The sequence below is a fragment of the Rhinolophus hipposideros genome (assembly GCF_964194185.1).
Source record: "Rhinolophus hipposideros genome assembly, chromosome: 3".
In the NCBI taxonomy this organism is placed as follows: Eukaryota; Metazoa; Chordata; class Mammalia; order Chiroptera; family Rhinolophidae; genus Rhinolophus; species Rhinolophus hipposideros.
In genome coordinates, this window is record NC_138049.1 from 107,779,360 (window position 1) to 107,915,492 (window position 136,133).

General features: G+C 48.6%; 10 protein-coding genes across 22 annotated transcripts; 5 read left to right on the forward strand and 5 right to left on the reverse strand.

Moving 5' to 3' along the window:
* Positions 1-2,812: 2,812 nt before the first annotated feature.
* NRM (nurim) lies at positions 2,813-5,819 on the forward strand. The gene is made up of 4 exons (XM_081044170.1): positions 2,813-3,068; positions 3,641-3,837; positions 4,430-4,606; positions 4,966-5,819. The coding sequence occupies exons 1-4, from the start codon at positions 2,936-2,938 to the stop codon at positions 5,245-5,247; spliced, it is 789 nt and encodes a 262-aa protein (XP_080900296.1). The 5' UTR covers positions 2,813-2,935; the 3' UTR covers positions 5,248-5,819.
* Positions 5,820-7,110: 1,291 nt separating this feature from the next.
* Positions 7,111-15,545, forward strand: PPP1R18 (protein phosphatase 1 regulatory subunit 18). The gene is made up of 3 exons (XM_081044109.1): positions 7,111-9,389; positions 13,809-14,016; positions 14,677-15,545. The coding sequence occupies exons 1-3, from the start codon at positions 7,770-7,772 to the stop codon at positions 14,694-14,696; spliced, it is 1,848 nt and encodes a 615-aa protein (XP_080900235.1). The 5' UTR covers positions 7,111-7,769; the 3' UTR covers positions 14,697-15,545.
* Positions 15,546-18,591: 3,046 nt separating this feature from the next.
* On the forward strand, positions 18,592-32,555 carry DHX16 (DEAH-box helicase 16). 2 transcript variants are annotated; one of them, XM_081043979.1, is made up of 20 exons: positions 18,592-19,094; positions 20,229-20,476; positions 20,573-20,735; positions 21,043-21,099; positions 23,807-24,061; positions 24,218-24,421; positions 24,499-24,690; positions 25,334-25,444; positions 25,591-25,706; positions 27,292-27,502; positions 27,687-27,785; positions 27,896-28,048; positions 29,413-29,553; positions 29,742-29,904; positions 30,003-30,121; positions 30,239-30,306; positions 30,985-31,147; positions 31,240-31,401; positions 31,637-31,810; positions 32,302-32,555. In XM_081043979.1, exons 1-20 carry the CDS (start codon positions 18,888-18,890, stop codon positions 32,428-32,430), a joined length of 3,135 nt encoding a protein of 1,044 aa, XP_080900105.1. In that variant the 5' UTR covers positions 18,592-18,887; the 3' UTR covers positions 32,431-32,555. The 2 variants fall into 2 exon arrangements, with proteins under 2 accessions (XP_080900105.1, XP_080900106.1); XM_081043980.1 differs by lacking the exon at positions 18,592-19,094 and adding an exon at positions 25,838-25,917 and having other exon boundaries at positions 20,341-20,476.
* Positions 32,556-32,565: 10 nt separating this feature from the next.
* Positions 32,566-36,280, reverse strand: LOC308495779 (uncharacterized protein C6orf136 homolog). The gene is made up of 6 exons (XM_081044166.1): positions 36,053-36,280; positions 34,363-34,764; positions 33,956-34,044; positions 33,570-33,770; positions 32,936-33,005; positions 32,566-32,859 (listed from the first exon to the last, which is right to left on the reverse strand). Exons 1-6 carry the CDS (start codon positions 36,122-36,124, stop codon positions 32,746-32,748), a joined length of 948 nt encoding a protein of 315 aa, XP_080900292.1. The 5' UTR covers positions 36,125-36,280; the 3' UTR covers positions 32,566-32,745.
* A 185-nt stretch (positions 36,281-36,465) lies between these two features.
* ATAT1 (alpha tubulin acetyltransferase 1) lies at positions 36,466-48,180 on the reverse strand. Of its 8 annotated transcripts, XM_081044146.1 has the most exons (13): positions 48,047-48,180; positions 47,522-47,582; positions 47,315-47,406; positions 47,131-47,191; positions 46,896-47,009; positions 46,598-46,699; positions 42,340-42,385; positions 42,153-42,221; positions 40,362-40,433; positions 39,950-40,193; positions 37,305-37,372; positions 37,176-37,218; positions 36,466-36,821 (listed from the first exon to the last, which is right to left on the reverse strand). In XM_081044146.1, exons 1-13 carry the CDS (start codon positions 48,151-48,153, stop codon positions 36,647-36,649), a joined length of 1,254 nt encoding a protein of 417 aa, XP_080900272.1. In that variant the 5' UTR covers positions 48,154-48,180; the 3' UTR covers positions 36,466-36,646. The 8 variants fall into 8 exon arrangements, with proteins under 8 accessions (XP_080900272.1, XP_080900265.1, XP_080900268.1 ...); XM_081044139.1 differs by lacking the exon at positions 37,176-37,218 and having other exon boundaries at positions 36,470-36,821; positions 48,047-48,179; XM_081044142.1 differs by lacking the exons at positions 37,176-37,218; positions 48,047-48,180 and adding an exon at positions 47,701-47,929 and having other exon boundaries at positions 36,470-36,821.
* A 392-nt stretch (positions 48,181-48,572) lies between these two features.
* MRPS18B (mitochondrial ribosomal protein S18B) lies at positions 48,573-54,200 on the reverse strand. Its single transcript, XM_081044169.1, has 7 exons — positions 54,108-54,200; positions 52,773-52,881; positions 52,578-52,675; positions 52,382-52,450; positions 50,827-50,893; positions 49,711-49,770; positions 48,573-49,110 (listed from the first exon to the last, which is right to left on the reverse strand). Exons 1-7 carry the CDS (start codon positions 54,183-54,185, stop codon positions 48,842-48,844), a joined length of 750 nt encoding a protein of 249 aa, XP_080900295.1. The 5' UTR covers positions 54,186-54,200; the 3' UTR covers positions 48,573-48,841.
* A 622-nt stretch (positions 54,201-54,822) lies between these two features.
* Positions 54,823-71,964, forward strand: PPP1R10 (protein phosphatase 1 regulatory subunit 10). Of its 2 annotated transcripts, none has more exons than XM_081044075.1 (20): positions 54,823-54,854; positions 55,079-55,597; positions 61,669-61,786; positions 62,997-63,083; positions 63,243-63,378; positions 63,812-63,863; positions 65,866-65,943; positions 66,057-66,230; positions 66,394-66,499; positions 66,581-66,693; positions 67,509-67,609; positions 67,861-68,005; positions 68,083-68,241; positions 68,345-68,591; positions 68,752-68,815; positions 68,928-69,122; positions 69,284-69,359; positions 69,586-69,699; positions 69,831-70,499; positions 70,751-71,964. In XM_081044075.1, the coding sequence occupies exons 3-20, from the start codon at positions 61,680-61,682 to the stop codon at positions 70,858-70,860; spliced, it is 2,733 nt and encodes a 910-aa protein (XP_080900201.1). In that variant the 5' UTR covers positions 54,823-54,854; positions 55,079-55,597; positions 61,669-61,679; the 3' UTR covers positions 70,861-71,964. The 2 variants fall into 2 exon arrangements, with proteins under 2 accessions (XP_080900201.1, XP_080900202.1); XM_081044076.1 differs by having other exon boundaries at positions 63,325-63,378.
* A 6,168-nt stretch (positions 71,965-78,132) lies between these two features.
* On the reverse strand, positions 78,133-90,524 carry ABCF1 (ATP binding cassette subfamily F member 1). 3 transcript variants are annotated; one of them, XM_081044108.1, is made up of 25 exons: positions 90,381-90,524; positions 86,825-86,871; positions 86,527-86,628; positions 86,240-86,363; positions 86,055-86,092; positions 85,863-85,970; positions 85,113-85,187; positions 84,919-85,032; positions 84,010-84,114; positions 83,681-83,803; positions 83,174-83,274; positions 82,987-83,072; positions 82,602-82,741; positions 82,368-82,516; positions 81,978-82,061; positions 81,700-81,824; positions 81,396-81,508; positions 81,096-81,267; positions 80,900-80,974; positions 80,740-80,810; positions 79,630-79,662; positions 79,380-79,548; positions 79,133-79,197; positions 78,974-79,046; positions 78,133-78,833 (listed from the first exon to the last, which is right to left on the reverse strand). In XM_081044108.1, the coding sequence occupies exons 1-25, from the start codon at positions 90,451-90,453 to the stop codon at positions 78,667-78,669; spliced, it is 2,532 nt and encodes an 843-aa protein (XP_080900234.1). In that variant the 5' UTR covers positions 90,454-90,524; the 3' UTR covers positions 78,133-78,666. The 3 variants fall into 3 exon arrangements, with proteins under 3 accessions (XP_080900234.1, XP_080900233.1, XP_080900232.1); XM_081044107.1 differs by having other exon boundaries at positions 86,240-86,366; XM_081044106.1 differs by having other exon boundaries at positions 86,240-86,369.
* A 7,544-nt stretch (positions 90,525-98,068) lies between these two features.
* On the reverse strand, positions 98,069-103,488 carry PRR3 (proline rich 3). Of its 2 annotated transcripts, XM_081044167.1 has the most exons (5): positions 103,037-103,488; positions 102,324-102,386; positions 100,192-100,374; positions 99,562-99,849; positions 98,069-99,300 (listed from the first exon to the last, which is right to left on the reverse strand). In XM_081044167.1, the coding sequence occupies exons 1-5, from the start codon at positions 103,254-103,256 to the stop codon at positions 99,194-99,196; spliced, it is 861 nt and encodes a 286-aa protein (XP_080900293.1). In that variant the 5' UTR covers positions 103,257-103,488; the 3' UTR covers positions 98,069-99,193. The 2 variants fall into 2 exon arrangements, with proteins under 2 accessions (XP_080900293.1, XP_080900294.1); XM_081044168.1 differs by lacking the exon at positions 102,324-102,386 and having other exon boundaries at positions 103,037-103,383.
* Positions 103,489-103,602: 114 nt separating this feature from the next.
* Positions 103,603-113,754, forward strand: GNL1 (G protein nucleolar 1 (putative)). Its single transcript, XM_081044110.1, has 13 exons — positions 103,603-103,885; positions 104,127-104,364; positions 104,774-104,939; positions 105,314-105,450; positions 105,598-105,749; positions 105,871-105,942; positions 106,664-106,871; positions 107,019-107,114; positions 107,519-107,713; positions 111,551-111,729; positions 111,803-111,965; positions 112,176-112,316; positions 112,705-113,754. Exons 2-13 carry the CDS (start codon positions 104,292-104,294, stop codon positions 112,953-112,955), a joined length of 1,833 nt encoding a protein of 610 aa, XP_080900236.1. The 5' UTR covers positions 103,603-103,885; positions 104,127-104,291; the 3' UTR covers positions 112,956-113,754.
* Positions 113,755-136,133: the final 22,379 nt, after the last annotated feature.

A 136,133-nucleotide genomic window follows, 5' to 3' on the forward strand; every position in this document is an offset into this window, starting at 1 on the left:
TATAACATTTCTTAAATTTAGGTTTTAAAAGTTGTTTGAGGGGCGGACAGGTGGCTCAGTTGGTTGGAGCGCACGGGCTCTCAACCACAAGGTTGCCGGTTCAACTCCTCAAGTCCCGCAAGGGGTGGTGGGCTGCACCCCCCGCAACTAGCAACGGCAACTGGACCTGGAGCTGAGCTGCGCCCTCCACAACTAAGACTGAAAGGACAACAAATTGACTTGGAAAAAGTCCCGGAAGTACACACTGTTCCCCAATAAAGTCCTGTTCTCCTTCCCCAATAAAATCTAAAAAAAAAAAAAAAAAAAAGTTGGTTGATTACAAGGATATGGAGAAATTGGAACCCTTACACATGCTGGTAGGAATGTAAAATGGTTTAGCCGCTGTGGTACACAGTTTTTGATAGTTACTCAAAAAGTTAAACATACAATTACTGATGAAAATATTCCCCAGCAATGAAAATGACCCAGCAATTCCACTTGTAGGTAAACATCTGAAATAATTAAAATACTTTTTCACAACTACTTGTATACAAATGTTCATATCAACACTTCACAAGAGCCAAAAGATGGAAACATAAATGTTCATCAGGGGATGAATGGATAAACACGTGGCAGACGTGTAAATGGGTTGTTATTCAGCCACAAACAGGGATGAAGTGCTGATCCATGCTGCAGTGCGGAACATGACCCTCAAAAGCATTATGCCAGATGAGAGAAGCCAGACACAAAAGTTCACATTGTCTGATTCCAATGACATGAAATACCCAGAATAGGTGAATCCATAGAGAGAGTGGTGGTTGCTAGGGGTTGGGGGAAGAGAAAAGGGGAAGTGACTGCTCACTGGGCCCAGGGTTTCCCTTAAGCTGATGCAAATGCTTTGGAACTAGGCAGAGGTGGTGGTTGCACACGTTACAAATGTACCGAATGCCACTGTATTGTTCTCTTTAAAATGGTTCATTTTATGTCATGTGAATTTCACTTCAATAAAAAAAATTGGTTGGGGCGGCTGATTAGCTCAGTTAGAGCACTGTGCTCTTAACAATAAGGTTGCCAGTTTGATCCCCACATGGGCCACTGTGAGCTGCGCCCTCCACAACTAGATTGAAACAACTATTTGACTTGGAGCTGATATCCTGGAAAAACACACTTAAAAATTAAAACTTTTAAAAAATTGGTTGATTAGTTTTGTGCATATTTCTGCAGATAAGTTATACGTAAGTTTGAAAAATTGATGTAGTAAAAATAGCATGAGCTTTGCCAGACACCATACTGGCTTTTAAACGTAGGACAAAATAAATGTCAGTCCTCTTGCCCAGTTCAAAGCCTCATACTGTGTGAAACTGTCCACGTCATTGAGGTCCATGGAATTCCTTACAGTATCTGCTGTCTCTCTAGCCCCACTTAGCACTCCCATTTCATGACTAATATCTAAGTGTCTCAACTTAAACTACCAGAGAATTCCACAGCTTGTAGCACATTGTGTAATAAGTGTCTCTGTCAGGGGCCTGGCAGGAAACTATGGCACGAATCAGGATAATTTGGGGAGAGTTTCATAAAGTAAAAAGTACAGAGAAGCAGGCAGAGTGTAGAGAAATCACAAAGAATACTGCAGTACCCACAGCTGTGTGGTGACTACCTCTAAACCCAAAAGTATGAGAGGAGGGCCCCATTCTGGAGAGGGCTCCCTCAGTAAAAACTGATTTTCATTGATGTACGAATCCATGCAAGACAACTTCGTGAAGCAGAAAGCAGGGTGGAGTGAATCTGGAAGGGAAACATAAGATGTCTAGTACAGTACACAATAGCACTGATTCCGAGGTGGGAGTGCTGAGCCTCGGTGAGGAAGAAGGAATGTGGAGAGGCTGAGATGCTTGGCAGTGCTCTCATCCGAGCCCACAGGACTAGCAGCTCTGTAATTCTCATCTGGGGAAATTTTATCTCTTTGGGCCTGTTTTTTCTATAAGTTGAGGGAATTAGTTTAATGATGTCTAAGATTCATACTGTGGTGATAGCTGTGAGTAGGTCCTTAACTCCACGATCTTTCAGTCTGATGGCGAAAACCTTACTTTTACTTTGCTTTGTGGATATGTTTGTATTACAAACAGGTCTGTGGGGAAAATGTGTTAACTCAGAAGATCTTAGTGGTTTCTGAGTAGTAAGGGGAATCCAGCTGATGAGGTTGCAGGGTAAAGTCATAGATAATAAATTCATAGATAATTACAAGCTTGGGTAAAAGTAGACTACTGCCAGGGCTTACAACTGTAATACGTAAAGCTTTCTACCACAAATATTTTCACATTTTTATTCTCATGGTTACAAATCAACAGCCTTTGGCATTATTAGAACAAATCTTTTAGTGTTACAGAGAAGTTCTCTGCCCTTCTTAGCAAGTGGAGAAACAATAACCCAACTTTTTCATAAGTTACAGAACAAGCGTTATTTTGTGGTAAAACAGTCGTTCATTTTTCAATCTAACAAGATGTAATAAGTGACTCAGCTTTGGGTTCTCAGCCGTTGTCTCGCCGTTCATTATGTGTTCACTGAGGCTTTAGAACCTCTGACTCTGGCTGTTTTCCAGCTGGGGCTGTTAAAGAAAGGGGGTTTCTACCGCTGTTTCCAAGAACCCAGCAAGAGAGGAACTGCTTTCATTTTAGATGGGAAAACCAGCCGAGGTGGGATTCAACCCACCTGAGTGGCTGCAGAGCCAGTGTCCTTTCCCCTCTCACTTGGGATTCTAACCTTCCCTCTGTGACGCGGAGAGGGCAGGCTGGGGACAGGCACCCGGGCCTCCGCCCTGCCGCGAGTGGCAGAAGCAGCGCGCAGTGGGCGAGTAGGCAGGAGCCCGCCTTCCTGGGCAGGATCCCAGACGGGAGGCGGGGCCTGCGGCCGCGGGAACCCCACGCCCGCCCCCTTCCCCACCCCTCAGTCTCTCGCCATGGCCTCTGCTCTGCTCCTGGTCCCTGCCGCTCTCGCCTCTTTCATCTTGGCCTTTGGCACCGGAGTGGAGTTCGTGCGCTTTACCTCCCTTCGGCCACTTCTTGGAGGGATGCCGGCGTCTGGTGGTCCGGGTGAGCGGGAGGGCTGGAGGATGAGCTCTGGAGTAGGGAGGTGGGGCCGGAGGAGAGGGAGCGGGGGCGGGGCTTGTAGACGAATGACAGGGGAAGTCCGGGAGAGGGAACTGCAACCGAGAAAGCCTCGGAGAAGCTACTGGAGAGGACTGCGGGCTAAATTAGGAACTCAGGGATTAGCGGTTTGGAGAGGCGGGAAAGTGAGCACTGAGGCGGAGAGAAAGGGCGATAACCAGAGTATGCTAAGGAAAGTGCTTTGTAGAGAAGACTATGGAGAAGAGAGTGTTAAAAAAAAAAGGCGCTTTGGAGAAGCGAAATAAGGGGCAATCCAAGGGTGGCTTCTTGCATGCCTTGGTGACTACCCAGCAGAATCATCTTCCCCAGCTCTGAAGGAGGCCTGGGAAAGAGGGAAGGAACGAGGAATGGGAAAGTGAGGTGGGCAAAGCCTAAAGAGGAAACATTGAGGCTCTTGAAAGCATTAAGGGACCTGGCGTGGGTCCCCAAGAGGAGGTGAAGGTAAGGGGTGTTTCCCACCATCTTATTCTTTTGTCTCTTTCTCCAACTCCCCCTAGATGCCCGTCAGGGATGGCTGGCTGCCTTGCAGGACAGAAGCATTCTTGCCCCCCTGGCTTGGGATCTGGGGCTCCTGCTACTATTTGTGGGGCAGCACAGCCTCATGGCGACTGAGACAGTGAAGGTGTGGATGTCCCGGTACTTTGGGGTCCTTCAGAGGTCACTGTACGTGGCATGCACTGCCCTGGCCTTGCAGGTATGAGGCCCTGGCACTGAGTCCCCAAGGGAAACAGTCTGGGAATGATGACCTAAATGGCAGGGACAAGAACTTTAGTTTCTGATAAAATGTGGAAACATCTTGGAGGAGAACTGAGAGTATTCAGGACTAATCTCAGCTTCCATTCCTCCACAGCACATACCCTATTTTTTTAATCAAGAAGGATGTAGTGCTTCTCATTCCCCAACTGTGTCATGTGCATCCTCACCTCTGCAACTTTGTCTGAGTTTAAGATCCTCTCCTTAACTCTTCTTCAGCCCTACCCTTTCTTCTAAACCAGGAGAAGTCTTCCCAGTTGGCACTCATCTGTCTTCTCAGTGGGTGCTTGGCATAGGCTATTTTGTGCACCTCTCTGGTCACCCCCATCCGTTCTGTAAGTCCTTCTGGTAGAGACAGGTCATCTTACAAATTTGAGGCCCCACCCAGCACCCTCCATATGGTGACTTGTTTCTTGGTGATGCTCATGGTAAAGGTGGGGAAAGCAGCAGGCCAGCCTGGGATGGGGCAGCTTCTGAGTCCTGGTCTCTCAAGGATGGGCTGCTGGGACATCTAGCCCCTCATCCTTCTCCAGCTGGTGATGCGATGCTGGGAGCCTGTTCCCAGAGGCCCTGTGTTGTGGGCAGCTCAGGCTGAGCCGTGGGCCACCTGGATGCCCCTCCTGTGCTTTGTGCTGCACGTCATTTCCTGGCTCCTCATCTTCAGCATTCTTCTCGTCTTTGACTACGCTGAGCTCATGGGCCTCAAACAGGTGAGGTTGCCAGATCCCGACTTGAGACCTCTGATCCTTTCTAGAATGCCTCTTTCCTTTCCAAGGATTTCCCCCCTCTCTTCCTCTCATGCTGTTCTACCTTCCTCTTGCTTTCAGTTCCCTTACCTCCCTCTCTTATAAGACAATCTCCCCTCAGCCCTCCCTCAAAGGCTAAAAACCATGGGCCTCCTGGGCCTGGGGAAAGTTCGTGGCCCAAAGATGAGGGTCAGGGGCACAGGACTCAGAAGAGTGGTCCCTGGGCCTGACTTGTAGCAGGAGGGTGCCTGGAAAGGGAGGAAAAGGTGGCTACGTTTCAAAAAGGGCTTGACTCTATTTCTAAGCTGTTCTCTCTCTCCTAGGTGTACTACCATGTGCTGGGGCTGGGCGAGCCTCTGGCCCTCAAGTCTCCCCGGGCTCTAAGACTCTTCTCCCACCTGCGCCATCCAGTTTGTGTGGAGCTGCTGACAGTGCTGTGGGTGGTGCCCACCCTCGGCACTGACCGCCTCCTCCTGGCTCTCCTCCTTACTCTGTACCTGGGCCTGGCTCATGGACTTGACCAGCAAGACCTCCGCTACCTCCGGGCCCAGCTGCAAAGAAAGCTCCACCTGCTCTCCCGGCCCCAGGATGGGGAGGCCAAATGAGGAGCTAACTCTGGTTCCAAGCCGTGTACTTCCTCCCCCGCTCAGAATTCTAATTCCTTGATATCCAGGCCCTGGCTGCTTTAGACTAGAGGCTTAAATCTGTGGACTGAAGGAGGACCTGTCCTGTCCACTCCCCTCCCTGGGTCCATCTCCATACCTTAAATTCTGAGTCTCAGCCACTGGACTCCAAGGTGCACTTCTCATCAGCGAGGAAGAAGGGTGGGGAACTTACTGGTCTCACATATGGGGGGGGGCTCGACACCCCCCTCACCAACCTCAAAAGGATGAGTCTAGCCTACTACTCCCCTGGCACAGTTACTGCCTCTGCACCTCAGGGATCATCTATCTCCAAGTCTGACTTCCCCTCCTAGGAGCTGCAAGTTTGAATAGTGGCTGTCCCTCCAGGATCCCCACTGGCTGGCCTCTCCACCTCCTTAGGCCCCGCCCCCGGGTTCTGTACTTGAACCTACTTGGGAAGATTCTCCTGCTCATAATTCGGGTGACTAAGGGCCCCCCTATTCTCCTGAGGAACACGCAATGGAGGAAAATAAATTTCAGCTTGGTTTTTCTACATATAGTGCGCATTTTGTCAGTCTCAAACTTGCAGGGCTGAGTTTGGGAAGGAAGCGAGCCCTGAGCCTGGGAGCATCAAAGTCTAGTCTGAGCAGCCAAGGGCGGCGGCCACTCCCGTGGACCCACCCCCACCTTCCCGGAGCATCCTAGTCCCGCTTTCTCCACATTCCCGTTTCTCCGAAGCAGACCTTGGGACCCAAGGGAGACGAAAGCATAAAAGAAGGGGCAGCGTGCGTCTCCGGGAGGAAAACGAGCTTCCAAAGCTATTGGCCTCCGAGCGCCTCTCCTCCCCGCCGGCCCCCCACTGCCTGGCGGCGGCCCGGGACCCCGCAGCAACAAAGGCGGGCCCGGGAGGCCAAAGTGTGGGGAGGAGCGGCGAGAGATGGGAAGGGCGGGCCCCGCTCCGAGCAGCTGCTGCTTCCTCCCCAAGTCCCTCGAGGGGCCTGAGTCACGGGCCGCCGCCCTGGGTCGGCGGGCTGGGGGTGGGTGTCTGGACACCTGGGTTCTCCAGGGCTACCGGACGGAAGCGGGGTGAGGGACCCTGGGGGCCGAGAGCTGAGAGCCAGGGGTGGCGGCGGGAAAAGGGGAGCGGGGAACCGGAGTCCCACGCAGGGCCGGTGGGAGCGAGGCCCCGCCCCCTCCTCGGGCTCCGCCCCGCGCCCCCTTCCCTCTCCCCATTGTCCTCAGACAAAGCGGTCACCGCCCCCCGCCCGGCCCGGCCCCCAGGTTGCTGTCTCCGTCCCTCCCCCTCGGCTCCCTCTTTCACTCCTGCTCCTCCCCCTCTTCCCCTCCCTCCTGTCTCCGGATCTCCCTCGATCCCTCTCTCCTCCTCTTCCTCTCGCCTCTCTCCCGACGCCAGGCTTCTCCGCACCCCCTCCCCTGGGAGCCCCGCAGCGTGTGAGTTGACAGAGGCGCTTCGGACTTGGTGAGGGGCCGTCTCTCCGCTCCGGTCCCTGGTCCGGACCTTTGGCTCATTCCTCTTTGTGCTGAGATTGTCTGTCCATGCGACTAGAGCTGGGCAGGGATGGCTGGCAATGTCATGGTTCCATGAGAGCCGAGACCCTGGCTCAGGACGCGAAGGCTCAGGAGAGAAGCGGCGCTGAGCTGGTCCTCCGCGCTCCTGGGTCCGGGGCGCAGCCGGTGGGAGAGGCAGGCAGTGGTGACGCGCCGGGGTGGGGGTGGACGTTAGGGTTCTGGGAACGCGCTGGCAGACCCGGCGCCCGGGCTCAGAAAGTCCCCGGGGGAGGGTATTTCCCCTGGCCCGCCCTGGGGCGGGGAGGTGGGGGAGCCGGAGGCGGAGCCCAAGCACAACTGGAAGGGGAGCCCGGATTTCGGGGGCCCGCGCCAAGACGCGCGAGGGTGCACTCCCTTTCCCCTCTGAACCCCGTTTCCCCTGCTCCCCTAGACCTCCCCACTCACGTCCCTCCTCACCTCCCCGACACCCACTCGGGTCCGGTTCCCACCTCACCGGCGGGATTCCCTGACCTCCCTCCCCACTCTCACTGCCTCCAGGGTAGCGGTGAGGCCACCTCGCTTGAACCTGTCCCGCCTCACCCGCTGCCTCTGTTCTTTCTTCTCCCTCACACCAACTTCTCTTTTCACCGTTCTCTCTTCTTACATCCTTGGGACTGTCTCTGACACCCATTAACCCTGTACTGCCAAATCTGACTCCTGCCCCTTTGCCCCAATCTCCACTCTTCCTTTGCTTCACGCCCTCCCCTCCCCCTTAACTTCGCCCATAGCTTTTTCTTGGTTTTCCCCTTTCTCTCTCTTGCCTCTTCTCCTTCTTTCCCTCTGTCCTCACTCTCAGCTCCCCTGTCCTTCTCTGTGTCCCACTTCCCCCCTTCACTTCCTGCCCCCTACCCCCAGTCTCACCCCCTGAGCCTGTCTGGAGCCTCTCCTTCCTGTTCTCTGCCCCCAGTGCTCCCCACCCTCACCTCCAGGAGACCATGGCCACCATCCCGGACTGGAAACTACAGCTGCTAGCCCGGCGCCGGCAGGAGGAGGCAGCAGTTCGGGGCAGGGAAAAGGCGGAGCGGGAGCGCCTATCCCAGATGCCAGCCTGGAAGCGGGGGCTCCTGGAACGCCGCCGGGCCAAGCTTGGTCTGTCTCCTGGGGAATCGATTCCTGCCTCTGGGACTGCAGAGGCTGGACCTCCAGACCCAGACAAGTCTGCTGTCCTGCTGGAGGCCATCGGGCCAGTGCACCAGAACCGATTCATTCGGCAGGAGCGGCAGCAGCAGCAGCAGCAGCAGCAGCAGCAGCAGCAGCAGCGGAGTGAAGAGCTTGCAGACAGAAGGCCTGGGCCCTTAGAGGCCCGGGAGTGGAGAACCAGTCCTGGGAACATGCGGGATCCAAGCCCCAAGGGACGTGAGTCGAGGGAAGAGCGGCTCAGTCCCAGGGAAGCCAGAGAGAGGAGGCTGGGGATAGGGGTAACCCAAGAACCGAGCCCCAGGCCTTCAGAAGCTCAGGAGTGGAGGCAGAGCCCAGGAGAGTCTGGAGACAGGATCTCCATGCTGTCAGAAGCACGGAAATGGAGGCTGAGCCCCGGAGAAACACCAGAGCGGAATCTGGGACTGGCAGAGCCTCGAGAACAAAGCCCCAGGAGAAAAGAGGTGGTGGAAAGTAGACTGAGCCCAGCAGAATCTGACAACCAGAAGTTGGGCCTGACAGAGGCCCATAAATGGAGGCCTGACTCTAGAGAGTCTCAGGAACAAAGTTTGATACAACCGGAGACATCAGAATGGAAGCTGAGCTCAGGAGAAGAAAGAAAAGACTGCTCAGAGGAATGTGGGAGGAAAGAGATACCAGTTCCAAGGATGGCCCCAGAAGAAAGTACAGGGCTGTCAGAGACGCTGACAAGGGACACTCCAGATACCAGCTCTGGAGGAGTGCAGGTCGCAGAGCAGAGGCCCAGCCCCATGGAGGATGGTGAGAGGGGCTTGAGGCTGGCAGAAGGGTGGAAATGGACCATGCACTCTGGGAAGGTTCGAGAATGGACACCCAGGGACACAGAGACTCAAACTCAGAGGCCAGACCCACCAGAGTCTGCTGAGAAGCACCTGAGGCCTCTTGGTGCAAAGACTGGAGAAGGGGAGGCTGAAAAGGAGGAGGCGGAGGCTCCGGGCAGGTCTCTGAGCACCCTGCAGAACCTCCGCTCTGTGCCCTCCTCCCTTCCACCAGAGGACGCTGGGACTGGAGGCTCTAGACAGCAGGAAGAGGAAGCAGTGGAACTCTGGCCCCCACCCACAGCCCCTCTGTCTCCCCCACCCCCAGCCCCACCTGCCCCCCAGTCCCCTGGGGATCCCCTCATGAGCCGCCTGTTTTATGGGGTGAAGGCAGGGCCAGGGGTGGGGGCCCCCCGCCGCAGTGGACACACCTTCACAGTCAACCCCAGGAGGGCCGTGCCCCCTGCAGCCCCTGCCACGGCAGCCACAGCTGATGCTGCAGTCCCTGGGGCTGGGAAGAAGCGGTACCCGACTGCTGAGGAGATCTTGGTTCTGGGGGGCTACCTCCGCCTCAGCCGCAGCTGCCTTGTCAAGGGGTCCCCTGAAAGGCACCACAAACAGGTAGGGAGCAGCCAAGCCAGACTCCTTAGAAGCCCACTCGTCTGTTCCCTCTGGACTCCGTCTTTTTTATACCCCTGTGTTCCGGTCTTCCTCTATTCTTGTTGATTCCTGCTGCCACCCTTCCTCCTCTGCACACACACCCTTCCTTCTTGTAGCCCTCCTTTTCCATTCATTTTCAAGCCCCAAGGATCCTGCCCACAACCGAGGGCTGTTCCTGGGTGTGTCTCTCTCAGGGTGTGCTCAGGCTGCTTACCCTCCGCTCCCTCAGGCTCTGAGACCTCCCCCTTCCCCGTTCCCCGCCATTTTTTTCCTTCCTTTCCTCTGAGTCTGTGACCCAACCCAGCCCATCTGGTGGGAGACAAGCCAACAGCCTTGAATCTATGAAGGCAGGGTCACCAGGGTGAAAGCCTTTACCCCCTTCCAAGGAGAGAATGTTGGATCAGGAAGCCTGGGGAAGCGGAAGAGGGGGCTTTGGGGTTCTAGGGAGAAATGGGGGAAGAAGTGAGTGGAGGAAGTTCCCATAGTCCCAAAGAAGAGGGGGCAGAGCTGAGTGGGGACATCTTAGGATGGAAGGGCGATGGGGAATAGAGCAGGGCTGTCCATAGAGCAGGTCTGCCCCATGGGAGAGATGCACACAGAAGCCATTTGAAGTGGTGACCTCGGGGTTGCACACCCCCAGCTGGGCCACTGCCTCAGACAGTGCTCCCTTCTCTCTTGGGACAAGAAAAGCCTTCTCCTCTTCCAAAATACCCCCTGCCCTCCCTTCCTGCCTTCCTCCCTGGGCTTCCCCTCCCTCAGAACTGGCTCTGCACTCGGTTTTCCCCGTCTTCCTGCCACCCTGGCCTCTCCCTCCCCTTGGGGTAGAAAAAGGGAGAAGTGAATTTGGAGGCACTGCCGAGAGCAGGGAGTACAATAGAAGTTGAGGACAAGGGTGGGGGCTGAGGCCAGCAGAGGGTCAGAGGTTGAACTGAATCAGGATGTGCAGGAAAGTGGGAGCTGCCAGGCCAACTTCTCCCCTAGCCCTGGCCCAACCCCTTTCCTAGTCCCTTCCTTTCACACCAATCAATTATCAGCTTTAAAATCTCTGAGGTCCCTGAACCTAATACGGCTCCCTAGAGGCTGGGAAGCCCTTCCAACTCTACAGTCTTCATCCCATGTGTTATGTCCTCAGATAAGGTTTTTGTTTTTAGTGTCAGTGGGAAATCACAAGAACCAAAAACCTAGGTTGAGCTTGGGGGGAGTGGGGGGGGGGGGATGGTCATTTGATCTCCCAATTCATCACAAGAAGCTTAAGCTCCCCTCTCCAAGCCAAGATGCCTGAGCCCATCCTGAGCCCTGTGTCTGCTACTAACCCCGTCCCCTTCAGATTGGGTTGATGCAAGGAAGTAGGTCAGGAACTGCCAGGTGACGTGTTCAGAAAAATCACTTCCTACTAAGTTGGCTTGTGCTTTTGGGGAGGAAAGAGTAAAGGGAGACATGAAGTTTGGGACCAAAAGCCCGGGAGCCATCCGGGTGCAGGGCAGGACCTGTGATGGTGACCATACCTAGGTCAGGGAGCTGGGGAGCTGGGGAGCCGGAAGCAGATCGCCCAAACAGGAAGCCTGGGGTGGGGGCCGGAAGGCTGGTGGTGCTGAGTGGGGAACACTGGGCCCTGGCCTGCCAGAACTGTGCTCAGGATGTGGTGAGAGAAGAAGGAAGCAGCCACGGTGGGGGTGGGGGTGGGGGTGGGGAAGCAGTAGCACAGAGTTCTGTAGATCCAGACACCCCCCACCCTCTCAGACCACTGCTCTCTCAGCACCACCTCATGAGGGGCTGGCATGCCGTCCCCGCTCCGCCCCAACCCGCTGGCTCAGGGATAGGAGGACACCCCCTCCACCCCAGCCTTCCCTAAATAACTCCGGTTTGCAGGCGATTCCATCAAAGTATCCAGAGAAATCCCAGCCCTGCCACTGGAGCCCAGAGGCTGGGCTGTGGCTCCTGCCCTTCCCCAGAGGCCCCTCTGGCCGATACACTGGCCCCTCCCCTCTCCTGCCCCTTGTGACCTTATATAGCTGATGAGAGAGGAGCCAGTGAGTCACCCCCTGCGTACTCCCCCCACATCTTTGCAGGCTGCATTCCTGGGAAGCCCAGTCAGAAGCTGGGGGTGGGGGGTGGGGGCTGCTGAGGAGAGGAGCAGGGTGAGGGGAGTCAAACACGGACTGAGAGCAAATAAAATGAATCTTTTTTCAGAGTGGCTAATAAACTATGGAGCTTGTTATCCCGAAAGGGGATATGAAAAGAAAACAAATGGGTTCCCAGAAGTTTGGGTAAATCTGCCAGTAACAGAACCAGACGTTGTCCCTTTTGAGAAGTTGGGATGTAAGGGGTCTGGTTGCTGTCACTCAATTCTATCAGCAGTTTCAGACAGACTCGGGTTGATTGTATACAGGCTTGGCTCCCCTCACATTGCAGCATTGGTCCTCTGTTGGGACCTCATCTGAATTCTGGATGAACCCTTCCTTACCCAGTATAGCAACTGCCATCCTTCTATTGACAGCAGACAAAAGGGTAATAAGTAAGTTCTCTGGTAGTTTCGGAGGTGGTTATGGGAAAGCAAATAGAACAGGGATAAGTGGAAGCTAGAGGGCCAGGAGGAGGGGGAATAAATATGACAACTTTATAATAGGGTGATTGGGATAGAGGGAGCCATGGGGCTATTTGGGGGAAGAGTGTTCCAGGAAGAGGGAACAGCCAGTGCAAAGGTCCTGAGGTGGGAGTGCCCCGAGGTGGGCCTGAGTGGCTGGGGTACCGGAGGGGTGTGGAGGGGTGTGGCACGTGGGCAGCACTCTGTAGGCCTTGGTCAGGCTCTGGCTTTTTCCCCCAGTGAGATGGTTTGGAGCCAAGGAGTGATACATCCCTGAGTTCCAGCTTCCTCTGGGGATCCCTGTGTTAGTAACTGCCTGTGCAACTGCCTGTTCAGACACCCTCCAGGCTTCTCTTCTCATCTCCCAGTCCATGCAGAGACTCAGGGACTCAGGGATGTGGGGCTCCAGCCCCAGGTTTCTCAAACAGATGCCAGGGAAGGCTTGAGAAGATCATCTTGGACCTTTCCAAGTACTTCACATGGAATATTTGTCTCCTTAATAGCTTTGGCTCCCAGAGTTAATCCCACCCTGCCCCTTCCCCTGAGCTTCTTTTATTTTATTTTATTTTATTTTATTTTAAATATTTATTTATTGGGGGAAGGGGAACAGGACTTTATTGGGGAACCGTGTGTACTTCCAGAACTTTTTTCCAAGTCAAGGTGTTGTCCTTTCAATCTTAGTTGTGGAGGGTGCCATTCAACTTCAAGTTGTCCTTTCAGTCTTAGTTGTGGAGGGCAGAGCTCAGCTCCAGGTCCAGCCTCCGTTGCTAGTTGCAGGAGGCGCAGCCCACCATCCCTTGCGGGAGTCGAACTGGCAACCTTGTGGTTGAGAGCACACTGGCCTATGTGGGAATCGAACAGGCAGCCTTCAGAGTTAGGAGCACAGAGGAGCTCCAACCGCCTGAGCCACCGGGCCGGCTCTCCCCTGAGCTTCTTAAGAGGGCAAAGGGGAAGGGAAGGACGGCAGTGAGAACAGCTGGGCTCTCACTGCCTGCTCTTGGGAGGCTGCTTACGAAAGATTTTCTATCCCCTCTGGCATTTTGCCTCTATCTCTGTGTGTCCCTCCTGGTGCACTCTCCACCTCCACCCTGTTTGCGTGGACTTTCCTCTCTGACCCTGTCACCTCCCCCAGCTTCACCTTTCAGGGACTCAAGGGCTGATATTTTTCCCCTACCTGTTGGGGGACAATCTTCATTTCCTCTGGGCCTTTCTATTGGTCTCCTCTCCCCTCCCAGACTCTAGACCCTTTTGCTGTGCGTCTATTCCAGCTGTAGGAAAGGAGTGAGAGGAGCAGGAGGTGGTGGGTGTCCAGGGTCCTGGGTTTCTTAAGAACAGCAAGGGGCTGAGGGTATGGAAACTAATGTGCCTGTCCTTGCTTTTGCTTGGGCAGTTTCTCCTGCCCAGCCAACTCAAATGTCACCTCCTCTGGGAAGCCTTCCTGATTGCCCCAGGGGGCCCAAAGACTCAGTTCTGATCACAGGACTTCTTTCCACGTATTTAATTTCTACCTACCCTTCTGCCTCCCCCACTCTAAAGAATAGGAACCTTGGTCCTGTATTACTCACTTCTGCCGCCAAAGCGCAGGCCAAAGTCTGATGTTTTTTGAAACAATGTAATTGAAGAGGGGAAACCTGGGATTGGAAGGCCAGCATGGAAAGGAAAAGTGAATCCCAGAGAGGGCAAATCAGCGGGGTGCCCAAACCTGCCGCACACCTCACCTGGCACCTGCTGCCAGGGCTTTCTCGAGCTGACTTCTCGCCTTTAACCCCCTTTGTCTCCCACCCTCCCATCCGCAGCTCAAGATCTCCTTCAGCGAGACAGCCCTAGAGACTACGTATCAATACCCCTCCGAGAGCTCGGTGCTGGAGGAGCTGGGCCCGGAGTCTGAGACCCCCAGTGTCCCCAGTTCCTCAGTGGCCCAACCCGACGACGAAGAGGATGAGGAAGAGCTGCTACTGCAGCGCGAGCTCCAGGGCGGGCTGCGCACCAAGGCCCTGATCGTGGGTGAGCAGAGGCTCCCCCGGCGCGAGCGCGCCCCCTGGTGTTCAGAGCTGGCACTGCGGTCCCGGAGAAAAGGGGAGGATTTAATGTTGTCACTTGGAAGGAGCTTGCCAGGAACTTTAGTTTAACCCTCTCCTTTAACAGATGGGGAAACTGACGTCCTGGGAAGCAAAGTACACATCGGTCTCCAGATTTCCAAACCAGGGCTCTTTCTGAGCTCTCTAGTGTGCTTAAAAACACGGTTTGGGTCAGACAGGCCTGAGTTTGAATTCTATCTTCTCTTAATGATTGTGACCTCAGGGAAATAAACTGACCTTTGGCTTCAGTTTATTTTTTATGAAACTGGATTAATAATAACTACCTCCTGGAGTTGTCGAGAGTGTTAACTAATTTTTGTGAAGCACCTAGAGGAATTGCTGGACATCAAATTATTTAATCCACATAGGGTTTATTGTGAGAGTAAATGAATTTTAAGAATGCCTGGCACAGAATATGAGCTATATGAGTATGGCTACCATTACTGGTAGTAACAGGTACTCAAGATGTGGAAGATGTTATAAGACTTCCTTATGCCAACTGGCCTTCAATTCCTCAAGTGGGGTGGGGAGGCAGGGAGCAGAGGACCTCACTCATTCTCTATCATTATTGTCTCCTTTCCCACAGATGAGTCCTGCCGGAGGTGACCCCCTTCCAAAACAGGCATATACCTCCCTCCTTCCTCAAACTGAAGATCCCGGAGCCCAGACGGTTCAGAACAGACACCCTGAAAATGAGCCTGGCAGGGAAACTCAATCAACATCTTCCAACTTGCTTTCTTCATCCTATTTCTAGGGGCAGACCCAACTGCCTAAATCCACCCTCACCCAAGGTCCCTGGTGTGAATGCATCAGGCATGCTCAAGCATCTTAGGTGAGACAAGAGTGAGCTCCAAGTCCCAGGAAGCACAGAGCTTCCTGAGGTGCAGATGGAGCACCCCCTCCACCTCCTTGGGCCCAGTACACTCTCCCTACAGCCTTCCTTAAATCCCCGCCCCCTTTCCCCCCAGGGCTCTCAAGATTTAAGCACTCCTGTCCCTTGGAGGCCTGGCCCCCACTCCTCTTACAGGCTCCTCTCCCTGCTGCTCCTTAGGTCACTGCCCCTTTGTTTACAACTCCCAGGTCCCCACCCCCCAAAGTCCCAGGTTTACAAGCTAGGTTTACTATTTGCCTTGCTAAGTCCATATGGAGTCCTGTCCCCCATCCCTTGCAGTCTGCTCCTTGTGAGTGACCTGGGGGTGTGGCTTCCTCCACTTTTGCTCAGTATTACTGTGCCTCAGTTTTTCCCCAAGAGGGAAGGCTGGGAATATTAACTCTGTACCCCCATCTGGTTATTTAATTCTGTTCCTCCTATTCACTTCACAAATGAATTGAATTGCAAGGGTGCAGGGTGACTAATAAGGCACCTCAATTTTCCCTCATTCTTCCTTGTCAATTGCCTGTTGTTTTTTTAAGACAAAAACAATTTTCCATAATAAAATGTAGCCTTAAAGACTTTCCCGCTGTTACTCCTCCCCCTGCCTTTCTTCCACCCCCCCCCCACTCCCCACTCCGGTTCAAGCCGTTGTTTCTCAGTCTAATTGTGTAGGACACAGCTCCCTGGCCCATGCTGGTATTAGGAGCCTCGCACTGCCCCTGGCTGAGGCAGTGGGTGGGCTGCTATGTGCCAGGTGGCACCCCCCCAACCTCCTGCTGCTCAAGGTAACCCAGCTCCAGGAAGAGCTGTTGTTCGCAATCTTAGCTGTAGAGGGCACAGCTCACTGGTCCATATGGGAATGGACCCAGCTGCCTTCAGCCTTAGGAGCAGGGTGTTCCAACTGCCTGAGCCACCCGGCTGGCCTGTTTCTCTTTTAGAAAAGAAAAAGGTGTATGTGTGGGGAGGCTGTGCCTCATTCCCAGCCTGCCATCTTCCTGTTGGCCAGGAAGAGGAAGTGGCCATGGCTGTGTGTGGAAAAAATAATGGGCTTGAACCAGGAAATCAGCATTGACATGTAGAAAGGGCTTTGAGGGAGCTCTGCACTGGTTTCTCAAAGGACTTATTTGAGGAAGAGCAGTTGAAGTATCCACTAGACTGCAAGTGCTATGAGGGCAGACTATGTTGGTTGGGTTTATCCCCACGCCTGGCACCTAATAGGAGAGAGAGAGAGAGAGAGAGAGAGAGAGAGAGAGAGAGAGAGAGAATGTCTAGAATGAATGATTGAACAAATAAATGAATAGATGAAAAAAGATAAAATATTGGAAGCAGAATTGAAGGATTCCAGTATTCAGAGAGAGAGAGAGAAAAGATGTCTAGAATGAATGATTGAACAAATGAATAGATAAAAAGAGATAAAATTGGAAGCAGAATTGAAGGATTCCAGTATTCAGAAGCCTACTGCCGTGCAAGCAGACAGGTAGTGTATGATATTGGCTCATCCAGGGGCGTTTACTCCAGGATTCTGGACCATTAAATAATAAATCTCTTGTTGCAAAATACAGTGTATGTACAGAAGTGCAGTTTCCTGGGAAAGGGTCTTCTCTGATAGACAATATGTTTTATATTCTTAAAGGTTTAAGAGCCATTGCTATTTCATGGCTTTGTTGCTTAAGTAAAATTGATACTGGGAGATTTTCCCACTTCAAATAATTTGTATCTTCTACAAATGTGAAGGATCTATATTTTACTTACCAAGTCAGTTTTTTAGTTCTCCAGGCTAGTAAAGACATGGTTGAGTAGTTATAGTCCTATCACTACAGTATGCTTCTCTCAGCCCCAGTCAGAGGAGACTCCTCCTTACTAAGAACAAAATGTATTAGACAAATTGGTCTTAAACATATGCCAAGAGTATTTAATTTACTAGCAAAGGAACAAGCAATGTGTCAAAAGAATGAGCTGGTTCAGAGGGTATGCATATGGAAGGAAACAATGCTTACATTAATAGCTAATTAGGTAAAATTCCTAATCTGTTGTGACCCCAGGAAGTAGAGGCAGGAAGACCAGATATGCCAGGGGTGCCCACGGTCCATCTCAGAAACAGAAAACAATGCATCCAAGAAGTAAGGAGTTACCTGTGGCTGTTAATTGGAACAACAATTTTTCTTGTTTCAACAACAGCATAAGTCCAATTAATCATAAAAGTATGAAACAGAGTCAAGTAACAAGTTTCACTTATTTTATTTTATTACTTTTAATTAGTTTTTATTAGTTTCAGGTGTACGGAGCAACATAGTAGTTAGACATTTACACCTCTCACAAAGTGATAACCCCCATCCCCCAAGCTACTACCCCTCTGACATTTTATACCATTGACTATCTTATGTTATACTCCACCTCCCGTGGAGTATAATGTATAGTTTTTTCCTTATAGTTGACATACAATATTAGTCTACTTCAGCTTTAGGTGTACAGCGCAGTGGTCAGGCATCTACACAGTCTATGAAGTTGTCATGCAGGGTGTCATGCGGGGTCTCAGTTCCCATTCCCTGCATGAGAACACAGGACATGGTGAGGCCAAAAAGGAACACCTATGGAGCCATAGATAGGGGAGTCACACCACTATAGTCTCACTGGCGGCTGGGTTGCAGACGCAGGAAGCAGGAGTCACATGATCCGCAACCTGCTGTCCACTTCTCTGTCAAGCAACCTCACGTGCTAACTGCAATCTGAGCTTGCTAGCTCAGCCACCATCTTCTTGCTAGCCCCCATTTTTCTGCTAGCGTATCCACGGCAGTTATATCAGTGGCCAATGGCTCACTGGTGACAGCTGATGGCCAACTAGTCACAGCTGATGGCCATCCAATCACAGTTGATGGCCATTTACTACCCGAGCCAGCACCTTTCCACGTGAGGCCGAGAGCCTGGAAACTGCTCTCCGGGACTCTGACCCCACAGAAGTAATCCCCTTGGTAAGTTCAGTGCCCACCTGGCACCTTACATAATCTTTACAACATTGTTAATTATATTCCCCATTCTGTATTTCATACTGTGTCTACTAATTTGTTCTTTCTAATCCCTTCACCTTCTCCCCAATCCCCTCCCCTCTCCCATCTAACAACCAACAATTTTTCCGCTTATTTTTAAATAAGTAGCCATCAGTGAATTTCTCACACTATTAGCAAAAATGCAGAACACAATTTGCACATGCCTTAGTTTGGAGAGATCGTTTAAAATTACTTTCTGAGACAGCATCCAGAAAAGCAAGTTCTTTTTTCCCCAGAGCCCAACTTTCTTCCTGCCTGGAGGTCCTCACTTACGCCTAACCCGCACTCACTCCTGCTCCTAGCAAAGGTATGGGCTTGTCCATAATGAGCATGGACTTGATCTTCTGATTTGAAATAGAACCGCCATACATACATCCTGCTTTAATCTTGGCTGCATAGAACTTACATGGTTTATTTATTATGTATCGTACCTTCCCTCCTCCCCCCGGCAAATGTAAATTTGGTAAGGGATTTTTGTTTCGTTCTTTGTTATATCCCCAGCGCCTAAAGCTGTGCCTAGCACACATCAGGCGCTAGACACATTCGCACGTGCACGGAGGAGGGCAGCCCCCAGAAGCTCTCCGAGGCCACAGCGACGGGGAGGGCGGAAGGGGAATTCCTTGCTCCGAGCCACGGACGCGGCTTCGCGCGGTTCGGACTCGCTGGGCCACCGTAGTGCTTACGTCGCAAAAGTGCGGCCGTTTCCGGCGTCCCCGGCCGGCGAAGACGGCTTTGGCTGTCGGGCACCGAACCCTAACGCCTTGAGGTGCCTCCTCTGCGGGGCGGAGGCTCCAGCCGGGCCTCCAGGTCCCCGACCCGCCCGGCAGACGGCGCGGCTGCTCGAGACCGTCAGCGCCGGACCCCGGGAGCCGGGTCGCCATGGCGACGCCGGCGGGGCTGGAGCGCTGGGTGCAGGACGAGCTGCACTCGGTGCTGGGACTGAGCGAGCGGCACGTGGCCCAGTTCCTGATCGGCACGGCGCAGCGCTGCGGCTCCGCGGAGGAGTTCGTGCAGCGCCTGCGGGACACAGACACGCTGGACCTCGGCGGGCCGGCCCGGGACTTCGCCCTGCGACTCTGGAGCAAGGTGTCTGGGAGCGCGGGGCCGCCGTGGGAGCCGCGGGGGGGGGGCAGGGGGACAGGTTCCTTTTCCAGGCGAGGCTGGGCTCACTGTCCGTCCGCGAAGTGAGTCACAGGCCCAGTCGCAGCCTTTGTCCGCTGTCCGCTGTCGCGCGGGCGTCAGCTCAGTGCCCAAGACCGAGGACGGGAGGGCCTAAGTGTGTCGCTGAGGTGCTGCAGAGCAGTGCTGCCCCAACGTGAGCGTGTATGCGAGCCATCCGGGGCCCTTGTTGACGTACACATTCCGATTTTGTAGGTCCGGGAGCGCATCTGAGTTTCTGCGTTTCTAACGAATCTAACACGTTTCCAGCTGATGCTGATGGTCCAAGGACCACTCTGAATAGTGAGGCTGTAGACGAGAGGCTGTAGAAGGAAGTGTTGTGGGAGCGTGGTAGGTGGGGGTACTGGTCAGGAAAAGCACGTCCAAGGATTCCCAGGAATTGTCAGGCAGAGAAGGGGGTAGGACTGAGCTCCTGGAGGACAGGGCTGTGTTTCTTGTCTTTGTGCTCCTTCCACCTAATAGAGTGCCTTACAGGACAGGTGCTCAGAAAGCTTATCGTAAGAGTGAGAGTGTTAAACATCTTCAGAGGATGGCACGTAGCTTGGGGTGGCTGTCCTATATGGTGCTCGGCGAGAGATGGGGTTAGAATGTAAGTGATATGAGGGTGAGGACTTGATGTTAATCTGTCACCAGGGTATCCTGGAGTCGGGTGCAGTGCCAGGCCTGTGACAGTCCTCTGCAGAACAATACTTGTAGTGTCCCAGTCAGTCCTTTTGTAGGACTGACTTAATCATTGGGAAGAGCACAGGCTAAGCAATTGAGAATTGGGTTTGAAAATGTAAACTCCATGAGGGCAGGGATTTTTCTCTTTCATTTATTTCTGTATCCCTAGTTCCTAGCAAGTACCTGGTGCCTGGGACAGGCTTCAATAAGTGTTTGTTAAACGAACAACTGAAAGGAAGTTCAGAAGCTCAGAGGCCCCTTTTAGGCTATTGAACATGGTGTGAAGCCATGGGGAAGAGTGAAGAAAAGCTGGTTTCAGATCAAGTCATTCCTTAAGATGAGGAGTTGCTCCCCTCCCCTTATCTTCTCTGTTGACAGGTACCACGGAAGGCAGTGGTAGAAAAGCCAGCTCGGGCAGCCGAGCGGGAGGCCCGAGCCCTGCTAGAGAAGAACCGATCTTATAAGTTGCTGGAAGACAGTGAGGAGAGCAGCGAGGAGACTGTGGGTAGGGCTGGGAGTAGTCTCCAGAAGAAGCGTAAAAAACGGAAACACCTCCGGAAGAAACGCCAGGAGGAGGAGGAAGAAGAGGAGGAAGAGGTTTCTGAGAAAGGGAAGAGGAACAGAGGGTAAGTCAGAAGCAGGGTGAGAGAGGATGGGGCAGGTGGATGACAGGATGGTAAACCTTCTGGATGCCCTTATTTAATCCTCCCTCTGGGCTGCAGGGAGAGCAAACAGCAGACGGAGAAGCCAGAATCCGAGGATGAGTGGGAGCGGACAGAGCGAGAGCGCCTTCAGGACCTGGAGGAACGTGATGCCTTCGCCGAGCGGGTTCGGCAGCGGGACAAGGACCGGACTCGCAATGTCCTGGAGCGGTCCGACAAGAAGGTACATAGGAGCAGCGCATTCTGTCATCCCCAGGATGATCCCTGGGTCAAACAGGGTGGGTGTGACGCAGAGGTAGTGATCTCTGGGGAAATGGGGGATGCCTCCAGTAGTATGCTCACCTCTGATGAGAGAACCCCTCTGGGTCCTCTGGCTACGGCGGCCCTCTGCCAGAGAGATTCCTCACTGAGAAGGGACATTTCTTTGTGCTAGGGGACATCCGAATGATACTTACAATTCTAGAGGGGGAATGGTTCTGGCTGTGGGTGCTTTGGCCTCACATCCCTCCTCTCTTGCTTTCTTCTCCTAGGCTTATGAAGAGGCTCAGAAGCGCCTCAAGATGGCTGAGGAAGACCGGAAAGCCATGGTGAGTCCCAGTGCCCAGGAAGCCAAGAGCAGAAAACAAAGGAAAGACTTTCTGGTGGCATGGTTAGAGGAAGGGAGAAAGGATACAAAGGAAGTGTGGTGGGGGAGCTGTTGGGGCGTCGGGTCTCTGGAGGAGGGGCTGGGTTGACGGGAGCCTGCTGAAGGTGGACTGAAGTTATAGGGGAAGGAAGCTACTCACAAACCCTCCTTGACTCTTTTGTGTCAAATCATATGTATGTTAGTGAGAGAAATGTGAGACTTAGCCAGATGTAATCAAAATTAGCTGGAAGGTCAAGGGGTTGGCTGGCGGGCAAGGGCAGCATTGCTGTCCCACCGCCCAGGTTTATGCTGACTGTTCAGCTTGGGGGCCCACCATGTCCTAGTGCCTTCCTACCACCCATTCCCTCCATCCCCATGTGGCCTTGTGATCTCCCTCTGGTTTCCTGGGTGGGTCTTGTCACTGCACAGGAGCAGAGCCCTTGTAATTGGCGAGCTGGACGTGTTCTGATGTGTCTAGGTAGGGTAGGCAATTCTCCAAAGGCCTGGTCTTCCCAAGTAAGGTCACACTTAGATTTTTCAGAAGCACTTTGAGACTCTTGGTGTCCTGAGAATGGCCTAGTGGCCCTGAGGTCTCTCCTGTCCAGTCTGTCTCATGTACCATCCCACAGAACGACTGTAGTCAGAAACCTCTGAGACACCTCTCAACACAGGCGTAGTGTTTTTTATTTGCCTGAATTTAACTTTTTTATTTTCAACTATGAAAACTTTCAAACAAATAGGAATTGAACAAATAGTATAATGAAACCTCATACAGACTATTTGGATTCAAAAATTGCGTGTGCTATATTTGGCAACGTCTATGTAAATGTGGGCTTGTTTTTTCATTTGAACCATTTAAAAAGAGTTTTACACACCATGGCATTTTATCCCACCATCATGTACCTGTTAAGAATAAAGACATTCTCCCCTAAAACCATTGTGCCATTGTCACACCCAAGAAGATGAACAGTAATTGTCATGTATCAGCCAAGAACCTGTCTACAATCAAGTTCCCTCAGCACCCCCAAAATGTCTTTAATAACTGCTCTTTCCAAACCAGAATCCAGTAAGGGCTCATGCATTTACATTTGGTTGTTAGGGCTCTTAAGTTTGTTTCATTTTCTCTCTCTTCCTGTCTCCTCTGTACCATGTCCTTCATTCTGGACTTACCTGATCCTTATCTTGTGGTGTTAAGTTTTTCTGTGCCCTGTTCTTCCTTTAAAGTGGAGATTGAGTCTAAAGTGTGTGCAGACTCAGAACAAATAGTCGTGGCAGCAACACCTCCTGGTGGTGCTGTGCACTTCTCGTGGTGACCCATCAGGGGACATGCTGTCCAGTTGTGTGCCTGCTGCTGCAGATTTCCTTTCTGCCAACAGCCTGTCATCTAATGGTTTTAGCAAGCTCTGCTGAGCCTTTGCAAAATCAGTTATTTCATTGGGGATTGCAAAATGGTGATTTTGGGGGGTTCTGACATTCCTTCTATATTTATTAACTAGCTTTTTGGTATAAAAAAAGAACTTTTCCTCAGCAACTAGAAGTGTGCTACAATTCCTCCTTAACAGGCAGGGTAAATATTTGCTTCCTTTGAATTACTAATTTTCAGAGTAAGAATTTAGGTGTAAAAGTCACCTCACTGGTGACAGGTTTTTCCCCCCAATTCTTTGTATGTATCACATAGTACTCGTGAATTTTTTATTTTTCAGTATTTTACAATTGCATATCAGTATTCTTTCTGATGTGCAATGGCCATGATTTTTTTTGCCCATTTTTTAAAAAGACATCCATCTGCCTAACCCTGCAGGCTGAAGGAGTATTTGATACTCAGATTAGGTCATGAGCATAAACTCCATTTTAAGTCCTCACAGAACAATCAGGAAAAGCCAACCACTTAAATAGAATTGGAGCCCCCAAAGGGAGGGCTCTGTCAGAGTTTTGCTACTGCAATAGGGACCTTTGTCTCGATCACAGCAAAGTTGTGGCGAGAGCCGAGAAAGGCCTTAAGGATGTAGCCAGTCTTCTGTCATCTACAGTGTGTCCTGAAAAGGGTGTATCGAGGGAAACGCGTGGAAGACACATGGCGCACGGAGGGGGTTAGTCCCAGAGACCCAGCATCACCTATTACATCTTGCCTCACGGAAATCCTCTGATGCTGTTCTGCCAGCCTTTTGTTTATAACTTATTTTTCTTCTTCCCCAAACTATAGTCATTCAGTTTAAGACCAGGGAGCATCTAATAGGCTGAAACTTAGCTACTGCTGGCACATCCAGTGGTTTCCTTGGTCTCAGATGTTTTCAGTTTAAGACCTGTGCTTCTAAATGCTGGTATCAGCCCTTTTGTTTTCCCCTTTTCACTAAGTTGAATAAAATAGTAAAATTAAAATGTAAAATATCCAAATAATTGTCCTAATGTATTATACTGACAAAGTTGGTAAAGCTGCTTTGAAGAACCTTCCCACAGACTCTGCTGCTGGAAGGGAGTGTGGGGTCCCGTGTGCCTTCAGAGGGGCCCAGATGGGGCCAGCATCAGTGAGGTGTGGTGGAGGGGAGGCAGAGGTCACGTCCTCAGGCTCTCGTGCTGGCCTGTCAGGGAGTTTGTCACGCTTATGGGTAGGTAGGGGAAGGGGCTGCTGTCCTAGCAAGATGAGGATCTGACTGCCGTTGCTGACCCAGGTCCCTGAGCTGCGGAAGAAATCCCGCCGAGAGTACCTGGCTAAGCGGGAGCGGGAGAAACTTGAGGACCTGGAGGCCGAGCTGGCAGATGAGGAGTTCCTGTTTGGGGATGTGGAGCTGAGCCGCCATGAGCGGCGGGAGCTCAGGTACAAGCGGCGAGTGCGGGATCTAGCCCGGGAGTACCGGGCAGCCGGGGAGCAGGAGAAGCTGGAGGCCACCAATCGCTACCACATGCCAGAGGAGACCCGGGGACAGGTGAGGCAGAGGGCTGTCTGCTTCAGCGCTGGCCGCCAGGCTGACGGGAGGGAAGTTGTCAGTGCCGTGGCTGGCCCCTTCCTTGTCCCCTTTCCCAGTGGGCAAGGGGACTGGGCAGACAGGGCCGCCTCTGCTCACACGCCCTTCTCTCCATAGCCAGCACGAGCTATGGATCTAGTGGAGGAGGAATCGGGTGCCCCTGGGGAGGAGCAGCGGCGCTGGGAGGAGGCCCGGCTGGGGGCTGCATCCCTGAAGTTTGGGGCCCGAGATGCTGCCTCCCAGGAGCCCAAGTATCAGCTGGTGCTGGAGGAGGAGGAGACCATTGAGTTTGTCCGGGCCACTCAGCTCCAGGGCGATGAGGTGAGAGGGAGAGCGCTGGGACATTCTGAGGGGGATGGGCAGCTGGCCCTGACACTCATGCTCCTCTCTGTCCTTAGGAGCCGTCAGCTCCCCCCGCCCCCAACCAGGCCCAGCAGAAGGAGTCCATCCAGGCCGTCCGCCGCAGCCTCCCCGTGTTCCCGTTTCGCGAGGAGCTCCTGGCTGCTATCGCTAATCACCAGGTCCTCATCATTGAGGGCGAGACAGGCTCAGGGAAGACCACCCAGATCCCACAGTATCTCTTTGAGGAGGTACGGCCCCCCACCCTCCGGGTTGCCGGGTACCGCCCATGGACGAGCACAGTCCTGTCAGCTCGTTTGAGGTGGTATTTTCAGTAGTCACTCGCCTTCATTTTAGTCATTTCGTCTTTTCCACTAAATGATGAGGTTCTTGAGAATATGGACCATATCCTTTCCATGTTTCTATTTTCACTTCCTGCCACAATGTCCCTGCCTTGTAGCCATTCAGTATGTTTACATTGGAAAGGAAGTGTGGACAGATAGATGGTGGGGGTGGGGTGTGAACATGGACCCATAGTCCAATCCAGCTCGGCCCCTGCTCCTCTCCAGAGTCCAAAAGCAAGGAGTAAAAGGATTTGTTTTCTTGCTTTTTTACCTTACTTTGTTCCCCATTGCTTCTCGGTCTGCCCCACCTGGTCTGTTCTTTCCAAACTAAAACCTAGCTGTGCCCTGAACTTGACTCCCCAAAGGCCTAGAACTGTCAGGACCAGGTGAGCACCCCTTTGAGGGCTCCAGGTCTGCCATCCCGTTTGCCCTGGTCTGGGTTTCCGTTTCTGTCTGTTCCCTCCTTTCCCCCTTCTTTTTCTGAATTGTCCTGGGCCCCAGGGCCATATTTAGCAAAGGGAAGATCTCTTCTTTCTGCTTGTCATTTCAGGGTTATACCAAGAAGGGTATGAAGATTGCCTGCACTCAGCCCAGGAGAGTAGCAGCCATGAGTGTGGCTGCCCGAGTGGCCCGGGAGATGGGTGTGAAGCTCGGCAATGAAGTGAGATCTGTGGGGACTGAGGGGTGAGGGGAACCCCAAGGGTCTGGGACTCAGCCACACTGCCCTCAGGGCCCCCCTTGTCCCCAGCCCTGCACTCCCTCAGGGAGCACCAGCACACTGTGCGTCACTGATGGCGCCCTTGACAGGTTGGCTACAGCATCCGCTTTGAGGACTGCACCTCAGAGCGAACCGTCCTCCGCTACATGACAGACGGCATGCTTCTCCGAGAGTTCCTCTCTGAGCCTGACCTTGCAAGTTACAGGTATGCACAAGGTCCCGTCTCCCGGGGAGAACCACCAACCTTCTCTCCCCCCCGGTTTGCAGCCCTCCTCCTCTAGTGCCTTCTTGTGTCTCCTTTAATCTTTGGCTTTCCTCTGCTTTCTTCTCACCCAGTCAGTTTGGCCACTGTCTTCTGATTAATCCACTGGTTCTTGAGTCTTTATGGTTCTGGCAGCCCTGGAGCTGACTTCCAGGTACCATAGAGATGGGACTGGGGGGTAGAAGATACTGCAGAAAAAGCCCCCCCCCCTTTCCAATTGTGTCCAGAGTTTAGAAAACAACCAGGGTGGTGGGCTGCTGTGGTGGGGACTTGACAAGCCATGTGAAGCCCACTTGAAGAAACTTAGAATGTTCAGCTTAGAAGGGAGGACCTCAGGGGAGACATCCTGCTTCCCTCTATAGATATGTGAAGCGCTGTTACGTGGAAAAACGGAGGAGACTTGTTTGATGTGCCCCAGAGAGCACATCTAGGAACCATGGGGGAGGTAACGGGGGGACGAATTTCGGCTCACTACCAAGAAGCCATAGAGGGGCAGAGATGGCAGGGGCTGTCAGTGTCTGTACCCTGGTGGCTTGGTCTGTGACTAGTGAGTCCACACTGCTGGCACTGACCAAGCAGGGGTTGGTAATGAGCATGTGTTGAGGGGAGAAGGCATCATGCGTGGTGCGGGTGGGTCAGGTCAGCTGAGCAGTATGTGCCTTCTCAGCTCCTAAGGGGCTGTGAATTTCTGGTCCTAGAAGATCACAGTGCAGCAGTAGGACAAATATGATTTGATCTTTCACATCCCGTCCAGAAATCTCTGAGAACCTGTGGAAGGCTAGCCAGTGTGAGTGGGGCGTGGGACTTTCCATCAACCCCAGCCTGAGTCGGCTGGGGACTTCCCCATCGTGGTCAGGTTTGAGTACAAAGGGTTCAGGTGCAGCGTGAGCTCCTGCAGGCTTGGCTGCCATGCAGAAATCCAAAGACTAGAGCAAGGAGAAAGAAGGTGGCACACATATGGCTGAGCTAGGCGGAGACCAAGAAGCCTGCAGAGTCCTCCAAAGTTGGGGTAGAGATGCTCACCGGGCCCTCTCTCCAGAACGGGCAGGAGGGCCAGCAGAGGGTGCAGCATCCCGAGGAGCCTGGGTGCTTCTGGGCTGCTCAGATAGGATGGCAGAGGTCCATCTGTTCCTCCCCTGCCAGCCTGGCACATCCAGCCTTATTGAAATAGTCCTTTCCCTCACATTTTCCTCTTTAAAACAGATCCCTTCCTTCTGCTGCCTCTAACAGACTCTTGACTCTGACCCAGAGGGGGTATTTGACTTGTCCTGGCCTCAACTTCCAGCCTCCAGATCTTGGCTGCTGTTGTCTGCCCAAGCTGAGATAGGCCGCAGACCATGGGCCCTGGTGTTCTCCAGCGTTCTGTTGGTCTTACTTAACTGGGGTGATTGGCTTCTCCCGGAGCCCCCGCCTCCCGCGTTCACCCTTGGGTTCTTTGCCTCCATCTGTCCGCTCATCCAGGGGACCCTAGTGTCCTTTCCTGTACTGCCCAGCTCTCCTCACTCACTGCTCCCTGTCCCTTCCCCAGGGTGGTAATGGTGGATGAGGCCCATGAACGGACCCTCCACACAGACATTCTCTTTGGATTGATCAAAGACGTTGCTCGCTTCCGACCTGAGCTCAAGGTCCTAGTGGCTTCAGCCACCCTGGACACGGCCCGCTTTTCCACCTTCTTTGATGACGCCCCCATCTTCCGAATCCCTGGACGCAGGTTTCCAGTTGACATCTTCTATACCAAGGTGCCCTCTCAGGGAGGCTGGGCTTAGGTGTGCGGCATGAAGCTGGGGAAAGTCGTCCCAAGGATGGAAGGGCGGAATGGAGAGCTAGAGAGGAAATGGGATAAAGTGTGTAGAGCTGGAAGGAGAGCAAGAGGCTTGCCTGAGCAAGTGACCTTCTTGGTACCCCTTTCCTCCCCTTCTGCAGGCTCCAGAGGCTGACTACCTGGAAGCCTGTGTAGTGTCTGTGCTACAGATCCACGTCACCCAGCCACCTGGGGATATCCTGGTGTTTCTGACAGGACAGGTGAGTGACGGGGGGCGAGGAGGGTGATGCGTATGCCCAGGGGAAGGTGGGGCTGGCGGGGCAGCCTTCTGTGCCTCGGGCCCATGCTGCTCTCCACACCCCACATGCAGGAGGAGATTGAGGCTGCCTGTGAGATGCTCCAGGATCGCTGCCGTCGCCTGGGCTCTAAGATCAGGGAGCTCCTGGTGCTGCCCATTTACGCCAACCTGCCTTCTGACATGCAGGCCCGGATCTTCCAGCCCACGCCCCCTGGGGCCCGGAAGGTAAGCTGGAGAAAGTACACTCCTCGCCCTGTAGTTCACCCAGCCCGCAGGGAAGAGAGAACATGCCTGCCCTGCGCAAAGTGTACCCTAGGCACTGCTGCAGCTGCCGGGCTGAGCAGCAGTCAGTCCCTCTGCCGCGGAGAGAGGATGAGGTAGCCAAATGCGTGACCCGGAAGTAACCCTGCGGGGTGCAGAGCAGGGGGGCCTGTGGTGTGCTGGCAGGTGGGGCTGGGCTGCGCCTGTAAGGAAAGTGGCGGAGGAAGGCCTAAGGTGTGTTTGAGGTCAGAGTGGCAGGTTGAGTGGAAGGTTCGTGTGGAAAGTAGTGGCAGACAGGCTACAGCCAGCTTTGGACTGATTAGGGAGGGCCTTTGATGGCAAGTGCAAGAGTTCGGACTTCAGGTGATTGAATGAGCAAAAATGTAACTTTCATTCAACAAATATTTAACAGGTTCCTCCTACCTAGCAGGTACACTTCTAGGGAGTGGGGATACAGTGATGAACAAAACAAAACCCCCAGCTTCATAGAGCTTACAGTCTAGTGTAAATAAGGAGACAATGCACATTAAACACATAATGTCAATTTGTGACCAATGCCGCAAAGCAACATGGAGACTTCCATGTTTTCTGACTCTCGGTGGGGAGGCTGAGAAATGGCAGGAAGGCCTTTTCCTTGGCATGTAGGGAAGGGAAGGCCTCTTCTTCTCCCATTACGTGAAAGTGAAGCCAAGGCCTGAACTGGGTGAGGGAGGGAGCCAGGCTGGTCTCCGGGAGGGATGCTCCTCGCAGAGTGGCAGCTGTCACACAGGAGTGGGGACTGAGGGAGTGTGCTGTGCCTGGCCAGCAAGCAGCAGTGGAGCACGGGTACTGGGAGGTGAAGTCCGGCAGGAAGCCAGACGCCCCAAGGGGCTTGGATGTAATTCTCAGGTAGGATGGGAAGCCGTTGGAGGATGGGGGAGTGATATGACAGGTGTACATTTTAAAAGAACCATCTAGATGCCAAGTATCTGGGCCTAGCAGTAGAAGCAGGGAGACTCATTAGGAGACTATCACAGGGAGTAATGTTTGAGGGTGAATATGAAAGTGCTGGTGGGACAGTTAGGGGCAGGAACTGGACACCCCCATCTCCCATCAGAGAAAAACTGTAAGTCCTCTTCTCCATTTCCTTTCCACATTGTGCCCCTGGTGACCCTCACTTCTCTCTCACCCTTCTGCTAGACTTGTCCCCCCTCTTGACTTTGGACACGAATCCCTCTGTTCCTGCCCCTTATCTGCCCCCACTCCTCTACTCTGAATCTTCCAGGATTACTTTTTCCAGGTAACTCAGTGGGTGGGGTCTCTGAGTGGCCCCATGTTTTCTCACTCAGGTGGTTGTGGCAACAAACATCGCTGAGACTTCGCTTACCATCGAGGGCATAATTTACGTGCTGGATCCAGGGTTCTGTAAGCAGAAGAGCTACAACCCCCGCACAGGCATGGAGTCGCTCACTGTCACACCTTGCAGCAAGGTCTGCTGGGCTCTGGGGGGACGCGAGTTGGAGCAGGCCCACAGGAAGGTCCAGCTCAGAAGCCTGTGGGGCTGCTTAGAGGATAGGGAGAGAGCAGGCCATATCCTCCAGATTTCTTGCATGAGAAATACTACCTTTTCTCTTTTTCTTTGCCCTGTTGTCAGCCAGTCTTCCTCTTTTCTTTCCAGGCGTCAGCCAATCAGCGAGCTGGTCGGGCAGGCCGGGTGGCTGCAGGGAAGTGCTTCCGCCTATATACGGCCTGGGCCTATCAGCACGAGCTGGAGGAAACCACGGTTCCAGAGATCCAGAGGACCAGCCTGGGCAATGTCGTGTTGCTGCTCAAGAGCTTAGGTGATGGGGTCCCCGGACCTTCTGAGAGGAGGGAGGTGGGGCTGGAGTCACTGGTCCTTGTGAAGGGACTCTGTGGGACCCCTCACATCTCCCTGCAGGGATCCATGACCTCATGCACTTTGATTTCCTGGACCCTCCACCGTACGAGACCCTACTGCTGGCTTTGGAGCAGCTGTATGCTCTGGGAGCCCTCAACCACCTTGGGGAGCTCACCACGGTGAGGTGGGAGGGCAGTGGGCTGGGGCAAGTTGGAGGGGTTAGGGAGACCCCTCGAGTGGTGGAGGGACATCTGAGGGATGACTGGCATCAGCTCTCTGTCCTCTCCTCTCCTTAGTCTGGTCGAAAGATGGCAGAGCTGCCGGTGGACCCCATGCTATCTAAAATGATCTTGGCTTCTGAGAAGTAAGCCCCCAATTCCTGCCCGGCCCCTAACCCACAAACTGGCTATGCCTCCTCTTGTGTCTGGGGCCATCCTTGTTATCTTGCTCTTTTTCTCTCTACCATATTATTCTTTAACAAGCAACAAGTTATTAGAGAACTCTCGCTGCGCCCTTTGAGGCCCACGAGGGTAAGACACCCTGCTGTCCTTGATCATGAAATCAAATTGGTAAGGTTGACAAACATGGAAAATTTGGGGGCATGAACGGAAGTGGAAGACTTTCCATCTGTGAGGAATGCTCAGCGAGGGCTGCTATGGGACTTCCTTGTCCCTAAGGTTTCAGACTGGAACATTTAGATGTAGCTGTGGTCGTAGTCAGGTCATTACGTGAACTTAGAGGAGGTGCTGCGTTTCCTGATGCCTGGGCTGCAAACCTGCCTGCTGCAGGACCCTCAGAGGCGGCCTCGTCCTTTCCTCTGGGGAGAGCCCTGCTCGGTAACTGTCCTCTGTGGCTCCCGCTTCCTTGACCCCTGTACTGCTGCCGCTGCCACCAAGTCTATCTACTCTGATCTGTAGCCATTGTCCTAATCAGCAGTCCCCACGTCGGGACACGTCCATCACAAAGCGATCACTTTTCCCCCAGTGTGTGTCTGTTCTGTTTCTTCCTTTGAACTCTCAGACTTTTTCCGTTCCTGCCCCAGGTACAGCTGTTCAGAGGAGATCCTTACAGTGGCTGCCATGCTGTCTGTCAACAACTCCATCTTCTACCGACCCAAGGACAAGGTCGTCCATGCCGACAATGCCCGTGTCAACTTCTTTCTCCCTGGTGGGGACCACTTGGTTCTGCTAAACGTTTATACACAGGTCACTGGGCTTGGGTGAGTGGGAATGAGGGAGACATGGGGGACTCTGGTCCTGCAGTATACTAACCCCCCGCCCCTTAACCCTCTTCACAGTGGGCTGAGAGTGGTTATTCTTCCCAGTGGTGCTATGAGAACTTTGTCCAGTTCAGATCAATGCGCCGAGCCCGCGATGTACGGGAACAGCTGGAGGGGCTCTTGGAACGCGTGGAAGTTGGTCTCAGTTCCTGCCAGGGGGACTATATCCGTGTACGCAAGGTCAGTGTATCTTTAGTCCAGTGTTGTCCACCCAGTGTCTCCCAAGGAGCACAGGTCCGTCTGGGGCCTGAGGCAACCCCCCAGCCTGAGACTGCCTTCTTCCCAGACCACTGTGGGTGTTTCATTTCTCGCCTTTCTAGTTTTCCAGAAGTCTGAACTAAAGGAAAGGTAGCGAGTGCTAAGGGTCCCTGGCTGTCTGGTTTCCCATTGACTGTCTTTCCTGCCTGCTCCTTAGGCCATCACTGCTGGCTACTTCTACCACACAGCACGGCTGACTCGGAGCGGCTATCGCACAGTGAAACAGCAGCAGACAGTATTCATTCACCCCAACTCCTCCCTCTTTGAGGAACAGCCACGCTGGCTGCTGTACCATGAACTTGTCTTGACCACCAAGGAGTTCATGAGACAGGTGAGGGGCCATCCCCTGCCCAGGCAGGTGGTGTAGGGACGGGTGCTTTCTTGGCAAGCTAAAAACCCTGGGTTCACGTTGCTGCAACTGGCAGAGAAACAGGAAAACACATTGGCTTAAGGTGGGATAAAACAAAGACATTCTAACAGCTGTCTTGGCATCTCCTGACATCTGAGGATTGTATATTCATTCAGTTAACTATTTGAATGCCTACTGTCTTGGTGTTTTGTGAGGTGTTAGGGTGATAGAGCTGAACAGCAGAGATATGTCTTAAGTGTATTTTAGTTTTTACGTTCAGCTTTTATTAGGGATAGCCTACTTGGGACCCTTCATAACATGTAGAGGTATGACAGCCCTGGGGTACATAGTATGAGAGCCCTGCACCCCAGCCCTGTAGTCAAAGGGGAAAAGGAGAACATTTTGATCACACACACACTAGAATCCAGGCTGGAAAGATGGGAACCCTACTGATTTTATTCCTACCCTTCCAGGTACTGGAGATTGAGAGCAGTTGGCTTCTGGAGGTGGCTCCCCACTATTATAAGGCCAAGGAGCTAGAAGATCCCCATGCTAAGAAAATGCCCAAAAAGACAGGCAAGACACGAGAAGAGCTAGGGTGAAAAGAAGGGGCCATAGCCAGAACCCGACACCAGCTCCTTTTCCTTCTGTACATTATTTAATATCTATTAATAAAAATATTTTTGGAATAAAGCGGTGGCAACTTTTGGAATCCAGAGAGACACAGAAATTTGATCTCAGGTTTTCACTTAGACTTTATTATTTACAAGTTTAATTACACAGCAGTTTTCCACAGCATGAAATAGAAAGGAAGAAGAGAGAAGAGGGGAGGAAGCTGGCCTGAGATTCTTAGCCGCTTCCACTTCCTCCTGTTGTGCGCAGCCAAGTCTCAGTGCTGCCCCCACCCCAGTTCCTGATCAGGCCTTGGGACACAGGCGTAAGTTGGGCTCTGGCTCCGACAGCCCCAGAGTCACCAGGGCTCCCACAAGCAGTTTCTTCACAGGCGTTGGGGGTGAGTGTGAAGGCATCAGCTGCAGAGAGAAAGGTCACTGCCAGTTAGCAGGATGTGCTGCCCCTTGCCCTGCCCCACCCAGCCCTAGGACTCACTTTGTCTAGGTGATGGCGACAAATGAGACCACTGGAATTCAGGTGGAAGGTAGAATAGGCGTCATAGGTCCTGGTGAAAGAAGAGGCTTACCGGGGGAGAAGGTGACTGGTCTCACAGTTTAACTCTAGCATTTGCTTAAATTAGTAGTTCATTAACTTTGCTACATATTCGATCACCTGGGGAACTTTGAAAAATCCTGATACCCAGGCTGCACCCTGTCCCAATTAAATCAGAACGTCTGATATCAATATTTTACAAAGATCCTTAGATGATTCCACTGTGCAGCAAAGTTTGTGAACTGCTGGTGTGGGGCAAGCCTAACAATTTCTTGGGATTCTACTTGGCCAGACATTTACCAGGTACTTTACCTAAGGTGGTGAGGCTCAACTATGAGACAGGAATTTTCACATGTTCAATAAATAAATACCTACAATGTGCCAGGTAATATACATGAAGAAAAGCTGAGTTCAGAGCTTTCCTAATACACCCTACTTTGGCTACATTGAAGTACACTAGAACAAGGAACCTGCAGTCAAGTCAGGCAGGTGAAGGACTGTGCGAGCCCAGACCATCAATCCTAAAAGGGTATGCGGAGGACACTGACTCTAGTGTGAGTCCTTCTTCCCTTCTTACCGGTAAAGCTCTTCCTTGTCACGCTTGTAGAAACGCAGAAAGAGCATGTGGATGGGCAGCCCCACAAGCCGCCAGCGGGCTTGCAGGGTCCAGTTCTCAGGGTGGCGAGTTAGCTGTAGAATCTCCAACTGAAGTTGTGCAAAATAGTTCCAGGCCAGGAAGCGACAGAGGGTCAGTGACAGAATATACCATGTCCGGCCCCTGTGAAGAAGGGATGGGAAAGAAATCTCAATGCAGAATCAGAAAACCAAACTGGCCACTATATGAGCAATGGGGAACAGTTGTAGAGAAGCAGCCTAAGACGTTCTCTAGTATGTGAAAAGGGTCAAGTACGTACACTGGGTCCTTTTTTTCTCCCCAAGGCCCACCCATGCCTGGATTCTCACTTGGTACGTATGTTCAGGATCTCATTGATGAATTCCACATCCGATGAGTAGAGAGTGTAGTCATGGGAGTGAAGGAAGAGATTGGGGAGCTAGGTGAAGAAGAAGGCGTCAGCCCGGTGGGAAAGAAAAGATGATCCTATTTCTCAGTTTCCTATTTTTGGTGCTTCCTTATTCCCCCGAGTGAAAGATCATCTCCGTGCCGTTTAACTTCCCTTAATCCAAACTGAGGAGACGCTTCCTTGGGAAATGTCTGTAACATATTTCTATGCTTGCCTTGTGGTTCCAAGAAAGAATCCACAAATAGAGGGGAAATATTTCCCCAAATAGAGGGGAAATAACCCTCTATTTCCAAGTATTACCTAGGTTCCTTCCCAATGTGTATAAAGATCACTTTCGGACTGACTTACCTCTTGTCTCAGTCTCTCATACATGACAGCCAGGTGCTCCTCCATACTGGGTTCTCCCGATGGAGTGGTAGGGGAAGGGCGGGAGGTTCCAGGGGCTTGGAAAAGTATCAGAGCTCCAGGGTAGGGGCAGGGAGGTCCCTCAAATAGGCTCCTGAGCCCATCCAGGCAGCCGCTATGCAACTCAGGTCCTGGTCCCTCCTCCCCCTTTCCTGGAGGGAGAACCACCCATGGTGAGCTGAGGGCTGGGACCTGAGGAAGAGGTAGTGGGAGAGCCCTGGGAAGCAGCGGGGTGGGGGGGGGTGTGGGTGGGGGAGACCAAAGAGGAGGAGAAGTTGGAGAAGTAGTAGTCGTGGACTGGGGCCACAGGGGTGGGAATGGCAGAGCCCATGGAGAAAGCTGGTCCTAAGGAGGAAGAACAAAAGGGAAAAAGGTAAGGATGTGGCGACCTAATGCCCCTTCATGCAAACTGTGCTCCTTAACACGCTTCCAATCCCATCTGCTCCTCCGGACAGTAGAGATGGAATTACTAGAGGAAAATGGGATGGATTCACCACCATCTCCAGGAGGAAACAGTTTCCTATGACAAGCACCTCCCCAAAACATTAGCAAATACTTTTTCATTTGTTTAAGATTTCAATACTGCCTGGGGACAGTTCTACCTGTCTTATAGCAAGGATCATGTACGTGTTTGAAGAATGAACAAATGAATGAAAAACAAATTTTATTACACTGTGGATGAAATGATGGGGTCGGTAACACAACTCCACCATTAAGTGTGTGAGGCAGATGTTGCATAGAGAAAAAACCACATTCAACTGGAACAGGAGACATTTCTTTGAGTACCGATCCTATCACGTATCCTTAGGCACTCATTCCCTATGGCTCAGTTTCCTACAAATGTTCTCTTATAAATGAGGATGACGAAGCCACACTGAGTTATTATGAGGACTATGTAAGCTAATCAATGTAATAAAACCTTGCGACCTATAAAAGTGATATATAAATAAATGTGAGCTATTATCATTTCGGGTCCCAGCGACACAAGCCCGAGACTGTTAAAGGCCGGACCTCACTCCCCCCGGTTTACCGACGTTGACACGGCGATGGAGAGGAGGTCACCCAAAGTCACGCCCGACCCGAGTCCCTCCGCTTCCCCAGGAACCCCCAGGGCTGTTACTCCCGGGAAGGCGAGCAGGCCGCGCGGGTACCTCTGTCCCGGACGGTGTCCCCGAGGCGCCGACTCCGCCGGGGGCGTGGCAAGAACCGGGTCCCCCCGGGCCGGCCTTCCTGCCAGGACCGCTTGTCCGGGCTCGAGCTGCGCGGGCGGCACAGCGCGCCCGCAGGTCTGTCCAGTCGGGACCAGGGAACGCCAGGGAGGCGCGAACCTCTCCACCCCCTGCCCTTCAAATCACCTCCAGACACAGGGAACCGCGGAGTCGCCCCGCCGCCGGCCCTCCAAGCCCGCCTGCCCGCCCCAGGCCCGGGAGAAGGGGCGCCCGCGAGCGCCAGGGCTGCCGGCGCCGCCCCCTGGGCCCCCGCGACCCCGGGCCCCTCAGCGCGCCGCGGGGCGCGGTGGGAAGGGGCGGTGGGCCATCACCGCGCCTGCGCGGGACGGCGAGCGCGCTCCGCCCCCCGGCGGCTCCGAGGAGGGTCTCGCCCCACCCCCTCGCCTCCCGCCGCCTGCTCTCACCTGGGGGCGAGCTTGGTAGGCCCGGAGGCAGGGGCCGAGACGCCGGGCCGCCCCCCTGCTGGGCTGGTACATGACCTTCCGGGAGTAGGGAGCTCGCCTCCTGAGTGCGGCCTCCGGCCTCCTCACGGGGTGAACGCGCCCCGGAGCCGGCTTCTCGAAGGGGAAAGGGGGGGTGTGAGGGCCTCAGGGGAGGGCGCTTGCGCACCGCGGCGGGTTCCAGGGAGGCGCGGAGGCCGGGGCTGCGGCTCAGTGCGCCTGCGCTCCCCAGAGCGGGGGCTGCCTTAGAGCGCTTGCGCAGCGAGTTGGCGGCCGCGAGTGTGCCCGCGCCCGGGTGCCTGCGCGGAGCTGGGCAGGATGGGGCCCAACGGGTGCGGGGAGAGTGCGGAGCGACTCAAGTAACCACACTTAAGTTCCTCGGCGGCTCTCGTGATACAAATACTTTATTGCCCTGGTTAAAAATAAGATACAAACGATTTAGCACTGATAAGCCTGTTGAATGAATGAATGAATACATCTAGTATGAGGGTGGGCTTTGGCTATCTCCTGTAGAGTGACAAATAATAACTGACTTTGAAGGTGTGACGGTGGTTGCTGTCACCAAGGCCTGGTGCTGCGACGTTCCTGCAAGTTTCGAATGAACCTGGCGTTGAGCATGTCCCCAGCCATTGTCCAGTACTGGGCTGGCGGGGCCTGTGCCTGTGCAGGAACTGTGTGCATGGGTTCCTCCCCATCCCCATCCTGTGACAAGACCTGCTCCTCACTGGCAGACCTGGTAGGTAGGAGGCAGATGGAGAGTGGGTTATACAGGTACTGCAGTGAGTGTGAAGGTCAGACTCTCCCAGGTCTGTCTGGCTCTTACATAGTGAAGGACACAGGACAGGGTATGAGGCTGGAACCATTAGCACTAGGTGCAAACTTGAAACTCCTCAGACAGTGCTGAAGGAAGTACCAAAATTGAACCAGTGTGGAAAGAGGCGTGTAGGATATTAGGTAGGAGAATTCGGGAGAAGAGCTGGCGTCCAGTTCGGAAAATAAGATTTCAGAGGAAGGAGCTGAGAGTGATGTTAGGAAAGGAGACAGGCAGCGGTGGCGGGAGGCTGGCAGGGGATGGGCGGGGCCTCACCTATTCTCGGACTCCTGTTTCCCCTGCTTCCATTCCTGGTTGCCTGGGGAAATACCAGGCATGTGCATGGGAAAGCTGGAATCAGTAGAGAATATGGCCTACTTGATTTGAGGAGGGATGAATACTTACCTGTATTGGGGGATGAGGAATTCAACCCCCCATGGCGGCTGTAGCAGCAGCTTTGGGCTACCAGCCCCCTGTAGAAGAAATGGGAGATGATGGGGAAGAGGCTATAGGATGAAAGATGAGTGGATATGGAGGAACCAGAGGAGAGGGATAAAAGGAACAGCACAGGAACACACAGAAATGTACTTATCCTTTCTGTGGGGTTTTCATCTAAGCTGTGCCCCAGAAAAGGGGAGGGAGCTCATTTGATACCCCCAAAGATTTTCTGGAACAATCCTGATTTGTTGCTTTATTATTTCTAGTTGGGGTAATGTATTAAAAGTAAAGCTAAATGTGATGCGAATCATCTCTTAAAAACAGACTCACATGTAGGCTACACGAATTTGTTGGACCAGGTGCCCTGACGTTTGGTTTGGAAAACAGTTACCTTAATTGTAGGCAGTAGTCAAGTTGAATTTAGGAGGAAAAGGAAGGGAGCCTTTGAAGATATGTGACAGACTATGTTGGGCCCTCAACAGAGGTAAGGGATTGTCTTGAGAGAAGTCCAAGGGTTTGTGTGTGGGGGAAGGGCAGGAAATCAGTGGGAAGAGGAATCCAGGGAACAATTGGGGGATTGTTTTCAGGACATAGTGGATCCCAGGGATTTTGGTAAATTTTCACATCTCGGCAAGGGCTGGCCTGGGGTAAAGGGTAGAAGTCATTGGGGAGAGCCGGAGGTTTCTGGAGGGAATGGAGAAGTAAATTCAGAAGCCTACACAGAGGATCCAGTGCCATGAGAAGAGGCAGAATCCGGGGGAGAAGATCCAGCAATGAAGCAGGGATGGGCAGACAGACACCAGATCCTGCAAGGCGAGCTCTAGAACTCCTTGTTGGAAGATCTGCAGATCTCAGCAGTGAGGAAGATGAGAGGGACAGACATCCCGAGATCCCAGGACAACAAGTGGTGACACATAAATGAGGCTGAGACCTTAAGTTGGTTTTTTGGGGTGTTTTTTTCATTGAAAATGTCCATTTGAAAAACAAAGGAATTCACACTTTATTCAGACAACACTAAGAGGGAAAAGAAAGGGGGAATGAGTCTGGAGAAAGGGAGATCCTGCTCCCAAGGATTTGGGGGAACACAGTGGGGGTACCTGATCTACCACATATTCAGAGGGTAGGGAGGGGGAAAGATGTTTTATACCCCGGATATGGAGCAGGGAAAAAGGTTTTTGGTATGGAGAAAAGAAGAAAGGAAGGTCAGAGAAGGGTTTCCCATCATCTCAAGACAATCTCACAAGATAGGAATACATCAGCATCTAACTACCGGGGAGGGATGGACGCGAGCAGTTCTGGGAGCTAACAGATCCTTGAGACTCAGGCTTATCTTCTGAAACATGGCTGTGATCCCAGTGTGCTTGCTGGGGTCTACTGCCAAGAAAATGACTCCCTCATGGAACCTGGGTCTGCGGGAAGTGGTGGTGTCCAAAGCAGACATCAGCTCAGGGGCTCCCTGACATATACATATACACAAAACAGGTAATGAAGAGCTTGGCAATGTTGAGTGCATCCCTTTAAGGAGCTGCTAAGTCCCTGTCCTACCTAACTGGCTGCTCTGAAGCAGAGCTCATTGGCTGGCGTCAGCAGGCTGAAAGGTAAGTGTGGCAGGTAGCACAAAGCCATCTTAGGGCCACTAGTAGACACTGCAGAGTGAACATGGGATTTACTCCACGGATAAGACTCCTGGAAAGGCTTCCCTGGCAGAAGAGGCCCTTGGACCTTCCATGGTGTTCCAGAGTCTGACAGCAAGCCAGTGTATGCTTCTCTGGATACTTAGTATAAGCCACCCAGCCATGGGATCTGGCAGCCATTCACGCTGTCTGGGACTGTTCAGAGACCAAGTTAGGAGAGAAGGGATGCTTTCTATGGCAAGAAAAGCCACAAAGTAGTAGGCCATCTGGGACCCTGACGACCTAGTTGTCCGAAAACGGCAAAAAGGAATCCTATGTGCTGTCAGGTTCCACTAGATCCTGGGGAATGCAATGGAAGAATGGGTCTGGGGTTCTCAGGGGGAGGGGTCTCTGCCCACCCAGGGTTTCCCAGGAAGGGGAGGGAGTTAACTAACTGTCTCTCAGTATCGACTGTCATCAGAGCGGGGAAGGGAGCTGTGGAAGGATGTTATGGATAGGAGGCAGGGAGAGGGAAAAGGGGGGAAGAGAGAAAAACAGAAGTCAGAGTTGAAAAGAAAGCTAGGGAGAGAAATACAGGAGATGCCCACTCCGCCTGCTTGATGGACTCCTGCCACACAAGGCACTGACATGGGGCCAGTGGCTTCCCAAATTGTCAGAGACAGTCCCAGTAAGTATTATACCACAATTTCCCCCAACTTAGAGGCTCAGTTTCTCCCACCCATGGATCTGGATTCTTCCTGCCCTTCCAATTCTCACTATAAAACTAGGGTCCCTAGACTCCATATAAAGTCCTGTTCTGCTCCCTCACTGTCATTTATTCCCCGAGCACTCCCTCAAGAATTCTCCAATATATTCTTCAAAGGTTTCAGGACCCTCCCAACCCACCTGTCCTATTGCTTCATGTCTCTAATGGATTCAAACGGCCCTTTGCCGTTTCTAACACACTCTTGAGGCTCCCTAGCCTCCAACTCCTATTACCTGGTGCGGCGACGCTGGGCTGGGCTGCCCCCAGGGTCGGTAGCCAGCAGGAGGCGGGCGGTAGGGTGTGGGGGGCAGAGGCGCAGGGAACGCAGCAGCTCCTGCTCTGGCACAAAGGGGCGGAGGGGACCCCGCTCTGGAGAGTTTCCCAGGCTGCTGGAGCGGGGGGGTGGGTGGACTGGAGGTGTAGCTCGGCGAGGGGCCCTGTTGAGGGGCCAAGGAGGCTCCACAGCTACCTTCAGAACTGAGGAGAGGGAGAATAAAGAGCAAGACAGACAAAGAAAAAAAGGAGAGGGAAAAGAGTCATGACAGCAAAAATTAGGGTAGAAAAAAGAACTCAGAACCTTTAGAGGGAATGAATCGTTCGCTTGAGTTAAGGCCCCCAAGCCCAGACACCCTACCGCAGTCTTACATTCTCGGTCACTAGAGGAGTATGGCTTAATGTCTCCCTCTGCTCTCTTGGGTGGTAGCTTCCTCGCTGGAGCTGGTGGTGGAGAAGACACAGGCAAGGTAAGCATCAGGAGACCAATTCTGCACCCTTCCCCCCACCCTGACCCCAAACCTCTGCTCCCTGACACCATAGCTCCTTCTGGGGAAGGAGGAGAGCTTAACTCTATCACAGAAGCAGTAGCTCTGTGATAATGCCATCACACCGAAAAGGAATTAGGGTCAGGAGTGATGCTGGAGCACTTCTGAGGAGAGCCAGAAGGAGGGGGAAAAGATCCAGGGGGAGACTCGGGGGCCTGGGAGGCGCAGGACAAGGGTGGCCAAGGGAGCTGAGCTCTTACTGGCAGCGGGTGTTGTCAGGCCCCTGGGATTCTGGGGCCATGCAATGGTCCCACTGGGTCAACGAGGACCCCAGGTCCCTCGAGATGAGATGGACAAAGCCCTTGGTTAATCAGGAATTCTGTGGAGAGGTCAGGAGAGGTTGGGGTGGGCAGAATCTCTCCTTCAGGTGCAAAGATGGGAAAAGATTGAAGTTTTATTAAAAAAAAAAAAAAGGATGAGGAAAAACACAGATATCTGGAAAGGAGTTACCAGAGTAAATGGGTAAAGTACAGCATAGGGGATATAGTCAGTAATATGGTAATAAATAAGAATGGTGTCAGATGGGGACTAGACTAGTCAGGGGGATCACTTCTTAAGTTACGTAAGTGTTTAAGCAGTATGCTGTACACCTGAAATTAATACAAAATAATAGAGTGTCAAAGTAGTGTAAAAAAGTAAATAAAAAAGTCAGCAGAGTAAATGGGAGGCTAACTTATTATCCAAAGCTCTGCCTCCCGGCCCCTCACTTCTCTACTTGCTCCCTCCTTTTCCCTCTCAAGAAGTTCTCCATCGTGGGTGGCAAATGAGAGACATCTCAGGAAACCCATGGAAGCTATATCCACAGTCCCGCCACTGTGGACATGCGTCCTCACACTCCTTACTGGCTCTCATCCCTCACAGCCCTACATCAGCAGGAGCCATATGGGGGCAGCCTGGGAAATCAACTGTCACAGATGTGAATTGCCTCAGTCCCTGACACTGGCTGAAGCTAATAACTGGCACTGGACTGTCTTTGGGGTGGTGGCTGCCCCCTTTCCTGGCCATGAGGCAGGCGGGGCCCTTCTGTGTGAGTGTGTACTGGGCAGCCAGGAGATGGCTGTGCTTCTGTACCTTGGGAGGCAGTGAGGCGGGAGTGGGGCTCAGACTGGCAGGGAGCGCGTGGTGAGAATGGGGGAGGAGACATGGGCAGCATTTCAGTACCTCCGAGGTCTGCTGCCTCCAGATCAGTTTCATTATTTGGTTGGTAATGTTATAAATTCTGAGCATTCTCGTCTAAATCTAGTATTTAAACTTGGGCCCATTCATGTCACTATTCTGTGACTGGAAATGGAAGGGCTGACTGCATGTGCCTGACCCTCGCTGACAGACCTGTGGGGTTTACAAAGGAACCTGACTCTGGCCTATGTGTATGGACCCAAAGCAGCAAGAGACTCCGTCAACATCCATCGTCAAACAGGCTCCCAATGAGCTCTTAGTTAAGTCTCAACAAGTTCAAATGCACTGAGCTCCCATGAGGTTACAGGCAAATGGGGAAGCACTGCTGGACACTAGGTTGCTTTAGAATTTTTCCAGCCTGCCCACAGATGCCATAGTGCCCTGTGGCCTCAGAGTAAGGCGCCCTCACTGCCCTGCAGGCCCACCAGTGCAGCTTTACCAGCGGGCGGAGGATCGAGCACAGCAGCGCGAGAGTGTCGAGTCGCCCTCAGAGAGGGAGCGGGGGGCCCTGTGAGGAAGGAAGCGGTGGTGTCCCTCAGTGTGGGGCCAGTGCGACCAAGCATCCACCTCTTTCCTTTCCCTCACCCCAACTAGTTGACCAACACACACAAGGTGAGAACACTTACGATGCTGGTGGGCAAAGAAGCCTTCGAAGATCACAAAGTTGTTCACCTACAAGACAAAACAAGCCAAATATGTTACAGTTGTCCATTCAGTCACTCAGAACATACTTGGGTACAGAACCCTATGCTGGAATAACCACAGTGGGAGGAACAAAAGCCAGCCTTCCTGTCCTGAACAGACTCAGTCACACTCAGACCCTGATAAGTTGTACCCAAAGTTGATATGGAATTACAAAGGACTTCGAATAGCCAAAACAATCTTGAAAAAGGAGAACAAAGTTGGAAGAGTCACACTTCCTGATCTCAATACTACAAAGCCACAGTAATAAAAAATGGTGTGGTAGAGGCCTAAGGAGAGACATACAGACCAATGGAAAGCACTTGAAAGGTACTCAGTAACATTAGTCATTAGGGAGATGCAAATCAAAACCACAAAGAGATATCACTTCATACCCATTAAGATAATTATTATTTTTTTAAAAAGGGAAATAAATATTGGTGAGGCTGGGGAGAAATTGAAACACTTAACCATTGCTGGTGGAGATGTAAAATGTTACAGTCATTGGAAAAACAGACACAGAATCACCACATGACAGCAATTCCACTCTTAGGTACATACCCAAAAGAATTAAAAATACAAGTGCAAACAAAATCTTATACACAAATATTTATAGCAGTACTATTCATAATAGACAAAAAATAAAAACCAGCAAATATCAATCAGCTGATAAATGGATAAACAAAATGTGGTATACCCATACATGTTCTTCAGCCATAAAAAGGAACAAAGTACTGACACATACTACAATATGGATGAAACCCCTCAAATGTTATGCTAAGTGAAAGCTAACCACAAAAGCTACACATTGCATAATTCCATTTATATAAAATATCCAGAATAAGCAATTCCAGAGAGTATATTATTGGTTAACAGGCTGGCAGAATGGGAACCGGATGTGACTGGTGAATGAATACCATGTTTCTTTTTGGGTGATGGAAATGTTCTGGAATTAGACAATGGTGGTAATTGCACAACATTGTGAATATGCTAAAAACCGCTGAATTGTGTTATTTTAAACAGTTAAAATAGTGAATATTATCTTAAAAACAAAATCCCAGACCCTACTTTTAGTTTCTCCCAGGACCCAGGCTAATGAAGACACAGTGCACAAAACGTCAAGTCAAGGAAGGCATCCAAAACTGTCCACACAACACCTTCAAAACAAAACACATTAGCAAGGCCAAATGATTTGAGTACAGAAATACTGAGAAAAACTAAGATTTCAGTAGGGCTCACATGGGTGGGGTTGTGGAGGGAAGACTTGCCGGAGGACAGGGCACCACTCTGATAGCGACTAACTCATCACTGTAGGGTGATTTCATTATATTGTCACAAACTGGCAAGTGTAACCACAAACTATATTATTCAAGTTGACCTTCGCAACAATCCTTGGAGTCACTATTTTAAAGAAGAGTGAAAAAGGCTTGGACATGGCTTGCCCAAAGCTGAGTAGCAAAAAGTGGCAGAGCTGGGCCCCACGCCCCCGACACTTGATTCTAGCTGCAGCCTTTCAGCCAGGAGTTCAATGCGGTCATTAAGAGTGGGCCATGGGTTCAAATTTGAGCTCTACCAAGTAGCAGTGTGAACTGGAGTCAATAATAGCACCTACCTCAAAGAGAAGTACAAGGACCAACTGAAATGATGCATGTAGATACCACACAGAGCTCGTGAAACATTAGCCATTATTATTTATACTCAATATTGCTCTGGTCTTACACGGTACCTGGGTAATGTGTTTGTTGCCAAACACTGGGCTCCTTCCACTGCTCTCTGCTGCCTCTTAATGGGAAAAATACATGTGGGAGACACTCCGAGTAGACTCTGCCTATCTCCTGCCTTGACCCTGCCGTAATGTCTGCCAGCCCACCCTCATCTTCCCCCCAGCAAGCACAGGCCCATTACTCCACCCACACCAAACTGCCTGCAGTGTCCTGACAGGTAGCTTAAAACATCTCTGACTTTGCTCATTCTGGTTCTTCAACATGAAAAGTACTTAGCCCATCCACTTCTGTCCCCCTGACAAACACTCACCTTTCAAGATTAAATGTAAGCCAAGCCTTTCCTTACCCAAACGCAAGCCCAAGGTGGTGCTCACCACCATGTCCTATGTCCTGTCTAAGCATGTCAATCAAATCACGTTACCATGGATTAACTCTCCATGCTCCTATCCAAGGCTAACTTGGTAACTGAATTCCCAACCCTTCCCACCCAATGACATTGCTTTAGCAGTTTTCCCCATGTTCTCTGACATCATCAAATTTCCTTTCTACTGAATTTCCTTTGCTGTTAATTCTTCCAACTGAAAAGAATCAACCTTCTCTTGATATGCTTCCCGCTCTAGTTATTGCTCTATTTCTCTGTTCACCTTCAAGCAGCATTTAGAAGAGTGGCCTAGTCTTGCTCGCTCCAGTTCCTGGCTTCTCCTAAACTGACTCCCCATCCAGGCTTCCACCCACCACTGCACCAAAATAGCTCACCAGTGGCCTCAAGCAGATAAATCCATCGGTCACTTCTCAGACCTCTTCTTATCCCACTGATCAGCAGCATGTGACTCAGTAAGCCATCCCTTTCTCCTGGAAACAATTTCCTCACTGGCCTTCCAGGCCACCCTACTTGTAAGTTTTCATCTACTTCACTATTACTCCTTGGTCACACTTGCCAGTTTGTTCTCTTCTCCCTTATTTCTTAAATGAATGCCCAAAAGCACAAGTCCTGGGACTATTTCTCTATCACTCCTTGATGATCTTATCCTGTCTTACTGCTTTCAGTATCCTATGCATACTGAAAACTCTCCACCCTAAATGTTATCTCTGATCTCTAGGGAAATACCTAACTATCCACTCAACCTGGACTTTATCACAGACATCTGCAATTAACACATTCAAAATGGAGTCCTTCTACTTCCCCCAAAGCTGCTCCATCACTTGTCTCAGCTAATGCAACTCCATCCTTCCAACTTCTCAAGCCAACAGTTTGGGGAATCATCCTTCACTCTCTCCCTCTTTCTTCACAGAGAATTTAATAGGAAATCTTATTTCCTTTAGCTTCACAATATTTAAAATTTGACCACTCCTTACCATCTCTACTGGAATCACCTTGGTCTGAGCCACCACCATTTTTCATCAGGATTGTTGCTTCCTAACTGGTCTACTTTCTTCTGCCCTCGGTCCCCTTCTGCTTATTCTGAACAGTTAAAGTGATCTAGTTAAAAGTAAGTCAGACTCTATCATCTCTGCTCAAATCTCTACAATGGTTCTCCTTTTTTCGCTTAAGAGTAAAACCCAAAGCCTTTGAAATAGCTTTTAAGGCCCGAAATGTCCTTCCTCCCACATTACAGCTGATCTTATCACCCACACACCGTCACTCATGGTACTCGAGTCACACCAGCCAATTCACTCTTCCAGGCACAAGCCTACTTCACGGCCTCTACACTAGCCATTGCTTCTGCCTGGGATGCTCTCCCTCCAGACATCTCTTGGCTCTTATTCTCACCTCCTTTAACTTATTACGCAGATGACACTTCCTTAGTGAGGCTTCCCTGCTTATCCCATTTAAACTTGCAATCCCACACTGCCATCCCCACCCATGGCACTCCCAAGCCCTCTGCTGGCTCTCATTTGTCCAGAACGCTTATAATCAACCATAGTATATACTTGTTTATTATGTCGTCTGTCTCCTCAACTGGAATATAAGCTCCACAGGGGCAGAAACTTTTATCTGTTTCATTGTGTAAAGTATTTCTAGTGCCCAGAATAGTGCCAGGTGCTCAATAAATATTTGTTGAATGAATGGATAGCATCAGTAACATTACATTGCATTTACTTATAAACCAATCACCTTCCCTGTTATAGACCAAAACTCCCTGAGGACAGGGAATGTGTATTATTCTGGGCCCTTAATAAATGTTGGTTGAGTAAGTAATGGCCTATGTGAAACAAGGAGGAGAAATGAGCTGGCTATGTTTAGGGCACAAACATATTATTAGATATACAAAACAGCCATGATGAAGAGTCAAAATAGATGAGAGCTGCAGCATGAGACGTGGTTAAAAAACAAACAAACAAAAAGCTTAGTTGTGGAAAATGAATCCCATATAATGAGGAATAAGGAGTGCTTGAAAGGTGCCGATTTTCTGCCCCCAAATAATAAATAAATTCAATGTGAATGCTCAGTGAGGATCTGGCTTGTGGACCCTCTAACCTGTGGGACAGTGGTCTCCAGGTGGTAGTGTTTATTTAGGAACTTCAGCAACTTCTGTGAGGGTCGGTCAATGGCCAGTTGGTGTGGTTCAACTCGCTCCTTCTGCAGGAAACGGGAGACTCAGGGTAGGAGGAGGTGAGGGGAGAACATGCCAACAGGACTCAGGAGCCTGGGAAGGGAGCAGGAGGATATGGGGACGTGGAGGGTGGGACGGTGGGAGGCAGGGGCTCTGGCAGGGCTCAGGGCAAAGGGGCCTTGATCTCCATTTTGGAAAGACTGGTGAAGAGATAAGTGATACCTGCAACATATACTGGAAGAGTTCACGTCCATGGCCATGGCGTTGAAGTGACTCATGGATATAAAAATCCAGGATGCAAAGTGGTTCCACCTCATTGTGAGCCTCACGATCATCCTAAGAGGAAAAGAACAATAAATATCTTTTAGAACCATGACATCGTTGCCACCTCCCAAACTCCAGCACTTTTGTCTTTAGGAATCAAAACATGTGAACTCTCAGCTTCCAATAAACTCACCAGTACAAAGAGTTTCTTATATCCAACTTTGAGGAAGCCAATAATGGCTCCTTTTCCAGCCCTATAGGATGGGGAAAATAATGAACAAGCTAGTAGGTTATGTGAAAGAGGTCGAGTCAGAAAAGGGAGAGGGGCTGTGGGAGGAAGGAATTAAACCCAGGGTGGAAGAGCATCTGGCACTCACGGTCGAGCTGAAGTGTCTTTCAGCACATACATGACGTGGCGGTTACTCTGCATCCTGGAAGCACTGGTGATGGGGGCAGGAAGATGCTGGGCCTGCCAGGGAGATGAAGACAGACTTTCGGCAAGTCCCTTCCGAAGGATCCAGGTCTCCCTCATCTTCATCCCCAGAGAAGCCTCCCCTTTGCCCCATCGAAAGACTACCCAATACCTTGGCAGAAGCCTTGCCCAGTTCATCTACAATGGTCATAATTTGCTGCTGCAAATCAACACTAGAGAGGGAGGAGATAAACAGAAAAATCACTGAATGAGAGGGTTCTAAACAAGCACTCCCAGGGAAACTGGACCACAGCCCCAACCCGAGTTCAGCACTTAAGGCTCTGACTTTACCTTGGAGTCTTCCAATCTGATTTTTCCACCCCACCCCTATGGAACCCAAACTTCTGCCACACCGCCTTTCAAGGTGGTACGCTCCCTCCTCCCGGGAGGTGACTGTGGGGAGGCAGGAAAGGCGGGCCAGCCACATCCTTTGGTTGGAATCACATAGTTGGCAAAAGGTAAAAAGTCATAGATCCAAGCGGATCAACCCCACTAAGTCTAGAGTCAAAGGTCACCAACTGGGTGAGCCGGGACATCAAAAGGAGTGGTCACTCATCAGAGAAGGGGGCGTGGTGCCCGGGTCAGGTTTCTAGAAGAACCGGGAGACAAGGGCCGTGGGGCGGGTTTGAGATGTCACCGGGCTGGCGTTGTGGTTCCGGGTCGGCGGGCCGGGGGCCGCAGGTGCTGGTCCAGCACCGTGATCCGCTCCGGGAGCAGCACATCCACGTCGAATGGGAACTCCATGGCCCATTGTGCACGGGACCCCACCCCACCCCACCCACGTCACTTCCGCCCCTCGCCGCCCCGCCCTCTGGAGTCTCTATTTCCTGTTGCGCTGGGAGGGGGCGGCGGGGCCTGGAGAGCCCGCCGTTCCGCCAGGCCGGGGGCCCGCCACGCGCCTCTCCGCACCACTCCCAAGGCCCTCAGTGCCTTTGTCTTCGGCCGAGTGTCTTCTTCTCCAGCCCTTTCGCCCCTGCTGAGTAGCTGGGCATGCTGGGAACGCTGCCTCAGGAACAAGCGTCTCAGGAAGGTGACGTGACAGAGTGCCGCGACCGCCCACTCTGGTGGCTGCGGGTCCCTCGACTCACTGGTTGGGCTGCCTCAAACCCGACCACTCCTCTCCACGCAACAGCACCCATCCCCCACAGGCATGGCATCCATCGGAAACTCAGCGGAGACAGGAGATGCAGCTTTATTGTGGAGAACACGGGTTGGCGCCAGTCTGAAACAGCGGCAGGACGTAGAGCCCATCTTTTTACACTCCTCGGGGCGGCTTTCCCAGCTGTCTGCGGTGCCCCCCCCGGCCTCAGATGTACTTATCCCCTGCGTCAAGCCACTTCCCCTCCGGCCGCGGACCAGACACTGGCCACGAAGCACACAGTCCGCCCCGGGAAGCCCCATCCTGCAATCCCCGGTGTGAACTCCCAGCCCCTCAGGCAGCCTTCCCGCCTACAGCTCCGACGAGTGGCACCTCGGGCCGTGACTCCGGGGCGGGGCCGCTCTCTGCTCGGAGCTGGCCTCGGTAGAGCCGGCGAAGGCGGGACAGCTCCCTCTCTGGCGGCTGCCTCCAGTTGTACCATGGGTACCAGGGGTCCCCCGAAACCAGAGCGGGGGCTGGCGGAGTAACGCTCACAGCCCCATGAGAGTTACTGAAGTCAAGATCCCGAGGTTCAACCTGGGGAATGTGGTAACTGAGGAGACCTAGAGGATTAAAGAGAGAAAGTGAGGGAAGGGAGCAAAGGGGGGTAGTTCAGATTAAGAGACAGTAATGAAAACAAGCTATAAAGGGAGGAAGGGACCAGTGGGAGCCACTGGGTACATTTGTGCATGTTGTACATGCACAAAGGCCAACTGGCCAAGGGGACAAGCATGGGCTGACATACTGCCTGGGCTCTTGCCTACCAAGCTGTGCAGCCCTGCACCAGGCCTATGCAGCGGCATCTGCCCTAATGGAGGGGTACCTTTTCCTGATTTGTGCAAAGGTATCATGGAGCCCAGGGCCAGAAATTTATACTATCAAAATTATCAAAGATCAAACATCCTCCTATGATCTAGCTATAGCATTGAGACCAACAGTTATGGGGGCGGGGGAAGGAAAGAGGAAAAACAAGGGGACAGGACAATGACAAGGTAAGAGACTCAGGGGAGGGAACAAGGGACAGTGGAGTGATGAAAGAGATTCTTGGGATGAGCATGTTGGGTGCTAGCTTCGCAGATTGGTGGGAGCATTTATACGCATGCAGCCCTCAATCCCCTTCCTGAAACCTACCAAAACTGCTCGGTGCCCCTTCTCACACTCACCGTGATCCCTGGCTTTCTGGATAGCCTGGGTCAACTTCTTATGCTGCTTCATACAGACTCCTGTGAGAAGAAAAAGGTAACTCAGTGCTCATTCTATAAGGCATAAATAAGGAATAAAACCTCTTCTCCATAGTGATGGAGGGCTGCATTTGGAAGACCTGGTTCTATCTAATGACCCTATTCTCCTGACTCCTCCATGCGCCTGTCCCTCCATCTGCCCAATGAGAAGAATCCTCTCTCTCTCTGAGCTGGGATGAAAACTTAGGAGAGTCTAGCCACTATAGAAAAGCCATTTAATTGGAAAGGCTCCAAGGCAGGGAGCAGAACACAAGTCAAAGGTGAGCTTAGTTAAAGGGTTGGGTAGGACAATTCAAAGAGAAAAATTCAATAAAGAAAATACTGCAGGTCTCGGGAAGCCAACCTCAGAGAGTACCAAAATAGTTTCTTCAGTTTTTACAGTTTGACGGGAGTTCAAAACTCCTCTTTAAAATTCCCTGACAAACCGAACTTCACTAATCATGCTGCCATCCCCAAAACGGTAAGTCCAGATTATTCTTTACAAATTCATCTTGCTTTAGAGCAGGGGTTGGCAAAATTTTTCTATATAGAGCCATGTATTTTAGGCCTGGTGGGTCCTAGAGTCTCTGTCTCAGTTACTCAACTCTCCCGTTGTAGCCTGAAAGCAATTGTAAACAATCTGAAAACAGACACAGTGGTGAGCCAAATTTGGCCTGTGGCTGTGGTTAGGAATAGATTAATCTTGAACTGTTACGCTTATAATTAATTGTCAATGGTATAAAAGAACTTATAGGATAGTCAATTTCTGAGAAAGCTTTTTGTAAAACTGAAGAGACCCTAAAGAAATAAGCATCACTATTTATTTTTAAGAGCTACATTTCGATCGTTTGCTTACAATGACACTGGCCTGTAAATTCTGTCTACATGTAACAGTTTTAGCATGTCAGTATCTCCATTAAGCCAAGATTTCCAAAAGGTTCAAACACACTTTTTATGCTGTAGTGGGAGCCACCAAACAAATACCTATCATCTGACTGAATAAACGAGAAGTGCTCCCAGGAAAAACTATTCTGATGGTGACAGGAGTGATGGGCTAACCTGTGTATGGCGCATGGAAGATGATACCCGTGTGGGCGCAGACAAACTGTTCCAAGAGCTTCACATTCTGTGGGGGAAAGTGGTGGAGAAATGAGAGAGAGAGGGGAAAGAATCAAGACCTTTAGAGACTGAATATGCACAATTCCTACACACCCCACAGACGACCTTAACCCGTCTCCCCAGATGCTACCCTCCTTCATGTCCCAGTTTTGGCCCCATCACTTTACTGAACACATTCTTGAAAACTCCCAACAAATATTTCCCCTTTCCTGCCTTTCAACCATTTCACATGCACGTCTTACATTCAGAATTCTCTTCCGCAGGGGTTAGGTTCTAAAATCAGCCCTCATGCAAAAAAAATGGGGACTGTCAGGTGGCAATCCCTGAAATCACCCAGAAAATGTAGTATATGTTATAATGTGCGTGTATGAATGATTAAGGTATGTAACAGCATGCTGTGTATAATGTATATATTTACTCAGATCAATTTCAGTTTTTAATTATATAGACTGATTCTACAGCTGCAAATTAACCACAGGAAGTGAGACCCAAGGAAAAAGTAGGTATACTTGTGGAGCGGGATGGTAGGCAGAATCATCTGCACTATGAAATTTGTAATCTTTCTCTCTCCCTTGTTATATGATTATAAACTGTATAAAATTGATTACAATTGGAGTGGCCGGGTGGCTCAGTTGATTAGAGCACAGCGCTCACAACACCAATGTTGCCAGTTCGATCCCAACGTGGGCCAGTGACTTGCGCCTTCCATAATTAGATTGAAAAACAGTGACATGACTGGGAGCTGATGGGTCCTGGAAAAACACAATTCCCTAATATTCCCCAATAAAAATTTAAAAATAAAAAAAAAATTGGTTAGAATCCCTTTTTATTAACCAATTGTATACAGCTGAAATTGAGAAGTCACCCACTGGATTCCTCCACAACTTATGTCAGATGGGGCCTGAGAACAGTCCGACACCCTCCTCCGCTGACTGATATATAAATGCCTTTCAGCTTCACTGATGACCAGCCATTTAGCTTCTGATCTAATACCTTCACTGCAAGCTCAGTTTTAAAAAGTTTTTGAATTTTTTAAGGAGCAAGTCTTGTCCTTCTCACAATGAAGGCTTTTTGAAAAAATAACTAGACTCTATACTGTGCTTCATGTATCTGCCCTCCAGCTGCAAGTCTCAGAACGCCACCAAACATCAACATGACAAGGAAACAAAAAAAACTTCAAAAAAACACTAACCCAACCTACTTGCTAATAATTGTGATGGATATAAATAAAATTTGGGCATTGCTGTCCCATCAGAAATGGGATTTTTGTGCCTCCCAATTTAGACTATAAATTTCACAGGTAAGGGATGAAGTTTTTCACTGTAATCCATAGAAGGCAAAAGGCTGGAGGGAGGGATGTTTTTATAGTGCCAGAAAGCCAGTACAAAATGGTCTGTAGGGGTGCTGGGATATGAAGAGTGGGGCACCCCTGGAAATCTGTATAACATTACAAAAAAGCTTTAAATCCTTATCCTGGAAAAAAGATTCTCCTTACCCTAAAGTCGATGTGCAGCTTGTGATCCCGGCAGATAGGGCAGGGATTCCCAGCAACTTTATTTTTACGCTGCAGAAAGAAGAAACTGGCAGGTGAAGATGTTCCAAGCCCTGTCAGAAAAAGTGCTGCTGCCACTGTCACTATGGTCTCCACCCTGACTTTACATCCCACCCATGTGCCACCCTCAGAAACTCACAATACATGTCTTTCGAGTCCGCTGTGGGGGTATTCCACCTTTGTGGTTGCGACGGTAGTCAGCCCAGACGGGGCGAGAACCGTAGCGGGTCTGGTATTCTGAAATTAAGGACCATACAGGTAAGAATGCAGCAGGTATCTCTGCCCATTTATTTCAGACCCCACACAACCCTCCCCTTCACCACTTAAGAGGTACCTTCTGAGTCCAGATATTTCCAGGGTTCATTTTTATAAGGGGAAATGGGAACCGGGGGTAAAGAATTTTCCTCAGGGGAGGCTTCAGTGCAAAGAGTCTGGAGGGGAACCTGTAAAAGTAGGGCAAAAATTGAAAATTGAATTCAAGGAAGGGACCCGATTGTTTTGCTGCTGACACTTCAGGGAGAGGGGCGTGCACACCCATAGAATATATGAATGGAATGGAATATAGCAGGAATATATATGGAAGGTAGCATTTTTGTTGGGCCATATTTTGTTGTTGTTGGGCCATTTTTGTTGTAAGATCAACAACAACCATTCTCCTTATCTCAAACTAGATGCTGAAAGAGAAGTTAATGTTAGAAAATAACTAGGATAGGTGACTGAGATGCAATCTTGAGAGGACAACTTAAAAACACGGCGTATGTAAGATAGTCATGCTATTGGAGACAAATTGAGTCCAGTGGAGGGAAAAGGGTGAAGAATGAAAAAGGGAGGATGTCTCGCTTCTTGGAAGTGTGTGGCAGGGAGGGCATACATAGGGCAGGTGAGTCTCCAACTCAATCCAATCCAGAATCAGAGCTGCCCAGTTTTATACAAAGTTGAAGGTCAACATTCCATAGGGAAGAACAAGCTGAGTCCTAACGCTAGCTTTAAAGCTACCAGACCTGTCATTAAAGCCGTGGTGACCCATCACCACTCTTCAGTCCCACTTTAGGGAGTGGAGCTGGGCAATCCTTCCTATCTCACCCTGCCCCACCAAGAACGTGCCCTGCCCTACCAAGAACCTCCAGGGTGGTGAGTACACGAGGCTGAAGGGAAACCTCAATCCAAAGGGCTGAGTTAAATTCCCATGTATGCTCTCATAATAAAGTGATTTAGTGACATAGACGGCTGAGGAACCTGTATCAGGTCGAGAGAATGTATCCCGGCTTTACCGGGAGATAGTAGGGCTGGTAGAAAATAGTGTCCCTGAGCTCAAGGACACTGCAGGGCATCACAGATTTAGACACCATCTGCATAGTTAAGAGTCGGCTGTGCATGACCGAGGGAGAGGGGTTCCACTCTTTCACTTAGTTATTTAGCCGACATGGTAAATTGGGAAGAGGATGACTCTAACCCTGTCTCTTTGCCCTCGGCTCGGGATTTAAAAAATGCACGGAGATTTGAGGAGGGTGAGGGGAAAGGGTGACTGGCGGTAACGAAGTGTTGCCTAGACACCCGAGTAAAACACCCTTAAGAAAAGTCTCCGCTCCTGGATTCCCAGAAGTGGAGCGACAACCTAAAAAACACATAACTAAATTACGGTTGTACAAAATGTGCTCCAAGGAGTTACCTGAACTCCGTAGGCACCTCTGAAGGACCAAACGCTAGGAAGGCGCCTCAGCAACGTATTCACTACGGAGGCCGCCATCTTGACGTACGTCCGAAGGTGGAATGACCGGAAAGGTGACTGCGCATGCTCCAAGAAACTGACTAGGGTAGGACCAAGGAGGAGCCAACAATGCGGGAGGCAGCCACGCACTTGCGTCCGGACGGAAGCGAGAAAGGGGGGGGGGGTCATGTGGAGAAGCCAATTTCAACTGCGTCACAATCAAATTCGGCCTCAAAATTGAATTTTTGCTGAACTAGTCACTACGATCCTTAGATCTCATACTTAGAGTTTGCCTTTTAAACAATTTTGAGGGCGATTTTGACCGAGATCCTACTACTGCGCATGCGCAGACCTGGTTCTACCAACCCAAGCTGAGAAATGTTCTTGAGGACGGAAGTGGCGGAAACAGAGGAAAAGGCGGTGCTAGGCTGTCAGGTCACGCGCACGCGGCCCCCACACCTTCCCCAGGAAGGAGGCGGAAAAAGGTCCCAGGGGTGGCGGGGAGGGGAGGGTGGGCTGAGCGAAGGCGAAGGAAGGATAGCCAATCAGCTAGCGAGTTGTCTTTCGGGTTGACCAATAAATTCACGCCTCGCGCACAATGTCTCGCGACAAGGGAATTACACTAGCACGTTTGGGCGCGTTGGGCGGCGTCCCGGTATAAAATCCTCCACCCGACCGGGCATCCGCCATTCTGGGGTTCGTTTAGAGGTAAGTTTCGGTAGTTTGTCGGTTAGAGGGTAAAATTTTATTGAGAGGTTTGGATTGGAAAACGGGTTAGGCATGGGTTTATTTGGGTTCCATGACTTGTATAAAGCGGCTGTGTGCGGCATTGGACGTGGAGGTGTTTGGGACAACAAAGATGGTAGTTTTGGGGTGTTTAAAAGCAACCCGTACTGATTACATCTTTCTCCTTTGTGTTCCTTTTATCCCAGGTTTGAGTTTTCTCGGAGAAAGACAGGCCGGCCACGAGGAAAAAAGAAACAAGCCGCAGCAACATCTAAGCCCTTGAAAGGATCCTGAGAGGGGGGAAAGGGAAAACAGCAGCCACCAGCCCAACCACTTGTGTCTTCTGCCCCTTCCCACCTATCTTGCCCACCCCACCAGCCCACGCTGCTTGGGACTTGAAATCTGTGGCCGAAGGACCGTCACCACATAACTTCAAAAATAATCAACCACCCTCCCTTCCCAAACCCACCCAAACTCACTTATCCAGCGTTTACTTTTTTGAATCCACTCAGAACTTTTTTTCTGCGACCCCCCCCTCCCTAAATGGAGTTGGGTGGGGGGGAAATGAATACTGAGTTGGCCTTTATTTTTTTAAGAGACTTTTTGATCCAATGAGGCCCCTCAAATAAGAGTTTTGGGTCCTGGTTGGTTGGTTTATTTTTTTCTCAAATTTTAACCCCCTCCCCCCTGAGCCCGAGGTGCTGACGTCGCAAAAAAATTGGATAGTAAGTGTCGAATTTTCAAAAACGAGCCTTGCAACAAGAAATCAACGTTTCCCTTTGTGAAACCAAAAATAATGAGAGGAAGAAATGAGACCATAGAACAAAATAGAGAACTGGAGAAAGGACCAAGCCGGTCACTTAATCTCCATTAAAAAGGGCCTTTGGGTCTAAACAGTCTTGTTCTCTCCTACCACCTACCTCTCCCCTGCCTGCTGAAGGCGAGGAGAGGGTGGAGGGAGAGCCAGAAAGGGAGGATTTTGATGGTTAACCCTTGGTAATCCAGCCAATTTCCAGACTGCCAAAGCCATAGTGTTTGCTTTTTATAAGGAGGAATGGTTACTTGCCTCCCGTGTAGCAGTCTTCAAAAGGGTTAATGAGCTCACATACAAAAGACGGTGGATCTCATGGCCCAGAAGTCCCACTTCTTTGTGTGTGAGACAAGCAGGGCGCCTTTCAATTTGCCAGATTAATGAGCAATCTGTACATAAAGATTGCAGGGTAAGGAGATGGGCCGAGAGAAATAGCTGGCTATGACTTTTAAGATGATTGTTAAATCCTCTCAATTTTTATGTAATATGCTTGGGGTATATTTGTGTGGTTAAAATAGGCGGCAATCTAGGAATAAAGATTGCAAGACACTTAATTCAGGGCAAAATATAATCCTAGTGCCAGTACATACAAGATAATAGTTGGGGAAGTAAATGTTTTGTAATTGTTGCAGCTTGCATAGGTTATTTAAAAGCAAAAGATTAACATTTTAACTTGATACTTTTTGAGGGGGTTGGAATTCAGTTAAGTAGAGGGTGGAAAGGTCGGGAAATGTGAAATTCAGGAGTATAATTTAAAAGCCATTTAGTGCAATTGAATGCTAGCTTTAAAAGATTTGTGTCGTTAAAAGGAATTTTTTTCTTCCCTGCTTCAATATGGCGACTTTCCTTGTCCTTTGTCTTCCAAGCGGTTTTGCAGGTTGTGTCTCCCATTTTTCTCTTGTCCTATCTCAACCCTATTTGTTGAGAGGGGTCCAAGTCCTCCCCCTTTGCCTTTATAGGGAGGATGGGGGTGGTCGATGGTAGGTTGAACCTTAATTGCAAACTCAATTCTTCCCCGCAGAAAATTGTTATATTTAATATTTTAATTGCTTTTATTTTCACAACGCTCTTACTCAAAATAGCTCAGAGACTTAAAGATGGGGGACTGGTTTTCGGGGTTTTTTTGGTTTTTTTTTGTTGTTTTGTTTTTTTTAACTAAGGGTGTTTTTTCATGTAATTAGCTACCGGCAGAGCTGGAATAGCTTTTTAAAGTTTTCTCCGTTACAAAATGGCGTCCCTGCTTCTTTGTTTTTCTTTTGCCGTCCAGAGCATAGGGCCGCCCTAGAAACTTGGTCAAGGGGGAGGAGCAGCACTGAAAGGTGATGTAATCAGCTTTCTTGTCTCTCCACCCTCTTTGAAACTCCACCCCTGAGCAAATGCCTCCTGGACTCCTATGCACGCAGCCAGGAAAAGACATGTTCCTTGTTTTCTTTAGAATTTTGTCTTTTATAGCCTTTATTTTAAAAAGGAAAAAGCTTAAAAGAATTAGGTCTTCAAGCTGTCCATCTCCTTGGGCAGCTCTAGTTTTTATATTTAACAGCCTGTTGCTTTTTTATTTTCACTTTTCACTCATCACAACCGCTTGCTTGGAAGTTTTCCCTGCTTCAGTTGCTAGGGGTCGAAAACCAGTTAAACCAACTATACCTTTAAGACGGGAAGCTTTTTGCGGGGGTGGGGGGGGTAAGCTTGTGTGTATTTATGTGTGTTGGGGGATACTGGGGAAAGACAAGGGCTTGTGAAGGTAATTTGAGACATGGGGTCTAATGACACTGAAATGTGCCATTTCTGCTCAGGAACCAGTCCTTGGGCCTCCTGCATTTGGTCACCTTGTATGGGGCGGGGGAAGGTGGGTATTTGAGGAATTTCTCCTAAGTCACCCTTATTCCCGCCTTAAGGTTTGGGGGCATACTCTTTGTATTCAGTGCTGTATCACGTTCTCCAGTTGCTTAGCTCCTGTACATTGGTGCTAGGATGAGAAGTGAATCTTTAGGAAAGGAGGCTGCAGTTGTAAACTCAAGGCAGGGGGAATCAAGCTACGGTTTCTGGTAAGCAAAACCTTTCTGGTATTACATTTCACAACCTTCATTTCTTTTTTCCCAAGAGCCACCTTTTTTTGAATTTCTTTTTCCTTACCTTCCAAAAGGAATTCCTTAAAAACATTAATGGGAGAATGTCTTCATTTCTCAATTCATGCAGTGCTATGGCAATTGGTGCATGTTCGAAGGCCATGCCCTATCTGAGAGTGGAATTGGGTATCCTGTCCCTTTCTTTCCTCCAACTTTTTCAAAGTCAAATCTGTCTGACTCTCCATATACTTTTCATTTTTTTTAAAGTCCTGCTTTGAAGCGTGGAGGTTCTAGGCAGAATGGGGGAGTCTTTTTGTATAGCTGCCCTGTGGTGACTTGGGTGAGACTTCAGGGATAATTTTCTACTGGGTATGGATTCTCAAATTATTAATCTGGATTGGATGGGAGGGACACTTCCACATGTCTACTGATGACAAGTTTTTTTATCTTTTAAGCAGTTTGCCCTGTGCCTCTGCAGCATACCTTCCTTGGGAGCTGAACATTCTGCCCACTGGGGTTCCTGATCTCTAGTGAGCAGGGGATTAATAAAGAAGATCTTCCATAACATGGGAGATGGGAAAAAAAAGTCTTCTAGGGAAACCAAATACATCCAGAAAACCTCGGAGAACCTGATCTTGTAGTTTTTGGCCAGAGTTCTATTCTGGGATCCTTTCCTATTGGGATGGGGTTGGAGGGAGTGGGGGTTTGAGTTTTACAAATAAGCTTTTGGGGAGATCATGGATCAAGTTTTAAAAATGACTGAGGGATAGGGGCTTACCACTCAGAAGAGAGGTACAACCTTTTGAATCATCTGAGACATAATTCAGTCTGCTGTTGAGTCGAATGAGGAAATGCCTGAAACAGGAAAGGAAGGAGAATGTAAGGAGTTGGGTACAAAACATTTTCATTTCCACAAGGGCTGAGGTCTCCAAGTTAAAGGGAAACTGACTCCTCCTTTATTAGAGGAGTATTTTTAAAAGGGCTCTGACTTGGTATAGAATTTTTGTCCTGAACCAATCCAGTTCTATTTTATTGGTGATAGGTATGGAATAACTTGAGCCAAGCTAAATATTTTTCACCCTATTGAACAACCCTCAAGTAAAACTCATTTTGGAGGCAGGAGTCAGTGCCGCTTGTGGACTTTAAAATTTGACCTCTGGTAAGAATAGGAGAAAACTGGCCAGTCAGTGCCTGTCAGCCACTAGGGTGGGTCTGCCTGCAGCATCCTCCGTGAGGCACGAACACCCAGGGCAGGACATGGTGGAGTCAGGCCGGGGCTTGCTCCTGTCTTTCCTTCTGTATGTTCTACATTCATGGAAATTAAAATATATCATGCCCAGGGTTGTTTTTGGCTCCAGAAATCTTCCTCGGCCTTCCAGTCCAGGCACCATGTGTGATGTTCTGACACTTGGCCACTGGTTCTTCCTGGTTAACTCACTTGCCTTCTCTCCTGGAGGCCTGTGCCAAGGATTTAGGCTCATTCCTTTCCACTTGAGTGCTTTGGGACTTCTTTCAAAATGTACTGACTTCGAAGGAAGGAAATCAGGTTGTCAAGACACTTGGGGACCTTAATTTAAAATGAGTCAAAGCCAATCTGCCTGTAGGAAAGCCATCATGAGAAAACCCACTTAACATTTTAATCACATGACTGGTGCTCATGAGATAAATTTAGTTTTGTTTATTTTCAAAATATAAATAGGAAAAGAATAGTGGAAAATGAATAACATTTCTACTGCTTTGTCTCGTAGCTTCTCTTGACTCTTCTGGCTTGTTATGAGTGGGAAAGAATAAGTCCCTGGTCCCATTCCCAGCAGAAGGCACTAGACAGAATTTAGCTTTATACTAATTTGTCTCTCCCCCACCCTCTTAAATGAAGGAACATTTGAGCTCAGGTGATAATTTTTTGAGTTTCTGAAGGAAGTAGGGGTGGCAGGCCTGTTGGCTTAGCTGGTAGTTGGGTATATAAATAGGAGTTCTCCAAAGTGATGTTTATTCAACTCTGGGTTTCAATCAGTGGAGTCAGCTGTATTTAGGGGGGCTGGTTTGAAGTGATGTTAGTTTAATGGAAGACTTTTTGTCAAGTTGTATATTACCTTGTTTGCTGATATGTATTTGGACTCGTTCATTTTTCAGTCTTCAATAGATGGGAAGTCTGTTCTATATATCTTTATCTTTATTGTTTCTATCTCTCTTTATAGTGTTTATATATTATAGTGTGTCTTACTACTTGGGAAAAATTCCTTTATCCCTGTGTCTATTTCTGTATAACAATCACCAGTTCAGTGGATTTGGCCCTCGGGGCTTCTAATCTTGCCTGGTATTCTGTCTACAGTGTTTTTCCCTCTGACTTCAGGTTCTACCTGTCCTTGGGGCTCTTCCAGGGTAGCAGTCACCGCATAGTTAAGCCAAATTTGCTCTGCATTTCTTAGTTCATCTCCTCCCTTTATTCAGCTTCAAGAACAAGCCTCCTCCCTGCTTCTGCCTTTTCTTGCCTGAGTTGTTAGGACCTAATGATTTAGAAATTAACTGACCTTTTTGTTGGGAGGACTAAAACGTTCAAATTGTTAACGGTTGTTCGTTTTTTGGTTTGAGAACAAATAGAATTAATAATTTCTTATAAAAAACCTGTTCTCTTTTCTGCACAAAATACTGTCACCTTTGTAAAACGCTGATGTTCCCACTCTTGTGCTGGTATAGTGTCTGTTAACTACTAGAAGCAGGATTGCAAGAGGTTTTCTCCTTGCCTCCTTCCTAACTACCCAGTATTAACCTTATTTCCCAAGTGCCGATACTACTGAGGTGCAATTCTCTCTTGGTTCTCAGAAGCCGCTGTTTAGCGGCATGGTGGATAAAAATACCAATCAGAACTATGTTGATTCTTAATACATTTCTGGAACTTGGGTTCTGGCCTAGAAATTGCTTCACATTGTCCCATAACAGCAGTTTAACTTTCAATTAACTCCTTTTCTAACCTTGTCTAAAGTAGCTACTTAAAATTTAATGGCATTTTTACAACTTCTAGCTTTATTCTTTTTGGCTCCATGTTTTCTAATCTCAGGCCTTTTTTGGGGATCTTGGTTGGTGATATGATTTGCGGGGCGCGGGGGATTAGGGGGTCAGATTTGCATCCTTGCTTTTGAAACCACAAACCAATGTTGCCGTTAACTTTGAAACAATAAAAACTTACGCAGTGTTTGGCTAGTGAGTGGCATTCTATTCAAGGTTTAGAAGGATCTGCTTGACTTCTTTGCATCCATTTGTCTCCATTTCTGGGAGCTACCCATGCCTCCCCTGGGGAGAGATTCTTTTTCAAATTTTGTTTCTTCTCTGTCACCTGTCACTTTAGCTGATTGTCTACTGGTGTAGGCAGAACATATCATGCCACTTGTAATTATGACTCTTAATAGGCTAAGATAAAAAGGAATGACTAATCTTAGGAGACATTTAGCTCAAGCAACCAAGATTGGCCCAGGTCTTACAAGTTACAGTTTTGTTTTGTTTTTTAAACGATATTTACCATCAAGGAAGAGACAGGACTTAACAATAAGCAAAAATGCCTTGGAGAGTTGAGCATTTTCTTACAGGAGTGTAAATCTTAATTCTAATACAATCTAAGGAAGTTCAGCTGTCCTAGGAAGGTTGTAATTGGGAGCGGGAGAGAGGTGCTGCTCCAGTCCTCCAACTGAATTTTTCCGTTCAGTCATGAGGAACACCATGCTTAACTGGCCAGGGCTATTTTCTCAGTGGCGACAATGATCTGTGTTGGTTTTTCTTGAAAGTGGTGAGTGTAGTTAAATATAGATTGAATAATTAGTCACTATATTTTGTCAAATGTAGAAGTAGAATATATTAGAAGGTATACTGGGACTCTCCTTGCCACCCATTTATTCTGTGGGTTTGTTTTGTCCTTTCATCTTAGAAACCTCGATCATGGGTTCAGGTCCCATAGACCCCAAAGAGCTTCTCAAGGGCCTGGATAGCTTCCTTAACCGAGATGGGGAAGTCAAGAGTGTGGATGGGATTTCCAAGATCTTCAGGTGAGTCCACTCTTCTTTGGGTTCCTTGTGAGAAGATGTTATATGTTGTGATACGGCTGTAATGAAGGCAGACAGGACCGAGTATTCCTGGAGCGGAAGGGGAAAATCAGTAAAGAAATAGGATTTAAATCCAATAATTTTATTTGTTTATTTATTTATTTTTTTTTATTTTTTTTAAGATTTTTTTTTTATTGGGGAAAGGGAACAGGACTTTTATTGGGGAACAGTGTGTACTTCCAGGCCTTTTTTCCAAGTCAAGTTGTTGTCCCATCAATCTTAGTTGTAGAGGGTGCCACAGCTTCAAATTGTCCTTTCAGTCTTAGTTGTGGAGGGCGCAGCTCAGCTCCAGGTCCAGGTGCCGTTTCTAGTTGCAGGGGGAACAGCCCACCATCCCTTGCGGGAGTTGAACCTGCAAACTTGTGGTTGAGAGGATGCGCTCCAACCAATTGAGCCATCCCGGAGCTCAGCAGCAGCTCAGCACAAGGTGCCGTGTTCAATCTTAGTTGCAGGGGGCGCTACCCACCATCCCTTGCAGGACTTGAAGAATTGAACTGGCAACCTTGTGGTTGAGAGCCCACTGGCCCACGTGGGAATAGAACCGGCAGCCTTTGGAGTTAGGATCATGGAGCTCTTACCGCCTGAGCCACCGGGCCGGCCCCAAATCCAATAATTTTAGAATAAGTGGTAGGACAAGATAATCTTGGTTCTTGGCCATAATGGATGTAGATATTTGGATAGCCACAGTCTCAAGGGAGTCACCTTTAGGAAGGCAGGCAGCGGGGAGTCAGGTGACAGCATTCTTTATGGTGTTTTGGGTCATGTTCGAACATACCGAAACTAATTTTCCTTCCAGGATGCTGAAGTGTCCCGGGGAAGCAAATGACTAACCAGTCCTGAACAGGGTACTAAGGGTTGGTTGTTGAGGGTTAGGGCTCCTCACCTGGAATCAGAATCAAATGAGTCCTGTGTATTCGAAGCAGTGATGCTCACCTCCCAGATCAGAGACTTCAGTGTCTCCTCAGTTCTCCGTCTTTCTGTGGGTTTCCATTTCACTCTGATTCCATCCCATCCTCCTGAAGGCCCAGGTGACCCTCCTACTGTGGAGCAAAGTCCCAAGTCATCAGGGATCTCCAGACACTCCCACAGATGGAGACTGCTGCTGAAAGAGGCAGTCTGGCTGCTCTGTTCTAACCTAACCTCTCTCTTACAGTCTGATGAAGGAAGCACGAAAGATGGTGAGTCGATGCACTTACTTGAACATTCTCCTGCAGACCCGTTCACCAGAAATATTGGTCAAGTAAGTGGGAATTCGGGTGGCTGGGATGGGAAGAGGTAGTTAGAAGGTGGGGAAGGTGAGGCAGAGGGTTCCTGGGTTGTTGATGGGGAACTGAGAGTGGGATGTGGTATTTCTAAAACATAGGAGGACATTACAGATTCTCCTCCTGCCTGCCTACAGGTTTATTGACGTTGGTGGCTACAAACTTCTTAACAATTGGTTGACGTATTCAAAGACAACCAACAACATTCCCCTTTTGCAGCAAATTCTCCTGACCCTGCAGCATCTACCACTCACCGTGGACCATCTCAAGCAGGTACCTTCAGTCTTTACCATCCAAGTGCGTCCTTTCTGGTTTAGTGTAACAGATGAAAAACTCACATTGACTGATGGGGCTGTGATCTTAGCCTGTGAAGGAGTATGGTAGGAAAAATAGGAATTTGGAATAAGAAGACTTGGTACAAATCTATCTCCTTTAATAGGTGTGTGGTTTGAGGCACTTCATATATCTGAGCCCCAGTTTTTTCATCTATAAAATGGGAATAATTGTACCTACCTAACTGGATTGTTCTAAAGATTAAGTAAGACTATATCTACAAAGGTTTTGTAAAGTGTAAAGTACAGTGTTAGTTTTAGTTGCTGTTAAAGGACTATCAAGACACCGTGAGTGAGTTTGGGGGGTTGTGAGCTCCGAGTGGACTTCTTGTCCTTCTGGCATTTACCTTTCTGCTTCTCCTTGTCTCTCGTAGAACAACACAGCCAAACTGGTGAAGCAACTGAGCAAGTCGAGTGAGGATGAAGGTAGGGGCCAGTCCTTCCTCTCTGTCCTGGGCCTGCCTCCATCACTTCCACTTAGTTCTCTTTGTTTCTCTCCCCATCCTTGGATTGTACCTTTCTTTTTCTTCCTACCTCTCCTTGCTTTTCTTTTTCTTTTAAAAATATAGTTCCTCTAACCTGTCCCCTCTCTCCTACTCTCAATTCCGAATGGGATTTATCCATTTCTCTCCTAATGAGTGTAAGACAAGGTCCCATACTTTAACTAGATGCTGATTCTTAAGATCTCTTGGTGTAAAAGTCAGACACTTAAAATTCTTTGGAGGAAATAGTGTCATCCTAGAGTGTCTCATTATCACTGACTTCCTTTTTTCTGAATAAACACCACATATTCTGGGACCTTCGATGTCTACTCTGCTAATAACAGAGGTACTAGTCCTACTAATAGATGCCTTCCTGAAGGGCCTGGGCAGAGTCCGACTCCTGGAGTATATTATAGCTTTGATAGCAACAGATTCTTTCCTTTTCTAGGACGAAGGGTGTCGGACCTCTTGGCGAAGGCCAGACAGTTCTGCCTTGAAGGTAGAGCCTGGCTCCTGAAATCACAACCTTTTCTTTAGAGCAGAAAAGGGTTTGTACCCAAGGGCTAAATATCCAAAGATTTTACACCCAAGGTATAAATCAGGAGCACAAGGCACTAGTATCCAGCAGGTGAACAGTATTGTAGCAGAGCTTGAGCCCCTCGTCAGAGTTCAGGTTTGCTCTTTTTGTAAGGGAATGGTGTGCTAGGTCCTTTGGGAAAGAGACTTTCGCCGTTTGGTGTGGGGGGAGCATCTAGGCCTGGGTGAGCCTATCTGAAGGTCCATTAGCTGTAGAAGAAAACAATGGGAACACTTTCTGAGATACAGGATTTAACTCACAGTATAGTTTAAGTGAGAAACATTCCCGAACTTCCCATTCCTTTGTTGTATTAATGCCAAGTTTTTAGGTCCTTTTTGATACAGGCACTTCACTATTTTTGCAACATGTCAATGTATCTTTAATATAGTATAACATGTAACACAGAAGAGCCCATTAAATCATTGCCCATCTTTTGTTTCTTCACTGTCAGGTTGATTGTTCCCTGTTTTCCAGCTGGCTCAGTTATGCTGCCTTCTTTGAATATAGATTTAATTATTACTCTGTGCTTCCTTTAGATGCTGAAATTTGTACGTTCCTTATTGACTGTAGTAAAGTCTCACTGGACCATAGTATCTATTGCTCCAAAAAGGTTTTAGAGTATCCCTGCATTGGGGATGCATTGGGGTTCACGTTGCCTTAGATACAGAAATTGCCAGTTGTGTGACTTTTGAAAAGTTAGGTTTTCATGTTTTACAACAACCTGTTATTAAATGAGTCTGTAAGTGGCAAGAGGTGCCAAAGGTAAGAGATGTCATTTGCCAAGTACAAAAGGAAAGAGCTACAAAGTTACTTTTTTTCATATATTTAGAAACAAATTTTATTCTTTACCTTTAAATTCTCTGATCGCTTTTTTCTCTCGATAAACTCTGCTACCCAAACTTACTCTGTTTTTAAGCTCTTTTAATCTTTTCTACATTTAATTGATTTTTTTAAAGCCATCCCTAGTAGCATTCTAGGAAAAAAAGTGCCTAGGAAATCTTTTTTAAGATGACTCTAAATCTGCTTCCTTGAAACTCGCATTAAATTTGCCGTTAGGACAACACAGAATAATACAGTTTCTTTTAAAATCTGATTTTAGTTTCTGTTCTTTTAACATTTGGTTAGGGGAAGAGCCAGAGGTGCTGGGTTCGTTCTGCCCCTTCTAGCTTTGGTAACTAATCTCTATGCTTGTGTGTCTGTGAAAGAAGATTAAAATCTTTGGGTTATTGTAACAATGACATGAGATGTATGTGAAGCAATAGATGTAGATTTACAGCGTACTCTGTAATGATCAAACCTCTCTATTTTCTGTTACTGGGAGAATAATAGTTTAAATTATATGGGGATTTCCCCTTTCTCTCACCTACAGAACTCCGGAAATTGGCCTCAGTCCTCGTCAGCGACTGGATGGCTGTCATCCGTTCCCAGAGTAGTACCCAGCCTGCTGGTAAGCTCCCAAGTCCCAGCCCTTGGATTTCTTTCCCACTGGGGCAAAAAAAATGTGGCCTTCAGTGCCGTCAGCCTCATGAAATCTTTTTCTGCTTTGTTTTCCCACAACAGAGAAAGATAAGAAAAAACGAAAGGAAGAGGGAAAGGGTCGAACCACCCCTCCTGAGCGACCTTTAACTGAAGTGAAGACTGAGCCCCGGGCTGAGGAGGCCCCGGAGAAGAAAAAGGAGAAGCCCAAGTCTCTTCGAACCACAGCACCCAGTCACGCCAAGTTCCGTTCCACTGGTAAGGCTGTTGGCCGGCCCAGGTCCGTGTGGTGGAATAGCTGGATATGTGACATGGTAAAAGAGGGAAGATTGGGTGAGAGGTTTTACAAGGCTAGGTGACCAGAGAGGAACAGCCAGGAAGGTGGGTGTGAGTTGAGCCCCATACCGTGTCTCTTCCCCAGGACTAGAGCTGGAGACCCCGTCTCTGGTACCTGTGAAGAAGAACGCCAGTGCTGTCCTGGTTTCTGACAAGTACAACCTTAAGCCCATCCCCCTCAAGCGGCAGAGGTGCGTGCTGGGTTTCCATGGGCTGGTCTGAGGACAGGAGGAAGAGTGAGTGGGCAATGCTGACAGTTCCTCTTCTAACAGCTCAGCAGCTGCTCCAGGAGATGTGGTGCCCCCTGCAGAGAAGAAATACAAGCCCCTCAATACAACACCTAACGCCACCAAAGAGATCAAAGTGAAGATCATCCCGCCACAGCGTGAGTCTGAAGTGCGGGAATGTGCTTTGATTGGGAGCAAACTCCTCCTGGGAATGAGTATGTGGGAGCATTCCTTCTCTCCATCATCTTCCTCCATTTTCCTTTGATTTCTTAGTGTCTTAACCCTTTTGCCTCCACGGTCAGGTGTGTATCCAAATGAATATTTCCATCTGCTGACTGCATGTGAAACTTCCAGAAAGGAAGTTTAGGAAAGCAGTTGTACATTGTCTATATTTTTGTTTTTCAAGAATGAATAACAATAGGAAGTTTTTATAGGTAAAAATAATGTCATTTATAAACAAAGCAGCTCAAATTGTTATTAAATGCATAAAATAGGCAAAATATCAATTTTTTGTTTTTTGTGGATTTCTGACACATTTTGGGGGAAAAAAACTTGAAATCAATTAACGCAGCAAAAGAGTTAGTTTTTGCACCTCTGAAACTCTCCTTTCCTAGGATTACTTAGGAGTAATTTTAGAGATGAGCTGGGAGGTGTGTTCTTCAGTGACTGGTTAGGGCGCTCCTGGCTGGCAGCGTAATCTGTCATGTCCACAGCACCTGGCTTTGTCACTTACCTGAGCTCTGATTCATATCCAAAGCCACGGTTTGCCTGCCTGCCTTTAATAGAAAGAGAACACTATCCAGAATTTCTTGTGTAAATCATACTGTCTATGTTTCCTGCTCACCTTGTTCTGATTGTCTCCTCAGTTGAAACAGGGTCTCCATGGACCCATTTTTTTGTCCAGACTTTACTTATAGGACTGGGATCGTGAAGGAGGTCTGATCATTCCATTTTACGCTTTTTCCTTTTGTAGCTATGGAGGGCCTGGGCTTTCTGGATGCGCTCAATTCAGCCCCTGTTCCAGGCATCAAAATTAAGAAGAAGAAGAAGGTGCTGTCACCTACAGCTGCCAAGGTATGGGCCCTGAGCGGTCGGTGTCATGACAAGGCTGTGAAGGTGAAGTTGGAGGAAGGGCCCCGCTCAGGGGACTGCTTGGGGAGGACGAGGGGTTTGCCTCAGGTGTAGACGGGGGCGGTGGGCAGCGTCAGAGACAGAGCTTCATTGTTAGTAACTGTTGGGGGACCCTACCTAGGACGCTGGACTGATTGCCTTGCCTTGGCTTTGGCTTTCCTGTCAGCTCAGTAACTTCTTTTCTTTCACAATAGCCAAGCCCATTTGAAGGGAAAACAAGCACAGAACCAAGCACAGCCAAACCTTCTTCCCCAGAGCCAGCACCTCCTGAGGTTATGGACACGGAACGTCCAGGGACCCCAGTTCCCCCTGTGGAAGTCCCAGAGCTCATGGATACAGGTAAGGATAGAAAGTGGTTCAGGTTTGGGGGTTTTCTGAAAGGCAGGACCTGGGTCTGAAATGTCTTCCACTTACAGCCTCTCTGGAGCCAGGAGCTCTGGATGCTAAGCCGGTGGAGAGTCCCGGGGATCCCAGCCAGCTGACCCGGAAAGGCAGGAAGAGGAAAACTGTGACGTGGCCTGAGGAGGGCAAACTGAGAGAGTATTTCTATTTTGAACTGGATGAAACTGAACGAGGTTAGAGGTCAAGTTTCCTATATAATAGGTGGGTGTAGAGCATTTAAAAAGGAAATGGTTGTGCTTACGTTGTTCCCCTTGCTTTCTTCCTCCTTGCCGGTAGTAAATGTGAATAAGATCAAGGACTTCGGGGAGGCAGCTAAGCGAGAGATCTTGTCAGACCGACATGCATTCGAGACAGCCCGGCGTCTGAGCCACGACAACATGGAGGAAAAGGTGCCCTGGGTGTGCCCCCGGCCCCTGGTTCTGCCCTCTCCTCTTGTCAGCCCTGGAAGCAACAGCCAGGAGCGATACATCCAGGCAGAGCGGGAGAAAGGAATCCTTCAGGAGCTCTTCCTGAACAAGGAAAGGTGAGCAGAACAGGTCCCTGCCCTGGGGTGCTGAGTACTAGGACCCCTGAGGGCATCACGCCCTGGGGTAATTAGAGGGTGGGGGGTAGGAGAAATTTGAGGGCCTGAATAAATCATTTGACTCTTGTTCTGTTTTTCATCCCCTGGGCATTGCTGGTAGTCCTCACGAGCCTGATCCTGAGCCCTACGAACCTATACCCCCGAAGCTCATCCCCCTAGATGAGGTGCGTGAGTGTGATATGGTGGTCGGGGCCAGGGTGACCGATGGGGGTGCAGCTGTCAGGTGAGACTCACTTCAGGCTGTAGTCAGTCCTCGTTGTTCTCTTCTGCTTTCAGGAGTGTTCCATGGATGAGACCCCGTATGTTGAAACCCTGGAGCCTGGAGAGGCCGGTGGCTCACCTGATGGGACAGGTGGCTCCAAGTTGCCTCCTGTTCTGGCCAATCTTATGGGCAGCATGGGTGCTGGGAAGAGCCCCCAGGGTCCTGGAGGAGGCGGCATCAATGTCCAGGAGATCCTCACCTCCATCATGGTACGAGCCCTCCTTCCTCTTTCCACTTTCTCAGGGGCTTCACTGCTCTTGGCCCCAGTCGTCCTCATCTTCCCAGTACCTCCCCTATGGCTCTCCGTTTCTCTGCTGCTGGTTACCGTTGCTCTCTGTTGACCTGGCCCCCCATTGACCTTGCCTCATAGGGTAGCCCAAATAGTCATCCTTCAGAGGAGCTGCTGAAGCAACCAGACTATTCAGACAAGATTAAGCAGATGCTAGGTAAACATCAGGGCCAACCCAGGGTTGGGGGAAGCCTGCAGTGGAGTTGGGGAAATCAGGGGAACTGCCGCTCAGTGGCCGGACTTGGGAGGGCCAGACTTGGCTAGACCAAGAGAGCATTGCTCTGCCAGGCTGGATTTCGAGGGTCAGTTGGGCATACATATGTGAGAAGGCAGGTCACTCTTCTAGAATCCTCTTGCTGACTGACTCCTGTTTTCATTAACAGTGCCACATGGACTCTTAGGCCCTGGTCCAATAGCCAATGGTTTCCCACCAGCGGGCCCTGGGGGCCCCAAGGGCATGCAGCACTTCCCCCCTGGCCCTGGGGGACCTATGCCAGGTAGGTGGTGAGTGAAGTTGGCCTGGTAATAATATAGGAGTGACCAAAAGATAGGAGGTGGTTTAGGGTGGGAGATGGCAGCTCCTGAGTGTAAAAGGTAGCTAATACTGTCTCCCTTTTTTTCCCAACAGGTCCCCATGGAGGCCCTGGGGGCCCCGGTGGGCCAGTGGGTCCACGTCTCCTGGGTCCCCCTCCCCCTCCCCGGGGGGGTGATCCCTTCTGGGATGGCCCTGGTGACCCCATGCGGGGTGGCCCAATGAGGGGGGGTCCAGGACCAGGTCCTGGACCATACCATAGAGGTCGTGGTAGCCGAGGAGGAAACGAACCTCCACCTCCTCCTCCTCCATTTCGAGGAGCCAGAGGAGGTCGCACTGGAGGAGGACCCCCGAATGGACGAGGGGGCCCTGGTGGGGGCATGGTTGGAGGTGGTGGGCATCGTCCCCACGAAGGCCCTGGTGGGGGCATGAGCAGCAGCAGTGGACATCGCCCCCATGAAGGCCCTGGCGGTAGCATGGGAGGGGGCCATCGTCCCCACGAAGGTCCTGGTGGTGGCATGGGCGGTGGCAGTGGCCATCGTCCTCACGAAGGCCCCAGCAGTGGCATGGGTGGAGGCAGTGGACATCGCCCCCATGAAGGTCCTGGACATGGGGGCCCCCATGGCCACCGGCCTCATGATGTCCCTGGTCACCGAGGCCATGACCATCGAGGACCGCCGCCTCATGAACACCGTGGCCATGACGGCCCTGGCCACGGAGGAGGGGGCCACCGAGGGCACGATGGAGGCCATAGCCACGCAGGAGGTGAGGATGGCTTGTGTTGTCCCATACATGTTTCTGGGGAGTGTCACTACCACTCACTATGCCAGGCAGAACATGAGGTGACCTGTTCACAGCATGCGTGGCTGTTCCTACCCTTTGCTCTTTCCCCAAATCCCTAAGACTATGTCTCTCTGAAAGACAGTTCTCAGGCTGCCATGGACTTGGGAATGGGTGAGGCTGGCATTGACCTCTTAGCCACTTCCTGTCTGACCATTCCACTCTCTTTTCCACAGACATGTCGAACCGCCCTGTTTGCCGACACTTCATGATGAAGGGCAACTGCCGCTATGAGAACAACTGTGCCTTCTACCACCCGGGTGTCAATGGCCCCCCCCTGCCCTAGGGACCAGCTGCCTGCCCCACCCACACCCCTGTGGACTGCAGCCTTGCTCCTTCCACCGTTATGGCTTCTGTGAGGCCCATTCCCTTCCCCAGCCGAGGAGGAGCCGGCCCCCTTCCCACCTGCTTGGGTTCTGGGGGCTCCTGCTCACTGGTGCCCATTGCTGTACATACTCTCCTCCAGTCTGGGGGGACAGAGACTGCACACGTCTGTACCCTGGACTGCGGAAGAGGAGACCCAGTCGGCTTCACTTTTTGAGGAGATTTGCCCTGTAACCCCAAGCCCTTTCCAGTATTCCCTTGAATGCCTGAGCCCCTAAAGCTGGTTGTCCTGGAGAACACCTCCACCTCCCATTGCGGGTCCTCCACATACACGGAACTGACATGTGATCAGCTGCACTTAGGAAATCACCCCAGCCAAGTTCATTATTCCTCATGGGGTGGGGAGAGCGTAAAAGGGGTATTGTGTATCCCACTGCACTGAAAGGGCTCAACCAGGCGGGTTTGAGTTCTGGAACACGTCCCCACCCCTGCCCAACACAGGCTTTACACATTCTGAGTTCTTTTGCAAGTAAGACTTGGCAACCTTCTGGGAACCCCTGAGTCTGCCTCGGGGCTGTGCTGGGCTCAGTGATGGCACGTTCACATTTGCATCCAATGAAGGTTTTAGCTGGCGTGGCTGAGGCTGCGCTGGTCCACCCTTGCAAATGGCTCCTTCTGGAAACTTGAGTGAGACCAGCACTTCATTAGCTGAAGCCCAGCTTGCTGGGCCTGACCGTCACTACATGCACTGCCTTTGGGGTTAGTGTGCCTCCTCCGCCCACGAGGGACCCTGTCGGTGTGAGGCCTCCAGCTCCCTTGCTGTCAGCCACCTGTGAATCCCACCAGGTGCCTTCCTGGGGGCGTTCAACAAGGCGACTGGCCCTTTCCCAGCCCTGTCCTTCACCTGTCTGGGCGTCAGTTGTTTTCTGTGAAAACAGGATTGGTGGGTTTTGTGCAGGGTCTTGGGTTAGAGCCACAATGGATTTGAGGATGAGTATTTTTTCTTTTGGTTTTGTATATTTTGTACATTAATAATAAACAGTGGAAAGAGAAGCAGCTTATTTAACCCCTGGTGTGTTTGGACTTGTTAAAAACAACTCAGCCATGATCAGCTGTTTTAGGTACATTAATACAAACCTTTGTGGAGTGTTTCTCAGTCCTTGAGGAGCTAACTTATACCTTCAAGTCAGTGTTGGTACTGAGAGAAGGTGAGGTGGGTGCTCTAAATCACTGTGGGTACACACAAGTCCCACGGGTCAGAGTCCTTGAGCAAGCCGAGGGGCCTCGGTGTACCATGAAGGTCCACGGAGCTGCGGACCTTGGTATGAGGGCACAGCGATTCAGTAGGACCTGCCTGACCTGCCGACTTGCTTCGGGAAGGAGTTTCCGTGGGTGTGGGTGTGCGGAGAGCAGGGAGAGGGCTGACGGAAAAGGCCAAAAGCAGGAAAACTCCCCTAAGTGGCTCCCCTAAGGGCAGTTCCAGGGGAGAAAGGAAGCAAGAAAACAGAGTGCAGACTGCTCTCCCTAAACAGTAGCTCTGCAGAGTCAGAGGAAAAGGCCTGTGGCTAGGAGATGGAGGGTCCAGGTAAGGTGGTTTTTAGTGTTTTTTTTTTAAGATTTATTTTTATTGGGGAAGGGAAACAGGACTTGATTGGGGAACAGTGTGTTTTTCCCAGGACCCATCAGCTCTAAATCAAGTTGTTGCCCTTTCAGTCTTAGTTGCGGAGGGCGCAGCTCAGCTCCAGGTCCAGTTGCTGTTGTTCAATCTTAGTTGCAGGGAGCGCAGCCCACCATCCCTGTGGGAGTCGAACCGGCAACCCTGTGGCCCAGAACGCACGCTCTCACCAACTGAGCCACCTGCCCACCTGTTTTTAGTTCTTAAGGACAGGTATTAAATTGAGGGCCTAGTTGATGGAGTAAGATTCCTAGGAAGACAGGAGGTTTTGGAGAATAGAACATGGAGGGGTAGAATTTAAATAGGAAGTTCTGCTATTCTTGAAACTAGAAATCAGGAGTATATTACATTTTGGGGGGAGAGGGAGGATGGGTATATTGTGTGGGTCGAGAATAATGGCATTCAACCTCTTAGGGTTCATCAGAGCCATCTGAAGGGCCTGTTAAAACACAGATGGCGGGTCGGATCCAGCCAATTGCCCGATTCAGGAGGTCTGCGATGGATCCCAGATTGTGCATTTCTAACAAGTTCCCTGTTGCGGATCTGGAAAACGCTGATGTCACTGCCCTACAACACGTTTCTTGGCTGTTATTATTTCTAGGATTGGCCACATGAGGGCAACAACTTGCTAAATTTCACAGGCCGCCTTTACATTTAGTAAGTCCAATGGGGCTGATTTTGTCGTCCCTTGCCTAGTCTCAGGAGGGACTTCAGTCAGCCTGCTGTAGCTCTGTGCACTTAGGAGAGGACCTGAGAAGAGGTATAATGTCAAGGCCAAGGTCAGAGAGGAAATACCAGTGAAGTATCAGCTCAAGTGAAAAAACAGTGTTTCTTTCCTCCTGGTTCCATCTGTTGCCTGCTTTTCAAACCTCTTTCCCTCTGTCTCCCGGCAACAGGCCACAAGAACCATTAAAGAGAGCTTCAAGTTTTTTCTATTTTAAGTTAAAAATGAGTTCAGCCATTTTTCTTTCAAATGCTCCATGAAAATCCAAAGTAACCTGTTATCTTAAAATTTTATCTTGGTGGGGCAGGGAGAAAGAGGGTAAAAGCACCTCATCCGTTTCACCATATTCACTGACTGACCGATTTCTGTTGTTTCATGAAGCCCCCACAGGCTCTTCTGCAGCCCTCTCCCCCCCACCCCCACTGTTTCAGTCGGTCTGTTCTTTTCTGCTTCCATTCCCACCCCCACACAAAACAGCATTTCAACTTTTTATGTTCTCTGTCATCTGCTTGGTTCCTTCCCCACCTTCAGACCTTGGCTTTAATGTTACTTCCTCCAAGAAGGCTCCCCTAATCAGTCCATCTAAAAGTGACTCCTATCCCCCCACCTCCACCCCGCCTTCCCTCCTAGCATTGGTGTTCCAAAGGCACCACTCAGCTCCTATCCCTGCTTCTACCATATTTCCCCAAAAATAAGACCTAACCAGAAAATAAGCCCTAGCATGACTTTTTCAGGATGCTCGTAATATAAAATAAGCCCTACGGTATGTCCCTGAAAGTAAGACCGGCTCTTATATTAATTTTTGCTTCAAAAGACGCATTAGGTGGAGTTTATCTCAGTCTTGTGTTGATTTCTTGGGTGTAACTCTGGTGAAGAATGAAATTGCCAAAACATAGGTAATATAAGGAAAAGATCCGGGACTTGAAATATCCACTGTCTTGGCAGTCATTTTCCCAGTGGTTGAGCTTAATTATGAACTTCAAAATAATGTTTTATACTTAATTTTAAGAGCTTTATATATTAAAAATATAGCTTGTTCTGTGTTCACATAAATGGTGCTGAAATATGGTACCCCTTGCACAGTAACTATTCTGAGTATTTTGAAACGGGAACAAAACCAAGATGACTGTTTACTGAGTTCCCTTCTCGTTTCCCTTGCTTTTATAAAAATGTTTGGTATTGTCAGCAGCTTCTAACTTTCTGTATTGTGATTTTGAAGAGGAAACCTCGGTGGACGCCCTGGGGGTGGTGTCCCCCCCACCAGCAGTCCAGGCTGGGAAGGGAGAACAGCAGGGAACACACCTTGTGAACCTGGCCCTGCTCCTCTTGGCTTGTTCAGCCCAGTCTCCTCTGTTTACACTGTAGCATGTCAACATTTGTCACAAAATTCCGCTGCTCTGGAAAACATGACCCTTGCTTCCCACCTGTGTCTGCAGCCTGATGCCTGGCTGGGGAGGTGGGTGGTGGGGGAGGCAGGGATGGAGTTCCCTCTGACTTGTTGAGTCTCATCATCTTCATGGTCAGAGGCCCAGATGACTCGGGGCTTTGCTGCTGATCCCCTTTAGCAAACCTGGCCACTGAGGATTGTAAAAACATAACTAAAAATAAACTGAGAAACTGAAAACTCAAAAAAAAAAAAAAAGAAAAAAGAAAAAAGAAAAAGAGAAAGACACATTAGGGCTTATTTTACATTACCAGCATCCTGAAAAATCATGCTAGATCTTTTTTTCCGGTTAGGTCTTATTTTTGGGGAAACACAGTAAGGTGGTGCTGCTGGGACACAGAACCACTGCCTAGAACAGTCAGTCTCTGTCTCCATTGCTACATTCAGCACTGCCACAGGGAAACGTCTTACATTCCCAGCCTCCTGACCTCTGTATGGCCACAGGGCTGTCCTGCTTTCCACTGACAAGTCTTCCCTAAAACGCTTCTTGTGCACTCATAACAGGCCTATCCTGGCTCACACCCCTCTAGGACTTTGCTGTGGTCATCTTGTCCATTCTACAGATTAGGGAGAGTGCCCAGGACACAAGAGTCAGATAAACAAGGGCCATCATCCCAGGAACGGCCCACTACAGTCTGGGTGACAGAGGGCGTGTCCTGTTTCCGCATTAGGAAGGTGTGTGGAAGAATCACTACTTTAAAATGAAAACATTTCGGGTCGGCCCAGTGGCTCAGACGGTTGGAGCTCGGTGCTCCTAACTCTGAAGGCTGCCGGTTCGAGTACCGCAAGGGATGGTGGGCTCTGCCCCCTGCAACTAAGATTGAACACGGCACCTTGAGCTGTGCTGCCTCCCGGATGGCTCAGTTGGTTGGAGCGCATTCTCTCAACCACAAGGTTGCCATTTCGATTGACTCCCGCAAGGGATGGTGGGCAGTACCCCCCTGCAACTAGAAACAGCAATTGGACCAGGAGCTGAGCTGCACCCTCCACAACTAAGACTGAAAGGACAATAACTTGACTTGGAAAAAAGTCCTGGAAGTACACACTGTTCCCCAATAAAGTCCTGTTCCCCTTCCCCAATAAAAATCTAAAAAATAAATAAAAATGAAAACATTTCTATGCTGCTCATCTTCAGTGTAGTATTTTTAGGTACTAAAATCTAGTTCACGAATAAAAATACGTATTCTGTTAATGGAAGTTCCATTTTTCAGGCTTTGGGTTACCTACATACTATATACCATGTAAATATGCTACCGTATTTTGCAGTGTATAACGTACATTTTTTTTTGCCCAAATTTGAGGAAAAAGTAAGGATGGGTATTATGCATGGGTAGTACTAATTCCGTATCTATATAAATGTTTTTTTTTTATTTATGCTTATGAATTAAAAGTGTAACTCCAAAAATCAGTAATGATATCCCTATGCAAAATAATACCCTGGAATATGATCATCGGTTTTGTTGAACCTATGACAAATTTGCGACGAACTTGCAATGACAGAGTTCTTGGTCTTCTATGTGTAAATATTGTAAATTTGTTACCAGTACATAAAATTTCTTGTACCTTGTATTTGTTCTTGTGTTTTGTAATTATGTTACATAAAATTTCTTGTAATGTTAATAACGTTAAAAAGCATATGCTAAAATTCCTTTATAACACAAAAAACAAGTACCTAAATGTAAACAATTAAAATTTTGAATTAAAAAATTAAAACGATTTCCCTGAAAGTTGGGGGCAAAAACGTGGGTGCACATTATACATGGGAGTGCATTATACATGGCAAAATGTTTTCTTGTGTGTCTCATGCCCATGTTGCTGTTTTTTGGAGGGGCATCCTTTTGCCCTCATTTAGGTTCATTATTAATTCCATTACATACTAAGCATGTTGATGGAAATAAAACTTCTGCCCATGGACAGAAGTTATCTTGGAGCATCTGAAGAACCTGCAATGAAATTAGTGATCAAAAATTTGAAATGCAAAATTTTGGTGTTCATTTTATAAATAACATTCCTAAATATTTTATGTATCATCTCATCTAGAGCAGTGAGTTGAAAATTTTAAGTGTGGTGCGTAACATGAAATACATGTAACAAAATAAAAAAAAAAAGAAAGCACTTTACAAATCATTGCATATTGACTCCCTTAATACACTTGTGAGGTGGGTACTTTTTGTCACCTGCATTTTACAGGTAAGGAAACAGGTACCAAGAGGCTAAGTAGCTTGTCCAAGGTCACACCATTAGTGAGTGAACTTGAAGCCTGGCACAGAATTGTGGAAATTATACATAATGTTTCACTCGGTGCTTGGCACAAGGCCCCGATTTTTTCCCCTTAAATTATGTTAAGAGGGGGGTGCTTTCTCTCCAATTTGGAGATGTCACCTACGGCACCTCTACAACTATCTCCATACCAAACCTTCACTTCCAGTATAAACCTTATACTTGAGGTCCACTGTTATTCACTTGGCCAGAAAATAATTTCCCCAAATTATATTTCCAAACTCAGTCTTAACCACTCAGCTCTTCATGTTCTCCCTGGAACTGGACATACCTGGTCTTTGTCTTCTGTCTCCAACTCCACTTGGGTCTTTCCATCCCTTGCTCTAGTTTAGGACTTACTACCTTATCCCCACAGAAGTTAGGTGGTCCCCCTTGTAAGTCCCATAGTTCACCTCACCCATCACTACCTAAAATTACCACTTGCCACTTATATTTTACTATCCAAATCCACCCCTCTAATCTAACTCTAATAGTGGCCACACTAGCCACGTTCTCACTAACTCCGTTTTTTCTTCTAAACCTTAGAGCTGCTCTTTTGCTAGGTTCCAAAAATGGCTGTTCTCTCATTATTGAAATCCTTATTCTTTCTCAAGGTCCACCCTCAAGTGATCCTGCCAAATAACCAGGTTTCAGATAATCTTCCCTTTCTATAGCATTTGGCAACTTAGAACCTAGAGAACCACGCACTGGCAATTAATCCTATCACACAGTATGCTCGTGTCTTATTTCCTAAGTATTCTCTAACTATTCATGGAAGCAGACTTGTCTTTTCCCTTCCTGTACACCCCACAGTACTGTACATGTCAGTGGACTTGGTAACTTTTGAGAGGATCAGCACTCGGGTCTTGGACCACAGGGGAGAACTTGGGACAGTGAGAGACCAGTGTCCCAGGTGGAAGGGCTGAATTCCTTTCTCTCCTTGTCTGAAGGGCTGGGGGAGGGGAGGCTCCTGAGACAGTAAGTACCATCTTAAGTACAGTAAGACTGCCAGTTAGAGCCACTGGTATCAGTGGGGTAGAGAGGATACCAAATGCTGCTAGAAAACTGAACAAAGCAAATCATGACAGAACAGTTTCAGCTCCCATGTATCTCCGAACAGTGACAAGGCAGCACCAACTCCTTTCCTTTATTTCTTCTCCTTGTAAAGGGAGATTCAAGTTCAGCAGCAACCCTTTCCTGCCTCCAACTCCCCACCCAGCCCAGAGACCACAGACACCAAGTCCCGGGGAGCAGCACCGGCCTCAGACCCCTTCTCCGGCTTTGAGCTCACTAGCCGTTCGCATCATGAAGTCAGCATGAAATCCACCAAAAAACAGCAGCACCAGAGACCAGGGGCCACCAAGCCCGAAGCTTTAAGATGGACCAGAGGCTGCAGACAACTGGCCACGAACGTCTGGCTGGATGGAACCCCACAATAAGGAAGGTCATCTCTGTCTGCACAGAGAGATGTCATACACAAGACCAGCTGAAGAACAGGGAGCAGAAAAGTCTTTCAGAGGAAAGGCAACAAAGTGGTCTCCTCGTCACGTCAGGGACACACCCCGCCTCCCTGTGCTGGTGAGCTGCAGACAGACGCAGGCTGCTGGGTGGAGACGGGACAACAGGGATGCGAGCTGATCTTCCGGGAGACTTCTGGGAGGGAAGATCACTCTCGGGGGCGGCTGACCACGACCTCCCCCAGGGCCTCCAACACCTCCCGCTTGTAGTCCTCAAAGTCTCCGTCGATTTGGCTCACACTCTGCTCCTCCACCACCCACAGCTGGCAGTTGGTTTCTGTGATGAGCCGGGCATCATGGCTGACGACGATCACAGCTTTGCAGAAAGATGGTGAGAATGAGGGTGGACAGAAGGGAGCAAGAAATCAGAACATGAAACAAGGGAGGCCCAGCCGAAGGACACTGCGGCCTGGCCCCCGAGGGAAAGAGGAGGGGACGTGTTCTGAGCTGACTCACCGCCCTTGTACTCGTTGATGGCCTCCCCCAGGGCATCGATCGACTCGATGTCCAAGTTATTGGTGGGCTCGTCCTGTGGGGGTGGCGGCATTTCGTGACTGAGCACGACCACTCCTACCTACCTGTAACTCACCCCCCCCTGCGGCCCAGCTCACTCACCAAGATGAGGACATCGGGTTCCCGACAGGCCAGCTCTGCAAACACAACTCGGGCTTTCTGCCCACCTGTGGCAGAGGAAAAGGAGGTCCATCACACCTGTGGCCGCCTGACATCTCTGCAGGCAACGCCTGGCTGTGTGCACATGTGCACAAGCCCCCCACACCCTGGCTCCCTTCCTTCCCGCCTCCAGGCCGTCTGCAGAGATGAACACTGGGGACCAGGACAGCCTCCCCAGCCCGCGGCGTACCGGAGAGCTTGCAGATCTGGATGGTGTGGGCATGGCTCTCCAGGCCGAAGCGGCCCAGGCACTTCCGGGCATCCTGGTAGGGCAGGTTGAAGGCCTGCTGCAGGTACTCGGTGGGCGTCTCCTCCATGCGCAGCTGCTCTGCATACTGCTGGTTGAAGAAGCCGATTTTCTGCCCGGGGGAGACGGAGGTGGTTGGTGAGTCATACTCCCTCTGCCCACTCTTATTCCCCAATTCCCAAAGCCAACTCACCAGCCGGTGGTTCTTTCTCATTTCCCCACGAGTCTGCAAGGAAAGAGCAGGTGGTCAGGGAGAGGAAGGGAAAGGTGCCACAGGTCCACACCCCAACTTCTCTGAGGGGGAGGTGAATACCAGAATGGGGCTGAGGCAGGTGAGCGCGAAAGGGAACAGGCTGTTGTTCTTCATGTGTCAGAGGCACACTGGGAAGTCAGAGTACGGGGCACAAGGGGTAAGAGAAGAATCCAGCACGGGGGACAGAAGCACAGATCCAGAATCAGGAGGGGGCTGACCATAACCAACACCACCCTTCCCACCCAGCCAGACCCATGAACCACACATTCTCAGGCCCCACCTCAGATGGGGATTAGGGACAGTTGGCAGGAGGATCTAAGGGCGTCTTTCTAAAGATCTGCTTTGTGGGTGTGAGGAAAAGGGCCCTCTCAACAGTTTCCTGGAGGGAGTACAGATGGCTACGACCTATCTAAAGCACTCTATGGTGACATACTGCCAAAGCCTTGAAAGCAATTCTAGGGAATTTATCCTAAGAGAAGACTAAATTCATAAAGATGTACGATATTTACTATAGTAGTGTCTTTTAGTGAAACATCAGAAATAATCTAAATGACTAACATCAAATTATGGGAAATCTATATAAATAAATGTACACATATAATTTCTGTCATGGAAAATGCGTGATATATATATATTACCTGAAAAAAGCTGCCTACAGAAAAATTCATGTGATGGCCCATTTTTGTTTTTAAAAAAAAGGATATGCACATTTGCAAAGGAAAAAAAGTGAAAGCGATCCAGCAAAATTAGTTCTGGTTATCTCTGGATTTTTACTTGGCTTATGCAATTTTAAATCATTCTACAATGAACATGTACTTCTTGAACATGTACTTCTACAATGAACATGGGGGTCCCAGCAGTGACACCCCTTTCTAGCTCTCCTCGCTGACTTGACCTAAACTGTTCTCTAGCACCTCAGGGAAACGAGCCCTCCGCATGTTCTGTCTTTAGCGCCCCCCAGTGGAGGGTCCGGTTTTGGCCCCGGTGAACCTCCGCATTTCTACTTCCCACACACTGCAGTGGGTCCTCCCGAGGTGGCTCAGGACTCACCGGCGTCAGCTTGCCTGTCAGCAGCAGGAGCAGGGTGCTTTTCCCCACGCCGTTAGGTCCCACGATACAGACTGCAGGTAGCAAGACAGGGCGTCACAGAGGTCCCCAGGCTCTCCTGTGCTCCTGCGCCACATCCCTGCGCCACCCGACACCAACTCACTTCTTGAGTCCATGTCGATGCCAAAATCCAGATTCTTAAAGAGTGGTTTCTGCCCCTCATAGCTGAACGTCACACCTGAGAATCAGAAAAAGCGGCCGTTTCCTTTCTTTTCCGGGCTACACGAAGGTCCCTGCTCCCCCATTATCCTGGCCTGGCAGAACAGGAGCAGGTGCCCTGCTGGCACCGCAGTGCTCACCGTGCAGGCCCAGCACAGGCGGGCTGAGCGGCGGCGGGTTGGGGAACGTGAAGCGCACAGTGTACTCCCGGGGCCGCTTCAGCAGCTCAGGGGCCTCCTGGGACTCCTCATCCTGGTTCTTCCGGCGGCACTTCTGCTGCTTCCGAGTCAGGGCTTCCTTTGTTTGCTTTTCCTGCAGAGAAAGGGGAAAGGCAGAAACCCACACCTTCGCAGCAGTCCCTGAAACGCAGGTTGGTGTCGCCCAGCCAGCTCGTCCTCCTGAGAAGACCACCTCATCACAGGAAGACCCCCAGTGCTCACCGCCTGTTTGGTGGACTTGCCACCCGCCTTCAGCTCCTTCAGCTTTTTCTCCTGCTTCTCATACTGCTTCAGCAGTTCTTTCTGCTTCTGCTGGTACATCTTCTTGAAGGTCACTGGGGCAGAAGAGGACGGGCATCACTGGGTGCCCTCTCCCCTGCAGAGAGGGGTAATCAGGACTCGGGGGATGGGGCGGGCATCACTGTCTGATTCCAGAAAGATCCAGCTTATCACCAGGTCCCTACACCCCTCCCAGGCCTCTCCTCGGGGCCCCATCTCTCCTCCACCCACAAGCGGTCCTCCTCACTGTAATTGCCACGATAGTAATGGAGCCGCTGGGCATCGAGATGGATGATATCGGTGCAGACGTCGTCCAGGAAGCCCTGGTCATGGGACACGATGAGCAACGTCTTTCGCCAGCCCTGGAGATAGCTGGGTTTTAGAGAAGAGTGTGGAAATGTCACATCGGTCGAGTTAGGGCTACGTCAGGGGAAGGACAGACTACGGGGGCAGGGAGAAAAAAAGGGATGGCCAGATTGAGAGTGAACAGGACGCAGGGATGCAGACTAACCCAGGGCCACTCACTTATTGAGCCAGATGACAGCATTGAGGTCCAGGTGGTTAGTGGGCTCATCCAACATCAGCAGTGTGGGCTCCAGGAACAGCGCTCTAGAAGGCCGGACAGCAAAGTGCAGGCTCAGTGGGAGGAAGGGCCCTGCTCAGAGAACCTGAGCAGCCCCCGGGAGGTGCAGCCCGAGACCATGAACACTTCCCAATCCCTTAGAGATGCTCCTGTGTGAGATGTCGGTGCGGGTACACACCAGGAGGGGACAGAAATGGAGAAAAGACCCGAAGCCTGACAACACAGACAGGAAGGGAGACAAGTTGGCCTTGAACCGCCCTGCTGGCCTTAGAAGAATGAGCAGAAGGGACCAGGTGGTTTGCGCTGGGAGGGTGGTGAGGTGGGCGGCCCACCTGGCCAGGGACACACGCATGCGCCAGCCCCCCGAGAACTTCTGTGTGGGCCGGTTCTGCATCTCAGGGTCGAAGCCCAGACCGGCCAAGATCCGCCGGGCTTTGGCCTCTGCAGCGGCCGCCCCGATTGCCCGCAATTCCTCATACACCTGGGAGGGGCGAGAAGAGGAAACGTGTCCGGAGGTCGCAGGAAGCCCCAAGTCTAGCCCGTGTCCCCTGAGCCATCTCCTCTACCTTCTCTAGCCTCTCGGCGGCTGTGTCATCCCCTTGCTCCAGCTGTCCTTGCAGTTGTCGCTCCTCTTCCAGCAGCTTTACTCGCTTGGTGTCGGCTCGAAGAACAGCCTGCACTGCTGGCGTTTCATCTGCTACCACCTCTGGGGAGCAAGGGGACAACAGTCAGGCCACCCCGAGGGCTAGTCCCCCGAGTCCCCCTTCCCACAGCTCCGTTCTGCTTTGCCTGGCCCTGCCCAAAGAAAACATCCTGCAGTCCATTCTTTCCTCGCCCTCCTTTGGCATGCACTTCCCAGTCCCCAGTACCTATCCCAACGCCACAAGCAGTTTCCGCTCCTCTCGGTGGGTCCCCAACGGCCCTGCCCTCATCTTCCCCCACTGGCCTCACCCTGCTCACACAGCAACACGTCGATGTTGGGGGGGATGCTCAGGGCCCGGTTGGCAATGTGCTTGAGGAGCGTGGTCTTGCCCTTGCTAGGAACGAGACAGCCGCCAAGGCCAGGTCACCACTTCGGAGGCTCTCCTTTTCCTTCCACCCCGCCCCCATACCTCCACCCCCCCCTCCCACTCCTCACCCGTTGGGTCCCACTAGCCCATAGCGGCGGCCGGCCACAATATACAGATCCGCGTTGACAAATAACTCCTTGCCGTGAGCCGAGATGCTGAACTTCTCTAGCTGCAGGAAGCAAGCATGGCAAAGGGAGGGATGGGAACGTGAGAACTCCCCATTTCAGACAGAGATGCAGCTTTCTCCCTGCCAGGAGGCCTGACAAGCCGAGCCCGCTGGCACTGTGCCCTGCTCTTACCATGCCGGTCCACGTCCCTGCCCACTCCCCAATGGGGTCTCCCAAACCCAAGCCAGTTCGGCAGGTCCTCCCCTATTCCCTCCAGGGTGGACCCCTATACTTTTGCTTTTTCTATCTTCTCACTTCAGTTGACAGAACTCAAGGCATGGAAAACACCTCCAAGCTTTCTTGTTGGTGGTCAAAGCCCCCTTATTGGTTGCCATGACCACTGAGGGAAAGGTGAGAGAACCGGCTCTTCCCTGGACAGCTGGGTGGGAGAAATCCCCTCAGACCTACCTTGATGTCAGAGGCATTTTCTAACATGGCCTGGCGGGAGGACACCTCCGCTTGTGACACGGAGAAGTCATTCTCGGCAGCACTGGCTGCTTTTAATGAAGCCACCTGGCGCTCATACTCCATCTGAGAAGGAAGGAGAACTACTGTCTGCCAGTTTCCTGTCATCGGACACCGAGAAGGTTCACAGAACACCATTCTGTCCGTACTCAATTTATTTCAAGTAGCACTCAAAGCTCTCCTTCTTGTCCACCAATTCGCATGTCCCATAGTTGCAGCATAAAAATAAATCAATTTCTCCTCTTTTGACCACTAAGAACCCAAGGTCTTACCTGTTTCTTCAGCTTTTTCTTCTCCTTTTTGCTAAGGTGAGCGTAAGGATCATTGGCCTTAGACTCCCCTGCTTCTTGCTCCTCTTCTCCTTCTTCCTCTGACACCTGTGAGAACGAGGGGATGGTAAAAAATGAAGGACCCCTTCTAGAACTTGGAGTTCATGTCATCCACCCCTAGTTCCAGTCAGCTCTTCCCTTCTCTCCTAGAGTCCTGACATGTATCTGGTGAATCTTCTCATTCTCATACCAACACGTGGTTTCCTTGTATTCCTTTATCCATTTCTGCCATCAGGAATCATGGTACAAGACAGATGGCAGGAGTTATGTATGTATGATGTATGTGTGTTACCTGTAAACAGAACTACTAATGCAACATAATTGAGAACAGAATACACGTAATGGGTCCTTCTCTTCATGTAGCCAGTGTTTCTGTAGCTTACACAGTAACATGCAAAGAAAAGGTCAGGAAGCCCTAACACAGCCACTGAGAAATCCAGAACAACAGGATGGGAAAGTACCAGAGGTATAGCGAACCTCAGAAACTACTAGACTCCCTCATGTCACACAGATGAGAAAACTGAGAATCAAGGAGCTAGAAGGATGTACTACTCAAGGCCATACAGCTAGTAAGTGGCAAAGCCAGGTCCTTTCAACTCTGAAAACGGGCCCATGGGCCCAATCTGACCCGGCATCTGTTTTTATATGGCCCGGGAGCTAAGAACAGTTTTACATTTTCAAAGAGTTGTTTTAAAAAAAAGGAAGACTATGCACCAGAGGCTGTATGTGTCCTGCGAGGCCAAAACTATTCACTATGTGCCAACTCCTTTACAGAAGTTTGCCGACTGCTGCTCTGGACAGTACCAGCACCCTGACATCCTGGCCCCCCTTCTCCAACAGCAAAATATGCACCTGCTCTGCCTTCCTGGCCCTCTCCTTCCCTTGCTTGGGTGGCTCCTTTTCTTGTGTCATTTCTTCTTCATCCTCTTGCTCTTCATTGTCCAGAGCGGCAAACTTATTTTGAGGCTAACGGAAAAGACAGCACATCCAATGAAATGCCCAAATCTCTGAGACCCAGCACCTCCTCCTGCCAATTACTCCCTCACCTTGGCCTTCCCCTTTGACTTCTCTTCCTTTTCCTTTTTGCCCTTGAGCCCCGGCTGTTGTTCTTCAGATACAGCCTGGAGAGGACACACATATATACACACAAATTAACTTGCTATCTTGTTGCTTAACAAGCATTTCCAGGGAGTCCAGGACTAGGAGTTAACTGTACTGAATGGTGCTAGGAAGAAAATGAGAGCCAAAAAAACCCTAACCTCCAGTTTGAGACTAGTGAAGAGAACATTACAGAATATTCACAAAGCTAAGGGCCTATGAGACAGGCAAGAGAGCTACACGGGTGGGTGGCAACAGCGCTGGAGGGCTTCCTCAAGAGGGTGAATCTTGAGAAGAGGTAATGGCCATGGGTTTGGGGAAAGCCTTCTAGGGAAGATGGAGGACGGAGCATAGAGAAAAAAAGGCTTCAACACAGACATAGTCTGCCTGATGCCAGATGCGATCAGGCTGGTCTGCAAGGCACGCATGGGAGCGTCCCAGGCAACAATGCACCGGGTCCAAGTGCAAGAGCAAAGATGTGAGGCCTTTGTTTTAGACTCTGAATTGAAAGCAACAGAATCACTGTAGATTTCCGAGTGATGAGGAGAGTATTTTAAAAACCTTATTTTGACAGTATAAGCAAAACAGGCCTAGAAGAGGTGGCTTAAAAGCAGGAAGATAAGTCAGGGCATTACCCCACCACGGGTGGGGAAGGCGCGACGTGGGGTGGGAGTACCCAGCACAGCCACTACTCTCACCTTATTGATCCGATTCTTCTCTGGCTTGGCAGGCTTAGGAGGGTGTTTTTCTTCCTCCTCCTCTTCCTCACTCTGGTCCTGAATCAGGGCTGCAAAAACATTACCACCCTGGAAAATGAAAGGGCCAGAGAAGTCAGTGGGCTGGTCAAGGTTAGGCCCATAAGGTTTCCGTTTACCACGCAGATGGCTTACCTTGGTTTTCTTCCCTCCTCGGGGTACTGGGGCAGGCACTGAAATGACAAGGAAAAACGATGAGGCCGGAAAGAGAATTACAATGTCTGGCTCCTCAACGTAAACCAAGTCGAAGATCAAGGAATGAGGCCTTCACTCTTCATGGCTCACAGGTTCCAGGCACCCATTCCCCTCACGTCATTTACCCTCATCCTCCTCGTCACTGGCCGGTACTGAGAGCTTCTTAAGATGCTCCAGGAGCTCTTTCTCATCTCCATCGTCATCCACATCCTTCTTCCGCCGGCCTTTTCGGGTGTCTCGTTTCTTTTTCTGCTGCTGAAAGCAAAGAGGATGAGAGAATGACACTGAAGCCCAGGGCCCTGTGGGACCTCTGCCTCCAAGAGTACCCATCAGCAGGGTGAACTGGTGTGGGCTGCAGAGGGGCTGCTGGGCCCAAGACGCCCCCTTGGACTCATGGGCCCGACGCTCAGACCTGCTGCTGCTGCTGCTGCTGCTGCTGCTGCTGCTCCTTCTCCTTGGGCAACTTCTCTTCTTCCCCAGCCTGCCTGTCTTCTACTGCCAGCTCTTCAAAGAACTACAGGGAGAGTTAAAATGTAGAACACGGCTGAGACCAGAACCCCCCACTCTGCCTGCCGACCTGCCCTCCCATCCTCACCCCGCTTCCTCTCTTGATAAGCTCTTTCCTCCCGCTCGGACCTCCCACCTCCCTCACATTGCTGTGTTTTGCTTGGAAGCACGATCAGTTCTCATCCTCAACCTCATTTTCTCACCGTCTTTTTGGTCTTCTTGTCCTTCTTCACTTTCTTCACCACTTTGTCTAGAAGGTTAAGCAGACGTTGTGAATGCTTATTTGCAAATTTCAAAGCAGCCTGATTCCCCCGCAAAGCCCTCAGTGGCCTCCACCCTATTTTACTATTTTTCTAGTTCAACTATCATTCCCTATACATTTGTATTGTCCCATAGGACAGACAGTGGTGGCTGGCAGTGGGAGGGAAAAAGCAGAATTCAGAGGGCGGAGGTAGAGGTGGAAAGGAAGTAAGACAGAGTGTCAGAGATCACGCCTATGTTTTTAGCTGGCAAAATGAGTTGGGCTACTGGTACCATTTATTAACTCGAAATATAGTGGAAGAGAATGTCCCCTCTTCCCACCCTGCCACCATGGGGGTAAAGGTAGGACGACGATACCATAAATTCAGTTTGGGATATGTTGCTTGTGAAACCTGCAGGCCATGTAAATAGAGCTGTTTGGAAAGTAAATGAACATCTGGGGCTATGACCCCCCACCGCTCTGCTCACACAACATTCAAGAACACATCACACTGTATTATACTCAGCACAGTCAGTCTTTCATCCTAGAGAGCCACCTTTAGCTTGTGGTCCCAGGGAGCAAAGTGGGAAGTAATAAAAGTTCACCCGACAGAACATATTCCAGCTCTTTCCTTCTGTCAGTCCTGGTTTCCCGGAAGGCAGGGTACTATGTCTAACTCCCTGTCTCACTCCCACCGTCAAACTGGGAGCAGCTTCATGATTTCTCCTTATGGCCAGGCCTACCCACTATCATATTCCCTTCCAAACCATGCCATCCTATCCAAAAGCACTCCTGTATTTAGCTCTAAAAAAGCCAACCAAACAAAACCTGCTTTCTGCTATCTACCACATTACTTCTTAGACCAGAATTCCATGTAATCCACAGTAATCACTTATTTAGGAAAGTTTTACTGAGATCTACCATGCCAAGAACTGGAGATTGATGAGGACAAGACTTATAATTTAGAGCTTCACAGACTAAAAGGGCCCTATCCTACCTTTTCTGCTATATCTGTTTCCCCATCCACACCTGTGTTCTGGACACTGGCTTCTCACTGCTCCTTGATTTGGTCCCAGGCATGCTTCTGTCTGTCTTTGCTTAATCTTGGTCCTCCGTCCAGAACACATTTCAGAATCTGATCTCACTACTGGGTGACTAGAGTGGTAGAGCTGAAGAGATGTACAGGAGAAGTAATGTAAGGCTGTATATTCCAAGGAGTCTAATCCTAATGACATTAAGGAGGACCCATTGCAGTACGTAAGAGGGAATGACATGATCAGCTCACCTTGACAACCCTGAAGAGTGACAAATCCCAGACACTAGTTTCTCTCCAAGGACTAACAGAACCACACCATCTGCCCTTCTTTTGAATCCCCTTTGTACTTGAAACATCACTGATCCTTGTGCCTGTAAGAAGAGGAAAAGCCTGTGTGCAGGTTCAGTTGTGAGGAAGTGTAATCAACCAGCAAGGACCAGGATAAGGCTCAGTGCAGCTGCAGGGCTGTATCTTCCATCGCCCTTCCTCTAATGGCTCGTTCCCTTTAGTACATCACTTAAGCTGCTCCTAACTTCAAAGCCAAGTAAAACACTTTCCTCAACCTTACAATCTCCTCCCCCAATCACTGTTTTCTGTCCCATCTTCAGAGTCTCAAAAGCGTAGCCCACACTACGCTTCAATCTGCAGGGGTCTCCTCTATATCCAAGACTTCACCAACACTTGCCTGTCTTTACTTTTAGTCGAGAGCTCTCTCCTTGCCATTTCCTCTTAGAAATTCCCCAGAAAGCTCCAACTCAGAATTGAAAAGCTGACCTTCTCTTTGCACTCCCCATCATACAGGCCTACTGCTTTTAATTAATAGTCTACTTACTACCCACTGACTTATTTAAGTGAGTGTCATCCCTAATTCTCCTCCCTTCCATTGGTCAGTTCCCAATTCTGGTCAACGCCACTTCCTTAATAGCCCTTTAGTCTTCACCGCCCTGACTTACTCTTACCACTTCTCAACTGGATGGTTGCGAGAACCTCCTAAATGGTCTCCCTGCCTCCAATCCTCACCAATTCAAGCCATTCTCCCCTGCCCAGTGCTGTCACTGTGAACTGATCATATCATTCTTTATGCACTTCAACAGGTCCTTCTTAATATTCTTAGAACTAAATGCCCCGGAAAAGCATACAAAGCCTTTCATTACCTGTCTTCTGCACATTTTCCCAACACAAGTCACCCAATAGTGGGAACCAGAGACGCTCACCTATATCACTAGCCTTGGACACACTTCTCTGCTTGGAATGCTCTTCCCCTTGCTAACTCATACAGATCCTTCAAGAATATCACATATTTCTGGGAGGCTGTGCTGACACTCCTACGCTACCTGTCTGAATAGATGCCTCTCTTTTCTTCTCAGTCCCATAGCATTCTCAAGCATACTCATCACAGTCTGTCAATCACAGTCTAATTAACTTTCTGTCCCCTCCACTAGACTGGGTGCCCCTTCAAAGCAAGGCTTATCTTTTATCACTACATTCCCAGTTCCTCTGCACAGTATGAGGAATATAGCAGGCATCCAACAAATGCTTGTAAAATTAGTCACTGTGTACCTACTGTCATTATTTGGGTCCATTCTATCTCTCCCTTGAAGTATCTTCAAGGCTGGGAGGATGTCTTCATATTTTTTTTCTACCCTCCCCAAAGCACAGCATTTACTGCACTCAACAAATATTCGCTGTTTTCAAGTAAACCTTACCACCCCCCATCCCAACACCCAGCATCTTCACTCTTGCTCTAAGTGAGTCAGATGTGTCTTAAGAAAGAGCCCATGAAGGAGTCATCCTCTCTTGAAAAGCAGGTGGCACCATGGGCTCCTGAGGGTGAGCGTGAGAGAGAGTGTGTGTGTGTGTGTGTGTGTGTGTGCGCGCGCGCGCAGGGCGGGGAGGTCGAGGCACAGCTTATATAGAGAGGGTACCAAAAAAATGTATACACATTTAAGAAAGGAAAAAACTAACAAAATGGTAATACTCAATATACACCAATAACAAAAGATGAATACAAGTCACGTTTGACTTCTGCAATTCCAAGAGGTGCTCAAAGTGGTTCCCATCAGTGTCCAGACACTTCTGATGATGGCGAACTACTGCCTGCGCAAAGCTGAGCGAACAGTTCACCTGTGTACATGTTTTTGGCACCCCCGGAATTTCTGTGGGACGCAGAACAGTGTGGTGCGGAAAAGGTCTAAGAGAAAAGAGAGCTGTCTCATTTCTCCCCCTCCCCCTCAGTACCACACGCCCTTCCACGTCTACTGCCCAGGCCACTTCGCCTCCTCAGCGAAACCCCCGCACCCTTTCTTTCGGCCCCACCCCAAACGCACCGCAGCCCCGGCAAACTCGGCCCACCCACTGCACGCATGCGCAGTAGCCCCGCACGGCCGGCCGGTCTCGCGCGTGACCCTTTCCTATCACTCGCACACTCTTCTCTCTCCTCTTCTCTTTACTCTCTCGGTCCCTGCCTGCCCCCGAGCCTCACCTGCGGGGCTCGTGCTCTCTCCGTCCCCGATCCACTCGGGCTCCGGCGGCTGCTGCTTGGGCCCCTTCGGCATGGCGGTGGCAGTTACGACTACTCTGACGGCGCCGGGTGTTATTTCCGCTTCCGGCGGTGTGGGGCTCCGAGGGGGCGGGATCTCCCTGCCGGCGCGCCGGCCCCGCCCCCGGAGGTGCACGTGCGCGCCACGCCGTCATCTCGGGGGCGTGCCTGCCGGCCCGCGGGGGCGTGGGGGGCACGGCTCCCAGAGGCGCCGGGCAGAGCTTTTGTGACCTTCTGGGAAGCCACCCTTGTGGCTCTGCGACGCCGCATGACTGATTTCCGACTAGTACAACAGAGTGGCGCAGTCCTTTTCTTTTTTTCAAATGGACGGTACCTTCGACCACCCGCTTACGTCTGGTTCCGGGCAGAGAGGCTCAGTCCGCCTACGAAGGAAGAAGGCTCCTGGGCCTAGTGTTGAGATGTGTTACAAAATCCCGGACTTCGGAGTTGTGAAGGAGGAGGAACTCTAGCCAAACAAAAATCACTGCAGCGGGGCTTGGAGTCACTTCTTGTTTTTTTGTTTCGTTTGTTTGTTTTTGTTTTTTGGTGAAAGCTTTACTGAGGTATAACATACAATAAAATGTGCATACGATAAACTGACAGGCAAACTGCAAGGTGTACACTTTGGTAAGCTTTGCATATGATACATCCGTTAAACCACCACCATCCCCACAATTAAGATTTGGAGTCGCTCCTAACACTACCCCTTAACAGGAGCAAAGTCCCTGTCAACCCCGTCAGCCTCTACATTCTGTCCTTAAGCCTCTACGATCACGCTTGGTGGCCTGAATCCACTCTTGCCAAGGGTCAACACATTAGGGTCAGTTCTCTGTCCTTATCCTAATCACTCTCCCAGCAGCACATGATACAGATGGTCACTCTCTCCTTCCTTTGTGTACTTCAGGGACACTGCTTTCTCCAGGTTTACTTTCTATCTCAGTGGCTGCTCACTTTTTCCTCCTTTCCTGGCGTCTCCTCCTGAAGTCTAAAAGTCTAAAACCTTGGGGCCCATTATTTGACACTCTTCTTTAGACTTACTATCGATGTCTCATGACTTTAAATACCATCCATAATTGATGAAGATCCCCAGATGTCTCTTGTTGCGCTAAACTTCTGCACTAAGCTTCAGACTCAGGAATCCAATAGCTTATTGGATATTCTCTCTGAAATAAATCTCTGATAAATATCTCAAATTAACATGTACAAAACTGACCTCTTGTTCTTACTCCTCAAGCCTTTGTCTCTTCCAGGTTTCCCCACATCAAGAAATTGCACCATCTATAGAGGGAATATACCTCAACATAATAAAGGCCACATAGGACAAGCCCACAGCAAACATCATACTCAACAGGGAAAAGCTGAAAGCTTTTTCTCTAACATCAGGAACGAGACAAGGATGCCCACTCTTGCCACTTTTATCCAACATAGTACTGGAAGACCAAGCTAGAGCAATTAGGCAAGAACAAGAAATAAAAGGCATCCAAATTAAAAGGAAGAAGTAGAACAGTCTCTATTGCAAATGACATGATGTTATACATATAGAAAACCCTAAAGAACCCACCAAAAAAAAGTTAGAATAGGTAGATTCAGCAAAGTTTGAGGATACAAAATCAATATACAAAACTCAGTTACATTTCTACACAATAATAACAAACTATCAGAAAGAGAAATTGAGAAAACAATCCCATTTACAATTGCACCAAAGGAAAAAGATAAACAAACCAAGGAATAAATTTAACCAAGGAGGTAAAAGACCTGCACTCTGAAAACTATACCACACTGATGAAAGAAATTAAAGACACAAACAAATGAAAGGATGTACCATGCTCATGAATTGGAAGAATCCATATCATTCAAATGTCCATACTACCAAAAGCAATCTACAGATTCAATGCAATCCCTGTCAAAACACGGAGGGCACTTTTCACAAAAAAAGAGCAAATAAGACTTAAGCTTACATGAATAAACTTTATCCACATAAAACCCCCAAATAGCCAAAGCAATCTTGAGAAAGAAGAACAAAGCTGGCGGTATCATCCTACCTGGTTTCAAACTATACTACAGCTATAGTAATCAAAACAATGGTACTGGCGTATATTTTCCTTTCTTAAAATGTGTAGGGCCGGCCCGGTGGCTCAAGCGGTTGGAGCTCCATGCTCCTAAAGCCAAAAGGCTGCCGGTTCGATTCCCACATGGGCCAGTGGGCTCTCAACCACAAGGTTGCCAGTTCGACTCCTTGCGTCCCGCAAGGGATGGTGGGTTCTGTCCCCTGCAATTAAGATTGAACACATCACCTTGAGCTGAGCTGCCTCAGTTGGTTGGAGCACATCCTCTCAACCACAAGGTTGCTGGTTCGACTCCCGCAAGGGATGGTGGACTGCGCCCCCTGTAACTAACAAGGGCAACTGGACCTGGAGCTGAGCTGCACCCTCCACAACTAAGAAACTGCCCAGGCCATCAAGGGTCTGCATATCTGGGAAGCCACCAAGTATCTGAAGGACGTCACGTTACAGGAGCAATGTGTGCCATTCCATCGTCACAATGGTGTTGGTACATGTGCACAGGCCCAACGTGAGGCTGGATGCAGGGTCGCTGGCCCAAAGAGTGCAGCATTTTTGCTGCACATGCTTAAAAATGCAGAGTGATGCTGAGCATAAGGGTTTACACGTAGACTGGTCACTGAGCACAGCCAGGTGAACAAAGCTCCCAGGATGCAGCGCGGAGCTTACAGAGCGCGTGGGTGGGGTAACCCACACCTGTGCTCTCCCTGCCACACTGAGGTGATCCTCACTGAGAAAGAGCAGATTGGCCTAAACCAGAAGAGGCTGCACGGAAGAAAAAGATCTCCCAGAAGAAACTGAAGAAACAAAAACTTATGGCCCAGGAGGAAACTCAGCATCAAATAAATGCTAATAAAAGTAAAAGCAGGAGAAAAAAATACATTTAAATAAATAAAAATAATGGTGAAAACTGAAAAAAGAAAACACACCATCTTTCATTCTTGGGCCAAAACTGAAAGATCATCCTCTTATCTGTTCCCCCTCATCAGTAAGCCATGTCTGCTTCATTCATTCATTAAACAAATATTATTTATTGAGTGCATGGTATGTGTCAGGCACTCCTGTAGGGCCTCGGGATATCACCGAACAAAGATGTGGTACATATATACCATGAAATATTGTATTGGATACCACTGATCTCTAGCAGGGAGATGATGCTGTGGAAAGAGAAAACATAGATCAAGGTACAAAGCATCAGGAGGGCAGGTTGTAGTACTAAATAGAATGTTCCTGAGTCTCAAGTGAGGTGAAATTCAAGTAAATCCCTGAGGGATTTTTGGCCACATGTATTTCCAGGAGACGAGCCTTCCTGGCAGAAGGAACAGGAAAAGTGATGCCCTACAGCAGAAGTGTACTGGGCATGTATGAGGAACAGAGAGGCCAGTGTGGCTGGAGTGGCACGAGAGACACAAGGACAGCAGGGTCGGGACTTGGAGGGCCTTTTAGGTTGTCTGGAGGATCGGGCTTCTGTTCTTGACTAACATGGAAGTCATTACAAAGTTCTGAGCTGAGGAGTGACCTGACCTGGCCTACATTTTAAAAGGGTGACTTTGGGAGCTGTACTGAGAGTAGACTGAGGGGCGCAGCAGGGGGGAGAATGGCAGAAGCAGGGAGACCTGTTAGGAGGTGAGAGTGGCTCAGGCCAGGGTGGCAGTAGTGGAGGTGGTGACAAGGGTTGATTTCTGGGTATATGTGAAAAAAGAGCCAGTAGGTTTCCTTAATAAATTGGATGTCAGATGTGACAAAAAAATAAGGATGACTCCAAGGTTTCTGAACCAAGCAACTAGAAAGATGAGTTGCCATCAACTCAGACTTTAAAACATCTGCCCTCTTCTCTCCACCTTTACCTAGACCAAGCCACCATCTCTTTACCCTGGACCACAGAAGACGCCTCCTCACTGGTCTTCCTACTGTTATTCTCACTCTCAAATCTATCCTTCAGTCAGTAGTACCGTGTTTCCCCGAAAATAAGACTGGGTCTTATAGTAAGGTTTGTGCCAAAAGACGCATTAGGGCTTATGTTCAAGGGATGGCATCCTGAAAAACATGCTACAGCTTATTTTCCGGTTAGGTCTTATTTTCGGGGAAACACGGTAGTTTGAGAGTATATATCATTTGCTCAAAACTCAGAATATAATCCAAATGCATTGCCTGGGCTTACAGGGCTCTTTATAACCTGGCCCATCAGATTTCCTGATCTCTCTATCTGGCCTCACTGGTCTTCCATTCCTATTTCACACACCTCAAAGCCATTCCTGCCCCAGGGCCCTTGCCCTTGCTGTTCCCTATGCCTGCAATGCATTTCCCCCAGATAGTCCCATGGCTGCTTAATTTAATTCTGTACTCTAGTCACATCACCTCCTCAAAGAAGCCCTATGTATTGTAAGACTGACTTGTCACTCTCCAGCCTCTTCCTTCACTTTTTCTTCATAGCACTTATCACTTAAAATTATATTACATATGCATTTATTGTCTATCATCCTCAGTAGACTGTAATCACCACATGGGCAGGGATTTTGTCTTTTTTCATCACTATATTCCCAGCCCCTAAAACAGTACCTGGCCCAGAGAAGGCACTAAAGTATTCATCGAATGAATGTGAGACTTAAATAGGACAACACATATGAAGAACTTGGCGTGGACTTGCCATAGAGCAAGCAACCATAAGATCCCACACTTGGATCTCTGCCTGCCTCTCTAGCCTTCCCCCGTCTCCTGGTTAGGCCCATCCTTATCTTTCCTAACTTGGTCATTCATGTCCGCTTTCCCCAAGGCTAAGTGCTGGGCCCTCTTCTTCCCACTTGACATTCTGCTCCCAGGTGATTTCAGCTGTCGACTCCTCAAACAGGTCTTTTGTAACCACCATGCTTTGAGTAGTCCCCAACTGTTCTTCTCTACATAATACTCCATTTATTTCTTTTATATCATTAATCACAATCTGTAATTATTTGTTTGTTTACTTTTGAAACAGCCTCTGACAACTGGGAACTGGCTGACACTAGGAGCTAGACCTTGGTGTTGCTAAGAGCTGGCCTGGCGCTCTCACGTTGAACCTAAACTTCACGGACTACCAATGACAGACAAGGTCATTCTGTGACAGTGATGAAGACAAAGCTCATAATCTTGTCTAAGCATGGACAAAAACAAGGTTACTGTGTAAACCGTAAATACTAAACACCCCTCTTGGCTACAATGAGTGATGCTTTTGTTTTAAACTGTTACAGCTTTAGCCATGTTTCATTCCTCCCTCCTAGATGAATTTGCTAAGTGTACAAGCATAGAATTGCCCCCACTTCCTGACAGCACCCAATCCAAAATTTCCTGCTTCCTTGAACCTCCTCTCCAACCAGGGCCAAACCACCAAACACAAACCCTAGTCCTATCATTCCTAACCCTCTCAATGAGATCCTCTGCAGTTAATAAACCCAGCTCTGACGTAGGTGAGCTCCTGGTGCTCTTTGGCTGGCAGGGCAACGGCACTTTTACTCTCATTTTCTATCACATCCCCAAATGTTAGAGGGAGTGGCTGGTAGAGGATGTCCACCCTACCATTGTCACCTGCTGAAAGGCCAGCATTTTACTTAGCACAAGGCTGCCTGAGTACTTCTCCAAGCCTCATTGGCAGCTAAGTATTAGCCACAGGACTGGGTTATGGCCAGTGGGATATAATGTAAGAGCTGCATGTTAGCTTCGGGGACATTTCCTCCAGGATAGATGGTGTGCTCTGTCCTTCCTCCATCCTGAGGCTTACAGCATGGAATAGCAAACGAGAGCTCCACTCTGGACTGTGAATAGGAGGGTCTGACCCCAAGAACTGTGGAACCGAAGCTGGGGTTCTGAATACCTGAGTCTTTTAGTGGCATGACTGTCACACACTCCTTGGACTGCCTACCTCTTGACTTGTGAGAAATAAATTTGTATCTTCTTTTAAAGACTAATTTTGGTTTCTGCTACAATCGAATTCAAAGCTGGTAAAGTGAGCTATAGTAGGTGCTTGGTATTTACAGGGTGAATAATTGTATCCACGGTCATGGCTTCAGCCACCACCCATAAGCAGGTAACTCAGGTTTATGCCTCTAATTTAATCTGAATACCAAACCTGTATATCCAACTACCTACCTGGTATCTCTCCTTGGATGTCTTAAAAAAGGCAGCTCAGGGCCGGCCTGGTGGCTCAGGCAGTTAGAGCTCCATCCTCCTAACTCCGAAGGCTGCCGGTTTGATTCCCATATGGGCCAGTTGGCCAGTTCAATTCCTCGAGTCCCGCAAGAGATGGTGGGAAGCGCCCCCTGCAACTAAAATGGAACACGGCACCTTGAGCTGATCTGCTGCTGAGATCCCAGATGGCTCAGTTGGTTGAAGCGCGTCCGCTCAACTACAAGGTTGCCGGTTCGACTCCCGCAAGGGATGGTGGGCTGAGCCCCCTGCAACTAGCAATGGCAACTGGACCTGGAGCTGAGCTGCGCCCTCCACAACTAAGATTGAAAAAACAACAAATTGACTTGGAAAAAGTCCTGGAAGTACACACTGTTCCCCAATAAAGTCCTGTTCCCCTTCCCCAATAAAAAAAATCTTAAAAAAAAAAAAGGGAAAAAAGGCAGCTCAGACTCAACCACTCCAAAAGAAAAGTAGCAGCATTCTCCTGTTTTCTTCTAATACCTTTTTAAATGGCAGAGTTATGATAGCTGAACTACCCCGAAACCTAAAATACTTTCATCTTTGACCTTAGTTCCAAAAGTTCACTTTTCTCCAACTCCACTACCCAAATCTACGCCACCATTGTGACTCACTGGGGTTACTGAAGTAATTTTCTAATCTCCACCATCAAGCCTGGCCAGCCCCACTCATTGTGATTTTCCTGAAAAACCCAATCTAATCTGTGATACTGACCTGCCTGCAACTCTTCAAAGGCTTTTGTCTGAAAAGACCCAAATCCTTTCACTCTGCACGGCCGGCCGAGTGGTCTAGCTCCTGTCTTCTGCCTCCCCTCGCACTGTCCCCGACGCTTAGCAAACACCTTTGCCTGGACCACACTCTTACCACCTCACCTCCGGTTTGTCCTTCAGAGCCTGCTTCAGCTTCATCTCCCAAGATTCCCTTTAGTACAGACTCCCCCTTTCATCATGTCTTACTTCTCTACCGCACCACTGACAGATGTGAACTTGACACGTATTTGTGGGTTTTTTTTATGAACTTGTCTCCCCCGTAGTTCCATCAGGTTTAGCTGTCACCTCCAGTGCTGAGTACAGTGCCTGGCCCACAGGCACTCTACAAATATTTATCAAGAGGCTGCTTTGTCATTACTACTCCACAAACATCAAACCTACACACACAGGCAAAATGTTTAAACACTACTCCATGGGCACCTGGCTTTTCCTTTTTCCTACCAACTTTACCCTTGAACAAAACAGAGCCAGGTCTGGTTAATGGGACTCCCACTGGTTCCTTCAGACTGGAAGAAACTCAAGCTCTGCTTTCTCTATCACCACTGCGCATGAACTAAATGAATAACCGGACCCCTACAAGAACACCCTCATCTGCACCTCCAGAGATGACTGGAACACAGGGATTAAAGATAATGCTTGTTTCCACTGCGTTTATTACTACTATAAAAAAAAGTTAAAAAGAAAAAAAATTAATTTTCAGTTCTCCAACGGCTCTCATCCCTTCCTCATGCCCACAACTGCTGGCCCATTTCCTCAGGGCCAGTTCAAAACTGAGACTGTTCACTATAGTTTTCACAGAAAACAACCAGTGCCAGGGATGTAGGGGAAGAAGGTTGGAAGAAGGTGACAGTACTGTAGTTTCCACCCAAAAGTAGGCCAGATGGAGCTTCACAGAATTCACATGAACAGGCTGGCAGCCTCACAATGACGGAGTCTAACGAAAACGGAGACAGGAGATAGGGTAGGCCCACCAACCCCAGAGGAATGGGGAGGACCAGGGAGGCAGTCTTGTGGAATGTTTCACAATTCTCCCACGTTAGGAGGTGGGGAAAAACTAGACGGCACGAAGTGCCTCCTTCATTTTGGCAGAAATATTCTAGTGTTGGGAAGTCACAAAAATGCCACGGACACTGAGAATGGCTATAAGGGGACGCACAGTTTCACAAAGCACAGTGATCACAGACCATAGCGGCAGGGATCATGCTACTGATGCAGAAACGACAAAAAAAGGGAGTGTGGCTTCCACGGAGTGACTCTGTACCAGTCACCCAAACTTGACCCCAGGTCAGACAACCTGGTGAGTTCCACAGAGCAGGTGACACCATAAGGAGTAGAGGACATCACATAAAAAGGACTTCAAACAAGCAGCTAGAAGAAGGGAATGGTGGGAAACTGCTCCAAGACTCAGGAATTGAGGGCAATATTGGGGGCTGGGTGGTCAGATGCATAAGAAACAGCACCAAATAGGTTTCCTGTTCAGCAGTCAGTTGGCGAGGGGAAGCCTCTAAAGGCAGCCAAAATGGGGTCCGGAAGGCGAGTCCCTGGAGGCTGAACCAGAAGAAAGTGCACACTGTGCACCAGTGATGAAACAACTCTGGACCCCAAACGCGGAGGTGATGGGTTGGGGCAGGCATCACTGACTGAGGGTGGTGGGTGGAACAGCCTCACATAGCTGTCCCAGGGCCACAGGCAAATATATGGCCGCTAGGTCACAGAGGGCTCCTTCCAGCTTGGACGGGAAGGCACATTCTCACAGAGGAGGTCCATTGACGCCTGGGTGGTAGAAGGCACAGTGATCCTCGTATCGACAGTGGCCCTTTTTGGCAAAGTGTCGGCAGACAGGGCGATCAGATTTGTCTGTGAACAACCGAAAATCGGGCAATTTAAAATGTAAGAAAGGACACAAATGTAAGAGAAAGCAGAGCTAGAGAAGGTGATCCGATTTCCTATTTTCTACCATTTCCAGATATTTTAGAATGGTAGTCTTTCTCCAGGGAGAAAAAGCATTCAGACCTACTCCTACTTCAGAAGAAGGACGGCTCCAGAGAGAAGAGTCAGGGTCACTCTGGGAGTGCAGGGTATTAAATGTATACAGGCATAAAAAAAAATGGACCTCACCTTCCTTAACCTGGGGTCCATCCTTGGGTGGGCAGGTATTTTTGACAAGTGACCAGCTTTTGAGCCTTCGAGGATGTCTCTGTTCTTTGTGAAAGCCTCCCCTGGAAGGACCATGGCTTGGTCTGGGAACAGGAGACTCAGCATTGATCCCCCACCAACCACGACCATATGGGCCAAACCTGGGGCCTAAGCCTCCCCAAATCGGGCCTCTGCCCTGGGGAGGAGGTGGGAGACTCAGCAGTGGTGGAATCACCGGTCCCCTTGATCCTGGAGGACCTCTGTGAAGAGCTAGAGAGAGAGAGAAAGCCATGGAAAGGTGATCAATGGCCAGCTTATTCCTGATAAAAAAGCCTTGATTTTTTTTTTAACTTTTTATTGAAGCACATTATACATACAAAAAAATACACCAATTTCAACTGCACAACTCAATTATCACCAAAGTAAACATACTTGTGTTTCCACCACCCAGGTGAAGAGATAGGACCTTATTAGCACTTCAGAAGTCACCCCCCATTGTACCCCTCCTCCCCCACCCTCCACCCTCCTCCCCAAAGGTAACCAACGTCCTGACTTCTAGCACCACAGGTTACTTTTTGCCTGGTTTTGAACTTTGCATAAGTGGAATCATACAGTCTGCATTCTTTTGTGTCTGGATCCTTTCGCTCAACATCATGTTTGTGAGATTCATCCAAGTTGCCTGTAGCAGGAGCTCGTTCATTTTCAGTGCAGTGTAGTATCCCATTGCATGCACACACAACAACTTAGTTATCCATTCTAGTGATGGTGGACATGTGGGTGGATTCCGGTTTGGGGCTATAAGGAAAAATGCTGCTATAAACATTTTTGTACATGTCTTCATTACACATATGTATGCATTTCTGTTGAGTATATACACCTAGGAGAGGTATTATTGGGCCGTAGCGTATATGTATGCTCAAGTTTAATAGGTAAAGTTAAACTTTTCCCGAAGTGGTTGTACCAATTTATACCGCCACCAGCAGTTCGTTGTTCCATTGCCTTGACAATGCTTGGTATTAATCAATCTTTTTCATTTCTGCCATTCTGTTGAGTGTGAAGTGTTGTTGTTTTTTTTAATTTGTGGTAAAACATGTAACATGAAATTTACCACCTTAACTATTTTTAAGTGTACATCTCAGTAGTGTTAAGTAAATTAACATTGTTGTGCAACACACCTTCAGAACTTTCTCATCTTCCAATACTGCAACTCTATAGCTCCTGACAACACTCCTCTTTCCCCGCCACCCAGCCCCTGGCAACCACCATTTTACTCTGCGTCTGAATTTAACTACTTTAGATACTGCACTTAAGTGTAATCATACAGTACTTTTCTTTTTGTGACTGGCTCATTTTAGTTAGCATAATGACCTCAAGGTTCATACATGCTGTAGCATGTGATAAGACTGTCTTACTTTTGAGGGGATGAGTAATATTCCACTGTATAAACATACACTTTGTTTAGCTATTCATCTGTCAACAGACATTTAGGTTACTACCATGTCGACTACTGTGAATAGTGCTGCCATGAACATGGGTGTGCAAATCTCTCTTCAAGATCCTGCTTTCCATTCTTTTGGATAAAGACCCAGGAGTGGAATTGCTGGCTCCTAAGATAATTCTATTTTTAATTTTTTGAGGAATCTTCATACTGTTTTTCATAGTGTACCACTGTGCAATCCCACCAACAGTGCGCAAGCATTTCAATTTCAAAGTGGTATGTTTTTATCTTGCATTTATTTATCAACTAATGTTCTTGTTCACGTTTTTTGGGTCATTTAGGTCACAGTTGTTATGAGGTGGCTATTCTGCTCTTTTGCCCATTTTTCTAATAGGTTGTCTAGAAAACTTCTTTATATGTTCTAGAACGAGCTCTTTATTGATTACATTTGTTGCCAGTATTTTCTACTCTATGGCTCCCTGTTAATTTCTTTTTTTTTCCTATTAATTTCTTAATAGTGTCATTTGATTAATAGAAGTTTATATTTTCTAGTGTAGTTCAGTTTATAAATCTTTCCTTTATGGTTAATGTGTTTCCTATCTAAGAACTCTTATCTACTTTAAGACCATGAAATATATTTATTTTCTAGAATTATTTCTTTACCTCTACACTTAAATTTAGAGTCCACTTGGAATTGATGTTTGCATATGGTATGAATAGGTCAAATTTCATCACCCCATGAATATCTAATCAATCCAGCATTATTTACTGAAAAGACCACTATTTCAGTTCCATCTTCATCATAAATGAAGTGTCCACACATGTGCGGGCCTGTTACCGGACTCTATGCTATCGTACCCACTCACGTGTCTATCACTGTGCCAACACTGCACCGTGACAACCACTATAGCTTTACAATAACTCTTAATATTCAGATCAACCCCTCCCACTTCAAGCCTGCCTTTGCAATCTCTTACCCTGATCCTTTTATTTCCATATAATAATGTAGAATGTTTATTTCCACACAGACACCCACACACACACGCACACACACACACACACACACACACACACAGACACACAATAGCGATTATAATTGGGAATGCACTGAATCAACAGATCAATTTGGGAAGAATTGACATTTTTTACAACACTGAGTTTTCCAATCTGTGAATACACAACATCTCTTCATTCATTTAGGTACTGAATTCTGATCTTTTGATTTTAAGTCCTTCCTTGGTTTTAGTCCCTCTCTTGTTCCCTTTTCCAGGACCTAATAAAAAGATCAGGGCCCCTTCCTCCTCACCTGGCTTGGGGTCACCAGGCTTTCCATTGGCCATGGGGGGAGGGCCCAGAAGGCTGGGTGGTCCTAAGAGTAGACATGAAAATATGGTCATCATAATGGACTAAAGGACTGATGATCCTATTCTTAAGTTTTTATTCTATTACTCATTTCTTAAATCGACCAGTAAAGCCAGGTATATTCTCAGCTGTGTTACAGGCTTTCACCCCATCTATCTGCTCTTTCCTCTGCAAAAGTGTTCAGGATTGACTGGCAAAAAGTGGAGACTCGGGTCAAGAGGGATAATGCGGGAGGAATACCTACTATTTTCTCTTTCCCTGACACTGTTGCTATCCAAAACATCCAGAGCTAATCCAACCCTTCTCTAATTGCTGGCCAGATAGCTCCCTTCCGCCCCTGCAGTTTAGAGAAAGATACACTTCCACCTTCCCTGTGAAAGTCTGGACACAAATTATCCTAGTCACGCAACCTGCAACCTCTCTAGGGCCGAGCTCTTTATCCTGTCCTCCCCTGCCTTCTTTAGAAAGGTTTAGGGGCCAGATGGAAGTTGAGGGTTCAACTCTTTCGGGGCTCCATCCGGGATAGGCCCTCCACCCCTGCCCCAGCGCGTGCGCCCTTCCTCCTTCCGTCGGAGCCCACTTCCTCGCACCTTTCCATCCCCTAACCCCTCGCCCCGACCGGCTGGCAGAGATGTGCACTCCTCCCGGGCTCCTCACCGATGGGAGTCCCATCCTCTTCGTCTTCAGTCTCTTCCCGCTTTAGCAGTGGGAGCTGCTCCGGCGGCGGCTGCTGCTGCTGATTCTGCTGCTTTCGTTTCGGCATCGTGGTTGCGGCAATGGCTGCAGCGGGATTTGGAAGGCAGTGAGGAAGGGGCACGCTGAGATTCCGTTTCCGCTTCCGTGGGGGCTGTGGACCAGAAGCTGAAGCTCCCGCCATTTAACTTCCGGAAGGCTGCAGGGAGCCTTTGTGCAGCTCATTTTCACGTAAGCTGCCACCCTGTTTCTGCCAGAAGGCGTAAATCTCAAACCTTCCCTTCGTTGCGCTTCTATAAATGTTTTTAAAAAATTCCTCTCTTCTCCCCTCGCTGAAAAAAACTCCACAACCAGCTCTCCACAGTGTGCAATAGTTGTCAGGCTCTCCGGCCGGAAGGTCTGAGAACAGGGCTGTCGCACGCTAAGATCGCCACATCCGGTTCCCGGTTACTATGGTAACAGCAGCAGGCACAACTTCGTGACCTCTGACCTCCCCCCAAAGTCCTCGTCCCACCAGGGCTTCCTTCCTCACCCACGCTTGCCCTGTGATCTGTAAACCTGCTCCTTCTTATCCTCCACCAGGAATTTGGGTCCCAGCAGGGCGGTGCCCTGGACGCGTCAGACCGCCACCGCTCCTCAAGACCTCTGACCCTGCCCCCACTGTGCCACAGCCACTGGGCTCCATCCCCCCGCGCGCAGCCTCGGCTTCCACCCCAGGTCAAGCCCGGGGGCTGGGAAAGCAACGCCGGCGCGTCCACACGTCTCTTTCCTGCAGGTGGTAGGACCCGCCCCCCGCTGCACCGCCCCCTCCAGGTGAGTGGTAGCTTCTGCCAGACGCGCAAGGTGGTGGTGACACGCGTCCCCCCTCTATCGACCGTGAGTTGGTAGCGTCCGTGACGAAGCGAGCCCGATCCTCCCACGCGCGCCTCCTTCCTCGCGGCCGCTGCGCCCTTTCCGTGCCCCCGGCTCTCACATGCGGGGAGCCCACCCCACATCGTCTCGCCTAGCTCCGGGAGGGAAGTGACTGTATTTCCGCCCCCCTTCCTCCTTGCAGCCCAGCTACTGGGGCAAGTCGGCCGGGCCCGCCCGTTGACGTCACCTTCTAGCCCCGCCCCCTCGAGGGTCCCGGGCCCTTGCGGCGGGGGCTGCCCCGGGAGGGTGTAGTCAGTTGAGGCGGCGGGAGCTCGGCGGAGGGAGGGCCAGGTGACTGGTCCGGGCCATGCCGAGGAAGAAGCCGTTCAGCGTGAAGCAGAAGAAGAAGCAGCTGCAGGACAAGCGGGAGCGGAAGCGAGGTCAGTGCGGGAGACAGGAGGGGGCGGGGCGCGGGCTCCCGCACCCCTAAAAGGAGGGGTGTGCCCGCCGCGCCTCTGGGGGGCGTGGGAGGGGTGGTGGCCGGGAGCCGCCGCGCGCGGTGACCGCACAGGGGATTCCCTCACTCCAGCCCTCCTACGTGGAAGGGGTAGGGAAGGAGGGGGAGTTGGGGGAGGGTAATCCCTCCAGCTCGAACGGGCAACATCCCTGCAGATCCCTGGAGGAGTGGCTACCCCCACGCACATCTAGGAGGGTCCTCAGCAGGGTGGCCGAGAGGATCGGGCCTCAGAAGAAGAGGGGTGGGGTGAGGGGAAGCCAGCTCCAACGGGGAGGGGGTCTTTTGGCCCCTGAGAGCCGGGCGGCACTGGCGTCACCGGCTCCTCCCCTCAGGGCTTCAAGATGGGCTGCGATCCAGTTCCAACAGCCGCAGCGGGAGTCGGGAGCGGCGGGAGGAGCAGACCGACACCTCGGACGGGGAGTCGGTGACCCATCACATCCGTAGGCTCAACCAGCAGCCTTCCCAGGGGCTGGGTCCGCGATGCTATGACCCAAATCGGTGAGTGGGCGCGGGGGGGGGGCACTGGTCTGGCCTTCCCCGCCTACCAGAAAGTCAGAGCCTTGGGGCTTAGCCAGCATCCGCTGGCTTGAAACTGGAGGTGCTATGGCTGGGATACCACAGTTCTCCGCGGGCGCTGGCCTCCAGGGAGCGGCCAACAGTCCTCCCTTCCGGAGGGGCTGGAGAGAGCTTGGCTGTTAGAAGGACAAGACTTAGGGGAAGGCTGAATATTGCGGGAAAGAGGGACTTGGGGGAGGGCCCACTCAAGGGGCAAACAACCTTGGAGAGAAAGCTTTGGGAAGTTGTCTGCCCAAGAGGAGAGTCTTTTTGTGGCCAAAGGATTGTAATGGATGCTGTGGTCCTTGTCCCGTTAGATACCGGCTGCATTTTGAGAGGGACAGCCGGGAGGAGGTGGAGAGGAGAAAGAGAGCAGCCCGGGAGCAAGTGCTGCAGCCTGTCAGTGCTGAAGTGCTGGAGCTGGACATCCGGGAGGTCTACCAGCCTGGCTCAGGTGGGTGAGAGCTGGCTGTTGGAGACAGGCACTGGGCTGGGGGAAGGTGTGGAGGAGTAAAAGCTGACTGAGGAAGGAGGGGTCTGGGATGCACCCTGCAGTCCTGACGGTCCTCAGACTTCCTTGGACTTTGCATTCATTTCTCAGTCCTGGACTTTCCTCGACGTCCTCCTTGGAGCTATGAGATGTCCAAGGAGCAACTAATGAGCCAGGAGGAACGCAGCTTCCAGGAGTATCTTGGGAAGATTCATGGGGCTTACACCTTGGAGAAACTCAGCTACTTTGAGCACAATCTGGAGGTGAGAGTGGAGTGGGGACAAGAATAGGGCGTAGTGACCCAGGGTCAGATTGGTCTGGGGTCAGGCAGGAAAGGGACTCTGTCTGGGCTCAGGTTCTCTTCTGCTGACCTTGTCTTTTCAGACGTGGAGGCAGCTGTGGCGAGTGTTAGAGATGTCTGACATTGTCCTGCTTATCACTGATATCCGACATCCAGTGAGTACTGGGATAGGCTGGGAAAGCCGGAGGTGGGAGTGGGGGTAAATTTCTTGTGGGGTCAAGGGCAGAGGCAGGAGTTGGGAGACAAAGAGGTATCCTTCTTCCTTCTCATTCTCTTGTACTCCGTGCTGATGTCTGCAGTCAGGGTTTCAGTCCTTTACTCACCAGTGTCCCAGACTGTCATTCCTTCCCTGGCCAACTGACTCTCCTCTCCTTTATTCTTTTGATGAAAAACTATACATCCTGTTTCCCAGCCCAGCAGAAGTAAACCAACAGAAGGTCCTAGAGTGGAGCTCCAGGGGATTCCATGAAAGCAGCTGGGGGCTTTCCCATGCCCTGCCCATTAGTCAGCACAAGACTGACCTGGAATGCTGGGGTAGCGTTTAAGGCTCCAGACTCTGCTGCTGGATGGCCGTTATGTGACCCTGCTCTGCCACTTCACTGTTGTCCTCCAGTGGGAGAAAGGGAGGTCTGTGGGGACATGTAGGTTGGAGATCCTTAACGGCATGCACACACGCACACACGTACATGCCTACGCAAATACACACGTGTTACTTACCTCTGCTTTGTTTTCCTAGTTCAATTCGGCTAATTTACCTGTTTTGCTCCAGAATCTGCTACCTCCAGGGTCTTGTCTCCAAGCTGTACCTGCTGAGCTAGAAGCAGAGGACTCTGGGGTGACCTCCCATTGCTCATTCCCTTGCCAACCCTGTCCCAGGTTGTGAATTTCCCGCCAGCGCTTTACGAGTACGTGACTGGAGAACTTGGGCTGGGCCTGGTGCTGGTTCTGAACAAGGTGGATCTCGCCCCGCCGGCTCTTGCGGTTGCCTGGAAGCATTATTTTCACCAACACTTTCCCCAGCTCCACATCGTCCTTTTCACCTCTTTCCCTCGGGACCCCCGCACCCCACAGGACTCTAGTAGTGGTGAGTGGCAGTGAGAAGGGCAGCATGGGAGAGATGGGGGGGGACAAAGGGAGAGCAGAGGTGCTTGTTGACAAGGGTGGTGATCTTGAACCTAAGGGTGGTGAGAGAGGTGGGGTGTGCTAACCCTTTTGTGTTCCCTGATTTCAGTCTTGAAGAAGAGTCGGAGGCGGGGGAGAGGATGGACTCGGGCCCTGGGGCCCGAGCAGTTGCTGAGAGCCTGTGAAGCCATCACTGCAGGGAAAGGTTTGTGCCTCTTAGAGGGAGATGTGACAGGTCATCGGGAGACCCAAGGCCCAGAGTCATTTTATTCACCTTTTCCGAACTCAACCCCTCTATTCTGGCATAGGCGAGAGGCTGGGGGAGGGGTGGAAGAGGGAGCAGACCGACTTGGTGGGGCAGGAGAGGTACCAGGTCGGCAGGAGCCCCAGGGTCGCTGCCTTCAGGCTTCCCAGGACTTTTCAGAAAACTCAGAGAAATGCATGTGATTCCAGGGTGGCATCAAGTGAAGGCTGGGGAGAGTCAGCTATGGTTCAGGTTGGCACTACCCAACTCCAGAGGGCACCAGTTACATCAACTGTGCAGTATAGTCTGTGCCGTCACGTACAGTGGCCCTGGGGAGAACCTTCTTCGTCTTCTTCCCTGAGCAGTGGACTTGAGCAGCTGGCGGGAGAAGATTGCCCGGGATATGGCTGGGGCCACCTGGGGGAATGGCTCTGGTGAAGAGGAAGAAGAGGATGATGGGCCCGCAGTGCTGGTGGAGCAGCAGACCGACTCGGCGATGGAGCCAGCCGGCCCAGCCCGGGAGCGCTATAAGGATGGGGTGGTGACCATCGGCTGTGTGGGTAAGGGAGCAGTGCCATGCGTGGCGTGGCGGCTCCAGTGTTTGTAAAAGAGGGGAGCTGATCAGGCGTCATTAGGCTCCAGATCTCTGGAGGCCGTATGCCGTAGTGGAAGGACCATGGTATGCCTGAGTTAAATCCCACCTCTCCTTGGTTGATACTGATTTTGAGCACATATTTACCCACTGAGTCTTAAGTATTTTGGATTTTAAAATGGGAATACTGATACATAAGTGAAAGAACAGATGTGAGGAGTGAAGGGAAGAGGAAAGAGAGAGCCTAACAAAGCCTGACAAGTAGTGATAATAGTAATAGTAACTGTTAAAACTAAACATTTGTGCGATACTTAACTATGTGCCAGGCACTGGTCTAAGTGACTTATATGTGTTAACTCTGGAAGTTGGAGTAGTTAGTCCATAGCAGAGGGGCCATGAAATCATAGTGGGAGCTTAGCAAGTATTTCTTTCTTGGTCTGAATCCTTTAAATCTGTTGTCAAGGAGACTCTTACCTTAATGCAGACATTTGTCTCTGCTCTTGGTGGGGAGAAAGGAAGGTCTCATTAGGGCCCAGAACCCCTTTTAATTTGGGTGGGGGAGGTGAGAAGTGACTTTGGCAAAGTTGTGGCACTGAGGTGTCACTGAACCAGAAAAGGCCCAGCCTGGAAGAAATTAGGGAGAGCAGAGCAGAGCAGAGTAGTTGGTTCCTTGGAAATACTCCTGACTTACCTTTCAGTTTCCTTTTTGTCTTGGGCAAAACCCACCTGACCGCTGACAGATTGCTCCCTCTCCAGCCACTCCCCTCTGGCTTTCTTCCCCTGACTTTGGACCCTGCTGCTCCTCCCAGGAGGCTGTGTGCCCTCTCCCAGCAGCCTGTGCTCCCAGCTTAACTGTGCTCAGGTGGTGTGACAGGGAGAGTCTGTGGCACCGGCAGCCTGAGTTCAGATCCCCCTCTAGCCCTTGGTCATTTATCCCCCAAACACTGAGCAGCAGGTGCCAGGTGCTATTCCAGGGACGGCATAGATATGCTGCTGTGAGGGTGGCAGGAAGTCCCTGCCCTCATGGAGCTTGTCTTCTTGTGAGTAAATTGATTCATCATTTGAAATCATGTTATTTAGGGGCAATGAAAGGGGATAGAGAACAAGTGGACGAGGAGGCGTCCTCCAGGAAAGACTTAGAAGAGCCTGGGCTGATGGGGAGAAGTGGCTGTTTGGAGATGTGGGGAAAGGGCCTTCCAGGCCAAGGGGCCAGTCAGTGAGAGGTCTTGGGGTGGGAAGGAGCTTTTTGACTGTGGGCCTAGCCAGAGTGACAGGGGGATTGAAGAGAGCATGAGAGGAGGTCAGAAAGGTCGTCAGGGACCATGTCATGGGAAGTGTTTGGGATTTACTCCAAGTCCGATGAGAAGCCGATGGTGGGTTTTGAGCAGAGGAATGAAGATCTGATTTCCACATTTAGAAGTTTATTTGCTGAGTGGAGAATAAATGTGAGGGGTGGGCAAGAAAGGAAGTAGAGAGAGCGTAGTAAGGCTACTGCAGTGGACTTCCAGGTTTTTGTATGAGCAGCTGGGAATACCGAGATAGGAAGATTGGGAGAGGAGCAGATTTGGAGGGGCTGGGAGGGGAAGGGGATTCAGAAACTAAACTTGAGATTAAAAAAAAATATCCCAGTGGAGATGTTGAATAGGCAGTGGGTATAGGAGCCTAGAGCTTAGGGAGGAGGACTGGAGATTTGAATTTGGGAGAGATTTAAATTTGGGAGCTATTGGTGGATATAAATGGTATTTGAAGCCATGGATTGCATGAGATGTGGGATGTAGGTGGAAAGGGGAGGAGGAAACGGAGTCCCAGACATCAAATGGAAAAGGTGTTTGGAGAGGAAAGGAGGGCTCAGCTGTATCAAATGTTGATGACAAGTGAGACGAGAACAGAGACTTGCTCCGCGGACTTGACAGTGTGAACATGAGTGGTTTCAGTGGAGTGGCGGAAAGAAAGCCAGATTGGGGTAGGCCAGTGAGAGGATGGACAACAGTATGGCCGAACCTCACTTAATGTGGTATGGCACATGAGACAGACAGTTCCATTTGTTTCAAGTTCAAAACTTGCGAAATTGAATGGCACCATTGAGGGATTGTCATGCAGGGACTCACGTGGGGTCTCAGCTCCTGCTTCCAACATAAGAACGCAGGATACGGTGAGGCCAAAAAGGAACACCCACGGAGCCATAGATAGGGGGTTCACACCACTCTATTCTTGCTGGTGGTCAGGGGGGACACACGAAGTAGGATCCACACAATCCGCAATCTGCCGTCTGCTTTTCTGCCTGCCAACCAACCAACCAACCAGTGCCGTCGTGGCAGTTACATCAGCAGCCAGTTGGCCAACTGGCTACAGCCAATGGCCAACCAACACCCAAGCCAGCACCCCCTCCTCCCCCATGCGAGGCCGAGAGCCTGGAAACTGCTCTTTGGGACTCTGTCCTTACAGGGATACACAGCTCATAAAACTAAAAAGAAACGTAAGCAACAGAATCCCTTACAACTCAGGATAAGCTCACATGTGCAGAGGGAGAGGGTTATGCTCAAGAAGGAACAAACGGGGCCTTTGAGGACATGTCACACAGCAGCCATGGGTGAGTGATATGGGATTCATCTGGCACATTTATGTTTTAAGCCTTCTTCTGTATGTTATAGTTCAAAGTCACGAAAAAGAGCATGAAGAAGTGATGACTAAAAACACACAAGTCTTTGAAGGAGTTTCACTACAAAGGGGACAGAGAAAAGGGGCTGGTGGGGGTTGTTGGAGGGGGGTTATTCGCTCCCTTCCTCCCTGCCCTCTTCCTTCCTTTCTCCTTCCTCCCCTCCCACCCCCTCCGCCTCCTTTGGAAAGGAGATGTCTTGGTGGGTTGGCAGTGGAGTGCAGTCAGCGTGGGGTGCACCTCCCCAGCCACAGTGAGCTGCCCGGTAGCAGGTGCTGAATGGGCAGTGTTGCATTTTACAGGGCTGGGATTTCACCAGGTGAGTGAGGTGGAGAGGAGAGATGGGACTGGGGTGCTGAAGCTCTGTGAAAGAGACTGGCTGTAGAGTGGGAGCACGGAATCTTAAGTTGGCTGAGAAGGGAAGTGAGGACGTGAGTTGGGTATTGAGTAGTGTTTCTGTGCTAGAGTCAAGGTCAAAGAATTCCTGAAATGGTGGAATCAGAATAAGTGATCTGGAAAGATGGGATGTCAGGGCAGAGAGTAAGGTGCTTGCAGGTGAGATTTTGGACGTGTGAAGTAACAGGGTCCAGGGCATGACCACGGGAAAGGGTAGCTGAGGTGGGGTGGAGGAAACCACCTTTGGAAGGGACATCCTGGCACCGAGAGGCCAGAGTGCTGAACAGGATTGTGTAGGTACTGAAGTCAGCTAGAGTGAAGGTGGCATCATGACGAGAGTGGCAGGGAGACCTGAGGGCTCCAGGCTACTCCTTGGAGAACTTAGGATAATAGTGAAACGATAGTCATGAGATGCGTGTCTCCCTGGGATTGGGTGCTTAGTCCTCTGCTGCACTGAAATACACAGTTGTTCATTTCTCATTTAATCTTGACCATGAGCTTGGAGGTGTCTGCACTGTAAAATGAGTAAACAGGCTCAGAATGTTAAGTCAGTTGCCTTCCACTTGACAAAGTTGGTAAGTGGAGAGGCCAGGATTCAACCCTGGCAGTCCAGAGTCTGATTTGTAACTTGCAAAGTTAAACCGCTTCCTTAATTTCTGAGCCTTAGTTCCCCTTTCACCTACAGATATAGCAGCATGTCCTGCCCATCAGAGTAAAGATGTGTCAAATGTTAATTTTCTTTGTCTTCCTCAGGTTTCCCCAATGTGGGGAAGTCCTCGCTGATCAATGGGCTGGTAGGGCGGAAGGTCGTAAGTGTCTCCAGAACCCCAGGCCACACACGATACTTTCAGACCTACTTTCTCACGCCCTCTGTGAAGCTCTGTGACTGCCCCGGCCTCATATTCCCTTCCCTTCTGCCCAAGCAGTTACAGGTATGAGGGCACAGGTGCTTGGGAGGGAGAAAGCAGGACATGGAGGGAGGTGCTGAGCGCTCTGTCCCCTTAGGTTCTGGCAGGGATTTACCCCATCGCCCAGATCCAGGAGCCGTACACTGCAGTGGGCTACCTGGCATCCCGAATCCCCGTGCAGGCCTTGCTCCACCTGCGCCACCCTGAGGCTGAGGACCCCTCGACCGAACACCCCTGGTGTGCCTGGGACATCTGCGAAGGTGGGTTCCGTGCCTGGCTCCTCCCCCTGCCCTTTACTCTCCCCTCTTCTCAGAGGTTCTGCCCTTGGCCCAGCAGCTGGCCACTCCCCTAGATTTCTGTCACAGGGCCAGCAAGCTCTCTGGCCTGGAATGTTCTGGGGCAAACTGGAAGGACTGTATTAGGGGAGTGGGGTTAATGGGTTCCTCCCGATTATTCTTTTCTCCCTCCAGCCTGGGCAGAGAAACGTGGTTACAAGACAGCCAAGGCTGCGCGGAACGATGTGTACAGAGCGGCCAACAGCCTCCTGCGGCTGGCGCTGGATGGCCGCCTTACCCTGTGCTTTCGTCCCCCGGGCTACAGCGAACAGAAAGGTCGGCCAGCCAGTACGCTTCCCCCGCCCCTGCTGTAGTGTAGGCCGTAGGGTGAGCATATGTGGCCACAGATAGGGCAAGCCTGGATTCTGTGCCTGTCTGTCAGCTCTGCGTTGCTAAGCGTCTCCCAGGTGGTCCCTGATCTGCAAAACCAGCTTATAGTTGCCCCTTGGCAAGGTGGTGATAAAGATAGGAGTTAACGTGTGCAGAGCTGTTCAGGGCCTAGAACATGGGAGGTTGAATGAACAAATGAACAAACAAATGAATGAAGGAATGCCAACAGCTGTAAAAATTATTGTTAGTCTTAGTCTTTGCTCTTACCCATCTTTCTCTAGCTTTAGTTCCTTGTTCAAAACTCTCTGTTCTTTTTCTTGCTTTGGTTCCGTAGGCACCTGGGAATCCCATCCGGAGACTACGGAGCTGGTGGTTTTGCAGGGTCGGGTGGGGCCAGCGGGTGACGAGGAGGACGAGGAGGAGGAGGAGGAGGAAGAGCTGAGCAGCTCCTGTGAGGAGGAGGGAGAGGAGGACCGGGACGCAGACGAGGAGGGGGAAGGGGATGAGGACACCCCGGCCTCCGCCCCAGGGCCCAGTCTGGCCTCCAGGAACCCTTACTCCCTGCTGGGGGACGGCGGGTGCTGAGGCCCTGCCCCGCGCCACCTCCCTCCCCGAGTACCTTTGCTTTTGGACTGACCTGGGGGTATCTCTCCTCTGCCACCCCATTGTGAATAAAGATTGTCTGCTTTGTAGCCCCTTCCCCAGATGCACTGAGGTGAGAGCAGCTGCTTCAAACTGACAGCTGTGGGAGGCTTCTCTTCTCCCTTTGTTCAAGCATTCCCTTTGTGAAGGAAGAGTTCTCTTAGGAGCTAATTCAGTGGGTTCTAAGGCCCTGAAACCGCTTCCTCTGCCTTCTCCGCCACTTGCACCTTGGGAATGCTCCTTGAGAATGCTGTTATCAGCATGGGGAGGGCAAAGCCCATCAGGCTTGAGGCCTGGTCTGCAGCCAGCCCCCTTTGGACTTCATGCCATTCGCTCAGATTGGAGCAGCAGCCCTGGCACCCCTGCTGCTAGACCTGGGCTGTACCAGGAGCTTCTGGGAGAAAAAGCAGTATGGGTTGTCAAGCTGATGTCTCCAAGTGAGACTTTTACAAGGTTTATTCCTTCCCCCAAATTCAGCAAATATTTATTGAGAGCCGACTGTGTGTATGGACCTATGCTAAGCACTGAGCCTATAGAGGTCCACAGACATGGCCTGACTTAAATTTGCAGCCTGGCCATGATTAAGACCCCATTAGGCACCCAAGTTTTTGGATTAAGAAGGGTTTATGCTTTCCAAATTCTTGGGGCTCATACAGCATAATTCTAGAACTTCCTGTTGATGAAAATATTATAATTAAGACTAAATGCTTATGAAAATGTTGATTAAATGTTAACAAGTACAGTCTTAATTACTGGCAAACAAATAGCGTGCACATTTATGATTTGAGCAGACTAGCCCTTTAAATAGAGTGTTAAGTTTCATTACTTAAAAGCTGTATGCACTAAGGGTATATGAGATTCAGAGGGGAGGGCACAGAACCGGCCTCCCAAATCCCGTTTTCCGTGGTGTGGGAATGGAGCCAAGGTGACCTGTGCAGGGCCTTGAGCTGCCCTGTCACGTGTTTCAGCAGTGCTCAGCTCTCCTGTGAGGGTACCTCAGGCTTTGCTATGTGTCTCCCTTGTCAAGCAGGCAGCTAGACTCCTACGTTTAATTACTGGAGAAAAGGGAGAATTGGGTTTTGTTGTATTGGCTGCCACAGTGCTGTCTGGGTTGGGTGGTAGCAAAACGTGTTGCTGGACTGGTTGACGATTAGGTGTAAGGGTGAGGAGAAAGGGGCAGCACCAGACTTTTTCTCTTCACTCAGACATCACATTCAGGTCCTGGGTCACTGCTCAGTAATGCCAGCAGACACCCTGTCAACCCAGGAGCAAAAGAGGCTGAGGTGTTGGGAGCCACACATTCCATCCAGCTCCCCCCTCCATTGGTCCCAGTGAGGACATGAGCCCTGGAATTGCACTCCAGTGCAAACTGTAAGTACTGCCAGCGTGTCAGTGTGCTTAAGGCTGCCCAAAGTGAGCTGTAAAAGCAAAAGTCCAGGTTGAGAGAAAAACCTGCCTCCCAGCTTGGACTCTTAAGCCTCAGGGCTGGATCTTCTGATGAAAGAAAGGGGGTCCCAGCTCAGTTTCCTCTAAGGGTTTGTGACATTCGGGATGCTCAGGGGACTTCGCTGCAGGAGGTGGGGTGGGGATATTGGAGTCATCTTAAAAAGTGGGAAAAGGAGGAAAATGACAACTTCTCACTTTGTCTTATGCAGTCTCATGAGTGTCATTGGAGGCCATGGGGGGAGTCAGGTGGGGATGAAGGTTTGAGGCCTGGAGCTGGAGGGGAAGCTGGGGGACATTTTTATGCTGAAAACCTGGAAGGAGGCAACTCCATCTCTGAAGGACTAGACTAAATGAGTCCCCTGCCAATGCCTCTCTGACTCCGTAGGAAAGTAACCTAGGAAAAGAACTATTTTGGCAACAGACAGACATGGGAGGAGCACAAGTAATACCCCAACATCAGTGCCGGAGGCTGAGGTTGAAGCTGACTAAAAGGGACAAAGGAAACCAGGGGCCTACTCTCCTCCATGCTGCACTACACGGCACCCCTGTCCTCACACTCTTGCCTGGGTCATGCACACTATGGGGATGCTTGACCAGGGAGGACTGGGGCTCTGGAGGTTCCCACAGCTCTTGGCCAGTCTCTTCATGGAGAGAAACCAGTGCATCTTATTTATGCTGGAATTACTCTTAGACATTGAGCAGATTCCTTCCAGGCTTCTCTTTTTCCAGACTGAATTCTAGTCCTGCTCCTGGGACAAAGTAGCTGTGTGTGGTCTAGGGTAGTTCAAGTATCTGGACCTCTGTTTCTTTATTTCTTATACACAACAAAAATTGGTTGAAAACAATATGTGCCAGACATGCTGAGTTCTGGGACAAAAAAAAAAAAAGATTGAATAAGGCATAGGCATCAAGGAGTGAAAAAGCCAGACACTAGTAATACAATAATGCAATAATTCTGTAGCTCTACATAAATTAGAAAAGAATTTACATATGTCCTTTGAACTGTCATAACTAAGGTGGATAGAATTTATAATCACCCCAAGGATTAATTCACCCACTGAGTATTTGTCGAGCAATTACTATCTGCCAGTTGCTAGGTGGTAAATGATACAGAAATGGTTCTTTGTGGAGCTAACAATTTATTGGAGAATGGAAAACTACAAAAGTATGATAAATGCAATGAGAAGGGTGGGACAGGGTCTCCTGGGATAGCACTGGCTCTACATGGGAGGGGTCTTGGGATGCTGATCTGGAAGGAGTGGAGGGTGGGGCTGGGTGCTGTGTTTGTGCAGCCAGTTACACGTGACTGAAAAGTCAGTCGTCTGGTGAGGAATTGCTATGGGGGCGCCCAACAGGGACCGCTAAGCCTGTGTGGGTGAGTGAGTCAGAGGAAGCCTAGAGGAACAGGTCCGTGCTGAGGCCTGAAGACTGAGCAGGAGTTCGCCAGGCATTGAGAGAGCAGGAGCATTCCAGAGACAGCAACGCTTGAGGAGCAAACGCACGACAACTTTCTTTTTTCTTTTCCATTTATTTTTATTTATTTATTTATTTATTTATTTATTTATTTACTTATTTACTTATTTATTTATAAAACTAAATTTCATCGAAGTCATAAGGACCCTTGGTTTCAATATATTTTTTTTTTTTAAAGATTTTATTGGGGAAGGGGAACAGGACTTTATTGGGGAGCAGTGTGTACTTCCAGGACGTTTTTTTCCAAGTCAAGTTGTCCTTTCAGTCTTATTTGTGGAGGGTGCAGCTCAGCTCCAGGTCCAGTTGCCGTTGCTAGTTGCAGGTGGCGCAGCACACCATCCCTTCCAGGAGTCGAACCGGCAACCTTGTGGTTGAGCGGACATGCTCCAACCAACTGAGCCATCTGGGAGCTCAGTGGCAGCTCAGCTCAAGGTGCCATGTTCGATCTTTAGTTTCAGGGGGCCCTGCCCACCAGCCTTTGCGGGACTCGAGGAATTGAACTGGCAACCTTGTGGTTGAGAGGCGGCAGCCTTCAGCGTTAGGAGCACAGAGCTCCAACTGCCTGAGCCACCGGGCCAGCCCTTATTTATTTATTTTTGAGAACTCTCCTCTCACCCTATCCACCCAAGCTGCCCACCCCCACTCTCAATTGGGCCACAAAGTGAACACCAGCCCAGGAAGAAGCTCAGTCTTTTAACAATGGTGACAAAAACTAAAATTATCACTCACTGTTCTCATCCCACCCTGTGGTAGTGATTTTTGCAGCTATCCAGATAAAAAAATGTGTTAAAAAAAACACGAAAAACAAACTCAAACCCAGCCCCAGCCTTTCAGGGTGATTAATCCCGCTAATGATTTACTAATTTTCAGAGAGCATGTTCTGCATAACCGGATTGTGGGCATTAACACCAGTTCAGAGTCTGCCATTCTGCTAAAAATGCAAGTAAATTTCAAGAGTAATTGGCCGGCCCACATTTGAATATTCTACTGATGCACTGGGAGGACCCCCACCTTCACCTATAGGCCTAGGAGGTTGGGGGGGGGAGGGTGGAGAATGCAAGGAAAGCTTCATCCCTAAGAGATAAATTTTACCTTCCATCCCTCCTTCCCTTCACCAAGACTGAGATATACCTTAGTTTAAACAAGTGAGGCTGCTTCTTTCTCCATTGTCAGAGGCAGCAGCACCTTCCTCCCCTCGGCTCCTCTATGCAAGGCTCTTGGGAGCACAGGAAGAATAGAAGAGGTACAGACACCTGGAGGGGCAGAGTTTAGAGAGAATAGGTAGGTGCTTGAGAGCTCAGAACAGTGATCACATCCCACGTGGGAGAGCTTTCTGGATGGTGGTCAACACTATGAATCTGTCTAGCTGGCACCAACTTTCACCAAGGCAGCCGATGGACAAGATAACCCTGAAGCCACCTCAGGTGGGAATCTGGGACAGTTGGGACCCTGCCAGATTCTTCCAATCAAAAACATGTCCCAGCCCAGAACAATAGGGTAATAGGTGTGGTCATTCCTGACATTGCTTAGCAAGAACTGGCTGGGAGAGTGGGCAGATTCTGATTCTGCTCACACAGCCTTTTACCCCAGGCAGCCGGGGATAAAAACCAAGCCACACTTTCCAAGTTTCCATCCGGGCAGTGATCTTACCCACCTTCACAAGAAACCAGTAGAGACCATCCTGCCCAGCTTACAGATGAAGGTTGAGGTTCACAGCGATTCCCTAAGTTTCATCCCTAAGAGATAAATTAGGGCTGAGACTGGTCGAAGGTCATCCAGCAGGCCTGAGTCTGAGCCAAGAGATAGAACCCAGGTCTCTTGACACTATGAAAATGCAGGATCTAGGGTATAAGGAAAAGACTGGCAGAAGGGAAAGGCAGTGGGTTGTGAGTGCTGCCATCCTGTCCCTTGCCCCAGCCTAGTCTGATTCTGGACAAAGGCTCAAAGCCCACGCACACAGGACAGCATCCAAAGGCACCAGCTCCTCCAGCAGCTGTCCTCCATGGGCTCTGATCTCTCCCTCATTAGCTCGTCTCAGCACTCCTGACTTCAAGGAATCCAAGAGGAGTGTCCTGGATTCTGTCTTTCCCAAAAACTAAAAAAAGCACATAACAGATTTGGCAGACTGACTTTTTTGGCACGGCTGGGGCAGAAGTTACAAGGGAGAAGTGGGGAAAGGTGAAGCTGGAGGGGTAGACTTGGGCCAGCTCTTGCTGGGCCTTGTCAGTCATACAAAAGATGTAGGCTTTATCCAGAGGAACAGTGAAGAACCTTAAACCTAAGACAAGAAGAAGAGATTTGTGCATTAGATTACTCTTGTTGCAGCATGCAGAAGGTTTAGAAAGGGGAGAGATCAGAAGCTTTTGCAGCAATCCCAGGGAAAGAATAGAAACCAGAATGAAGGTAGTGGAGAATGGAAAGAAGAGAAATCGTTTTATGGGGGTACTAATGAGGTAGAGTTGACAGGTCTTGGGGGTTGTTTTGCTATGTGGGGGAGGGAGAGGGACAAGTCAAGAGTGCACCCCATATTTCTTAGTTGGCAACTGGGTGAATGGTGGGGCCATTTCCTTAAACAAGTTTCATAAAAATGGAGCTTGGGGAAAGAGAGGTGGTGGCTGCAGATAGATCTAGGCGGCATTAACTTATAGGTGGGAGGAGAGTAACAGATTATCCACAGAAAGTGGGTAGCACTAGAAGAGAAAAGAAGTGAGGAAGAAAGTGGAGAACATAAAAGGAGGGCAGTGGACAGGATAAAACCTCGCGAAGTGTGGTGCAATGACAGCTAAGGGAAGAAGGAAGGAAGGGTTCAGTGTGGAATGCTGCTGAGGAATGATGGCATAAAGAATGAAGAGTATCAACTGGGTTTGGCAGCAGTGAGCTTTCATAATCTTGGTGGGAGCAGTTTCATTGGACAACCCAGGTCGGAAATCCCAGATGTCAGAAGACTGAGGAATATTTTGGAGGAAGAAAGTGGAGGCAGTGGAGGAAATGTTATAATCTTCAAAAAGTTTGGCTGTGTTTGCAAAGATAAATAGACGGGGCAGAGTACATAGAATTGAGGAGACTTTCTTTCTTTCTTTTTTTTTTTTTTTTAAACCTTTGAGTATTTTAACAATTCCCAACAAAAGCCCAGGACCACATGGCTTCACAAGATGGTGAATTCTACCAAACATTTAAAGAAGAATTAGTACCTATCCTTTTCAAACTATTCCAAAAAATTAAAGAGAAAAGAATGCTTCTGAATTCATTCTATGAGGCCAGCATTATCCTGATACCTAAAGCAGAAAAAGACACTATATAAAAAGAATTACAGGCCAATATCCCTGATGAACATAGATGCCAAAATTCTCAACAAAATACTAGCAAACATAATTCAACTGTACATTGAAAGGATTATACACCACAATCAACTGGGATTTATACTAGGGATGCAAGGGGTGATTAAACATCCACAAAACAATTAATATGATTCATCACATCAACAAAACCAAGGATAAAAATCATGATATCTCAATAGATGCAGAAAAAGCATTTGACAAAATTCAATGTCCATTTATGATAAAAACTCTGAACAAAGGGGGCATTGAAGGAACTTACCTCAACTTGATAAAAGCTGTGTATGACAAGGCCACAGCTAATATCATACTCTATGGTGAAAAGCTGAAAGCTTTTTCTCTAAGATCAGGAATAAGGCAAGGATGCCCACTCACCACTATTACTCAATATAGTACTGGAAGTCCTAGCCACAGAAATCAGACAAGAAAAAGAAATAAAAGGCATACAAATTGGAAAGAAATAAACAAAACTGGTACTATTTGCAGATGACATGATACTATATATAGAACACCCTGATTTCCAATCAAGATGGTGGAGTAAGTAAGTGCTGGCTTGCCTCCTCTCACAACCACCTCAAAATTACAACTAAACTACAGAGCAACCATCATAGAGAATCACCTGAAGTCCAGCTGAACAGAAATCCTATAACTAAGGACAGAAAGGAGAAACCACCTCGACACTGGTAGGAGGGGTGGAGTCACCTCCTCCTCTCCATGGGACCAACCTGTGGAGAACGGGTTGGTCCCATAACCATGTGTGGTGGTTAAAAATCAGGAGGGATAGCTCAGCTGCAGAGGCCCTCCGGAGGAGTGAGGGATCCCAGCCACACACCAGACTCCCCAGCCCAGGGTTCCTGTCCCGGGAAGAGAAGTCCCCACAACTTCAGGCTGTGAAAAACAGCAGAGGTGTGGTTGAGTGAGATGGAGGGCTGCTGGGTTCCCAGGTGTTCCTCTTACAGGGCCTGTGCATGGACTTACTCACTGACAGAGTCACTTACTGGGGCAGCAGCTCAAAAGGTGCCAGGCACATATGGGGAAGAACTGAATTGTCTGGCTCCAGGGTGAGAGCTGGAGGGACAGCTTTCTCCCAGACAGAAGTGCTGGAAGAATTTATTGCTTCTTTGTTGAGCCCTCCCACTTCCTCACATGCAGATGCAAGTGGCCACCTGTCTGAGTCTCCATTGCCCTACCCTGGTGATTCCCTGAGACCTTGCCCCACCCAACTTGTAGGCCTACCCACGCTGTTTCCAGTGACTTTTCCACAAAAACAGCCAGTCTTGACTATGCTGTGGACTTTCCTAACATTTCTCAAAGGTTCACAGAACCCAAACAAGTAGCATCTGACTTCAGCATGTCCCATATCTCTTGCTGAGCAGCCCCAAGCCCAGCACTCATGGCAGCTGGCCTTGGTTCATGGCTTGGCCTCTCAAGGTACCTCCAAGCCCCGCTCAGGTGATGGGCATCTTCAGATTGCTTTGCAGCTCATGCCAGGTGGCCCTAAGTAGGATACAGGCTGCCACTGAACTTGGCCTGAGGCAGGGCCCCTTTCAGGAGCTGGCATGAATGGTGGCCAGCTTCGGATAGAGCTACAACACCACATGGCTGCCTCTATGGATAGCACACCCAAAGAGCTGACTGGACAGGCACCAGAACCCTGCTAAAGAAAATCCTGCTACATAGGGTCAGACCCTGCATAACAGCTCTTCCACTGTAGTCACAACTAGTCCTCACAACCAAAATGCCCGAGGGTCAGTCCTTTCTACTGATGTGCAAACAGCAACCAAGGCTCAACTGCAACAGAAGGGCACACACAGCCCACACCACAGACACACCTGGAGTGCGTGGCTCAGGTGACCAGGGAGACTGTGCCACTGGGCCCTACAGGACACCTACTACATAAGCCACTCTGCTAAGCCTGGGAGACATTGCAACTCTAACTAATACATAGAATAAAACACAGGGAGGCAGCCAAAGTGGGGAGACAAAGAAACATATCCCAAATAAAAAAACAGAACAAATCTCCAGAAAAAGTTCTAAAAAATATGGAGACAGACAGTCTGTCAGATACAGAGTTAAAAAAACTGGTTATAAGGATGCTCAGTGTCTAAGTGAGAATTTCAACAAAGAGATAGAAAACATAAAAATAGAAACAGAAAATAGGAGAAAAGAACCAGTGAGAAACAAAGAATACAATAACTGAAATGAAGACTACATTAGAGGGAATCAACAGTAAATTAGATAATGCAGAGGCCTGAACCAGCGATTTAGATGTTAAGGTAGCATGAAACATCCAATCAGAACAGAGAGAGAGAGAGAGAGAGAGAGAGAGAGAGAGAGAGAGAGAGAGAGAGAGAGAGAGAGAGAGAGAATCCAATAAAATGTAGATAGTTTAAGAGGACTCTGGGACAACATAAAGGGGACCAACATTTACAGCATAGGAGTACCAAAAGGAGAAGAGAGAGCAAGGGATTGAAAACCTACTTAAAGAAATAATGACAAAACTTTAACCTGGTGAGGGAAATAGACATAAAAGTCCAGGAAGTGAAGAAAGTCCCAAACAAGAAGAATCCAAAGAGGCCCACACCAAAGCACATCATAATTAAAATGCTAAAGGTTAAAGGCAAAGAGAGAATCTTAAAAGCAGCAAGAGAACAGCAGCTAGTTAACTACAAGGGGACCCCATAAGACTGTAAACTGATTTCTCAACAGAGACTTTGCAGGCCAGAAGGCATTGGCACGAAATATTCAAAATGATGAAAAACTAGGACCTACAACCAAGGTTAGTCTACCTAGCAAAGCTATCATTTAGAATTGAAGGACAGATGAAGAGCTTCCCAGACAAGAAAAAGTTAAAGGAGTTCATCACTACCAAACCAGTATTACAAAAAAATTTATAGGGACTTCTTTAAGAAGAAGAAGAAGAAAAATCCAAAAACCAAATAATAAAACAGCAATAACTACATATCTATCAACAATTACTTTAAATGTAAATGGATTAAATGCTCGAAATAAAAGATAGGGTGGCTAAATGGATAAGAGAACAAGACCCTTCTATATGCTGCCCACAAGAGCCTTATATAAGCTGCTCACTTCAGATCAAAAGACACACACAGACTGAAAGTAAAAGGATGGAAAAAAAATTTCATGAAAATGGAAACAACAAAACAAGCTGGAGTAGCAATATTTATGCCAGACAAAATAGACTTTTATAAATAAATAAATTTATCCAAGGTGGTAAAAGAACTGTACTCTGAAAACTATAAAACATCAAAGAAAAAAATTGAAAGAACACAAATAAATGGAAGGATATACCATGCTCATGGATTGGAAGAATTAATATTGTTCAAATGACCATACTACCCAAAGCAATCTATAGATCCAATGCAGTTCCTATCAAAATACTCATGTCATTCTTCTCAGAACTACAACAAATAATTCTAAAATTTATATGGAACCACAAAAGATCCTGAATAACCACAAGAATCTGGAGAAAAAAAAAATTAGAGGTATCACGCTGCCTGAACTCAAACTATGCTACAAAGCTATAGTAATCAAAAAGAGTATGATACTGGCACAAAAACAGACATAGATAACTGGAATAGAATAGAGAGCCCAGAAACAAACCCTTGCTTGTATGGTGAACTAATCTGACAAAGGAGGTAAAAACATAATTGAGTAACGACAGTCACAAGTGGTGTTGGGAAAACTGGGCAGATACATGAAAAAAAGGAAAGAGAGAAAGAGAGAGAGAGAAAGAGAGAGAGAGAGAGAGAGAGAGAGAGAGAGAGAGAGAGAGAGAGAGAGAAGGAAAGAAGGAAAGAAGGAAGAAGAAAAGAAGGAAGGAAAGAAAGAAAGAAAGAAAGAAAGAAAGAAAGAAAGAAAGAAAGAAAGAAAGAAAGAAAGAAAGAAAGAAACTGGACCACTCGACCTGCCTGGTGACTCAGGTGGTTGGAGCACCCAATGAGAAGGTCGCCAGTTCGATTCCCACATGGGCCAGTGAGCTGAGCCCTCTACAGTGAAGATTGTGAACAACATCTCTCCCTGGAGATGGGCTGCTGTGAGCAGCCAGAGGTTGGTGTGAGTGGTTGACCGACGACTGGCGAATGACTGCCTCAGCCCGGGGGAGCGCAAGGCTCGTAATACCAGCATGGGCCAGGGAGCTGTGTCCTACACAACTAGACTGAGAAACAACAGCTTGACCTGGAGCAGTGGGGAGGTGGAAGAAGGGAAAAAAGGGTGGGGGGAAGAAACTGGACCACTCTCTTACACCATATGCAAAAATAAACTCAAAATAGGTTAAAGGCTCAAATGTAAGGCCAGAAACTACAAAACTCCAAGACAAAAACTTAGGAAGTAAACTATTTGACATCAGTCTAAGTAGCATCTTTTTGGACACATCCCCTCGAGCAAGGGAAACAAAAGCAAAAATAAACAAATGAGACTTCATGAAACTAAAGAGCTTCAGCACAGTGAAGGAAACCTCCAATCAAAAGAAAAGACAACCTATAGAATGGGAGAATATATTCGCAAATGGTATATCTAATAAGGGGTTGATCTCCAAAATATATAAGAAACTCATACAACTCAATAACAATAGCAACAACAATAACAATAAATCCAGTTGAAAAATGGGCAGAGGATATGAAAAGACATTTCTCCAAAGAAGTCAGACAGATGACCAACAGACATATGACAAGATGCTCAACATCACTAATCATTGAGGCCATGCAAAATTGAAACCACAATGACATACCACTTCACACTATTCAGAATGGGTATTATCAAAAAGTCAACCAATAATGTGTTGATGAAGGTGTGGAGTAAAGGAAACCTTGTGCACTGTTGGTGGGATTGCAAACTGGTGCGACTCCTATGGAAAACAGCATAGAGATTCCTCAAAAAACTAAAAATAGATATAGTATACAACCCAGCAATTCCACTTCTGGGTATTTATCTGAAGAAAACGAAAACACTAATTTGAAAAGATATACGTGGACATGTCAACAAAATGGCGGCAAGAGGTGAGCCTCTGTAACGCTCCCCCAGAATTTACAACTAATCAAACAACAATAACTCCACAAAGGACTCCCTGCACAGCAGACAGGCAACACGAAGAGGCCCTCTACTGAATTCACCTAAAGGTGGGTGAATCTCGCGAGCGGGGGAGGAGTGAAGGGAGAAGTGCTAAGACGGAGCCGCGCGGGCACAGGACGCAGACCTAGCTCAGTGCTCTGACCTCGCAGCATCCCAGAACTACCGCAGCTGCGGGAGAGGGAAGAACTCGGACTGCTAGGGCTCCGCTTACGGCCCACAGGGCTGAGGGGGCAGCATATAACACGGCTGAACACAACGCTCACGGCAGAGACCTCAGAGAAAAGACTGAGGGAAGAAGGCAGAAAATGGTGGTTTAAGCCCTCACTGCTGAGCAGAGAACAGAAGCCTTAGGCACTGAGACTAGCCACCCCCTCCCTACTCTCCCAGAGCTCGCCCCACCCCCACCTGCCCGGTGCTAGAAGCGGAACAGTAGCCGTGTCAGATCAAAAGAACAGAATATTTGCTGTTCTGAGAACTGTGGGCCAAGACACAGATTTGCAGCCCAATTAGTTCCGGCAAAGGGGAGGGAGCTGTGGAAGCTGGACCTGCTGTTGTGGTGGTCGCCGCCATTGCTCTGGGCCACCTCTCTCAACTCACCCCGCCCCTGGCCCCACCTATCTGGGCGGATCCCTGCAGGAGTAAACAGAACTGCTGAAACATACGGGTTCTGAATCTGGTGCAGAAAGAGCTTTGGAACTTCAAAAGCTCTCCGCATCCCCCTATGACCCAGGCGAACTATTAACAGAGAAGAAGCCCGTCTCCCAGGGAATCCCCCCATTGTGTGAGAAGCTGGAACAGTGCAGAGAAAACATAGCACAACTGTGTCAGAGAGAAAAAAACGGCTGCAGTCAGAGAGAAAATAAAACATTCTCCCAACAAGTACTGGAAAACAAAAGAAAGACCTCTTCCTATCAATCTGTTGCAGAAGCCACTCCTGTAGATGTCTAGGAAGAGAAATAATAAATCAGTAATTGCCATGAATAACAAAGGCAACAACAGCTCCAAAAGAAAGTGAAAAGTCTCCAGAAAAGGAACTTAAAGATATGGAAATATGTGACTTAAATGACAGAGAATTCAAGATTGCCATTTTGAAAAAACTCAACGAGATGCAAGAAAACACAGAAGGGCAATTTAATGAACTCAGAAACGCAATCAAAGAACAACATGAGCATTTTACGAAAGAGATTGAAATTTTAAAAAAGAACCAAATGGAATTTCTGGAGATTAAGAACTCAGTAGAAGAAATTAAGAATGAAATAACCAGTTTAGGTAGTAGAGTTGACCAGATGGAGGAAAGAATCAGTGACATCGAAGATAGAAACATGGAAATTACACAGATAGAAGAAGAAAGAGACTTGAGACTTGAAAGAAATGAAAGAACTCTACAAGAACTTTCTGACTCCATCAGAAAGAGCAATATAAGAATAATGGGCATACCAGAAGGAGAAGAAAGAGAGAAGGGAACAGAGAATATATTGAAACAAATTGTTGATGAGAACTTCCCAAACTTGTGGACAGAACTGGATCCTCGAATCCGAGAAACAAATAGGACACCTAATTACCTCAATCCCAACAGGCCTTCTCCAAGGCACATTGTATTGAAGCTGTGTAAAATCAACGACAAAGAAAGAATCCTCAAGGCAGCCAGGGAAAAGAAGATGGTAACCTACAAAGGAAAGCCCATTAGATTATCATCAGATGTTTCAGCAGAAACTCTATAAGCCAGGAGGGAGTGGAACCAACTATTCAAACTATTGAAAGAGAGAAATTATGAGCCAAGAATAATATTTCCACCAAAAGTATCCTTTCGATATGAAGAAGGAATAAAGACGTTTCCAGACATACAGAAGCTGAGGGAATTTTCTAATACACGATCTGCACTACAAGAAATACTAAAGGAGGCTGTTCGACCACCATCAACAGGGACAATTTGTGGCAACATAAAAAGGGGGAGAGTAAAGGCCTGAACCGGAATATGGGAATGGAGAAAGTAAGCGTGCTGAAGAAAATGGAATACTCTAAATATCAAACTTTCTTTTAAATAAACTTAAAGGTAACCACTCAAAAAAAGATCCAGAACTGAAATATATAACGTAACAAAAGAAGAAACAGAGGGAAACATCATAGAATACGGCCACGCAGAAATAATAGACAACAACAAAAAGGCAAAGAAACAATGGAGACACAGCCTTACCAGAAAACTAAAGATAGAATGACAGGAAATCCTCACGTATCAATAATCACCCTAAATGTAAATGGACTGAACTCACGAATAAAAAGGCACAGAGTAGCAGATTGGATCAAAAAACTAAACCCAACCATATGCTGTCTACAAGAGACACATCTCAGCTACAAAGACAAGCATAGACTCAAAGTGAAAGGGTGGAAATTGGCACTCCAAGCAAATGGTACCCAGAGAATATCAGGTGTAGCCATACTGATATCAGATGAAAAATACTTCAGGGTTTAAAAGATAACAAGAGACAAAGATGGACATTTCATAATGGTAAAGGGGACTATACAACAAGAAGGCATAACAGTCATCAATATTTATGCACCCAATCAGGGAGCACCAAAATATACCAAGCAACCACTAACAGAACTATAGGGAGAAATTGAGCAAAACACAATTATACTAGGGGATTTAAATACATCATTGACAGCTATGGATAAATCATCCAAACAGAAAATAAATAATGAAATAGCAGCCCTACATTACACATTAGATTAAATGGACATAATTTATATAGAGAGAGCACTTCATCCTAAAACATCAGACTATACATTCTTTTTGAGTGTACATGGAACATTCTCAAGGATAGACCATATATTGGGACATAAAATCAGCCTCAGCAAATTTACGAAGATTGAAATCATACCAAGCATATTCTCTGATCACAAGGCTTTGAAATTGGATATCAACTGCGTAAAGAAAGCAGGAAAAACACAAATACATGGAGATTAAACAAAATACTTTTAAAGAAAGACTGGGTCAAAGAAGAAATTAGAGGAGAGATCAAAAGATACATAGAAACAAATGACAATGAAAATACATCCTACCAAAATTTTTGGCATGCAGCGAAAGCAGTTTTAAGAGGGAAATTTATATCATTACAGGCCTCCCTCAAGAAACAAGAAAAATCCCAAATAAATAACCTCATGTTACACCCTAAAGAACTAGAAAAAGAAGAACAAGTGAAACCCAAGGTCAGCAGAAGAAAGGAAATAACAAAAATCAGAGCAGAACTAAATGAAATAGAGAACAAAAAGACAATAGAAAAATTAATGTGACAAAGAGCTGGTTCTTTGAAAAGATTAACAAAATCGACAAACCCTTGGCTAGACTCACTAAGATAAAAAGAGAGAAGATTCTATTTAACAAAATCAGAAATGAAAAAGGGGAAGTTATCACGGACACCACAGAAATACAAAGGATCATCCCAGAATACTATGAAGGACTATATGCCACCAAATTCAATAACCTAGAAGAAATGGACAAGTTCTTAGAAACATATAGCCTTCCAAGGCTGAACCATGAAGAACTGGAAAATCTAAACAGACCGATCACCAGTAACAAAATTGAATCAGTCATCCAACACCTTCCCAAAAGCAAAAGTCTGGGACCAAATGGCTTCACTAGTGAATTCTACCAAACCTTCAAAGAGGATCTAATATCAATCCTGCTCAAACTCTTCCAAATTTTGAAGAAGAGTCAGTACTCCCTAACTCATTTTATGAGGCCAACATTACCCTGGTACCAAAACCTGGTAAGGACAACACAAAAAAAAGAAAACTGCAGACCAATATCTCTGATGAATACTGATGCTAAAATCCTAAACAAAATTCTAGCAAATCGAATACAACAATGCATTAAAAAGATTATTCATCATGACCAAGTGGGATTCATCCCCGGGGCACAAGGATGGTTCAACATCCGCAAATCCATCAACGTGATACATCACATAAACAAAATAAAGGACAAAAATTATATGATTATATCAATGGATGCAGAAAAAGCATTTGATAAGATACAACATCCATTTATGATTAAAACACTTAATAAAATAGGTACAGAAAGAAAATACCTTAACATAATAAAGGCCATATATGACAAGCCCTCAGCTAATCTCATAATTAATGGTGAAAAGCTGAAGCCCTTTGCTCTACGTTCAGGAACATGACAGGGCTGTCCCCTATCACCTCTGCTTTTCAACATAGTGTTGGAAGTCCTTGTCAGAGCTATCAGGCAAGAGAAAGAAATAAAAGGCATCCAAATGAGGAATGAAGAAGTTAAATTATCACTTTTTGCAGATGACATGATGCTATATATAGAAAACCCTAAAGACTCCACCTAAAAGCTATTAGAAACAATCAATGAATACAGTAAAGTTGCTGGCTACAAAATCAACGTAGAAAAGTCCATTGTATTCCTATATACTAACAATGAAATCAGAAAAAGAAATACAAAAAACAATTCCCTTGCAATTGCAGCAAAAAGAATAAATACCTAGGAATAAACTTAACCAAGGATGTGAAGGACCTATATGCTGAAAACTATAAGACATTTTTGAAAGAAATTGAAGAAGACACAAAGAAATGGAAAGACATTCCATGCTCATGGATTGGAAGAATCAACATAGTTAAAATGGCCATATTACCCAAAGCAATATACAGATTTAATGCAATCCCCATCAAAATCCCAATGGCATTTTTTTAAAGAAGTAGAACAAAAAATCATCAGATTTGTTTGGAACCACAAAAAACACCGAATAGCCAAAGCAATCTTAAGAAAAAAGAACAATGCTGGAGGTTCACACTCCCTGACTTTAGCTTGTATCACAGGGCTACAATAATCAAAACAGCATGGTATTGGCAGAAAAAACAGACAAGTAGACCAATGGAATAGAATTGAGAACCCAGAAATCAAACCACATAAATATGGACAGATAATTTTTGTCAAAGAAGCAAAAAACATGCAATGGAGAAAAGACAGCCTCTTCAATAAATGGTGCTGGGAGAATTGGATAGCCACGTGCAAAAGAATGAAACTGGACTGCTATCTGTCACCATGTACCAAAATTAATTCAAAATGGATCAAAGACTTAAGCATAAGACCTGCCACAATCAACTGCATAGAAGAAAACATAGGTACTAACTTATGGACCTTGGGTTCAAAGAGTATTTTATGAATTTGACTCCAAAGGCAATGGAAGTAAAAGCTAAAATAAGTGAATGGGAAAAGATATACGCACCCCTATGTTCATTGCAGCATTATTTACAACACTCAAGATATGGTAGCAGCCTAGGTGTCCATTGACAGATCAATGGATAAAGAGGATGTGGTACATATATACAATGGAATATTACTCAGTCAGAAAAGAACTCTTGCCATTTGCAACAACATGGATGGATCTAGATGGTATTATGCTAAGTGAAATAAGTCAGGCACAGAACAAAAAATTCTGTATGGTTTCACTTATATTTGGTACCTTAAAAAACCTAAACAAATGACAAACAAAACAAAATAAAAACAGACTCATAGAAACAGAGACCAAAGGAATGTTTACCAGAAGGGAGGGAATAGGGGATGGGTAAAAAGGGGAAGGGAAATATAGTCAATAATATTGTGATAAGTTCGCATGGTGACAGATGATTACTAGACTTAGTTGGGTGATCACATTGTAAGGTATAAAAATGTTGAATCACTATATTGTAACTAACATAACCTGAAACTAATATAACCAATATAATATTGCATATCAACTATACTTACATAAAATATTAAAAAATTAAGGTTAAATGTGTAAGACTGAATGAAGGTTAATTATGGAAAAAAACCAAAATGTCTACAGAGGTTAAAAACTATAGTATACAAATTAGGACGGGATAGAGTTGAAATCTAGAGTTTTTTCTTTCCTCCACAATAATACTGGATTTTTTTCTTTATATTCTGATAAAAATTTGAAAGTAAACTTCTCTTTCATCATGTGGTCTGTTTTAGTTTTGTTCTGTACATTTCAGTACAGGGCATGTAAAAAGAATATTTTGTTGGTCTTTCTATATGTTATATTTCTGATTTATTGCTGGGTTGTTCTATAGTTCAGACGTACTAAGCTTATAAATAATAAATGTAAAAATTCAACTATAGAGTTTTTATTAGTGAGCAGTTTTTTGCCGATACGAATGCCATTCATGGAATGAGTAGAACCTGCCAGTTTGAGTCTTTCAGAACCACGGACAGATCTACACATCCTTGCAGGCAGAGAGCTGGAATTCTCTCTCAACTGGATACAATGGGATACTGGAGAGGAATGTTTAAGATAAACCCAAATGCGCATGAAATTGTAACTTTAACCACAATCTGAAATACTGCATTTCTCCCCTACTTCACATACTCCATTAGCCATGATATCACTATAAGAAAAGAGCCTGTTCAGGTAGAAGAGGAAGTGAATCATAGAGGCAATAAGTCAACTGAGCCTCCCACCAGGCAGCCCACCTACAGTGTAATAGCATCCAGGCCAAAGCAAGAACTTCAAGAAGAAGGACTGTGCTCTAGAGAAGGCCCTAGAGAGGTTGAGGGAAATGAAGTTAGGAAAGTCCATTGCATCTGAAACTAGAGGTCATTGCTGACCCTTGAGAATTGACATGAGGGTCAGAATGAACAGAGGTGCAGAAGCAGAATTATGGCATGAGTAGGAGAGGATGAGGAGACTGGAGGGGTAGGAGCATATTCCTAAGATGGGAGGCAGTCTGGATCTGTAGGTTATGAGGAGCCCAGGAATCTATCCTATCTGGGAAGCAGTCACTTAAATCTATAAGTAGGAATAAGGTATAAAAAAACCCCAATATGATGGTGTGTACAGTGGCTAGAAAAATGAAACACAAACATGTTTTCAATCTAACCTGCATGAGCAATGCAGTGAAGAGTTGATAACTGGATATGAAGCTAATGGAGATAAATCCCTCACTTACCTTCTCCAGGTTACATAGCTAGCAAGTGGTAGAACTAGAACTAGAGGACTAACTAGATCACATCTTGGACTAGAGGACAAGGTTGGTTTCAGGGACAGAGAAGTTTAGAGGCAGAGAGGGAACCTCTGAGACTGGGAAAGATTAAGTGTGGCTGGGCCTGGAAAATCAGAGTTCCAGATGTGGTTATTGTTTTTAAGTTACACACTGCAGAAATGGGATTTAAGTCAGTTAGTCAGTCAGTCCCTCCAGCTCGTCGGACCATCAGTTCAACTACCACAGTCTAGTGCTATGTGAAATCAGAAGACTTTTGGATGACTGTGTAAAAATATATTTGTAAAAATGTATGTATAACATTCACTGTAGTTATAAATAAAGGAAACCACCCAAATATCACTAGGGGAGTAATTGCATACATAATACTATGAAGTAGTATTAAAAATGATGAGTTTAAGCTTATTTTGTGAAACTGGCAAGATATCCATGATATTACATATATAAAACAGTACATAACAGGGTACTTTTAATAGAAATGAAATATACTTTCATTTTTAAAATATACAATGAGCACAAAAATAAAATAAAAGTCATCTATGTTTGAAAAGAAGAAGTAATACTATCTCATGTGCAGGTGATGTGATCTTATGCATAGAAATTCAAAGGAACACACTAAAAAAAATGACTAGAATAAATGAATTCAGAAAATTGGCAGGATACAAGACCAACCTCCAAAAATCTATTGTATTTCTATATAGTACCAATGAATAAACCAGAAATGATATTAAGAAAACAATTCAATTTATTGTTTTGTATTTAAAAGAATTAAATAGAAACATTATTGAAAGTCCAAAAATAACCCTGACATTTATGATCAATTGATTTTTTTTAAAGGTAAAGACTGCCAGACTAGATTTTTTTTTAAAGTGTGTTTTCCAGGACCCATCAGCTCCAAGTCATGTAGTTGTTTCAATCTAGTTGTGGAGAGCACAGCTCACAGTGGCCCATGTGGGGATTGAACCGGCAACCTTGGTGTTCTGAGCACAGTGCTCTAACCAACTAAGCTAACTGGCCACTCCTGATCAATTGATTTTTGAAGAGGGTGCTAAGACAATTCAATGGGGGAAATAATAGTCTTTTCATTAAATGCTGCTAGGACAACTGGATATCCATGTGCAAATAAATGAAATCAGACTCTTACTTCACACTACAGATAAAAATCAATTCAAAATGGATCGAAAGACCTAAATGTAAGAGCTAACACTATAAAAACCCTAGAAGAAAACATAGGTGCAAATCTTTATGACTTTGGATTAGGTATTGGTTTCTTAAATCTGACAGTAAAAGTACAAGCAAAAAAAAAATAAATTGGATTTTATCAAAATTAAAAACCTTTGTGCTTCTAAGGACACCATCAAGAAAGCAAAAAAGGCAACCTACAGAATGGAAAAATTTTTTTGCAAATCATGCATCTGGTAAGGGAAGGACTAGTATCTAGAATATAAGAGTATAAAGAGAGGTTGTAACTCAATAATAAGAAGACCAATTAAAAATGGTCAAAGGATCTTAAATTAAAGTTCTCTAAAAGAACATACAAAAGTCCAATAATCACATAAAAAAGATGTTCAATATCATTATCCACCAGGGAAATGCAAATCAACCCTACAATAAGATACTACTCCCCACTCACTAGAATTGCTAATAAAAAAGATCAGTGTTGGTGGAATGTGGAGAAATTGGAACCCTTATACATTGTTGGTGGGAATGTAAAATAGTGCAGCCCCTTTGGAAAACAGGATAGCAGTTGCTCAAACGGTTAAATATTGAGTTACCATATGACCCAGCAATTCCACTCCTAAGTGTATAACTAAGGGAAATGAAAACATAAGTCCACATGAAAACTTGTACACAAATGTTTATAGCAGCACTATTCGTAATAGCCTCAAATGGAAACAACCCAAATGTTCATCAAATAATAAATGAATACACAAAGTGTAGTCTATTATACAATGGGATATTATTCAGCAAAAAAGGAAAGAAATTGAGCTCATGTGCTACAACATGGATGAACCTTGATTATGCTAAGTGAAAAAAGCCAGATACCAAAGGCCACTATATCGTATGATTTAATTTACATAAAATATCCAGAATAGGAAAATCTGTAGAGATGGAACATAGGTTGGTGGCTGCTTGGGACGGAGGATCTTGGGGGAAATGGAGAGTGACTGTAATGGGTATGAGGTGTTCTAGAGGTGATGGTGGTAATGATGGATAGTACCGAACCCTATTAGTTGAGAAGCTTTATGACTTCTCTTTGGGATATCTGAATTGCCAGCATCTCCGCTCTTGTTCTTTGGGGCCATGATTAAGTAAAATAAGGGTGTCTTGAACACAAGCACTGCGATACTATGACAATTGATCTGATAACTCAGATGGCTACTAAGGGCAGGTAGTGTCTACACTGTGGAGATGCTGGACAAAGGGATGAGTCACATCCAGGGCAGGAAGAAGTGAGGTGGCCTGAGATTTCATCACATTACTCAGAACAACATTCAATTTAAAATTTATAAATTGTTTTATTTCTGGAAATTTCCATTTAACATTTTCAGATTGAGTTGACTGCAGGTAACTGAAACCATGGAAAGTGATACCATGGATAAAGGGGCCGGCGGGGGTGGTGGTGACTACTGTAACTAGCTGAATCACGAGAGATAACCCCCATCTCAGAACCTCTGCATATCTGAAGGCATTTGGGCCACTTTGTAGTGATGCTCCCATGGGAACCCTCCAGGGCCTTCCTCCTTTCTTATGATCCTTTCTTCAATTTGACCTGTTAGTCCTACTGTTAAACACTCGCCACCAGTTCTTGGAGAATGCCTCTTGGCTCTTCCACGATTAATCACTAACCTGTAACGTCCTTTCATTGCCAAGCTGAAAGGGCCCGAATCTGAAAGAAGCCTGAAGGGGACAAGCTCATTTGCTACATCCCTCTCCTTAGGGAACCAAGAGGGGATAACACACTTGAAAAACTTGGAAGAACAACTGTTGGGGTGTGCTATGTGATCCCAGAAACTTGGAGAAAGGAGGTCTCTGGATAGTGTGTGCATGTGTATATGAGACACAAAGCTTGGGCAGGACTACATTCCCTGTGGGGAAGAAGCTGAAAGCTTAGAGTTGAGAATTCCCAAAGTAGGGCCCAGAAACATCCTGACAAGAACAGGAAAATGCAAAGAGACAAATGCTAGCCGCTGGCATGGAAGGTAGAAATCGTTTGGGGACATTTTTAAAGATTCTATAATTCTTCAAAAATCATTGATAATGCATCAATCATAAATTAAATACAAAAATATTTTTAATTGTCTCTAGACACAGTAATAGACTATGACAACATAATGCCCAAGGAGACTTTGGCCCAGTCAAGGAGACCCATCCTTTAGCAGAAATTGGGACCATGGCCGCAGAGAGGCTGGAAGCAGCCTGCACTGGAGCACACATCCCCACGGCTTCCACTGGAATTGCCAGAGTGCCCTCAGCAGTGAAGGGCATGCTCTCAGCCCGGTTTGCCCCTGCACTGAACAACTACTGGCTACTTCTGGGCTCCCCTCCCTTGCCTGCGTCTTCCAGCTGGCCGGAGTCACTGACAACTGTGCCATGTACGTGCTACTTGGCAGAGCTCAGTATAAAAACCATGTGGAGATGAGAGGGGGTCCATTGTGCCTGGATGGGCTTCATCCAGCAGTGCCAGGCAGAAGGACCATGCTGACCAAACTGGGCTGCCGATCTGCTGGGTCTTAAATAAGCACGGATCCACAGTGGGGTCAAAACGGAATCTCCTTATCATTAAAAGAGAAAACAGACTTCAGGATCAGATGACTCAGCAAACGCACCCCTGGGAAATGTCACATATAGCGTCACCTCTGCAGACGCTTCACACCTGGCTCTGCCCAGAGGAATCCTTATGGACTGGGTGGCTGTGCAGGGACCTTTGTGTACCCATTAGTACACAAAGCCAGATGATGTGGCAGTTCACGGCCAACCATGAGATAATGGTTTGGATTATGGAAAATATTTCAAAGCACGCTTACAAGTCTGACCCGATGAGGCTCTTAATTATGGTCAGTTCCCAAGCGTCAGCAGTTGTACATAGAAATCTAAATATTACATTTGACTTTATAAGCTGGATGTAATCCTCTCACTGCTAAGCCTTGCCACAAATGCAGCAATGATATGTAATATGATGACATACCAAGGCAGACCTCTGAGCAATCTTGAGAGAATCCCAGGAAGATACTGCTTTGATGTACCACGTAGGCTGACATTCTGGAACCAATGTCAAGCGCAGTTCAAGGGAGGCCTAGTGGTGACCCATCTGTTCCCCTCAGTTGAAAGTGAGGAGTCTTCCCGTGTAGAAACTAGAGAGCATCACCTAATCCCTAACCCGCAACAACCATCGAGCACCACTGGTACTGTGGGTGACACTGACATCTGTGTCACGATTGGTGGCAGCAGCCCCACAGGACAAGTACTGTTGCACAAAGTATGAGCCTGCATAGAAGGAATATAGTGCTTCCTAACTGAGAACTGACAACCTGGCCCAGTATGCAGTCTGCCTTTTCATGAGAAATATAATCTAGTTACTAATCCACAATCCTGACATACGTTCAGCCATGTCAAACCCTGGAGGGAAACGGAGGCTTTGTTACAGATTCAGCAGTGTTTGCATATTAGCTGTAAAAACTCAGACTTATGTCAGGGTTCCCTTGTGGCCTGGAGGGACTGGCAACCAGGAAGCATTGGAGCTCTG

What these genes read in the sequence shown, in the direction of transcription:
- NRM (XM_081044170.1), top strand. Translation starts at nt 2,936, where the DNA reads ATGGCCTCTGCTCTGCTCCTGGTCCCTGCCGCTCTCGCCTCTTTCATC. An exon ending in GCCGGCGTCTGGTGGTCCGG is followed by an intron (nt 3,069 to 3,640) that starts GTGAGCGGGAGG and finishes AACTCCCCCTAG; the next exon opens with ATGCCCGTCAGGGATGGCTG. An exon ending in GCACTGCCCTGGCCTTGCAG is followed by an intron (nt 3,838 to 4,429) that starts GTATGAGGCCCT and finishes ATCCTTCTCCAG; the next exon opens with CTGGTGATGCGATGCTGGGA.
- PPP1R18 (XM_081044109.1), top strand. Translation starts at nt 7,770, where the DNA reads ATGGCCACCATCCCGGACTGGAAACTACAGCTGCTAGCCCGGCGCCGG. An exon ending in CTGAAAGGCACCACAAACAG is followed by an intron (nt 9,390 to 13,808) that starts GTAGGGAGCAGC and finishes TCCCATCCGCAG; the next exon opens with CTCAAGATCTCCTTCAGCGA. An exon ending in CACCAAGGCCCTGATCGTGG is followed by an intron (nt 14,017 to 14,676) that starts GTGAGCAGAGGC and finishes CCTTTCCCACAG; the next exon opens with ATGAGTCCTGCCGGAGGTGA.
- DHX16 (XM_081043979.1), top strand. Translation starts at nt 18,888, where the DNA reads ATGGCGACGCCGGCGGGGCTGGAGCGCTGGGTGCAGGACGAGCTGCAC. An exon ending in CTCAGCTCCAGGGCGATGAG is followed by an intron (nt 24,422 to 24,498) that starts GTGAGAGGGAGA and finishes CTCTGTCCTTAG; the next exon opens with GAGCCGTCAGCTCCCCCCGC. An exon ending in CACAGTATCTCTTTGAGGAG is followed by an intron (nt 24,691 to 25,333) that starts GTACGGCCCCCC and finishes TTGTCATTTCAG; the next exon opens with GGTTATACCAAGAAGGGTAT.
- LOC308495779 (XM_081044166.1), bottom strand. Translation starts at nt 36,124, where the DNA reads ATGTACCAGCCCAGCAGGGGGGCGGCCCGGCGTCTCGGCCCCTGCCTC. An exon ending in ATCCTGAACATACGTACCAA is followed by an intron (nt 33,771 to 33,955) that starts GTGAGAATCCAG and finishes CCTTCTTCACAG; the next exon opens with GGGCCGGACATGGTATATTC. An exon ending in GACAAGGAAGAGCTTTACCG is followed by an intron (nt 33,006 to 33,569) that starts GTAAGAAGGGAA and finishes TTCTTTCACCAG; the next exon opens with GACCTATGACGCCTATTCTA.
- ATAT1 (XM_081044139.1), bottom strand. Translation starts at nt 48,153, where the DNA reads ATGGAGTTCCCATTCGACGTGGATGTGCTGCTCCCGGAGCGGATCACG. An exon ending in CTCCTCTAGTGACCGAGAAT is followed by an intron (nt 40,194 to 40,361) that starts GTAAGACTGCGG and finishes CCCTCTCCTCAG; the next exon opens with TTCTGAAGGTAGCTGTGGAG. An exon ending in TTCCTCATCCCCCAATACAG is followed by an intron (nt 36,822 to 37,304) that starts GTAAGTATTCAT and finishes CCTACCTACCAG; the next exon opens with GTCTGCCAGTGAGGAGCAGG.
- MRPS18B (XM_081044169.1), bottom strand. Translation starts at nt 54,185, where the DNA reads ATGGCGGCCTCCGTAGTGAATACGTTGCTGAGGCGCCTTCCTAGCGTT. An exon ending in GAAATATCTGGACTCAGAAG is followed by an intron (nt 52,676 to 52,772) that starts GTACCTCTTAAG and finishes CCTTAATTTCAG; the next exon opens with AATACCAGACCCGCTACGGT. An exon ending in AGCTGCACATCGACTTTAGG is followed by an intron (nt 50,894 to 52,381) that starts GTAAGGAGAATC and finishes TTTCCCCCACAG; the next exon opens with AATGTGAAGCTCTTGGAACA.
- PPP1R10 (XM_081044075.1), top strand. Translation starts at nt 61,680, where the DNA reads ATGGGTTCAGGTCCCATAGACCCCAAAGAGCTTCTCAAGGGCCTGGAT. An exon ending in ATCCCCCTCAAGCGGCAGAG is followed by an intron (nt 66,500 to 66,580) that starts GTGCGTGCTGGG and finishes CTCTTCTAACAG; the next exon opens with CTCAGCAGCTGCTCCAGGAG. An exon ending in ACTGGATGAAACTGAACGAG is followed by an intron (nt 68,242 to 68,344) that starts GTTAGAGGTCAA and finishes CCTTGCCGGTAG; the next exon opens with TAAATGTGAATAAGATCAAG.
- ABCF1 (XM_081044106.1), bottom strand. Translation starts at nt 90,453, where the DNA reads ATGCCGAAGGGGCCCAAGCAGCAGCCGCCGGAGCCCGAGTGGATCGGG. An exon ending in GGGCCAGGAAGGCAGAGCAG is followed by an intron (nt 84,115 to 84,918) that starts GTGCATATTTTG and finishes TCGTTCTCACAG; the next exon opens with GTGTCAGAGGAAGAAGGAGA. An exon ending in CCAGATCTGCAAGCTCTCCG is followed by an intron (nt 79,198 to 79,379) that starts GTACGCCGCGGG and finishes CCTCTGCCACAG; the next exon opens with GTGGGCAGAAAGCCCGAGTT.
- PRR3 (XM_081044167.1), bottom strand. Translation starts at nt 103,256, where the DNA reads ATGGCGGGAGCTTCAGCTTCTGGTCCACAGCCCCCACGGAAGCGGAAA. An exon ending in GACACAAAAGAATGCAGACT is followed by an intron (nt 99,850 to 100,191) that starts GTATGATTCCAC and finishes CTCTCTCTCTAG; the next exon opens with CTCTTCACAGAGGTCCTCCA. An exon ending in TGGACCCCAGGTTAAGGAAG is followed by an intron (nt 99,301 to 99,561) that starts GTGAGGTCCATT and finishes GGTTGTTCACAG; the next exon opens with ACAAATCTGATCGCCCTGTC.
- GNL1 (XM_081044110.1), top strand. Translation starts at nt 104,292, where the DNA reads ATGCCGAGGAAGAAGCCGTTCAGCGTGAAGCAGAAGAAGAAGCAGCTG. An exon ending in CCCACAGGACTCTAGTAGTG is followed by an intron (nt 106,872 to 107,018) that starts GTGAGTGGCAGT and finishes CCCTGATTTCAG; the next exon opens with TCTTGAAGAAGAGTCGGAGG. An exon ending in GGGCTACAGCGAACAGAAAG is followed by an intron (nt 112,317 to 112,704) that starts GTCGGCCAGCCA and finishes TTGGTTCCGTAG; the next exon opens with GCACCTGGGAATCCCATCCG.